Below are 144,179 nucleotides of genomic sequence, written 5' to 3'. Positions count from 1 at the left end.
ACTTCTTTCTTTGATTGGAAATCAAGCAAAAGAGGGATAGATCTATAACAGTCCTCACCTCACCCTACCGGGGGTCTTTTAGAACCTTACGACAGTGGAAGCCAGCTTTCCCCATGATGATACTTGAGTTATTTCTCATCTCACCAAATAGGTCTTTTAGAACTTTCCAAGACTTGAACCTCCAACTTCTACCATCTTAAGGAAGTTGAGGCTAAGTCTAGTACCATTGAGTCAACTGATGTTGGAAATTGTGCTTTAAGGCCAATTATTATACTATGCACATTGTTATTTAATGAATTTCTCTTCTTGTTATCATATCAATTGCATGTTCACTATGATAACTGTGTCCTTGGATAAACTATAGTGATTGTCCTAAATATCCCTGGTTGGTCATCTATAAAGGATCATATATGAAACAAGACTAGTATGACTTTGATTAATTATAGAGATAAAAATTAAAGTCATAAGCACTTAAAAGAGTACAAGATATTGGACTGACCCGTTATGAGAAAGTTACATGGCACAAGTCATAAACTTATCTCATATGTAACTATATCACTAAGTCCTTTGACTTGAGATCATCATGAATTCTTACATGATTACCATTGAACTTTAACCTAGTCAAAAGTCACCTTTGATCGAGTGATTATAAAGATTATGATTGAGTTTAGTGATATTCATGCGGAGGAATATGAGTAGTCAAGATGGAATTTATCCCTCACATTAAGCAAGAGATAATACTAGGGCCTTAGATGAGTAAGATAGAGAAAATGTATAGCTATACTATAATGAAAAGAGTTTTTCCATTGCTACAGTCAGTTTACTCAGAGATTGAGAAAGTAATGGTCAGGTAAAGGAGAATGATAATTTCATGTCTTACACTTGACCAAAATATCACGTCACAAAAGGGATGTGATATGGTTGTATGATAGGTTATATCATATCATCAATCCCCATGTTAATTTCATATGAGCCTATAGGGTCGCACACAAGAATAGCCCAACTTAAGCTATAATGTTCAAATTCATTGAATCTTAAATATGTCTAGATTCAATGAATGTAATATAGAGTGAATGAATTATATATATATATATATATATATATTTGAATATTTATTTGATAAATATTTATATATATATATATATATATTATTTATATATATATTCATTTGTGTGTGTGTATATATATGAATATGTATATATAATATAATATGTATGTGTGATATATATTATATTTTTTATATTATGTTGTGTTAGTTTTAAATTTAATTTTATAGGATAGATTAAATTTAATAACTAAAATGATATGAGAGAATATCATATCAATTTTATAATGTAAATTCATAAGATAAATTCAAATTAGATAGGATATCATAAATTAAATTTATAAGATAAATTTAATTAAATTTTTGTGGGCTTTTTAAGTGGAAGGCGAAAATCCTAATCTATATACTATATATAGATAGGGACATGCTTTATGAAGATATAGAGAGTTAGAAAAGTTCTAACAGCCAAGCACTTTAAGAACTATGAAACACCCTAGAGAAAGAAAAACTAACGTTTAAAAAAGAACGGATGCTGAGAGCACTAGCACACTATTTAAGTTAGAGAGCTGTTCGTGTGGATACTGGTAGAGGGTGCAGATCTACATTGTCAGCTCCTGAGATCTAAACTCTTGAAGATAACATGTGTCAAGTTTGAAGAATTAAAAAGTAACTCTTCTATTCACCTTGACTTAAATGAGTTTGTTCGGTCCATATTAAGATAGGGATTTTAAAATTTTAATCTTCCGTTATGCCTCCCTATCCAACTGGATCTTCATAAGGAAAACCTAGTATACTCAAGAATTGCTAAAGAAGTTTGGATTCAAAAATTCAAATCTAAGCAACATACCTATGAGTGCATTAATCAAAATCGATAAGGACAAAAAAGGAAAAAAAGAGGATCAATCAAAATTTAGGCAAATGATTGGATCATTACTCTACTTGACTGCCAGTAGACCTGATATTATGTTTAGTGTTTGTATGTGTGTCATATTTCAAGCTAATCTAAGGGAATCATATCTAAAGGTTGTGAAAAGAATCTTCAAGTATTTGAATGGAACTACATAGCTAGTTTTATGGTTTCTAAAAGGAGGAAAGCCTAAATTGACTATTTACTCAGATGCTAATCATGGAGGATACAAGATAGATGGAAAGAGTACTAGTAGAACTTGTCAATTCTTTAGTGGCTCATTAATATCATGGTTCAATAAGAAACAAAATAGTGTGTCCTTATCATCATGGAAAGTTGAATACTTGGCGGTTGGAAGTTGTTATGCACAAATTTTATAGTTAAAACAACAATTGAAAGATTTGAGAGTTAATCTCAAGGAAATTCCAATCAAATGTGACAACACCAGCACTATTAACTTGGCTAAAAAATCCTGTCCAACATTCAAGAACCAAGCATATTGACATTAGACACCACTTCTTAAGAAATCATGTGCAAAAGAAGGACATCATATTCACTAAACCTCTGGCTAAAGAACAATTCACATTTATTAAAAGGAAATTAGGAATGGTAAATCCAATGAGTTGTAAGTTTTCTAAATTTAAATAAATTACATTTTGAATCTTTTACTAAATTAAGCTTTGGAGTTGGCTTAAGTTGTTTTTACAAGAAAAAAATCTATGAATCTTGACTTCATTGGAATAAATCAGAGTAAATCTTAAACAAAGAAGTCAAAAGATCAGGTATAATGTGTTTAAAAGATTGGTTATTACTATTAGAAAATGGTTCTTATGAGTTTAATTGCCATATCTTGCATTAACTTGCTTGATTCTATGTCTTTCTCTATTTGGCTGCATTTTCACGCGTGAAATAGGTATGCTCACTTGTGTGAAATAACACTTGGGAAATCTTCACTTCTAAATTGTGCTAAGTCACACATGAAGACATTAGTCTTGCTTGTGTGAAATAGCACTTAGTAAATCTTTCTTTCTAAGAAGTGAAAAATCACATATGATAGTGGAAGGCTTACTTGCATGAAATTCCTTCCCAAGAGCATGGTTTTCAGTTGTGATCATTTCACGCATGAAAGTAATTTGTGATCACGCATGACTTTACTTGTATTTATTGTGTATTATTTGAACATTATTTTGGCTACCAGATCACATGTGAAACTTCTTTGACATAGATGAGATTTAGCACTTAGTCAATTAAAAGTGCTAAATTATGCGTGAAAATATTTCATCTTACTTGTGATCCTGCATTACTTATATATATCTTCCTCATCTGCCTTCATTCTCACGCGTGAACTAACGTTACTTTTTCTAGCCATTACTCAATACTTCCTACTTAACTGCCTTCCTAATTCTTCTCTAGCCATTTTAGCATTTGAATTTCTTTGCCCATCACTTCTAATATGCTTCTTGCATCTCACTTCACTTTGAAATCATCTCTTCCTTTAACCTACATTCTTGTATTCTCTAAACTTCTCTGTGATGGTAAGAATAAAAGAGACTGGAAAGAGAACCAGTAAAAAGGTACGAAGAAGAGAAAATTCATAAAAGCTTTGATCAGAGAAGGTAGCAAATCACCCTCTCAATCATCAAAGAGGCTTAGAACTCTAAGAAAATATAAAGAGTCTGCTCCTATATTAGAGCTTGCTGCAACTGTTTTACAAGAAGAAGCTTTGATTAGAATTGGCAAAGACTTGTCCAATGATAGTAACGTGCCTCCAGGTGAAATTTTAAAGGCAAATATTAGAGATGGAAAGCTTATAAGCTTTGAGCATCAATCTAGATTTAACCAATACTTCTCCTCTACTTTGGTGGTCATAAGTCATTGTACCAAATATTATTCTTTTATCAAAGCTCATAACTTTGATATAGATAAATATTTGAGTGACTATAAAGGCTTGTTAGAGCTTAACCTCTTGTACTCAGCTGAAGTAGTGAAGGCCTTCTATACTAGCTTTGGATGGGATAAGCAAAAGAAGACTTACAAGGCCAATGTCCAAGGATGTCTAATATTTTTCACTCTAAAGAGCTTTGGACCTATACTTGGTCTTGAAGCAAAAGGTCTAGAGCTTTAAGACTTTGATCGTGCAAATCAAAGGAATGCTCCCAAACAACACATGAATGAAGAGAAATATGAAACAATAATGATGATAGAGGATGTACTTGAAGAGGCTTTGAAGCTTGGTTTCATCTTCAGACCAACTTCATTCCCTTTCAAGCATCAAATGCTAGCATACGTGGTAGCAAGGTTCTTTCTTAATAAGAGGATAACCTTCAATACTTACACTGAGTTCGAGACTCAGTTTTTCACTTGAATAATCAAGAAGAAAAAAATTAATGCGTGTCACTACATATTGACAAAAATGCTGCATGTTTCTAAAGTTGACATCAAAAGAAGGAAGGAATAGAAGAAAGATCAAAATCTTTACTTTGTATCAGTTGTATCAACTATCCTAACGAGATTTCAAGTTAAATATATTAAAGGAGCAGTGCTGGAGCTAAAAGAATTTAAGGACACTGCTCTTTACAATATGAAGTTCCAGTTGGAAAAGAACACTTTTGTTCTAAAAAAGGAAAAAGAACTTGTTGATCCTGTTACAGCAAGAAAGAAAAAGAAGTTACACAAGAAAGCTGCTTCTAGAATATCTGAGGCTATTAGAGCTTCTTCATCTTAGCCCCCCCTACAAATGCCCAATCCACCTGACATGCCAAATGCTTTCTCGTATAAAATCCTCAATAGAATTAAAGGAAAGCTTGACCAAGCAGTGGTGCATCTAAAAAACAACATCAAAGGACTTAGTGACATGATGCTATACTTAAATGGAAAGCTGGATAGAATCATGGATTACCTTAGGATCTTATAGACACAAGGAGGAACTGCTAAACAAGAAGATGAGGCTGGTCTTTTAAGATTTAGAGAGGGTTTGATGCACACAGTGTATTCATCCTCAACCTCCAAAACACACTCTGATCCACCTTACACACTATTTAGAATACCCTCACTTGTTAACCCTTTATCTCAAGAGCAAGAAAATCTTCGTTCTCAATGACATCAAGGATCACCCATCTACCTCCACCTAAAACACTAACCTTTAGACTCCCAGCTTGAATATCAAAGCCATCATGACACTTCAAATCCTATTCATCCTTTTGATGGCATGCCACATCCTCAAATTCCCTCTCCACCAAAATCCTTAGGCACAGCCAAAACTGTAGAAACACCTTCCTTTGAGGAATTATGATATGAGTCTTACCAAACTTACTACTAAAAATGTTTGAGAGCCTGCCACACCTTCAACCATGCCCATGCCTATGGTCTTTCCTGCCATCTCCTCTTCACAATAAGTAACAAAAACTTTTTAAAGGAAGAAATCCATATCCAAACACAGAAAAACCAAGCCTTCTCTTCGCCAAACTATTGAGGAAACCATTATTAAAGAACTTGAGGATTAAGGACTTGAAGATTAGCCTCAGCACTATCAAGCTCCTATACCTCCTGAAGGGCAAGTTGAAGATGTTGCTCTAGATTCCTCTCCATCCCTTCCTTGAGCTATTGATCACTCAAATGAAGCTTTAGATTCCATTCTACCTATGGATCTAAATGATTCTTCCATTTGGGCAATTGTTCTATCAACTCCTACCTTCAATCTAAATTCTTTGTCTGATAGAGAAATCTTGGAAGCCCATCTTAGATATCGAGTTTCCTCTCTCCTGGGAAGGCATGCACCTTTTTGATGATGCTAAAGGGAGAGAAGACTTGTGTAGGAAGATAAGCTAGGCTTAATAGGGAGTTATGTAATTAAGCCTTAAGAAGATTTTTTTTTTGATATGATTGTAATCTTTTCTGTTATCAAAAAAATTTTATGTTTTTCATTTATATGATTCAATTTCTTTACTTATTTCTGCACTTTTATCTTTCATTTCTCCCATATTAGTTTAAGATAGAGTTTTATATTAAACAGAACTAAGAACCTTGATCTTAAGGTTTTGTCATCATTAAAAAGGGAGAGATTGTTGGATCATGTGTTTTGATGATTACAAAACTAGGAAAAGAGGTATTTGTAACCTCTTCTTATAGCCACTCAATATAAGAGAAGATTATGGTGTTATCACTACCTCACATCAATTACAATAATTAAATTTCATTTCAAAAGCTTTGGCTGAAGACTTATTTTGTAAAATCGATCAATTCACAATACAGTCAAAGAAATACACAGCAGAAGTAGATTATACATTACATCACAAAATAAAATTGAGAATTGGCACATGCGCCACGACATGCAGTCCATGCACTGTAGTATGTGACACAGAGCCATATGCTCACCCTTTTTGTGCCATGCACCATGGCATATGTCACCATGTGCTGCAGCGTGCCTATTCGAATTTCTGCTATCATTTTGATAGCAAAAATGACGAACTTCTGGCGTGCACTGTTCTCCCATACGACATCCGATTGGAGTGATTCAAATACCCACATGAAGCTTAGCTCGTATACTAACTAATGAGATAAGTTTGAATACAATCTAATGATCCAATTAAAATTGAGACACCTGGGGTGCAAAAAGTCACTTTTTAAAAGAATTTTGCGCACCTAAACACTCAAATCGATCCCTTACTCTCATTAGACCACACTAGGCTTTGAATCAAGTCTAAAAAGATCTAATACACCTGATTAAAAATAATATATCTCAATCATACTCATACATCAAAATTTGACCCTTCCACGGCCAATTTCCACAATTTACTAACCTTACATACTTTGCCATTTCTTGGCATAATTTAGTACACTTAGCTATTTCTTATCACATTCAAATATATTCATATTCATCATATAATTTTAGCCCCCAAATTACTCATTTCATCATAATTTATCCCATGGCTTAAGATTCCATAACACAAAATTATTTCAACATAATATACTCTAAATCATAGCCCTTTTGTTTCATTTCAACACGCATACACACAATCAGGCTATACTTCATAAAATCTCAATTCAATACATGAATGCAATCCTATGGCAACTCATATATACTTATATATACAATTTCAATTTAATTCATTACACAAACTCAGAGTGCACGGCTTTATAACTCAAGCCGATCCAAACTCTCTTCCCTTGCCCTAATCACTTCTCGGTCCTGTAAACATGTAACCACGGGGATGATATAAAAATCTCAATAATAGAATAACTCACTCCTATTGACTATCACATGCAACAATATAGAAGTAAATATAGTATATCATTAAAACCTCATAAAATAGCATTTATATCACATATCTCATTTCCTTTTTCAACTTTTTCTTAATCACAAAGAATTCCATGTTATCTTAACATATTTCATCATATCACATAACATACTAGCATGATCTCTACTAACCAAACCTCCAAATCACCCCACACCAAACCATAGGCTCATCTTAGACCAATGTACACTCTTATTAGTTTTGAGCTCACCTACAATGGTAGAATCACCTAGCCAAAGATGTTCTAACACACAATACAGATTACGATTTCCCCCAATACACACAATGAGGCATCGTTGACTCCAACACCGCATCGTAAACATACTAAGGAGTCTCTCATCTCTAATATCATACCTCAATAGGCACTAAGGAGATTTTCTCCAATGCTGCAACTTTTAAGGTGCTAAGGAGAATTATTTTCAACATCGCACCCTATCGGGTACTAAGGAAACCTTGTCATATAGTCTTTATCATCTCTTATACTCAGATGAACTCCCACTCTATGATCATGCTTTCTCGAACCATTTAAGGTTCCTATTTACCATTTAATACTTTCTTAGATATAACATATACATATAATACTTTTCATTACAAAAACACACATTTTCATGCTTATTTCAACCAAAAGCTATTTCACACAACAATCACTCAATGCTATAAAATATGCTGAGTTTAAAATTGTTTCATACACTACTTAGCATATTAACATACAGTTACAATAAACAATCAAACAAAAAAAGTTATTCAGTTACCTCAGCCCTTCTATTACTAGAAAGTTACCCATGGATTTCAACTATCACACAAGCTTATCTTAGGCTTCCTTTCTCTACTCGCACATTCAATATGTCAATCTGAACATATTTAGCACATTTTAGTCAGTTGGTCCATTTTGACCAAAAACTCATTTTTTCTACTTAGGGCTATATTTATCTATAAACTATTTTTCACTTATCCATTTTAAGTCCATGACCACCCAATTATTACTTTACATCACCTCAACCAGTCTTATTTTACTCAAATTAGATTTTTACCCTAACTTTCTCTCTCTAAAGGTTAAAATTGAGCCTAAAGGTTCAAAGCTTGATCGTTTAGCTCTAAACTAGTCACAAAGCTCTAATTTAACTTCCAAGAACCTTTTTATTATTATTGGGCAAAAATCAAACCCCTCAAATTCTACCGATTCAATTTTCTTATGACTCATTTTCAGAGAAATTTGTGTAGAATGGAAGGCAAGAGTTATAGGTAGCTTACCTGGCAAGTTACCAATCTGAATCAGCTTCCACTACTCTAAAATAACTTAACTTAGCTCATCAATCCTTTACCTCTCCTCTCTTATGTGTTTCTCAGCTTTTTACTTTTAAAAATCACCTAATTTCATTATTTAAGTGATTTTCTAGTCCAGGCACCACGGCGCATATAGTACAAGCTGCGGTGCGTGACACAATGAGATTTATTCTCACCATGTGCACTTTCTTTGACCCAAAATGCACTCCTCTTGCCCATATCTGCTCACACAACATACAAATAATTCAAACTACCAATAAATCATCTGAATCTTTAATCCCACGCTAACTTTCTCTTTACTCTTAATTAATCTCTAAACTTAGGATTAAGAAATTTAGGATGTTACAGTATTTGTTATGTGTGTAGATATAAAGAATCATGGATGAAGACAAAACCTCCAAAGCATGAAGAATCAAGAGAATATAAAGAAGTTTAGGATAAGTAATTTAAATTCTCTTAGATTCAATATGAAAACTTAGATAGCTTAATCACGTTTCTTAATCATTAAATAAATGTATCATATGTCTCTTTTACATGTATTAAGACTCATCTAAGTATGTTAAAGCTTGCAAGCTTTGGCCTTCTTGCATATGATTTTTTTATAGAAAAAGTTTGCATAGTGAAGAAGCAGAATCACGCATGATTCTATAGGTCATTCATGAGTTTTTGCATGTTAGGCACACTGACTGCTAGATCATGCGAGTATGAAGAAGTTATTCATGTGTGATTGAGAATTTGTGTTGTATGTTGCCTCATGCTTTATTTCTGCATGCAAAACTATGCGTGAAAGGCTTCAATGTTCATGCAAGTTTTAGCACCTGTACTTCATTGTATTGTGACTAAGTATAAAGCTACATATGAGATTGATGGTTAGCCATGCGTGATTTATCACTTACTAAACAATCACACATTGTTTTGTTAAGTCTTGAAACCTCTCAAGTCAAGCTAAAATTGTTTGCATGTATGATCATTGACTCATAAATTCATATCTCTTGATCATGCAAATCTTACTTGAGATATGCTAAGTTTCACACTTGAATATGCATCAGACAAGTTTATACATCAGTACTTGTAATGTCACGCGTGCTATATTTTCAGTTCCATGTGAGTTTTGATCACATTAAATGGCCTTCCCATTTTGCTAGCCATTTCATAAGTGAGAGAGTAAGGGTTTCACACATAGTTTATCACACAGAACTAATGATAGTTCTTGATGTGCAAAACCATACATGAGAGTAAGTGGTATACTCATAAGTTTTAGCACTTTGTTATGTTAGCATATTTATAAGTGCAAAATAACTTGAGAGAGCAACATGATACCACGCATGATTAAGTATATAAAACTAAATGATCTTTTAGGAGTGTAAAGCTATGCGTGAGAGGACAAGGTGTTCACACATGATCTATCACATTTAGTTTTGTGAAACTTTCTTAGTACAAAAACACGCGTGATTATACCAGTCAATCACAAGAAAATGCACCAACAGATAGAATTACTATTCCTACAGTCTGTCAACTTCCAAAAACTATATAAGTGATTTATTTTGAACTAGAATAGAGACTAATGATCTTTGAGCAAACAAATTATCATTTGTATATTTATAGAGCTTTTAAATTGTGATTTTTACTAATTGCTTTCATTCATTATTTTTAAAAATAATTGTGAAAAGCTCTTAAAGGTTTATAAGCTTTCATTTGTATTCTCATATACTATTTAAGAGAGTTTTCTATAAAAAGCCTTTGTTATCATCTTAAAAATCTTAAAAAGAATTTTTCAAGTGTTGTAACATCTTGCTAAATTATAGCAAGGTGTGATAAGTGAATTAAGACAAGATTAGTCTTGAGATTTGTATTGTGGTGGCAAGCACCCATTGAAACTTGTGATTTTAGTTGAAAATCTCAAGTGTAATCTTGAGGGCTGGACGCAAGTCAAGTTTATGGCTGAACCAGTATAATTCTCTGTGTATCATCTTCTTTCCTCACTCTTTAGCTCTTTACTCCTTTCAAGTTTTTGAAAGTTTTTAGTATCACTCAATTCACCCCCTCTTGGGTGCCAACCTATCCTAACAGTATACACAATAAAAAGGAATAGATTATGAGGATACTTTTTCCCCTATTGTGTGATTCAATTCTATTAGACTAATTCTAAAAATAGTAAATAGTCTGAATTTAGAGTTACATAAGATGGATGTAAAAACTACTTTTCTAAATGATGATCTGCATGAGAAATCTATATGCAATAGCTATTATGTTTCATTGAAAAAGGAAAAGAAGATAAAGTCTATAAATTAAATAGATCAATTTATGAATTAAAACAATCATCCAGACGGTGGTATTTAAGGTTTCACATAGCAAACATGACTTCTAAATAATTATGAAAGACCATTATGTTTACATCAAGAGGTTTAAAAGGGAACTTTGTAATATTATTCCTTTATTGGATGATATTCTATTAGCCAAAAATAGTCTAGATTTGATAATCACTATTAAAGAATAGCTTTCATCAAATTTTGAAATAGACATGGGTGAAGTAGAATACGTTCTTGGAGTTAAAATCCAAAGAAATCGATCTAAGAAGCTCATTTCTCTTTTACAAGAGAATTATATAAGGAAAAATTTTGAGCATTTTGATATAAAAGACTGCAAATTCATGGATACCCCAGTAGCTTCAGGTGTGAAGGTTAATCTTGATATGGGTCCTAAAATTGATATAGCTAAAAAGAAGATGGAAAGAGTCTCATATGCCAGTACAGTTGGAAGTCTGATGTAAACAATAATGTGTATAAGACCAGACATCTACTATATAGTAGGACTTATAAGTTGTTACTAGTCCAACCTTGGTGAAGAACATTAAAAGGCTATGAAGAGGATCTTAAGGTACTTGAAGGATACTATTGACTATACACTGTGTTACTAAGGGAGTGATCTCTACTAAACATGATACTTTGACATGGATTTAAGCAGAGACGAAGATGGATGAAGATTGACTTTAGGTTATACTTTATTGTTGAACAATGGGGCCATTTGTTAGAGCAGCAAGAAGCAGGCATGCATTGCCTTACACTCTATGGAAACCGAGTTTATAACATGTATTGTAGCAATGCAAGAGGCTATATGGCTGAAGAAATTTTTAGAACATCTTGAGTTTGAAAATAAAAGTATAAATCTAATATTAATTCATTGTGACAACACTACAACCATAGCCTACACTAAAGATCCTAAATAACATAGCAAAACCAAACATATAGACATCATGTACACTTTTGCAAGGGATTATATAGCACAAAAAGTTATCACTATCTAATATGTTTTCATGAAATGTATGATAGCAAATCCTTTAACAAAATCCACAGCCAAGGAGATATTTGAGAAACATGCAAGGGTTCTTGGAATGTTTATATTGCGAAAGACAAACTTGATGTAATATTTTAGTTATATTAATGAGAATTATTCATTTTTCATTACTTCCAATGTCTAGTATGTCATACAGATTGATAAGGTTGATTTTCTCACATAAGCAACTGCTTTTGACATTTAAAGAGAATGTTCAAAGATGAGATATTTGTGTTCACTAGTAAGGCAGCAAAAGTACTGATATGGTAGAGAAGAAACATAAATCATATGTCGCCTTAACAAAAGAGTAAGTCAAGATGAGATCTATAAGTATACTTGGATTGAGTCATGGATCCCCATATCTATTATGCTTGTAACCAAACAACAAATTCTTCTAAATTGACGTCATGTGAGATCAATAGAGTAGAGGAATATGGGTTTAGGTATGATGAGGATTTGAACTTAAGTTTAGATAGTGTTAATAATAAATGAAAATGACATATACTCTTACAAACAATAGTAACATCGTAGCATGTGTTTCATGTACCATCCTGATTTTTTAATCCTATGATTAGTTGTTAATCAAGGATAAAATGGTAATTAATAAGGGATTAGAGATTTGGATGATTAGTTGTTGATTTGTGTCCTTTCGATGTTAAATGAAAAGATACAAGTGGAAGGATAGCATTTCAAGTCAAAATGTGTGTGTGTGGTGAGAATTTTTCTCATTGTGCCATGCACCACGACACAAGCTGCATGTACCGTGGCACATTGATCAAAAAGTGACTTCTTAAAATGTAAAATTTTATGAATTTAAAAGGAAGAAATTAAAAACACATGAGAGGGAGTGGAGAAGAGTGAAGGGTCTGCTAAGGCAAGCTATTTCAGAGCATTAGAAGGAACTTCTAATCAGTAACTTATCGGGTAAGCTATGTACAAACCTTGCCTTCCATTCTACCTAAATTTCTATGAATATGAGTAATAAAGAAATTGAATTGGTGAAATTTAAGGGGTTTTATTCTTGCCTAATAGTAATAAAAAGGTTTTCAAAAGTTAAATTAGAGCTTTACGACTAGTTTAGAGCTGAACGATAGATTTTTGAACCCATAGGCTCTATTTGGCCTTAATTTATTGAGATTTTGGGGTGTAAATTGTGTTTGAGTGAAATTAGATCATTTGAAGTAATGTAAAGTGGTAATTTAGTAGTAATAAACCTAAAATGAATAAATGAAAAAAAAATAGACAGCTAAATGTAGCCATAAGTAGTAATTAAGTAGTTTTGGTCAATTTAGACTAAATGACTAATTGTGCCAATTATGATTACATTTGTACATTTTTTGTGTGAATTGAGGAAGGAAGCTTGTGTCGAGCTGGAGTAGTAATTGAAATCTATAGGTAACTTTTCTAGTGATAGAAGGGTTAAGGTAACTGAATAACTTTCTCTGTTTGACTATTTAATGTAACTGTTGTGAGTATGCTATGTAATGCATGAAATTGTTTTGAATTGAGCATGTTTTGTAGCATTACATGTAAATTTCATGAAAAGGAACTTTGGTTAAACAAGTGAATGAAATGGGTATAGAAAGCTTTCTCTGTTTGACTATTTATTATAACCGTTATAAGTATGCTATGCAATGCTATTGCATAGCATTGTTTTGAATTGAGCATATTTTGTAGCATTACATGTTTATTTCATGAAAAGGAACTTCAATTAAACAAGTGAATGAAATGGGGTAATTTGATATAGAAATGTATATATAAGTAAAATGGTGATGTAGGAACCTATGAATGGTTTGAAAAGCATGATCATAGGGGTAGGAATGCACCTATGTGGAGTATGGTGATAAGACCACATGGCATATTCTTCTTAGTGCTCAACAGGGTGTGGTGTTGGAGAATTGTATTGCCTTAGTGCCTTTCAAGGTGCGATATTAGAGATTATCTCTTTAGTACCTATTGATGTGCGGTATTAGAGATTTAAACCCTTTAATGTCTATGTGATATAGTGTTAGAGTCAACGATACCCTATTATGTGTATTGGGAGAAACCATAGTTTGAAAGCGAGATATAACATCTTTGACTGAGTAATTCTACCATTGAAGGTGAGCTCAGGGCCAATGAGAATGTACATTGGTCTAAGATGAGCCTATAGTTTCATGTCGGGGTGATTTGGAGGTTCGGTTGGTAGTGATCATGCTGTATATGTGAAAAAGTGGTAGAAAGTAGAAAAGAAGTGGAAAAAGAGTGAATTGACATATGTCGTGTGATTTGAAATGAAATATATGTTATATGCTCTGATTGATGGTATATTATGCTATACTTTCATATATTTGTACATGATAGTTGTCAGTAGTGAGTTATTCTGTTACTGAGATTTTTATCTCACCCCTTATGGTTACATTTTTACAAGATAGAATAGTAAACAGGGCAAGGGAAAAGGGTCTGAATCGACATAATGGTGCTGTGGCTCTGAGACCCTTTGAGTTTGAATGTTGTATATATATAGAAGTTGCCATAAGATTTCATGCATTATTTGAATGGTTATAAATTGTTGAATGTAGAGATTGTGGTGAGAGTTGTGAATTTTGGTAAATCTTAGCCATTGTGTGAAAATATACGATGAAAAAAATGATATGGGTTAAGATTTAGTGATAACCATATGGTGAATGTGGATATATGTGATTTTGTGGTGAAAAAGGCCAAGTGGGCCAAATTATGCCAAGTTGTGCAATTTTATGTTTTTTGAAAATTGGCTATTGAATAACCAAATTTTGATATATGTGTATATATGTGATGGAATGTAGTAAATCAGGTGTATTAGAACCTTTTGGATTTAATTCAAGGCCTTGTGTGGTCTAGTGAGACAATGGGATCGATTTGAGTACTTGGGTGTGTTAAATTTTTGTAAAAAGTAACTTTTTGCACTTGAATATCCAAATTTTAATCAGATTATTAAATCTTGTCCAAACTTATCTTAGCTTATGAGATAAGCTACGTGTGACCACTTGAATCACTCCGATCAGATGTCATATGTGAAAATGGCACATATTGAAAATTCATTATTTTGCTATCAAATGACAGCAGCAAAATCGGACATGTACGCTGCAGCGCATGACATAGAGGAGATTTGGGCGTGTGGCTCTATGCCACCTGATTTTATGATTTTCAATGCATGCAACTGGTGTTATGAATGCATATTGGTTATTCCCATTGTGTATTGCTTGAATGTATTATGATTTTGATAATTTAAAAATGAGTTTTGGGCCCAAGCTTTTCAAAGAAAGTGTTTGTTTACTGTATAATGTCTTAGTATGGTGATATATTAATCTTCTCCTATTCTGGTAGATATGGGGGAGGGTTATATTTCATACTTCATGTGCTTAAGAACTACAATTGTGAAGCAAGTAAATAAATCCCTGCTTCATTGTTGTATGAGTCCTTGAAAGGAAAATCCTTTGAATGATGTCCTTTGATTTTGACATTACTATGGAGATATGTCATAGTTTCTGCTACTTTAACATATATCTTATGGTCATAATAGATACAATCTAAAGGTATCATGTTACGAAAGCGACTATTTCCTATGAAAGTAGTATATTGGTGAAAGGAAGATTACCTTAAATATATACGTATATGCTTATGTCCAAAACATGGCCCTTATGAAATAATTTATTGATTCATAAGCATGGATACTATGCAAACAAAAGAGGCTATCTAAGTTTTAGAATGACTTGAGAGGGATTATCTACCCTTGGTGGACCAAGTCTAAATATAAGCCCAATTATGAAATGTGGTTTTGTAACAATTATGAAAAATGTTGGGTCTTAATGTGTGATTCTCTCAAGTCCTAAGGTATAATTTCCTTCCTTTTATTTTTGAATTTGAGAGGGAATGGTTAGATAACTGCATGCCATGCATTTCCCATTATATACATTGTGCATACTAGTTATATGAGGTAGGCTTCTCATTTTTTATGGAACACAAATTTTGTGATCAAAATCTTTACTTTCTCTATTCTCTTTCTCTCTAAGTAAGTATATTTGCTATGAGAACCAAGAATTGAGTTTGGCCGCTTAACTCTATTCTCGTGCATAGCATTTCATTTGATACATCGTCTTAGGTAAGTTTCCTCCTCCAGAATCTATCATAACTAAATTCCACTCCCTAATAAGATTGTTAATTGTTTTCAAACTAATATCATCTTTCTATATTTACCCTCATTTAATAGTATGTTTTACTTTCAAATAAATATAAAGTGATTTATTTATTAATGACACTTTAAAAAAATACAATAATTTCATATTAAAAATACTAAAAATATCTTACATTTTTTAATATTTAATTTTATAAAAAATATCTTAAAAGAGTAGTTGTGAAAGAAATTTCATTAGTGTAAATGATTAGAGACTAGGGTGCATATTCATAACACAAAGCCAGCGCAAGACAATGCTATGGCACAGAATATGAACAATGCACGAGTCATATATACAAGTCACAATATAAAATAACTAGCATAGCAAATGTCTTCGAGCATGCTTTTTTTTTTTCTAGCCGTAGAGAAATAATGCCTAGGCTAGTACAATAAGAATGTAACTAATAAGGGGTAAAAATTAGAGGTAGGAATTTGGGCAGGCTTGATCCTTAAAGATTTAGGTCTTAAAATTTGGTTACTTAAAATTAGACTTGATTTTGAGGCCCGGCCCTTATTTAAAGGGCTTAGGGTAGGGCCCTTAAGCCCTCTTTCGCAAAAAAAAAAAAAAAAACTCTAATATTTTAATTTAAATAGAATATTCTAAAATTTCACATGAAACAAATCAAAATCTCATATAAAATTTAACAAAGATTTAAAATTTTAAATTTAAAATGAAGATTAAAATCTTCATCAATGTAAATCTAAATTCTTCCCATTATCATTTAAAAATAAAATAACAAATCACTTAGATGTAGATTTACTTGTTGAAGATGGAGGTGGAGATTCAATGTTAATTCTATCTACAACTTCTTCTTCATCATATATAATAAATATTAACTAAATTGTGTCATTATTAATCAAATATATGTGTGTGTGTGTGTGTGTGTGTGTATAAGATAATCAGATTTGTCAGGGCTTGAAGGGTTTCCCCAGCCCCAACCTTTTTTCACAGGACTTATCAAGACTAAGCCCTAAAGTCTGGTTACTTTAAAAAAAATTTAATTTTTAAAGCCCAAACCCTTATTTAAATAAGGTCTTCAAGTTCGATCCTTCATGCCTGACTTTTATTCTCTGCTTTAATAGAGATCCCATATAATCTTGGGCCACTAGAGCCTAAACATATGAAGAAATGGGATTTAGCATATGAAAGCCATCATGAACCGCTACTCCTTCTTTGGGAGAGCATCCTGTGGTCTAGGGCTAAGTTTGAATATACTCAAAAAATTTTAGAATTGGATTTGAAAGTTTTTTAAAAAATTTTTTATGTTAGGCTTGCTTGGTCCACTAAATAAGTTTGCAAAAACCAAGTCAAGACCGAATAAGAATGGGCTTTGCCTAAATTCTTGAATTCTTTATTGTTAATAAAATAAAATTAAAATAATATAAAAATAAAAAATCTAATTTTTTAAGATAAAAATTAAAATTGATTAAAAAAATAAATTAATATTTAACCATTTAAATATCTAGATTCTAATAGTTTTTTATATGTTAAGGTATTTTTATACTTGATTCAAATAAGTTTGACTTATATTATGCCTGGTTAGAATAAGATTGGTTCTATACCACAAAATTAGCAATTCTCGACCTTAGTTGTCCATTCCCTTTTTAGGAAATTTTTAACGTGAATGAACACTGTACTAGTAGAAGCCAAGTGAGTATTAATATAGTATTTTTTTTTATTTTGGTAAGTATAAGGAATTTGCCCTGCTGAGTGCATAGAATATTTTACTCAAGGGTATTAGGACAGTATTGGACTTCATGATTTTAGGTTTGGGCTTCTGATATGGGCTTAAACGTCTGTGTTCATTGGCCTTTGTTTGAGTAACATCTTCGAGTGTCTCCCTCAAACCAGAGGGTATACATGGAACCTCGACTTTCTCTCTGTGATACGCATACTGATGTTGAAGCAAAGGCCTTATAAGTAACTCTGCATTTTGTTCTTTTGAAGGAACGTGATTAATATTCAACTGTCCAACTAACACCTGATCATGGAAAGTGCATGTATATCTCTATAAGCTTGGTCCTAGCATGATATATTGGATTTTTGGCAAGAGCAAAAGCACTAACATTATCACATAACACAATAGGAACTCAAAATATGGGGAATCTTCAACACAGATAAAATAGAATTCAACCGAGGAATCTTAGTAGCTGTATTTTCATATATTCGGCGTAAGTGCTTGACCTATACCTACTACACTTAATTCCAAGCATACATGGTGACTTTGTTTCTTCTTAAAAATCGGTGTTGATATTAAACTAGAAAGGTTAGCAAGTATTGGTTTTTATAATTTAACCCATTAAAGTGGTCAACTAGTAATGTAACAATTACATAAATAATAATAATAAACGCATTTTATACATACATACATGCACATGCACGCGCGCGCACACAATAAATCTACAATATATCTAATTGTTAATAAAATCATAAACATGATCAAAATCAACAATATTATAAATTATAATCGATAAATAAAAATTTTATATATTTTTATCCTTTTAATTTAGACTTTTAAATATTTATTTGAGGCTAATTGAGTTTAATTAGATATTATTTGATTTTATTAGTTAATATTTACTTTTAGAATTTTAACTATCTAAATTTATGATTTTTAAAATATAAATGTTACCTTTAATATTTGTGCACATGTGCTATTTTATTTTATTTTATTTGTGTAGATTTTTTAGATTCAATTTGAAAGATATTGATGGAAAATAATTTAAATAAGAAGAACATGGACATGCTTAGAGATCAAATTAAGAATTAAATATTTAAAACTTTTTTATATTTATTTTAAACTTTTTAGTATAATTTTCAATTAGGATTATTTAGAATAATTTTGTTATTTTATTAAATTATTAAGTTTTATTTATAGAAGGAGACACACTCTGCACGCGTCACCTAATAGATGATATATATACATATATATATATATATAAAAGGAAGGAATGGAGAGAAAGGGGTGCACAATTTTTGACGGAGAGAAGAAAAGAAACAGTGGTGGCGTGCATAGGAGGAAGAAGAAAGGACAAAAGCCATCGCTATTCTTTTTTTCTTCAATACAGGTGATGGCCTTTCCTATTCTCATCTCATATTATTTGATTTTAAATTTTATAAATAAATAATTTTTTTTGTGTGATCAATCACAAGTCATGATCCTAAATTTTTATCAGAGTCTTTGATATTCAGAGAAGATTTTATTTTAGCTTTATTTAATTTGCTCTTCTTCTCGCTACCTCTGAATTTTATGCTTTAACTGCTATTGCTGATTAGAATAATTTTATTACATAATTTTTGAATTATAAATTTTATATAAGATTTTGCTTGCTATGATCGATTGATATAGTAATATAAGAATAATTTGACCTAATTTGGGTGATTATCCATGCTTTGTTTCTGGTAGGGCTAATTTAGAACAATTGTTAGATTGTGAGTTTAAAAAGATTTTAATTAATCTATAACTTAATTTATTGTATAATTCTTGAATGATAATTTGAGAAATATATAATGAAACCAAAATAATAAAGTTAAATAAAATTAATTTATTTTGTGGGTAAGGAAGATTAAATTTAGGTGATTGGGTTGTGATTGATTGCGCTATTTGTGCTTGATAATTTTCTTAGTTGAATTTCTTCTATTTATTTAATTCTAATTTAGTTTTAATTTCATCAAAAAAACCCCTCATTATTTACCTTTTCATAATTGTAATTTAACTAGTTACTTCATTGACTCTTACGAAAACGATTTAGGTTGTACTTTACTGTAAAATTTAATTTTTATTAATTTTGGTGCTATTTGACAGTAGCGTCAATAATTTTTTAATTTTTCAAATATATATAGGTAGATCTTAGTTAAATTATATATAAATTGATTCAAAAATATTTGCATTTATATTTATAGCTGCCAACATCTTTCTAAGATATGGTCTCCAAGCATATTATAAACATGTGATGGTCCAAAAATGAAGTAGACTTTTAATAGGGATCTAATTTTAAATTTTAATAGTAACTCAACCTTGGTCTAACCTAGCTCACTCATGAAAATAATATTTTTTATGTTCAAATTGAGCACTTAACAGCTCTAGTTAATAGTTTGACCATCTAATTTGGTTTAATTCTTAAAATAATGTCATAACTTGAATTGATTTTCTATCATTTGGACATCCTGCCCCATTTGCATCATCATAAGCAAAGAGATGTAAAAAATTTAGGTTTTGTTACTTCTTGACCAAAATATAAAGCATTGATAATTAATTCACAATTTTTAAAAAATATTAGTTGAAACTTTAATTTCTTAAAAAATTATTTTTATCAATTTTACGCTCATTAAATATCTTATATAAGTGTTTTGATAATAATAATTAAAATTTTAATGTATTATTTTAATAACTATTCAACCAAAAATAATTTTGAAATATGACATTCAAACATATTTAATTATTTTAAAATTTCTTATTAAAACATAAATAAGGAATATTTATAATCATCACTTGAAATCAAAATTTTCAATTATTCAAAATCATAATTGCCCAAACTTAGAAGTCCACGTGAATCTGAAAACAATGAAAAAAAAAAAAAAAAAACCCCAATGGAGGTGGCTTGCAAAATGGGGAAGAGGACGTCGTGGTCTGACAAGTGACAACTCCCTTTCGCCACATGTTACGCCTAAATTTATGACAAATTGACAATACTTATTTTAAAGTAGTCCAATTTAACTTTTAATAATATATATATATATATATATTATATATATATATATATATATATGAAGGAGTTAGCAATATAAAACTACCTCCAACTGGAAACAAACTTCAACAAAAATAAGTTGTCCTTTCTAAATGTGTAATATATATTTTTAAATTCCCTGAATTTAATGTTTGTTAGAGAACTTAGTCTTTAAATCATTAAAAATAAGTCTTGGTAATTTTCGTAGGTAGTGTCTGAATTGATAACTTATATTTGAATTTTAGATTTATAATATTATATTTCAACTCATATTTAAAATTCATCTATTTAAAATATTTTCTTTGAATGGTTTAAAAAATTTTAAATAAAGAAAATATGTAAGTTAAAATTTGAAACAAAAATAAAAAATTAAAAATGACTTATTTATCTTTATTTTTTAAATTAATAAAAGATGAGAATGACATATAATTATATAAGAAAGTCACAGAGGTATACTAATGAAAATATAAAGAGGATGAAATGATTGAGATAATTAAAATTTTAAATAATTAGAATATAGAGAAAATTTAAAATTATAAAAAATTATAATAAAAAGTTCAAATTTAAATTTATAATTTTTTATATATTTAAATAATAAATTTAGACTAAATTCAAGTCCTTATTAATTTAAATGTATCATTAGAGAATTTGATTATCAAGGACTTAAAAATTGCAGCTTCATTAATGAGAAAAAAAATCAAGTGAAAAGACATGCAGATTATAAATTTGAAAGTAATGTTAGAATCGAATGCCATGGCTATTGTTATTAGGAGTGTCAGAAAGGACAGAGACATGTGTGTTAATTGTGAAAGAGGTTTCATGAGTCTAAATGTGATCAGAGGTTGGTGTGCATCCGCTGCACACAGATGAGTGCCTGCGTCAATTCTCTGATACAGAAAATGAAAAATACACGTGTCATATATACAAGCCACAGTATAAAATATCTAGCTAAGCAAATGTCTTCCAACAATTTTTTTATAACCTATTTAACCCTAAGCCTACTATGTAATCAATGTTCTGAAAACTTATTTAGTAAAACAATTTAATTCAATCAATTAAATTAAATTAATTTTTAAAATAGTTTGACTCAATCAATTGAACTAAATTAACTTTTGAATTGAATTGACCCTGATTGAATCGGGTGATTTTCATATAATCGAATTTAATTTGAAATTCAGAGTTGGTCAACCCGGTTCAAAGTCAAAAAATTAAATTTAAGCTAAGTTACTCAGATTCACGATTTCAGTTCTCTAATATCTAATTTTCTCCTATCTTCTCTTATCTAATCTCTTATCTCTCCTTCATGAGCCATGCTTAATTTCTAACTTCTCCTCCAACATTTGCCTTTAACTCTAACGATCTAGCCTTTGGCATTGAGCTCAAAAGCACGTGAATTGTGACATGACAATGTGCCTCCAACTCTAGCGTTTTCTTTCAAGATTGCGAGCATGTGCTGACATATCTTTACCTCTAGTTCTAACGATTCAGGCTAGCTTTCGATGTTAAAATCTCAAGCACCATCAACAAATTAATGTTTCATTTATATATTTGTATATATAAATATTATTTTTATTTAATTTTTATGTGAACCATGAAAATTATGATTTGTTGTTCTTTCCAATTCAACGTTCGGTCTGGGTTTCAAAGTACTGATTATAACAAGAATTTAACTAATAATAAAAAAAATCTCATACAATCCTCGACCACGGCAGCTGAAACATCCAAAGGAGTTTATATTGTTTTTACTTTAAATTTATTTCGGCATTGCCAATAAATATCAAGAAATTCGAGCCTTGTTCAAACTCAAATAGAATTAACCCAAATTTTTGAATTTTTTTTATTATTAATAAAATAAAATAAAATAAAAATACAATACAACAACAACCTTTATCTCATTAGGTGGGGTCGGCTACATGAATTGTAAGACACCATTGTGCTCTATCATTTATCAAGCTGTTAGAAATATTATTAATTAAGAGATCGCGTTCAACAATTTCTAAGAGTATTTTTTAGGCCTTCCTCTATCCCTTTTAATCGGGCTCAAAGTTATATGTTCCACTTTTCTCACTGGTGCCTCCTGTGGTCTTCTTTGTACATGCCCAAACCATCTCAACTGATTTTCTACTATTTTTTCCTCAATAGGTGCTGCTCTACTTTTTCACGTAAGTGCTCATTTCAAATTTTAAAATAAAAATACAATAAAATTTTAAAATTTTATTTTAAAGATAAAAAATAAAATTGACTAAAAGATAATAAATAAAATAAAATAATATTTAATAATTCATGCATTCATCGTCTAAGTAATTCATGCATTCGCACTTGCGAAAGCTCAAGGTATTAAAGCTACGATTGACTATATAAGTTTTTTTTTTAAAATATATTTAGGTATTTTAAACCAGCAGCTCCATGCCAATTCTCGGCTTGTATTGAATCCTTGCGGTCCATTCCCTTAACCTGAATGAACACTCACACGGTACTAGTCCAAGCCAAGTGGCTTGTAGTACACTATTGAATTTAATGGTTTTAGTTTTGGGCTTCTTATATGGGCTTGAAACTTTGTGTTCATTGGGCTCAATTTGAGTGCTATCTTCAAGTGTCTCCCTCAAACAAGATGGCATATATTGAACCTCGACTTGGCCTCTCTGATCAGCGAACTGATGTTGAAACAAATGGCTTTGTAAAGTCTGCATTTTGTTATTTTGAAGGAACATAATTATTAATCTTCAATTACCCAACTAAGACCTGATCACGAACATAGTGTTTGTATATCTCTAGATGCTTTGTCCTAGCATGAAAAACTGGATTTTTTGCAAGAGCAAAAGCACTAACATTATCACACTCACACAATAGGAACTCGAAGTATGACGAATCTTCAATTGAGATAAAAGAGAATTCAACCAAGTAATCTTATATATAACAAAGGTCCATATTCAGATTCAGTGCATGATCTAGTTATCTACACTTTGTTTCCTAGAGCACCAGATACTAGTGATTATCCCAAGTATACACGGTAACTTTGATTCTTCTTAAAATTTGGATTGAATATTAAACTAAAAAGGTTAGCAATTTTTGATTTTTAGAGCTTAATTGGTTAGATCAACGGTCAAACCAATGATCTATAATTAAATAAATATTAGATAAAAATAATATTATATGGATAAATAATATATAAATATATATATAAAATAAATCACAAATATTTATAATCATTTGAAATTAATATTACTTTAAAAATCTTGATTATTCAAAATTATAATTGCTCGAACTCTAACTCAAATAGGCACTTAGAAGTCCTCCCAGTGGTGCAAATCGGGGAAGAAGACTTCATGGTTTGACTACCTTTCGCCACATGCCACGCCTAAATTTATGACTACTTATTTCAAGGGTGGTCCAATTTATTTGATCAATGTATCAAATAATAAAAAGGATTAAATGGTAAATTTATTTTAAAACTTTTTTTTTGGGCGACTAGCACCCTAAACTTTTTTTTTTGGAGCATTGATTTTTGTCCCATCATTAAATATAAAAATTACTGACTATTAAACTCAAATTTGACTAAGGGTTAAATGGTATATTTGCCCTGGAGCTTTTTCTTTAGGGGTACTAGGTATCCTGAACTTTTATTTAGAGCTTATTTACCTTGAAAGTTTCAAAAGGAAAGAAATTTTGCCTTGCCATCAATATTGACTGTTACTTTAACTTTAATTGCAACTTGTAACCATGTGGCATTTTTAAAAAAATTTTAAAAAAATTTACCTAGATAGCAATAACACCTCTATTGACATCAATAACAACAACAAGAACAATTTCATGAATAGCAAGCAAGAACAACAGCAAGCAATTCCAAATCATTTGAACCCATACCCATACCTGAAAATAATCAACTATCCATTAAGTCAATCCCTATAAACTCAACCATATAGAAGCTCTCTCTTTTTTTTATATTCGACAATTCCATTATCTCACTCTACTATGATGACTTCACGGACTCCAACCTTGACTTAGATGCTTTTGAGAGCTTCACAACATTAAACTTGACCGTGGCGGTGGTGGTGAAAGCAACGGCTTGGATGTTATGAGAGGAGCACGTGGCAAGTCAAGGGAGGATGATGGCAATTTAAGGGAAGTTAAGAATGATAGATTTGCCTTTGATGGACAGAGCAGTGATGTTGTGGGCTTGAGCAGTCATTTCTAGGGGACAAAGTGCCCAGCCAGATGCGAGATTTCTTGTGAGGCTTGCAAATCTCAAACACCCATTTTTCCCAGCTTTGCAGTTAGACTCCAATCCATGGTAGTGTAGGAGCTTGCTAGTAGAAGAGGAGGTGAAAGAAGAAGAAGAGGACAATGAAGAAGAAGGGAGGGCAAAATTGCTCAATTTTTAAACTTCTAGGAAAAATAAGCTCCAAACAAAAGTTTAGGATACCCAGCATCCTTGAAGAAAAAGCTATGCTATTTAACCCTGAGTCAAACTTTAGTTTAATAGTCAACATTTTAATATTTAATAGTGGGACAAAAATGCTCTTTTTTTTTGAAACATTTGAGGAAAAAATGCTCAAAAAAAAAGTTTAGGTGCCAGGCACCTTTGGAGAAAAAGTTCAAAGGCAAATTTGCCATTTAACCTTAATAATAATAATAATAATAATAATAATAATAATAATAATAATAATAATAATAATATCAGGTTGTTTGTGATCCATTTGAGTTGATTTAAGTGCTTCTAAGGTTACTGGCACTAGGTTTATGGGTTTAGACACCCTTGTGGTTATTTTGAAAGAAAAATGGACTAATTGGTATTTGGGTGTCTAACTTTTAAATGGTAAAGTACATGGGTTTGAGACCCATGTCAATAATTAGGTGGCTTAAAGAGCTATGTATAGACACTTGAATCACTCAAATTGGACATCAGACGGCAAAATGGTGTGCTCCAAAACTTGGTTCCAAGTGCTGTTATGACAATAGGGGTGCGCATAGCCAAGGGCAGTCCTACGTATTGTTTAGTGTGGGCAAATGCCCCCTCTAAAATGAAAAAATCACATGGATATATATGGTAGGTTTTGCATCCTACACCTACTCATCTTTATTTTTTGAACTTAGCGGACTATGGCTCAAATCAAACCATTGTTTGAACCTTATACTGAATAGATTGCCCCCCACTGGCCTAGAATCCTAGGTCTACTACTAGCCATGATGTATTGTACAAAGAGGTATGCTGTCCTTTTATGCCATCTGTCACGGCGGACGACATAATTTCTAAAATTTTCTAGATTGTTCCTTTGATGCTTTTTAGGGTTATAATTGATGTTTATGCTTTTGCCACCTTATTTAATTTGTTTTAAATTATGATTTGAGATCAAATGTCTTTTAAAAAGGATTTCTTGGGATCCTAATCTTTTAAACTAATATTTCTAAACTCTTATGTTATGATAACCTTATATAGGAAATTTAATTAATCTTGGTTATTACAACAATGTTTTGTGTCTCGTGTTGTGTTTTTGGTAATGTCAAGGAGGACATTATAGTTTACTTATATTTATTATAAAAATAAATTTATGATGCAAATCGCGTTAATATATATTTTTTAAACTTCTCATATAATTTATTTATATATTATTTTAATTAATATTTAGAATTATATTTTTTAAAAAATATTAATATTTATATTTAATATAAATTTTGCTACTTCTATTAAATTTTTTTGGGTTTGTCACTGATGATAGTGGTTAGCCATATTTACATGTAATTTATAGTAGTTAAATGTAATGTGTTTTAAAAATAAAAAGAGAATGAAAACAACTCCCCCTCAATCAAACCTCTAATCAACCATGTTTAAGCTTTTAAATAAATAAAAGGCTAGTAGGCTTGTTCCTATGTTTTGAAATATTGAATTTATCTCTCCCTAGTTTCTTACTCTCAGTTTTCTTTGTTGAGAGCTTTTTCATTGTACAAGCAATCTCTCTTCAAATCTCTCTCCACCATGAGAGTTCTCTTCTGTAAGAGTCATCTTTAGATGCCCATTTATAGAAGGATATGTGTGGTGGTCATTAAGTAAGAGGCCATGGGTGTGCGTGTTGATTTAGGCATGTGTTAGGGTAGGTAAATAGACTAGATTTGAAATTGAAATAAAGGATATGAAGAGATTGGTGTTGCAAAAATCATCAAAGTTTAGGTGTGGAAGGAATAGTCGATGATTATTTACATGAACTTTGGATGTTTGGTAGATTAACAATGCAGATTAGGTAAACATCACAAGGAATTGGAAACAGAAAACTAATATGGAGACTTGGATCTGTGGTCCTAGTAGATTGATGAAGCAATACTAAATATCACTCTTAATTGATTCATCATTGTTACCCTTCTTAGGACTATCGATGTACTACTATCGAAATGGATGCAGCCTCTGGATGTGATAGGGAAAAATCATTGGAGGTAATGGATATCACTAACAAAGTTGAGATTGGAGGTGTTTAAGGAGTCCTCTTTGTGGTACACTGTTTATCTATTTTCTTGATTTTTCTAAGAAGTTGACTTAGCATGCTCTCATTGTTTTTGTTGATTATACTTGGTTCATATTATTTTCATTATTTGAATCAATAAGGGTAGACATAGTAGATGGTGTAAGAGGCTTTGATTATTGGATTTATGCTATTAGATTTATAAGTTGGTGTTATGGTTCGACTAGAATTCTAGTTGGAATTAACTTGCATATGTTTCTCTAAGAGTTTGGGTGATCTAAAATGGGTTTGTTGGATTACTTGTTTTGATGATAACAAATCTATTAGAAAGGTTGTTTTACATGACTTAAAGAATATTCAAGACAAAACAGTCAAGTTAGACAAATCCAAGAAATAAAGACTTAGTCACTAGGCTTATTTGTTTTCATCTTTCAAAAATGTCTTTTAGAGAGCTTGGTTTTAGAAATCTTTGGACAAGAATTGTGTTGTAGAAGGCTATGGGTACCAAATTAAAGTTTAGTACTTCTTGCCACCTACATATTGATTGGCAAATAGAGCTTATAATATAGACTTTAGAAGATATGCTTCGAGTGTATGCCATCGAGTTGAAAAGCAATTGGGATAGCCATTTGCCCTTAGCTAAGTTTGTCAATAATAATAGTTTTCATCTAAGTATTCAAATGACACTATATGAGGCATTGTATGGGCAGAAGTATAAATCCTCTTTGTGTTAGGCTGAATTGACAAGAGTAGTGTGATGGGTCTTGACATTGTGGATAAAACCACTAAGAAGATCTAAATGATTGAGCAAATACTTCTTATCGCTTGGAGTTGCTAGAAGAGTTATGTTGATAGGCGATGTCACCTTTTAGAGTTTATGGTCAGGGACTATGTGTTCCTTAGGTTACTCCATTGATTAGAATTGGTAGTTTCATCCGAGCTAAGAAATTATCACCTCATTTTATGGGACCTTATTGAATTTTGAGGAAAGTGGGCCTTGTGGCATACCAAATTGCTTTGCCTCTGTAATTAGCCAGTGTGTGTGCATGATGTGTTCCATGTGTCTCGGTTGAAAAAGCATTAACTAGATTAATCACATGTGATTGAGTTAGAGGAAGTAGAATTTCAAAAGAACCTCACATACTAAACTAAGCTAGATCAGATAGTAGATGTGAAGGATAAGCAGCTGCATATTAAGATCATCAAGCTAGTAAAAGTCATATGGAGAGGATTGACTCTTGATGATGTAATGTGGGAAATAGAGGAGAGCATGAGGCAACAATATCCCTATTTGTTCTCTTGAGGTGAGTTTTGTGGTTATGTTTTATTTTAAGGGTAAAATTCTTTTAAAGAAGGAAAAAACTGTAACATCCTAAATTTTTAATATGAAAACTAATTGCTAGTTAGCTATTAATTAGTAAATTAGTGGATTAATTGTGTAGTTGTAATTTTAGATGGTGGAATGGTGTTTTGAGTTGATGATTGATTAAATAAATAGGATCAAGTGAAAGAATAGCAATCTGGACTAAATGGTGTGAACAGTTAGGGAGATTTCCTTCATTGTGCCATATGTCATGACATGACTTGCTTGCACCTTGGCACGGTGCGTGACACATAATTTGGATAAATGATGTGTGATCAACTCATGAAATTAGAAAGAAGAAAATGGAAAAAAGAAATGAAGGAGAGGAGAAGAAGAATTGGTCAGTTAGGGCAAGCTATTTTAGAGCACTAAGAAATATTTCTAACCTATCACTTACTAGGTAAGTCTCGTACTATCCTATGCTCCTATTTTAGCTTGATTTCTCTTGGTTTGGGTTATAGAGAAATTGAATTGAGAAGTTTTAAAGAGTTATTTTCTATTTAAATAGTTATTAAAAGGCTATTGGTTGTGAAACTAAAGTTTTGCTATTGGGTTGGGGATTTATGGTTGAGTTTTAGAGCTTTATGCTCAATTTAACTTAACTGAATAAGTTTTGAAAAGGGTGGAAGTGCTTGTGTGGTGTGTGAGAGGTGGTTTCACCATTTTAATGGCCTAAGAGTATGTGATTATGGTAGATGGGTTAAGGTGAGCCTAAAGTGTAAGTAAGATAGTTATGAGTGCTGTGTAATGTGATTTAGTGCTTTGCATTGAGTTGGAAGTTGATCAAGGACATTATATATGTAGATTGAGTAATTTGAGGTTGCTCATGGAAATCTAAAAGTTTTAAGTGCTTTAATTCGAATGGTAATCCTCAGTAAAAAAAGGTGTGATGTAGCTAGATACACTTTTTTACCTATTACCTTGTAAAGTTATTTACAAGCTTTTTGTGAAAATTACTTATATAAGTTTATAGCCTTATTTATATTATGATTTCTAGAAATGATAGAGTGGTTTTATACTATTAAATGTAATATGTGTGATAACAGTGATACATGTAGTGCTTATGAAAAATATATGGAAATGATGCATGAAATGCATGTTTAGTATGGTAAATATGTTTGCATGGGAAAGTGATACCTTAGTTTAAGATAGAGGCAAGTTGTAATATCCATTTGACATTACCAAACTGTAACAATCCACAAAGTTACAATTAAAGGTCCTACAAACTTCTCACATTATCAAAATTAATAGAATGTAGACTGATCTTATTAAGGATTAGATATAAAGAGAGTTGTGATAAGGTTGTAATTTGACACTGGACTTGTCAAAATATTAAAACCAAATGTAAGAAGCTAGTAGGGACTTTACCATGTTTGAACATTTCAAGGGGAAGTGGAACAACAATTCTATAGTGTTGTTCGAGGTTCTTAAAGGTAATTAGGTAAATATCCTATAAGAAAGGTTGGAGATTGAATGACAAAATCACTTATTGGTTAGGAAGGTGTGTAAAAGTTTTCCCAGGAGGTGGTAGAGAGTGCATAAGAATGTTGGAAGATATTATGTTTAATCCTAATTCAAAACACCTTGAATTATGAAAAGCATTGCTGGATGCAATAGATATCGATTTAAAGTTTAGCAACATGTACTATCCACCAATAGATAGGCCAATAAGAGAAAATGATACCAACTTTGAGTAAAGTATAGTAGATTTATGTTTAAGAGGCATGTGATGATAAAGATAGCCACTTGTCATTAGTTGAATTTACCTGTTAAGATAGTTACTACTCTAGTATCTGAATGGTATGGTATAAGCATTGTGAGAGAATGAGTATCAAATGTTTCTTTTGTTGAACTAGACTAGTTGGAGAAGCACTTTGAATCTGAATGTTATAGATTAAATTCTGTGAAAGATTTAATTGTGAGGCAAAAGTTTTTAATGATGCAAGGCAGATAGAAGTACTAGGCGGATAGGCATAAAATTTGTTAGGATTTATGATGGGTGATCATATCTTTCAAGGGTTTCTTTGAAGATGAGAATTGGGAAGTTAGTAAGAGCAAAAGAATTGAATCATAAGTTTAATGATCTTTTTGAGGTTTTAAAGAAGATATGGCAGGTTGCCTATAGGATTACCTTGCCACAATAGTAATTTGGTAGCTGTAATCTCCTTACTCTAATCACCATTTACCCTTAGGTACCAAGGTAATCAATGGTCTAACCTAATGAGGATCTTGAAGTTTTCACAATTTGCACAGTTAGGATAAACACATTTTAACAATTTACAAATGGGTACCCAAGAATTCAACATTTAAAATACTCTTACTTTCATTATATTCAAATTAGAGGTTAAAATTAGTATAGAAGCTTGGGAATTGAAGAAAGAGTCAAAACATTTAAATAAACCCATAAAACTATCAACTGTGCATAATATGGCACATGTATCATGGCTACGTACTCCTGTACTACAGCATCTATGTCTCTATGCTATGCACTGCGGTGTGAGGTACCATGCACCACAGTGTATTGCATGAGTTTGACTACATTTTACTGTCAAATTGACAGCAAAGGAGAAGAACATTCAATGCGTACCAAATCTCCATCCGATGTTTGATTGAGGTGATCTTGCTGTCTATAGAGAGTTTTCTCCTAGCTCTAGCTAATAGCACATGTTTCACAACAAAATTCATTTTCTATTAAAAGTTGGACACCTAAACCCATTTTCACTCTTTTTTTACATAAACTCACAACTAAAGTATCCAAACTCTAACCAATATACCAAAAGCCTACACTAACCTTTTGACTACACCCAATTAAACATATATAACATAAATTCGCTATTCAACTCTTAAATTCATAAAACACAAAGGGGAGGAAATCTTTGCACAAAATCATCAATATGCATCCATAACTTACTAAAATACACTTTTCCCTACTTGCACATGTATTTTGCCCCTATACAAGTTTTAAATTACATCTTACTAACTCAGGGCACAAAATACACATGATTTTCAGAATTATAATGTAAGTAGATAAAAAACAATGATGAGTCCTAGTTGACAAGTTAACAACATTAATATACATAAAAACAAATATAAGAGGCCTACTAGTAGGATTTACTCAGAATCCTAAGCCTCAACATGTTATTCCCAATCTTGATCTAATGAGCTAGGCCTTGAAAATATTGAAGAATGAGGGTTAAATGTAACCACTTAGTAACAAGGTCCACTTAGTTTATAAAGTTGCATATTGATTAAAAACATGCAAATGGCAATAAATTTGCATATAATGCATGTATGGTAAATATAGCCTCGGCCACAACAATAACAACTATGTGACTGGGATAAAACACATATCATCATGTATATCAATTATACATATCATGGGGTCATAAAAATAACAACCATACACCCCTAAAATATGCTTGAACATAATAATAACAACATGTAGTTAGGACTAAATGCATGATTAATTCTAGCCTTATACCCTTTTATTACCTCTGATATGAAACAGATGGCTATTAGGTGGCTATATCTATAATTCGGACTAACTTAGCCTTCCACTTATGAGCAGCTACCAGGTTAGGGTTAACTCACTCACTTGTTTATAGCAGTTTCTCTTAATACTAACAACCATGGGGTATCATACCCCTAATCTATCTTTCCCATAAATTGGTAGAGACTAGTTAGGTTTGAGTCTCATAAAGAATAAGTGGAATAGTCCTGAATCAATAATAAGATAATGGCTACCTTTTGATTCCAATGGTTAGTGCTAAAGGCAAGCTTCCAATTTCAATAGTAAGCCACCAATACTATGTGGATTTACTAATCTACTTCTCTCCTTAAGTGAACTCCTGCTAATGATCATGCTATGCACATATTTCACATATTATGCAATTCAACCATCAATCATATTATAACTCAAACCATTCTCACTCTATCATACTCCATATACTAAATATCGCATAGAGCACATTTTCATAATAAAATATTTTCTATTCATCACTAGTCATATATGTAAATGACAATATATATTCACAACACCAAACAATTCACATATACAAATAACCACATTGCCAACATTTGCATTAATAATTTTCACATACCAAACAAGTTCTAAATCATTAATTCCTACAAAGAACTAATTAACATACAAACTATACAAGCTAGATTTTCCTCGGTTACCTTAAAATTTTGAGAAGTCAAAAGTTTACCCCTCATAATACCAATTTCTAAAGCTTCCAAACTAGTTTGAATGGTACCGGAATTAAACAACCTACGACCAATCACAAGGATATCATTATTACCCTACTTTTAGAAAATTTCCAACATTACAACTCTACATTCTCATTCTATCAACATCATAAATTCACTACCCATCATACCCAATAGGTTTTAGGTTTTAATAACCCACATTGTCATCGATGAGTCATTAAACCACCATTAATACTCATCAACACTTATAACCACCTCAATAAATGCCAAATTTTGGATATTAATGGCTCCTATGAAGCAACCATTCTCAAAATCATTAATGAAGGATTTAAATATTCTAAAGCACTCCTATTATATCCATTTTAGCCAATGAGTTTGGATCTATAGCTCCTATATAGATTGAAAATCACTCTCCCAACTCAAACCTTAACTTTAATCCTTATAATAATAGAAGGAAAGTGGTAAAGAACAGAATGCACTTACCTTGAGCATTTGGAGGCTTAAAAATATCTCCAATAGGTTTCGAATTTATGCCCTAGTAACCAATGTTGTGCCTTTCATTTTCTTCCTCTTTTCTCATCTAAAATTTCAAATAGACACGAATTGATGTATGTAGGATTTTGGTTGTGCGTCGTGACACATGACATAAAGAGACTCTCCTTCATGATTTTTCCTTTGTACACCACGATGGGCCATCGACATGTCATGGCATGTGGCACAAAGGGCTTTCTTCAAATTTTTCCCATCTTTCCATGCCTAGATGGCCCGACTTCACTTCAGACCTCCATTTAGAGCTGAAATCACAATCAAACACACTCATTAAACCACTTTGGCCATACTTCTCATTAATAAACTTAATTATCCTCATTAACCTTAGTGAATTAGGTTTAAAAATCTTAGATGTTACAGTGGCCATAATGTGTTCTATGTTTTTCAACTTAAGAAGTACCAATAGGAGCTATCCTATTAAACATAGCCAGAGAGTAGAACTTCAGGAGTATAGAATTTTCAAGGGTAAACCTAAGTGAATAATTGATGTAAAGGATAAGTAACTTTGAAAAAAGAGTAATTACATGGTGGAAGTGTTTTGGAAAGGTATAAAACATGGGGATGTGATTAAGGAAACAAAAGACAAGATAGGGTAACAGTATCCATGTTTATTTCTCTAGGTATATGGCTGTATGGATGTTTGAATTTTAAGGATAAAATTATTAAAAGAGGGAGAGAATTGCTAATTAGGGGTAAATTAGTAAATTAGTGGACTAATTGAATAATCAAGACTTTAGATGGTAAAAGGATGTTTTGACATGTTGGGATGCTGAGTGATTAAGATCGAGGGAACAATACGTGAGCTTATAGAATCTACATAAGTAAATTGTAATGTCTACCTTGACATTACTAAAATTTACTACACAATCACAAAAAACAATCATAATTAGGAGCAAGGATTGCTCTTAATCTCACATTTTCCATATAAGGGTTAAAACTAATAATCTTTTAAAAATAATTGTGGAATAATTGGGATCCCATAAAAACCCTTTAAATTGATAGTTTGAGCTCAAACTTAATGATTTATAAATGTATTAGAAGCATGGAAAGGTTTTGGGAAGCAGAACACTTCAAAACAGGGCCAAAAATATCATTTTTGAGTATTTTGATCCATGCACCGTGGCTCGTGGTCCATACACCGTGGCATGCGGCACAGAAAGCCAAGTTCGCTTGCTGTATCGTGCACTGCGGCTTGCGAGAAATGCGCCGCGGTGCACGTGTCCAAGACAACAAAGCTGTCATGATAGCTTTTCTAAACGAACTTCGGACGCACGCTATTTTCGCATCTAATGTCCGATTGGAATGATTCAAGCGCCCATGCGAAGCTTATTCAATAAGCTAACTAATGGTATAGGTTTCATTATGATCCGATACTGTATGAGAATTTTAGACACCCAGATATAAAAGTTAGTTTTTTTAAAGAAATTTTCAATCATCCAAGTATCAAAAACTCATAACTTATACCATTAACCCATTGTGAGGCTTGAACCAAGTCCAATGGACCAAAATACACTTGAGTGACCAATCAAACACACAAAACCATACCAAATACAAAATTTGGCCACTCAATGGCCATTTCACCCAATATGGCCAAAACACACAATCAACACTACATGCACTATTTGGCTTCTATTGCCACATAATACATTACAATTACATTGTCACAACATTGATAAAACATTCCTTGCACTTGTATTAGTATTTTAGCCCATCACCACAAAAATTCCCATATACTCACATCACATACCATATTGGGCTAAAATACAAAATAACATAGTATGAAACAATGTAACCAATCAAAATGATAAGATTCCTAGTTGGCAACATATAATATCATTCATATAAGTTTACGTATACCACTCAAACTAAAATCAGGCATTACCATTTGTGATGTAGTAAATCTACTAGTCCTTGCTTGATTCCTTTCCCTGCTCAATCTTAGAGGTAGAACCTGTAAAATGATAACTACGGGGTGAGATAAAAATCTCAGTAACAAAGATAATGTACATTATTGATTAACAAGCCAAGTTATAAACAAGCATTAAAATAAGTAACATAATCACATCACATAAGATCACCACAAATTGCATGCATGATCCCTAATCATTCGATCCTCCAATACTCCTGACCGAACCAGTAGGCTATTTCACAGAACTAAACCACATGTATGGTCCCTAAGCTCACTATCCATGGTAGGACTACTCGGCCAAGGTATCCTAAACCACTCCTGGACTGCTGTTTCCCCCTAGTACAAGTAATTAGGGTGTCGTTACTCCAACACTGCATCCTACGGATGCTAAGGAGCATAGTTTCTAACTCCACACCCTTTTGGGTACTAAGGAGAGTAAGTCTCCAACACTACACCCATTTCCAGGCACTAAGGAGAGTAAGTGCTACACTTGGTATCTCGAGGTGCAAGCAATGCCATATGGACTTAATCTTCACTATCTCCACTAGGGTGACCTCCCACCCTCTGATATGCCACATTTCACTACATATCTTTACTTGACCATGCATAAACAACTTTTCAAAAAAAAATATAACAAATCTTACCATTTACTTCAAAAATATAGAATTTCACAAACCAATACTCCACTCGTTTTCTAAAATAGTTAACCTTTAGAGAATTTATACATATATACTCAACAAATCATAGAAAAGAAACTTAAAAATAACTTCTACAAGGTAATGCACAATGCAAATTATCTAGTTACCTCAACCCTTTTGTTACTAAAGGGGTTACCTGTGGTACTAAATTTCTTCTTGTGTCAAGGTAAGTCTTTCCACACCACAATCTACAACAACAATTACTATATGTTAATTTTCAATTAACCTAAGCACTATTAACTACCAATAACCCCCCAATTCTCCCACTTCTCACTCAAATTCTCAACAAATAGGCTTGTTAAGATTAGAATTTGTTTACACAATCCCTTTAAGTCTCCTTCTAACTCTATCACAACATAAAACTTAATATCTCAACTTATCATACTTCAAAACCCTATGATCAAGTTAGGGCTTAATCCACAATTTACTAAACAAGAAAGTAACTTCCTGTTACCACATATCCAAGATTAATAAACCTAAATTAAACTTTTAAAGTCAATAAAAACCTTCAAAACATTAACTCATGGCTTAATCCAATTAGACCAAATTCTTACTCTTCCAAATCCTATGGAAAATGAGATGAAAAGGTAGAGGAGAAGGGTAGGAAACTTACTCAAGAGTTTGAAAGCTCAATTTGTCTTCAAAATCCTCCCAAAGTGATGCCCTAGCAGTGCCCAAAGTTGGCCCCTTTGTGCTCTAGGTTTCTCACCACAAAATCTCATTTTTTTTTGATCATTTTTGAAATTTCAAGTTGTCTGCTGTGCCGTGCATCTCAGCGCATGCCAGGCAAGCCACAGCTCATGATGTAGCAAGCAACAAGTTGATTTTTCTCCCCCCGATGCCTCCCGACTTGATCCAACTTTCATCCTATCTCAATTTAGAGCCAAATATGACCCAAAAATCCAATTAGCAACAAAGAGGAGATCAACATTTCCTTCTATATAATGCCTCATAGGGAGCCATCCCTATACTAGAATGGAAACTATTATTGTAGGCAAACTTAGCCAAAGGAAGATGGCTATCCCAGTTGCCTCTTAGTTCTAAGGCACAAGCTCTCAACATATCCTCTAGAGTTTGTATAATCCTTTCTGTTTGTCTATTAGTCTATGGATGATACGCTATGTTAAATCTTAATTTAGTACCCATTGCTCTCTACGATGCTTTCTAAAAATTGGAGGTGAACCTTGGATCACGATTAGAGATAATGTCCTTTAGCACCCCATGCAATCTCACAACTTCTTAAATGTATATCTCTGCTAACTTTTCTAATGAGTCACTTATTTGCACTGTCGAGAAATGAGATGACTTTGTCAATCTATCTACAATCACCCAGATGGAATCATGATTGGATTGGGTTCTTGGTAATCCCAAAATAAAATCTGTAGATATACTATCCCACTTCCACTTTGGTATCTCTAGTGGTTGTAAGGTTCTTGCTGGTCTCTGATGCTCAATTTCAACCTTTTGACAAATTAAACACTGAGACACAAAATCTGTAATGTCCCTTTTCATTCCAGGCCACCACCAATACCGTTTAATATCTTGGTACATCTTAGTTACTCCAGGGTGAATTGTATATCTACTCTTATGTGCCTTATTCAAAATTTTCTTTCTCAAATCACCCTCATCTGGTACACAAACCCGATCTCAATATACAACATATCTATCATCATTGAACCTAAAGTCTGTGGTTTGCCTTCCCCCCACATCTTCCCAAATTTTTAACAAATACTTATCCTCAAGCTGTGTTGTCCTTAACTCTTTCCAAAACATATTAGTAATCTCTGTGGAATGTAGGCTATATAAAGTAAATTTCGGTGAGTCATGCTAAATTTCCAAGTAGGATTCCAGCAATTTGTGCTCTTACACTATTAGACGAGTGACATGCAATGACTTTTGATTTAAGGCATCTGCAACCACATTTGCTTTCCTCGGATGGTATTTAATTTTGAAGCTATAGTCCTTTAAGAACTCCATCCACCTTCTTTACCTCATATTAAGTTCCTTTTGATCCACTAAATATTTCAAGCTCTTGTGGTCACTAAAAATACTTAACACTGCTCTATACAAATAATGCCACCAAATCTTTAGTGCAAACACAATTGCAGAAAGCTTTAAGTTATGGGTTGGGTAATTCTCTTCATGTGGCCTGAGCTGTCTAGAGGCATAAGCCATTACCCACTCATCTTGCATCAACATACATCCCAGACCCTTTAGAAATGCATCTGTATATACTTCATATGGCAATCGTGGATTAGGAATAATCAACACCGGTGCCGTAGTCAGTTTGTCCTTCAACTTTTGAAATGCAATCTCTCACTTATCATCCCAAATGAACGGCTGATCTTTTCAGGTCAACCTAGAGCTATCTAAGAGAATCCCTGGATAAATCTTCAATAATATCCAGCCAGTCCTAGAAAACTCTGTATTTCAGTCACAGAACTAGGTCTCTCCCATTTCAACACCGCATCCACTTTATACGGATATACTACAATCCTTTCTGCCAATACAACATGTCCTAGAAATCGAACCTCTCATTGCCAGAACTTACACTTGCTAAGCTTGGTATAGAGCTTGTTGTCCTTTAAAATTTATAGCACAATTCTCAAATGCTTCACATGCTGCTCCTCATTTTCAGAATATATCAGAATGTCGTCAATGAATACCACAACAAATTGATCTAGGTAAGGCCTAAATATATGGTTCATGTAGTCCATGAAAACCGCAGGCGCATTTGTTAACCTAAATGGCATGACCAGGAACTCATAATGCCCATATCTGGTATGGAAAGTTGTCTTGGGCACATCCTCCAAGCGCACTCTTAATTGATGGTATCCTGACCTCAAGTCAATTTTTGAGAAAACTGAAGCTCCTACCAATTGATCTAACAAATCATCAATCCTTGGTAAAGGATATTTGTTCTTCACCGTTACCTTATTCAACTGTCTATAATCAATACAGAGCCATAAGCTACCGTCCTTCTTCTTAACAAATAGCACAGGTGATCTCTAAGGTGACACACTAGGTCTAATAAATTCCTTTTCAAGTAACTCCTCTATCTGCTTCTTCAACTCAGCTAACTCCGTTGGTGACATCCAATATGGTGCCTTTAAGATTGGTTCAGTTCCTGACATTAGGTCTATCGTGAATTTCACTTCCCTTTCTAGAGGCAAACCGGACATATCATCCATAAATACCTTAGGGAATTCATTCACTACCCCAATCTTATCAATACTTCCATCGTAGACCCTATGCACTGAGAAGAAAACCATATAAGCCATACACCCTTGTTGCATCAATTTCTCTGCCTGTACTATTGATAAGAGCTTAGACTCACTAGGAATATTAGCCGGTGTAGTATGTACCGATAACAAAACTATCTTCCTAGCACAGTCTAAGGTGGCATTATTTGCCATCAACCAATCCATACCAATAATCACGTTCAAACCCTTCATAGGAATCTGGATCAAATCGAGAGTGGTCGAATGATTTTCAAACCTTACTTCTACATTCAAACATGCTTTACTAGTCATATCAGATGACCCAGATGGCGTAGATACTTTAATCACATAAGGAAATTCATGCAAAGGAAGTCCCAACCTCTCTACACATTCATATGAAATAAATGAATGTGTAGCACCAGAATCAAATAATGCTTTAATTTTCTACTCGTAGATAGAAATAATACCTTTTATCGCTCTTGCCTCCTCCTGAGATAGTGTGTAGACTCGTCCTAGAATGGTATATCTCTGCTCTGCCATCTCTACTCTTTCCTCAGGGCATTCTCTTGCTAGATGGCCAGGTTTCCCACATTTGAAACATGCCTAGCACCTCTCAAGATGTGACCACCCACACTTAGCATACGGTGGTGGTCGAGCTGTACTCAAGGTTGGGGCAGGCATATTAGAAGCCTGTCGGGATGGTTGTGGAATACCAGAACTCCTAAATCCACCTCTCTGAAATGTTCCTCAAGTCTGTGATCCTCTAACAAAACTCTTCTTGCCTGGTGCTCCAGAACTACTCGGACCATAACCAGTCTTCTTAGAGACTCTTCCAGAAATGCCTACGGAGGATGAGAACCTCCCATGACTATCTCTTTTCTTTTTTGCTTCTACTTCCTGACCCCTTCTTGCTGCAACTCGGAGCCGATTACACATGTCACCATATGTGGTTACTCTAAGCAGAGCAATCTGGTGTCTATATTCAGGCCTCATCTTTTCTAAAAGCCTTTTGGCCTTCCACTCGCTATCATTGGTCTCATTTAGATAAGTAAAAAATTTTGATAGCTGACTATACTTCTGGATAAATGCTTCCTCATCAAGATCTCCCTACTAAAATGCATGAAACTTGGCCTCTTTCTCGTCTCTAAATGCTGGAGGAAAATGATGATTAAAGAACATTTCCTTGAATTGTTCCCATGTTACCTGGTGTCCATTTACTAGTCTTACGAAATTCCACCAGTGTTTAGCATCTTCAACAAGATACACTGTGGCTATAGTCACCTTCTATTCCATAGATCATGGTACCACCTCAAAGATGGTCTCGACTCTCTCTATCCATTTCTCTGCTTCTCCTTCCTTCATAGTTCCATTAAAGGTTGGAGGGTTAAACTGAGAGAAAGTCCTCCATGCTCGATCAATAGTCATCCCTTAAACATCTCCATCCGCTCTTGTCTCAAACGATCCAGGTCTAGTACCGAAACCATAAGATGGTTCCAATCTGCTCTCATGAGCTTCCTCTTGTCTCCTTTATTCCTCCTCACGACCTCTATTCTGGAGTAGAACAAACATTTCTCTGGATGTTCCTCATCACATCCTGTAATTCTTCAAGAATTGCATCATTACCCTGGGGCCTTTGCTGTTGTTCTACTTGTATCTTTGCTTGTACCTTTAGTATAGGCGCATCATTCTCTGGTAAATTACTGGCATTTTGAATGCTTCTTTTAACTATTTTTCTCCCCTCCTAAGGAACAAACTAAGTAGAAAAGGAGAATTAGTGGGAAGTAAAGGAAATGAGACAAAGGCAAAGAGTTGTGTATATAAAGTTTCCAACTAATGAGAATGAATGCAATAGACACATCACCACAACCAGATCTCATAACTCAAGAAACTGAAACCAAAAATGTACTGTCCACCTTGACATTACCAAACTTCACCACATAATCACAATAAACAATCATAATTAGGAGAAAGGATTGCTCCTAAGCTTACATTTTCCATATAAGGGTTAAAACTAATAATCTTTTAAAAATAATTGTGGAATAATTAGGATCCCATAAAAACCCTTTAAATTGATAGTTTGAGCTCAAACTTAATTATTTATAAAGGTATTAGAAGTATGGAAAAATTTTGGGAAGCAAAACACTTCAAAACAGGGCCAAAAATGTCATTTTTGAGTGTTTTGGTCTATGCGTTGTAGCTCGTGGTCCATGTACCACGGCATGTGGCATAGAAAGCCAAGTTCGCTCACTATACTGTACGCCACAGCTTGCGCAAAATGCCTCGTGGCGCACGTGTCCATAACAGCAAAGCTGTCATGACAGCTTTTCTGGATGAACTTCGAACGCATGCCATTTTCGCATCTGATGTCCGTCCGATTAGAGTGATTCAAGCGCCCACGCGAAGCTTATTCAATAAGCTAACTAATAGTATAGGTTTCATTATGATCCGACACCGTATGAGAATTTTAGACACCCAGATGCAAAAGTTAGTTTTTTTAAAGAAATTTTCAATCATCAAAGTATCCAAAACTCATAACTTACACCATTAACCCGTTGTGAGGCTTGAACCAAGTCCAATGGACCAAAATACACTTGAGTGACCAATCAAATACACAAAAACATACCAAATATAAAATTTGGCCACTCAATGGCCATTTCACCCAATATAGTCAAAACACACAATCAACACTACATGCACTATTTAGCTTCTATTGCCACATAATACATTACAATTACATTGTCACCATATGGATAAAACATTCCTTGCACTTGTATTAGTATTTTAGCCCATCACCATAAAAATTCCCATATAGTCACATCACATACCATATTAGGCTAAAATACAAAACAACATAGTATGAAACAAGTGCAACTAATCAAAATGATATGCATTCTTAGTTGGCAACATATAATATCATTCATATAAGTTTACATATACCACTTAAACCAAAATCAGGCATTACTATTCATGATGTAGTAAATCTACTAGTCCTTGCCCAATTCCTTTCCCTGCTTAGTCTCAGAGGTAGAACTTGTAAAATGATAACCACGAGATGAGATAAAAATCTCAGTAACTAAGATAATGTATATTATTGATTAACAAGCCAAGTTATAAACAAGCATTAAAATAAGTAACATAATCACATCACATAAGATCACCACAGATTGCATGCATGATCCTTAACCATTCGATCCTCCAATACTTTCGACCAAACCAGTAGGCTATTTCATAGAACTAAACCACATGTATGGTCCTTAAGCTCACCATCCATGGTAGGACTACCCGGCCAAGGTATCCTAAACCACTCTTGGACTACTGTTTCCCCCTAGTACAAGTAATTAGAGTGTCGTTACTCCAACACTGCATCCTACGGATGCTAAGGAGCATAGTTTCCAACTCCACACCCTTTTGGGTACTAAGGAGAGTAAGTCTCCAATACTGCACCCATTTCCAGGCACTAAGGAGGGTAAGTGTTGCACCTGATGTCTCGAGGTGCAAGCAATGCCATATGGACTTAATCTTCACTATCTCCACTAGGGTGACCTCCCACCCTCTAATATGCCACATTTCACTACATATCTTTACTTGACCATGCATAAACAACTTTTCAAAAAAAAATATAACAAATCTTACCATTTACTTCAAAAATATAGAATTTCACAAACCAATACTCCACTCGTTTTCTAAAATAGTTAACCTTTAGAGAATTTATACATATATACTCAACAAATCATAGAAAAGAAACTTAAAAATAACTTCTACAAGGTAATAAACAATGCAAATTATCTAGTTACCACAACCCTTTTGTTACTAAAAGGGTTACCTGTGGTACTAAATTTCTTCTTGTGTTAAGGTACGTCTTTCCATACCAAAATCTACAACGACAATTACTATATGTTAATTTTCAATTAACACAAGCACTATTAACTACCAATAACCTCCCAATTCTCCCACTTCTCACTTAAATTCTTAACAAATAGGCTTGTTAAAATTAGAATTTGTTTACACAATCCCTTTAAGTCTCCTTCTAACTCTATCACAATATAAAATTTAATATCTCAACTTATCATACTTCAAAACCTTATGATCAAGTTAGGGCTTGATCTAAAATTCACCAAACAAGAAAGTAGCTTCCTATTACCACATATCTAAGATCAATAAGCGTAAATTAAACCTTTAGAGTCAATAGAAACTTTCAAAACATTGACTCATGGCTTAATCTAATCAGATCAAATTCTCACTCTTCCAAATCCCATGGAAAATGAGATGAAAAGTTAGAGGAGAAGGGCAAGAAACTTACTCAAGAGTTTGAAGGCTCAATTTATCTTCAAAATTCTCCCAAAGTGATGCCCTAGTAGTGCCCAAAGTTGCCCCCTTTGTGCTCTAGCTTTCTCACCACAAAATCTGATTTTTGTTTGATCATTTTTGAAATTTCAAGTTGTCTGCTGTGCCGTGCACCACAGCGTACGCCACGCAAGCCACAGCTCATGATGCAGCGAGCAACAAGTTGATTTTTCTCCCCCCGATGCCTCCCGACTTGATCTAACTTTCATCCTATCTCAATTTAGCGCCAAATATGACCCAAAAATCTAATTAGCAACCTAACACATAATTTAATAAATTAATCATATTTTTAACTAATTTATCCCTTCATTAATCAACTTGTTGATATTTAAAGTTTTAGGATGTTACATAAATTGTGAATCAGCTCGTGAAAGAAAGAGGAAAAAGAAGAAAAGAATGACAAAGGAGAGGAGAAAGAGCAAGGCTCTACAATCTTGGAGTATTGGGAGTCAATTTTGACTAGTTGCTTACCGAGTAAATTTCATATAGCCTTAAGCTCTTACTTGACCTTAGTTTTTCTTAGTTTGCAATGTAGAGAAATTGAATTAGGAAGTTTTAAGGGATTATTTTCTTACACTTTAGTAATAAAAAGATCTTTGAGAATTAAACAAAAGTTTTATGATTGATTTTAAGTTTAAAAGTTAAGCTTTGAAGTTGTAGGCTCAATTCAACCTAAATTATAAAGTTTAAATAGGGTGAAAAGGGTGGTATGGAAATATAAAAGCTAATAAAAGTGATAAAAAGGTTTAAAAAATGATTATGACCTAAGAAGATTAAGTGAAAGTAATTAAATGATTAATTGTGATTTAACTGTAATTTGTACTTTTAGATCAATTTAATAATTGACTTATAGTGATAAATTGTGTAGGTTGAAGTTGATTGCATGTAAGTTATGTGAAAGGAAGCTAACAGAGTAAAGAGTACCACAGGTAACCCTTTTTAGTAATAGAAGAATTGAGATAACTAGATAATTTATTTTATTTGTTTGTTAGTTTAACTGTTTATAACCAAATTATATATTATGTGTGTGATTTTGAACATGGTCATGATTTGTAAACTCACATTATTTTGTATTGAAAAAGGAATTTATTACAAAGTGAATTATTTGTGAAAGTGATTTTAAAAGTACATTGAATTATATATGGAAAATGATAGGAATATATTTTCATCACTTGCATTAGAGAGTGTGGGAGTTCACCCTGTAATGAAAAGATAAGCATGAAAAATCCATATGGATTAGCTGATGTAACATCCTAAAACTTCAAATATGAAAAAATGGATTAATTAAGAGATAAATTAGTTAAAAATATGATTAATTTATTTAATTATGTTTTTGGTGGCTAATTGGATTTTTGGGTCATATTTAGCTCTAAATTGAGATAAGATGAAAGTCAGAGTATATATGTATCGGGGGGAGCAAAATCAAGTTGTTGCTCACTACGTCATGAGCCGCAGCTTGTGTGGCGTGTGCTGCGGCGCACGACACAGCAGGCAACTTAAATTTTCGGTAATCATCAAAAATTGATAGATTTTGGGATAAAAAACCTATAGCACGAAGGGGGCAACTTTGTGCATTGCTAGGGCATTAATTTAGAAGGATTTTGAAGATCTTTTGAGCCTTCAAACTCTTGGGTAAGTTTCCTACCCTTCTCCTCTACCTTTTCATCTCATTTTCCATGGGATTTGGAAGATTGAGAATTTAGTTTGATGGGATTAAGCCATGAGTCAATGTTTTGAAGGTTTCTATTGACTCTAAAGGTTTAATTTAGGTTTATTGATCTTGGATTTGTGGTAATAGGAAGCTACTTTCTTGTTTGGTGAATTTTGGATCAAGCCCCAACTTGATCACAGGGTGTTGAAGTGTGATAAGTTGAGATATTGAGTTTTATGTTGTGATAGAGTTAGAAAGAGACTTGAAGGGATGATGTGAACAAATTCTAATCTTGACAAGTCTATTTGTTGAGAATATGAGTGAGAAGTGGGAGAATTAGGAGGTTAATATTAGCTAATGCTGCTTGTGTTAATCAAAAATTAACATATAGTACTTGTTGTAGATTGTGGTGTGGGAAGACTTACCTTGACACAAGAAGATAATTAGTACCACGGGTAACCCTTTTAGTAACAAAAGGGTTGAGGTAACTAGATAATTTGCATTGTTTATTACTTTGTAGAAGTTATTCTCAAGTTTCTTTTCTATGAATGGTTGAGTATATATGTATAAATTCCTTAAATGTTATCTATTTTAGAAAATGAGTGGAGTATTGCTTTGTGAAATTCTATATTTTTGAAGTAAATGATAAGGTTTTGTTATATTTGTTTAGAAAGTTGTTTATGCATGTTCAAATGGAGATATATAGTGAAATGTAGCATATTTGAGGGTAGGAAGTCACCTTAGTGGAGATAGTGAAGATTAAGTCTATATGGCATTGCTAGCACCTTAGGATGCCAGGTGCAACATTTACTCTCCTTAGTGCCCGAAAATGGGTGCGGTGTTAGAGACTTACTCTCCTTAGTACCCAAAAGGATGCAGAGTTGGAGACTATGCTCCTTAGCATCCGTAGGATGCGGTGTTGGAGTAACGACACCCCAATTACTTGTAATAGGGGAAAAAGTAGTCTAGAAGTGGTTTAGGACACCTTGGCTGGGTAGTCCTACCATGGATGGTAAGCTTGGGGACCATACATGTGGTTTGCTTCTGTAAAATAGCCTACTGGTTTAGTTGGGAGTATTGAAGGATTGGATGGTTAAGGATCATGCATGCAAATTTGTGGTGATATTATATGATGTGATTATATTACTTATTTTAATACTTGTTTATAACTTGGCTTGTTAATCAATAATGTAGATTATCTTAGTTATTGAGATTTTTATCTCACCCCGTGGATTATCATTTTACAGGTGCTACCAGTGAGACTGAGCCAGGGAGGAAATCGGGCAGGGGCTAGCATATCTGCTACACTCTTTGTAAAGCTCGATTTTAGTTTAAGTGGTATACAGAAACTTGTTATATGATATTATATGTTGCCAACTAGGAATGCATATGATTTTGATTGTTTCATACTATGTTGTTGTGTATTTTAGCCCAATATTGTATATGAGGTGAATATGTGGTAATTTTTATGGTAATGAGCTAAAATACTAATACAAGTGCAAGGAATGTTTTATCTATGTGGTGACAATATATTTGTAATGTGTTATGTGGCAATAGAGGCCAAATAGCATATATGATGTTGATTTGGTATTTTAGCCATATTGGGCAAAATGGCCATTGAGTGGTCAAATTTTGTGTTTGGTATGTTTTTGTGTGTTTGATTGGTCACTCAAGTGTATTTTGGTCCATTGGATTTGGTTCAAGCCTTATAATGGGTTAATGGTATGAGTTATGAGTTTTGGGTACTTGGATGGTTGAAAATTTCTTTGAAAAACTGGCTTTTGCATCCGAGTGTCTAAAATTCTCATATGGCATCAAATTGTAACGAAACTTATACCATTAGTTAGCTTATTGAATAAGCTTCGCGTGGGTGCTTAAATCACTCCAATCGAACATCAAATGTGAAAATGGCACGCGTTCAAAATTTATCCAGCAAAGCTGTCATGACAGCATTGCTGTCATGGACAGGTGCGCCGCGGCGCATTTCGTGCAAGCTGCAGTGCACGGTAGTAAGAAAACATGGCGTTTTGTGCCACGAGCCGTGGTGCACAGATCATATGCCACAGCGCACGGACCAAAATACTCAAAAATGACATTTTTGGCCCTGTTTTGAAGTGGTTTGCTTCCCAAAACTTTTCCATGCTTCCAATGCCTATTTAAAACATTAAGTTTGAGCTCAAACTACCAATTTGAAGGTTTTTTATGGGATCCCAAATATTCCTCAATTATTTTTAAAAGATTATTAATTTTAAACCCTTATATGAATAATGTGAACTTAGGAGCAATCCTTGCTCCTAATTATGATTGTTTGTTGTGATTGTGTAGTGAATTTTGGTAATGTCAAGGTGGACATTATAGTTGACACCAAGGGACCTATAGTGCAACAATTTAGGGGATTGTACCATGAAAAATTTAATAGTCTAGCAACACCCTAATACCAGTGAGGATGTGGATAGGAGTCAACAACACCCCTTGTAATATCCTGAACTTTAATCTAAGGAACTAGTTTCTAATTACTAATAAATTAGTAATTAGTGGATTGAATACAGTTTTGGATAGAGGGTTGATATGTGATATTGGCTGGTTGATGTGATTATAGGATTGGATGGTAGAACTATGATTCAAGACAAAGTACACGAGCACCAGTAAAAATGTTTTATTGTGCCATACATTGCGGCATGTGCTACATGTGCTGCGATGTATGACACAACATTTAGATAAGCCAGGTTGTGAATCAGCTTGTGGATTATAAGAGAAAAGAAAGAAAAACAAACCAGAGGGGTGAGAAGGGCTTAACTTTACTAGAGCCTTAATTTTTTAAAGTTTAGGATTTTGCTTTGACTAGTGACCTGCCGGGTAAGTTTCATATCACCTTCTACTTTATTTCTACCTTAATTTCTCTAAGTTTGGTTAATAGAGAAATTGAATTAGGGAGTTTTAAGGGATTGAAATTTGAGGGGAATATTTTTGGGTGTGAAACTAAGGTTTTACGACAAGTCTAAGGTTTAGTAGTTGAACTTTAAAGGCATAGTATAACCTTTCCCAATATCCACTGAATATTAGGAAGAGTTAACTTAATCACCATATCGAAAACATCAAACAATAATCACATGCGTTGTTTGAAAAGTTTGGGCCTAAAACTTCTTTTGTAAAGTCATGAAAGTCAAAATACATTAGAGTAATACACAAAGGAAACAAGTCATATGCATTTATATCAAATCCTGGATGCCTTTAAAACAAGGAAAATAGGTCAGATTAGGGGCCATGTGTCATGGTGGGCAATATATAGAGCACATGCCTAGACCTTTCGACATGGTGCAAATGCTTGATTCTGCAACTGTTATTTGATAGCTCAAATGATGAACTTTCGACATGCGCCGTTTTCACATACGATGTTTGATCAGAGTGATTCAAATGCCCATATAAAGCTTATTCCATATGCTAGCTAATGAGTTGTGTTTGGACATGATCTGATAGTCTGATCAAACTTTGGATACTTGGGTGTAAAAAGTCACTTTTTATGAAAATTTTGCACACATAAGCGCTCAAATTGAGCCCATTGTCTTATTAGATTATACTAGACCTTGAACCAAGTCTAAAAGTACTTAACATACCTGATTGACCACATTTTATCATATATATAAAATATATATCAAAATTTGGCCATTCAATGACTCGTTTTCACAAATATAAAATTTTTAACAAATAGTGCAATAATGCACTTTAAACCATAATCATTACATTTTCACTACAATATGACCACAATTACTTCATAATCTCCACTAACATGTTTGCAACGCATTCATAACTAAATATTAGCCCAAATTACTCACTTTACCATATATTTACATATAAGCTAAGATTCATAAAATCACCACAATTCTCAACAATCACAATTCAAAATATGCATGCAAGTCCTTATGGCAACTTATTTACACAATAATCACAAAGTTTTGGTTCATTACACAAACTCAAAGATTTTCCATGATAAAGGCATCACTATACTGGTGCAAACTCTTTCCTCTTACCTTGATTACTATACTAACCTATAAAAAAATATAACCACGAGGGTGAGATAAAAATTTCAATAATAAAATAATTTTCTACTATTGACTATCACATACAAATATATGAAAGTATAGCATAATATGTAAGAAAACATAGCATATACATATATTTCATTTCAAATCATAACAATATATGTCAATTCACCTTTTTTACCACTATATTCACCACTTTTCTAACATATAGCATGATCACTACTGACCGAACCTTAAAATCACCTGACTTGAAACTATAGGCTCATCTTAGACTAATACACACTCTTATTGGCCTTGAGGTCACCTTAAGTGGTAGGATTACCTAGCTATAAGTGTTCTATCACACTTTTAGACTATGGTTTCCTCCAATACATACAATGGGGTGTCATTGACTCTAACTTCGCATCACATCGATACTAAAAAGTCTAAATCTCTAACACCATACCTCGAAAGGCATTAAGGAGATATAATTCTCTAATACTGCACTCTGTCAAGCATAAGGAGAATAATTCTATATGGTCTTTCTTTACTTCTCCACACGGGTGAACTCCCATCTCTGTGATCATACTTTTCAAACTAATTATAGGTTCTCAATCACCACCATACTCATATATACATATATAAAATATAAAATCTCATGTTTCCACCTATTTATTTGATCAGAAACCAATTTCATGTAATATTCACATAATGCCATAAAAAATGCTTAGTTTAAAACAATTTCATTCACTAGATGGCATACTTACACATAGTTACAATAAATAGTTAAATAGAGGAAGTTATTCAGTTACCTCAACTCTCTGTCATAAGAAATTTACTCGTGATACTTTCTCAATTGCCACTCATCTCTACATGCCTCTTTTCTCACTCTACTCATGAAATATGCCAATCTACATATAATTAGCACAATTAGTTAATTGGCTTAATTGACCAAAAGCACATAATTACTACTAATAGCTATACTTATCTATTCAATCCTTTCCATTTAGCCAATCTAAGCTCATTACCACTTAATTACCACTTCACATCACTTCTTACAATCCCATCTCACCTCTATTCCATTTTCACCCTAGTTTTCTCTAAGGTTAGGCCAAATTGAGCTTATGGGTTCAATGTTCTATCGTTCAACTCTAAACTAGTTATAGCTCTAATTTAACTTTAGAAAACCTTTTTATTACTATTGGGTAAGAAACAAACTCCTTAAATTTCACCAATGCAATTTCTCTATAACTCATGCGAAGAAAAATTGTGGTAGAAATAAAGGTAAGGGTCGTATAATGCTTACTTGATAAGTTACTGATCGAAAGCGCCTTCCAATACTTAAAAAATAGTTTCCTTAGCTAAACCTCACTTCCCTTCTTCTCCCTTTCATGTTTTATCTTCCTTTCCCTTCTAAGCCCTTATGAAATTTCATGACCTATTAAGTTACTTTTGGTCAATGCACTACAATACATGCATCTTATGTCATGGTGTATGGCTTAGTGAGGAGAATCCTCATTGTGTGCACATGTTTCAACCCGAAACATGATCCTGTCACTTGTATATGTTCATTCAACATCTAAAAGACTCAAATTATCAATTAATCATACAAGCCTCTGATCATTTACTAATTACCACTTTATCCCTAGTTAATATCTAATCATAGGATTGAAAAATTTAAGATGTTACATATAGGCTTAATTTAGCCTAAATGATTAAGCTATTGAAGATGAAAATTATTAATTGAATGAGTTAAATAGATGTTTTAGTCATTTGATGGCCTAAGAATGTGTAATTAGGTTGAATGGGGTAACTGAATCTAAGAAGTACCATTATAATTGTTATAGGTATTAAGTGTTGCTATTTGGTTAAATTGTGTTTTTGCCTTAAGTGTGAGAATTGACCAAGGAGGCCTCATTATGTAGATTGAGCATTTAAGAAGTTGCTCATGGGAATCCATGCCCTTAGTTAGTTAAATATAAGAACGGTAACCCTTAGTGATAAGGGTAAAAGGCAATTAGAGTAACCTTTTTATTTGTTAGTTTGTAAAATGATTTACAAGTATTTTATATTAATTGTATGCATTGTATTTTATGAATTGATAGAGTAACAGTATTGCAAAAGAACAATGCATGCGTATGTGTGAGTGATGCTTGCAATATATGTGAAGAGGTATGTGCATTTGCATTCACGAGTATACCTTTGAATATGTTAAGGGATCATGGCCTTACTTTGTGTAAGACTAGGAAGTCTTGAAGGCCATGAGAGTAGAGCTTGCTTCGCTAAGAAAGACCTAGGAATATATCCACGAGTGTACTATAGACCAGGGTATGGGGTGGTGGCCTTATACTGTGTAAGGTTAGGAAGTCTTAAAAGTCCAAGCATTGAGTGTGCTCTACTAATGGGGACTTAAGAGGCCACCTATATTATGATACTTGGTCTGACACAGTAATTTAGGTGGGCCCTATTTCATGTAAAGGCTGAAAGTCTTGGTCCAAGCATTAAGCTTGCTCTACTAGGGGGAACCGAGAGTGCATAAGCATAGTGGATAATTGAGAAAGATATCATGTATATGCCTATTTATATCGTTTTATTAAAAATGATGCTACTTTATCTCTTGTTATTGATTTTACTTACTAATTGGTATTTATGGTTTATCCAAGTTACTAGGACATATGTCTCACTCCTATACCTTTTGTGCATAGGTGAAAAGAGCTCTAGGATGCTAGGAAAGGAAGCAAGGAGAGATTAGCTCCATTTGGCTGTGGTATAACTACCTTAATATTAATGAATGTATATTTGTGTTTAAAAAGTTTTGTTGCCAACTAGAATGCATATATGTATGTTTATGTGTATATGTGGTTATGTTGTTTGAGAACTTACTTGTGTATTTTGTAATGTATCTTGTCAAGTATATTATAGTGGTAAATATATAGGCAAGCCTAGATGCTATTCAAGCAAGTTTGTAAATGTGTTTGTAGTGATTTGTAGTATTATGTATAGATTGATTAGATAAATGATGTTGCTTCTCACCAAGTGTATCATAGTGGTGAATACATGGGTAGGCCTTGATGCTATTCAAGTAAGTTTATGTTGTGTTGCATAACTTATTTCACTAGTAATGAAAGTGAAATTGTTATGTGAAAATGTGTATTTATGTGAAATTTGACTAAATGGTGAGGCTTAGTCCCATTTGTATGTAAGTTAAGTGAATTGTGATTTCAGACCATATGATAAGGCTTAGCCCCATATGTGGAAGTCGGATGGTTGAAAGTGGAATAAGTACATTTGTGTTTGTATGGTTGTGTGCATTGCCTCATGTAAGACCACAAGTGAGTAATATGGGATTGAGAGGTGTTGCACCTGAAAATACAACGTGGACGATGCGAGAGAGTGGAGGTTCTAGCCTTAAAAAAAGATCGAATTAAAGGGAGTTGCTACCAAAATTTTGAGAAAAATCTTGAGAAATCGTTTAAAGGAGAATAAGGATGGTCTACAAAATCAGAAAATATGTTCAGGAGTTAATTGAGTGTGGAAAAGGTGTTAGGCACCCCACAATACCCATTCATGAGAACGATTACCTAAAGTTCATTGTGCTAAATTAATATGGCTTTAAAATTCTTTTAATTATCCCTTTCTTATTCACATATTTTAAAAAATGATAATAATTAAGTGAGAAATATTTATTTATTTATAAGGGAGGACTTGACTCAAAATTAGACTTTGAGACCTACGTATCCTGCAATAGGGATTAAAGTCCACATAGTTCGGGATAAAGACTAGTGTTAATGGTTTTTTTTATTTATAATTTTCATAAAAAAGACAAAGTTAAATGAAAATAACTTACCAATTGCAAACAAAACAATTTTATAAGATGTGAATTGTTGCATTTTAATTTGCAAAAATAATTTAGTTTTACTTTCTTATTCCCATTTTATATTTTGAAAATATTTTTGTTGTTATACTTTCTCTTATTTTGAAGATTCACTTTGTCAACATAGAAAAGTAGTTTAAAAGAGAAAGTTTCTAATGTGCTTACAGAGACTTATTGTTACTCGTGGACATTTAAATGATCTTAATGCCTTTTAAAATTCTATATTTTCCTTACAATATGAAATCTTAGATTATTTACACAATATTTTATTTTAATAATTTTTATATATTGAAAATTTATTCAATGTGCCAACGATGACAAAAAATATGATAAAAATTATAATCGTTATATCAGCATAGTCTTATTAACTCACACGATAAAAGGATTATCCTAAATGTTTGTGAAGATTTTTTTTAATCTCATGTGACAAGAGGATCTAACCATCTAAGTATGATTATAATTTAAATACCTTAATTTAATTAATTAATAATTAAAGAAAAAAAAGCATTTATTATATTATTATTTACAATATCTATTTATTTACTTATTATACAAATTAATAACCACGACATCTGCGAGGACTTATTATCCTTCACAATGAGGTGATTAAACTGAATATCTATGAAGATTCTTTAAATCTCTCATAATACCATTCAAATATTTTAATTGATTATATTTGGGAAATAATAAGAATAAAATTGTTCATTTAACCACACATTTAAAATCTCCATATGAAAATGATGACATTTAAAATCAAAATTATCTTCAACAATTACTCAATTAATCTCAAATGAAAATTAAACGCCAACTAGTGTATGTCTTTAAGAAACAAAGAAATAAAAATTGAACTTAGGTTGATTAATACTCCTTTATGCTAAAAGACAAACTTAAATCTAACTTATCACTTAGCTCAACAATAATTTTTCAAATGTTTGAATCAAAAACATCATGGGAAAGTATTATAACTAAATCAACCTCGCATGTGAAAGCAAATAAACACATGTTAGAGCATATTTAAGATATGCAACATAACTTAGAGGAAGAAAACACAATGATACAAAGCTACTTCCTCTTTAAATATCTTCCTAAATATTCCTTATCCATACTTAAACTTTCAAAACTTCTAAATCTCCTTATTTCAAATACAAGGAATTACCATCAAGGATCAGTTTTATAACAAAAACTTACACATATATCTATTGCAAGAATTATAATAGGGACGAGACAAAATAAAGACGAGTAAAGCATACTAATAGCAGAGCAGAGGAGGGATAAAGAACTAGCAAATCAAACCTCTTACAATGATGGAAACAACTCTTGCATACCAAAAGAAGATGTGTAGAAGGAATGAAGGAGAAGGGAGAGCCAATAATGGAAGGCAGAGTTTGAATGTTCAGCTGTCACAGTTGGCACCCAACTCCCACTTTTGAACCAAAGTGCCAATCTTTATACTACATGCAAGATGCAGCCTCGTTCTTTATTTTTGTGTAGAGAAACTTCTCCAGCCCCCTTCTTTTCTCTCTCGTCACCCTCCTCTTTCTCTTTGCATGAATGCTCTGTTTTATTGCTGAAGCTCCCTCTTCCTCTTATCGTGCACGTCTCCTTCTTTTTTTCTCTGAGTTTTTTGTCTGCATGTACGTATGTGAGTCTGCTTTCTCTATCTTTCCCTGCACTTTTGTGTGGCCTACTCTTCTGTGTATGCACCTACTCTTTTCTCTCTCTCTCTCTCTCTCTCTCTTTTTCTTCTGCATTTTCGTTTGTGTCCTTTGCTCTCTGTGTTTCTCTTCTGCTCATGCGTCTCTACTGTGTGGCCAAACGGCTTGCTCTTTGCATCTGCATGTGCGTCTTCTCTTTTTGTTTCTCTTCTTTTTACCTTCTTCATTTTTGGCCAAAAAGTGTGGTGCTCTTTCTCTAGATTTACGTGAGCTCTTTCCCTCCTCTCTTTTTTTTTTTCTGTGTTTTCAGCTGATCTCTGGTCGAAAGTATGCTGCATGTCTATTCTATCTCTACTTCTCTATTTTTTTCTGTTCATGCATCCGGCCGAAAGGTATGGTGCTTTGCATCTTCGTATTTTTCGTGTGCGCCTCTGCTTGCTTTCTTCGTTTGACTTTTCATCCTTAGTTTCTCCTTTTACTCTTTGCTTGTGGCTTGATCTACGTAACTGGCATTTTCTTCTCTGCTTTGTGCTTTGTGTTTTTTGGGTTTCATCTGCTCTCCCTCTCATCTGCTCTCTTTTTGTCAGTGTATGTACTCGCATGAGAAAAAGAGACCAAGGCTGGGTAAAACGCTGCAGAGATCAGCGTTTCACTCACCCTATGTATTTTATTATTTTTTTAAAGATTTTTTTAAAAGGTAATTTTTAGAAATTAGTTAGGAAGGAAAATTTAATTTGAATGGACTAAGAATATCCTTTCTCTCTTGTTTTTTTATTTTAACTCTCACTAATTTGATTGCTATTGTCTCTGAATTGTTGAGATAATAAGAGAGATTTTTCAAGATTTAATCAAGATATATTTTTTTATTTTTAAAATTGATTCAAAAGACCAATTAAATTTACTTATCTTCTTTATTTATTATTATTATTATTTTAAAATATAATCCTAAAAAGGATTAAATTTTATTTGTTATATTTTTATATTTTTTTGGTTATTTTAACAAACTAAAAGAAATAAAATCTGAACCAACAAAAGATTATCTAGGTTAAAATAAAATTAAACCCTATTAATTAAATATATTTTTATTTTGAAAATATAATCCTCAAAATGATTAAATTTTATTTTTATATTTTTATATTTTTTAGTTGAATTTATTATTATTTTTGTTAAATGTAAAAAATATTTGGACAAAATATACTGTTCACAAGAGGTCAAAAATGTGGTATATATGATTTGATATGTCAATCAAGTGTATTTAGTTCTTTTAGACTTGGTTCAAGGGCCAAAATAGTTTGATAAGAAAAGGTGTGATAATTGAACACTTAGGGTGTTAATTTTTGAAAGAAAAAGAAGCTTTTTACACTTGAGTGTCCAATTTAAGATTGGACCATCAGATCGTGTCCAAACTTATTTCATTAGATAGATTATGTGATAAGCTTTGTGTGGGCACTTGAATCACTCCAATCAAACATCGGATGTAAAAATGGCACGTGGTGAAAGTTTGTATTAGAAATCTACTATGATAGTAGAATTGGATACATGCGTTGCAGCGCATGATGTTTAAGCTATGACACATGATACAAAACTAGGGCACATTAGTCTATGCAACATGCCATTGTGCATGTGGTGTGAACTATGGTGCATGACCTTATTTTTTAAAAAAATAATTGTTGATTCTTTGAGTTTTAGGAATGGCATTTACACTTTCATATGCCCTTTTTATTGAACATATTTTCTAAGAAGTTAGGATCCCGCATTTTAAAAATAAATTAAGAGCTATATCTCTGATATTGTATTATGTTGTAAGTTAAGGTGTGGATGTGTAAGTAAAGTTCAGGATGATAATCAAGATTTTACACCCTTAGTTTTTGCAAAGGAAGAATTCATGGTCCTGAAGTAGGATAGAACATTTTAGCCTAGTAGTTCACCTATGAAAGGTAAGACAAGGACTAAATCCTTCAAGAAATGGTCAAGGTTACCTACAAATTCAATTTGAAATGTACGGAGGATGGATGATTAGGATGATCATATTATGTGAAAATGACTTGGTGGAAAGTGGATATATATATATATTATATATACTTTGAGATTGGAAAAGATAAAGTAATAATTACTTATTTATGGTTATTCTCTTTAAAAGATAGTTTTGAATTAGCTTGATTTATCTCACCTTACAGTTAATATTTTACAAGTTTTAAGACTAGTAGCAGACAAGGGAAAGAAACAGGCCAAGAATAAGGGGACTATAATTGCCATCGAGTTTTGTGTAATGAATTGGTATTGATGTAAGTATATATTTTATGTGTGTGTGTGAGTGTTTTTTTAAAAGTTTTCATAGGAATGCATGCATGTATTGTAATGAATGCACTTGTGTATGTGTGTGTCTTAGCCTTGAAATGTTTAAGCGTTTAATGTGATGTAGAATTTAGCCGTGTGTGTGAAATGTACAAAGAAGTGTGAAAATAGCCATGCATGTGTGTAAAGGGCATATTTGCGGCTAAATTTGGATGTGTGCGTGCATGTATGTTTGTGTTTGTGTGTGTGTGTGTGTAAATACATATGAAATAAGATCATAAGGGCTAGGCTACTTGCACAATTATGTGTTTTGAAGTGTTTATATGAATTTTGGCTAAGTGAATATGGTATTTGTGCACAAATGCACAAGGCCATACTGGGTGAAAAGGGCAATTGATTGGCCAAAATTATGTATGCTTGTATTATTGATGATGTGTGTGGTCAATTAGGTGACAAGTGTCCTATTGGATGGGTCAAGCCCTTGGAAGTGGCTAATGATGCAAGGCTTGATTTTAGAATGTTAAGGTGATTGAAAATGATATAAAATGGTCATTTTACATTCAGATATTTTATTTTCAAAAGAAATATTAGATTGAGGTAAAATATGTGTCAATGCCTGGATTTTGAAATAAGCTTCATGTGGAAGTTTGAATCACTCTAGTGAAAATAATGCACATTGGAAGTTCGTGTTAGTGACCTGTCATGCTAATAGAAAAATTATTATGTGTGCCATAGTGTACGGTGACATGCCATGGTCCACAACACAAAAGTAGAACTCATGGCTTTGTACCACATGTGTAATAACTCAAGAATTAAAAAAAGGGGTCCTTTTTGTAATTTTTCCTTTGTAGAATTACCAATATAACCTCCCTTGACCAGATATAATTTTCTCTTTCTTCTCTTTCTTATTTGACTGTCGGTGCATCAGAGTATAGAGGGAGCGAGAAGAATCTAGAATTTGGATGATTGACGCTCCTCGTTTCTCTGTCATCACTGACTCATCTCTGCCTTCTTCATTCCTTACCATTACCGTTGTCTAAGGAGGCTCATGGTTGCTCTCAAATATTCATGTTCATCGTCACACCTCCCATCTCTATTTTTTTTACTTTCCTTCGTCCGCTGCTCTCCTTGTGTCATTCGCGTCTGAGTTGTGGCTAGGATGAGGGTCGAAGTCGTTGAAGCTGGAAGGTTCTACTTGCAAGTCCTTTTCCCCCCATTTCATCTGTAAACTTCATCATCTTCGTCATCGTTCCATATTCCCTGTGTCTGTTATTTCTTTGTCTGCTATGCTGTCCGTGTGGTTCTGGGATAAGAGGTCACAAAGCATCGCAGCTGATGGGTTGTTGCTGTGAACTTGTATTGGTGCTGTTGAAACTAGTCTTCCTTCCTTTTCTGTGCGTGGTGATAGTGCTGTTTTCCTCTCCCCTGTTCAGCGTTCAAGAATCTCTTCTCCTCCTCTGTCGGTCTGCCACCGTTCAAGCTAGCTAAATCGAGGTGAGAATTCTTGAGCCTTCCTTCTTCGTAAGCTTGTGTGAGTAAGAGTGCGAGTAGATGATTGAAGTTAAAAGAAAAATTATTCTTCTTTATGTTGTTGTCGTTGCTCTATGTGTAAGTACGGATTTTTATTCTTCTATTGCTGTGGGCGCGCATGAGGCTACAGAGGGTTAACGTGTTATGTTGTGGCTGTGTGTGAGGAAGCTTAACCTTTAGGTTCTTTTTGATTTGTATATATGTAAACCGATGATTAAAGTAGCAAAACCTGATTCCCCTGTTGCTATCCGTGACTGTATGTGGGTGATTGGAGTTAAAAAAAATGATGATACTATTTATGCATGCTCTCTGTCGCTGCTGTTATAGGAGGAAGAGGACTCAAATTTGAGCTGGAAGTCCATTCTAAAGTAAGATAAAATATGTGTATATACATGTGAGTGTGTGAGTCATAATTTTTGAAATTAAATAAATCTAAATTAGATTGAATATGGCTAGAGAAACTATTAAGGAAAGATGGGAAGAGAGTAGCTTGGACATATAACTCAAATAATTAGAATTTATGCACCTAAAGTAATTGGTGCAAAATCTATGAGAAAAATGTTTACCTCAAGAATGGGAAAGGTTATAAGTATGAAGGATAATGTTTGGTGGGAGAAGTATGTTAGTATGGAAGCTATATTGTTATGAATGGATGATTTTGATTAAAACAAATTGGTAAGGATTAGTGATATTAATGATAACACTTAGATCAACTCTAAATATGATGTTGGTTTTGTAATTTTAAATGATGATGGTTGATTTGGAATTATGTTAAAAAAATTCATTTATTTATATTCTTATAGGGTGTGTGGAAGAAAAGGAACTTGACATGGATTAAAAGAAAAATATCTTGAGAAATTTGAAACTTCAACGGGTATGTGAATAGCACCCCCATTATTTTATCAGTAAAAGTAATCTATTTTTAAAAAAAATATTACATTTTTATATAAATCATTTCTAACAACTATGACGATTACTAAGTACTTTGTTGATTAAATTATTTGGTTTTGGAAATTATAGAATGATAATGAAGGTTAATTAAATTATGGTATATGCATGTATTTTCTTTACGAAATATATTTTTCAAGATTGATGAAGGCATCTTTGTTTATTTTACTCTGGGAATTCTTAGTTACTCAACTAATACAAGCTTGTACATTAGATATGAAATATTATTCTGGCAAGCTTTGAGATTTGAAATGATTCATGCGAGTTCGATTTTGAGAATGAGAACTATATCTTGAAAGTGATAATTTTCTTACATGTTTGAAAATGAATTTAATAGGGACTTTATACAGAACACTAGTTGCTAATGGCAGTTCCGTTAGCCCTTGGTGCACCATGGTACACCTAGCTAGCAGGGTGTTTATAGGAGGTGCTAGCCCCGTGCGATAGCCAACGCACGTGGAATAGAGGGATGGTTATTCGTGAGCATTGTACTCACGTTTGATTTCGTGGCTGTGAGCCATGTTTGGTTAGTATTACCCTCGTGGACTGGGTGTCCATGTTTGTTTCGTGGCTTCGGCTGCGTTTGGTTACTTACCCTCTTGGATTGCGTGTCCACGTTTGTTTTCGTGGCATAAGCCGCGTTTGATTATTTACCCTCGTGGACTGTGTGTCCACGTTTGTTACCTGTTCTGTTAAGTCCTCAAAATTCTAAAGTTTTTATTATTAATTGGTGTATTTGAAATTTCAATGAATTCAATTAGTAAGTGTGTTACTTTGATTTATATTTGAATAACTTGTTTTCTTCAGGCATGAGTGAATAAAGCAATTCCAGTTTACTTGATTTTATGGTTATGATTAAAATTTATTGGCTCATGAAGTTTAATAGATTGAGTTATCACTTTGTCAATTATTTTAATAATCATTTGAGTTTATTATTTTTACTCTTTTAAATTTTATTTTTAGGGATACTATTCACTAGAAAATATTTTTGGTCTCAGATTCATTAGCTGATATTAAATCTCCTGCGAATTATTGAAAGGCTTGTCACTGAACTGGGTGAATATTTATTGTGAGATCGTATTTTCGTTTGATGTATATATTCAATTAGGTGCTATATTTTGAGACTAAGTTTATGTGCTCCACATTAATTATAGATGTAATTCTGGTTTGTAAATTTATATCGATTATCTGTTGTTGAGAAGTAAAATGTTATATTATTAATTTGTCTGTAAGTGGTTATTGTAGAGATTCAGAAGGTTTTATTTACAGAGGAAAATTTTGTCAAAATCTTTACAGAAAGTTTAGGAATATTTATTTATATGAAAAATGTTACTATAATTTTCAATCCTACTTCAAATGAATTAAAAAAAAAATTGTATTGACCGAGGCTTAAGGGATGTGTGTTTGTACATTTATCCCATGCCGGTCACGCTTAATTTTTAGAGCGTGACAACATGTCATAGTGCATATAGCATAAGCCGCAGTGCATTGTCTTTTTAGGCAAAAATTACTATTTTGCCACTATTTTTGGGTGCATAGTATTTATGCATTCCTAAATGCTTCCATTATACATAAATACATGTTATTGCATGATTTCAATTGTTTTAAATAAATATTTTTGGGATCCTAGTTTTCTAAGGAATAATTTCTATATTTTAATATTGTTCATTAATTGGTAGGGTTCAAAAGGTTGAACACTTCTAACTACCTATGTTTGTTAAGTGTTCATGAGTTTATTAAGGTCAGATAGGGGACATTACGTTGCACGCATATGGTCACATCCACACATATTTATACAACAACTTACTTTAAATAAACATTTGAAAATCATTTTAATTTGTAATCAAATCCTTGTTTATGCTAAAACTCATTTAAAACATGCAATTCCAAACATAATAACAATTTCAATCATGATTCACACTAGCATTCACTTATAAATAGTTAAACTAATTAGTAGACATAATGTAATACCTTTACTGACATTACCATTCAACCTTCCATGCAATCTACTCAATCAATTTAAAACATCTTTGAAAGTTTTTGGATCCCAAAGTAAATTTTTGAAAATTTCTTTATAAAAAGGATTTAAGTTATTCTAGTCAACACACAGTAGAAGCATTTAATCAGGAATAGGTAAATCTCAAAAGAAAACATTTCAAAACATCAGAATTTGCTTAAAAAGTGAGCCATGTACCACAGCTTGTGCTACATATGCCCAATATGTAGTACAGAGACACTAGCATCACGCTTTATGCCATGCACCATAGCATGTGGATACATGCGCTATGGCGCACACACCAGATTTTGCTGTCAAATAGCAGTTTTTGGTGCGAACTTTGAATGTGCTCCATTTTTACATCCGATATCTAATTGAGGTAATTCAAACACCCACACGAAGGTTGTTACATAATCTAACCAATGACAATAGTTTCATTTCAATCCAACATTCTATTCAAAAATTGAACACCCAAGTGCATTTTGATTATTTTAAGTCAAAATTCATCACTTGAATATCACCATTTGAAACAACAAGTCATCAGCCGCTTTTAGGGCTTTGACCACATCTAAATGGACAATTCACACCTAATTGAGCAATTTAATTCATAATATCACACCCATACACACAATTGGCCATCAACTACCTATTTCACATAAACTTGGGCATATTCACATTATCTCACTTCAATCCATCAAATTTGGCCAACTTTACACATAACACACATAATTCACTTTTATACCTATATATACTCATCTACTAGCCCATACAATCATTATCACCATACACACAAACACACAATGGGCTAGGGTACCAAAATCCACCAAACACATAAACATTCACAACAGTATGCACATATACTGAAATCCTATGACAACTTATACATATATACACACACACAAAAACACAACTTATATTTTTAAGTCATTACACTAATTCTTACAAAGAGCTTTCTAGGGAAATCTCTATTTTCGGCCTAGTTCTTTTCCCCTTGCACTACTACTACCAAAACCTAAAAAATGTAAATAATTACGGATAAGATCAAAATTTCAGTCACTAATATAGTTCATTTAGTGATCATTAACACTAATAACCATGTTAAAGTCCACAGTAGTGGCTTATATATCAAAAGTAAATATAGAATTTCCTTTTTTCAAAGTGTTTTAACATAATCACAATAATAGCATGATCACCTATCTACCAAACCTCTAAAGCTCCCTGATAAAAAACTATGGGCTCTCCTGGATCAATTACAAAGTGACTTGAGCACAAATTCAATGGTACAAATACATGGCCAAAGGTATTTGATAGGAAATTAGTCGCTTATCCTCAAAATTATACTAAAGCTAACCCTAATGAAATATAGGGCCAACCCTAGGTCATCTCCCAAGGAATGGTTTTAAGTCTAATTGAAAGTTATCTAGTGAAATAAATCAACTAAAGTTTATATGGATTTAGTTACCTAGCTAATTACCTAATATACAAGTAATTAAAATGCTAGTGAAAGTGAGTGAAATGAACTTCCCTTTTCACAATAATGGAACCCTAGAGATTAGTTGATTTTGGACTCATTATCATCTCATGATTAGGCTAAGTTTAGCTTCCCTTTTCTCTTGACTAAAGCTGTCATAACTTAAGAAAATTATCCTAAGCCAATTAACCTAATTAGCTAACCTTCCTAGGTCTTAGATTAAAGTCCCTAGTTCAATTAACCAATTGGTGAAGACATTAGCCAAGTGATTCACTCAAAATCCTCTCTCAACAGCCATGGTCAAACACATAAATTGAGCAACCACAAGATTATGTCAAGCTACTCAACAACACAAGCATTAACACCATAAGATTATGCAATATTAATACAAGAAATTCACTAATTGAAAAACACAAGATTATGTGCCAAACAAAGAGTGGCAAAATTCAGTCATGGCTGTCCAAAGAAGAAATAAAATGAAACAATCCTCTCTCTTTACATCAACATCAAATTCAAATTAGAATTTATAAGCTAAGATGATTAAACCCTAGATTAAGGAATCTAACCATCTAGTAAAAAGAGAAGAGGATAGGAAACAAAAGAACTTAGCCAATTTGAAGCTCAAGACTCATCCTCCATCTTCATCTCTCTAGGATTCCACAAAGAAACTTAGCCAACCTTCATCTTCAAGAACCCTAGTGATTGTTTGTGAAGGCCAAACTCCATAGCTCTTGAATGATGGAAATGAGCTTCAATCCTTATGAAAATGAAAGGGATGGAACGAAAATGAAGAGAGGAGAAGAATGGTATGAGTTTTGTGGAGGTTTGGTGGCTGAAAATAGAGGTTAGGGTGCTGGAAAATGAAGAATAAAAGAGAGAAAATGAAGAACACTATGAACAAGAGAGAGAGAGAGAATGTGGAAGATGAATGAGATATGTGTTAGATCCCATTTAGGGCTTAAAATGGCGTGCTCCTTGGTGTCTCCCATCAGCTGAAGCTTAATTAAAATAAAAAAAAAGAAATTAAAACGTAAATGGGAGCCTTGTCACACTTGCAAGGTGGCAACTTCCTATTGGTTTGTAGATGATTCCAATGTGTGCCTAATTTCCCATGTGTCATCTACATCATTTTAGCTGATTTAACCCCTCAAAATAATCATAATTCACGTGCAAACCATCAGCCATTGACCTCAAAGAGTGTTGACCTCAATTGCCTAATTGATGCACAAGTCACATGCCACCTATGTCACATAAATCACATAATTCAATTAAATAGCATATGATATAATAAAATCTAATTCATGTCCAGAATTAAATTCATAATTAGAAGGGAGAATTTATTAAATTAACCAAGTTTCAGGCTGCACAAAATTATATAAAAATTTCCACACAAAGGCAAATCAAAAACTAGGACAAACTAAGACACTTAAGAAAGTGTTGACTTTTTTATTTAATTACTCCCAAACTAAAATAAATTTTAAAAATATAATTTCACCATTCATCAACTGGACATCAAATGTACTTTTTTAATTTTTCTTGTACATTTTCTCAAAAGTTCATTTTTTTGACCAAAATGCCCCTAGTGTACTGAACCTAGAAACTTAGGCAAAGTTCCAAATCTAATGCAATGTGTGCACTTGAAGGTGATAAATTATTAATAAAATGGTCCTAATTGATAAATAAAGTGGGTAACAAATGTGTTCTATCAGTATTCTATCCCACCCCCAGACTATGATTCCTCTCATCTCACACACTTATGATAGAGGCATTATTAGCTCCTAACCACACCCTAATAGGCATTAGAGAGTTGCCCAACTGCTTGGATGTCATATAGTAACATTTTCAATATAATATTGTATCGAATGTCCTATAGTACTAGGTCAAATATAATGTTACAATGGATATCCCATAGCACTAGCTAGAACATATGGATTTATTCACTCGCATCTCCATACACATATCCACCATGCCCTGGGTAAACTCCCGCCCCCTATGATCATGCTTTTCATATGCATTTCATTGCTTTTCCACATTTACATGCTTTGCACACATAAATACATACATACATATATATATATATATATATATTCCTTTTGTTCAAAAGTAGTATTTATTTATTAAACTTATCAAATTCACTTTTCATGGCAAAATCATTTGCAAAACTATGCACAGGATATTCTCAAACATTAAACTATAATCACACACTTACTTTTACATGTTATAACAATTAAAGAACATAACAAATTATATGGTTATTTCAAATCTTCTATCTAATAGAACGCATTACCTATGCTTCACAACCTCACTCAAGTTTCTGTTGTTATTCAACTTGTTGCACACGAAAACCTATGCAATTAAGGCGCCCAAAGTCAATTACCCTATTGACTAATAGTGCCAATTATTGTAATTAAGTACCAAATCATTATTATTTTCTCTATTCATGTTCATTTCCACCTTCTATACTTGATAACCTTTGAACTCAGGTATTAACACACCCACTATCAAATTCTTTTTAGTTTTCTCTTTAAATTATGTTAACTTGAGCCTACAGCTTCAAATTATATCATTTCAACTTAAACTAGTCACAAAGTCCTAGTTTAGTTCTAAAGGACCTTTCTATTACTATAGTGTAAGAAATCATCTCCTTAAAACTTTCAAATTCAATTTCTCACTAGTTTAAACTAAAGGAAAATAAGGTAGGATTAGAGGTTAAGGTGGTACAAGGCTTACCTAATAAGTAATAGGTTGAAAACGTCGTCCTTGCTCTCAAAACTCATTACCTTAGTAGAGCATACTTTCCCCTCCATGCTTGTGCTTTCTTTCTCTATCTCTCCTTCTATTTTCATGAGCTAAGCCATGAATTTAGACTTTAAATTTTTTACGATGAGCTGTGACGCATGGTACAGTAAGGAAACTCCTCACTACGCTCCCACACTCTACTTCGCAATGCCGTCTTCCACATATATTTGTTCATATAACATTCTAAAGAGTCAAAATAACACTCTAGCATTCAAAACCCTAGCCTCATATTAAATTACTAATTTATCGTTTAATTAGCATTAATGCAAGAATCAGAAATTCAAGATGTTACATTTCTCCCTTCTTTGTAATAATTTTGTCCCTAAAATTGAAATAACTGCTAGCACACTTATACTTAAGAGAACAATTAAGGGTATTACTACCTTATCTTGGCTTCTATCTCCTAAGTTGCATCACCAGGAGTCATACCCTTCCAAAACACCTTTACCAGTCGAATAGTCTTATTCCTCAACTTTTGATCTTTCACATCTACTATTCATTCTGGTTTTGCTCTATAAGTCATGTTCTCTTGCAATTCCACCGCTTCAAGCTCAATCACATGAGAAGGATCTAGTTAGTATTTATTGAGTTGAGACAAGTGAAATACATTATAAATCCCAGATGACTGTGGAGGTAAGGCAACTCGATAGGTGCCTAGCCTAATTCTCTTTAAAACTTTAAACAGATCCATAAATCTAGGAGTTAATTTCTTTGCTCTAATTGACCTCTCGATTCCCATTATTGGCATAACCTTTAGAAACATATGTTCATCTATAAGAAACTCCAATGGTCTTCTTTGTCGATTCGCATAACTCTTTTGCCTACTTTGAGTTGTGAATAATTTCTACCATATCAACTCAATCTTTTACATAGTTTAGTCTGCAATATCTGACCTTACAATACTTCATTCACTCAACTCAGTCTAACATAATGGCAATCTACACTTCCTTTCATAAAGAGCTTTGTATGGTGCCATCTAAATGCTGAAATGATAGCTATCATTATATGAAAACTTAGCTAATGGAAAATGTGTAACATCCTGAATTTCTTAATCTCGAGATTAGAGGTTAGTTAAGGGTAAAGTGGTAATTAGTGTGGGATTAGAGATTCAGATGATTAATTGATAATTTAACTCATTGGTGTGTTGTATGAATAGATACAATTGAGAGAAGTAGACTAGATTCCTTGGTCCTTCGGAGATTCTAGAAAGGATTGGACTAGTTTCCTACAAGATTGCTTTGCCACCACAATTATTAGATGTACATGAAGTATTTCATGTGTCGCAGCTTAAGAAGTACCAACCTGATCCTTCACATGTGATAGAACTAGAGAAGATTGAACTTCAAGAGAATTTGACCTATAAGGTTGAGTTAGAGTAAATCAAAGATGTAAAAGGGAAGCAATTAAGGAGTAAAACCATACGATTAGTTAAGATTTAATGGTGTGGTATGGCTCCTGGTGATGCTACCTGGGAGACAGAGGATAGGATGAGGCAACAATATCCTTATCTATTTTCATAGGTATGTGTTTAAGTGTTTTATGAATTTTGGGGACAAAATTCTTAAAAGGAGGGAAGAACTATAACATCCTGAATTTTTTAATCTCGAGATTAGTGGTTAGATGAGGGTAGAGTAGTAACTAGTGTGGGATTGGAGATTCAAATGATTAGTTGATGATTTGACTTATTGGTGTTTTATATGAATAGATATGGGAGAGAGGAGTGTGTTTTAGGTTGAAGTAAGTATGTGTAGTGAGAATAAATCTCATTGTGCCATTTGCCATGGCACATATAGACTAAGTGAGAAATTATGATGAAATAAGTACTTTGGGTTTAAGATTGTAATGTACATATGTTATGAATGTGAATATATTTGATTATATTAAGAAAAAAGCCAAGTGGGCTAAGTTATGCCAAGTGATAGAAATTTGTGCAAGTTTATGAAGTATGAAAATTGGCTGTAGAAGGGTTAAGTTTTGATATATGAGTATAATTATAGTATATTATGGTTAATCAGGTGTATTAGGTCCTTTTAGACTTGATTTAAGGCCTTGTGTGGTTTAATGAAAGAAAAGGATCGATTTGAGCACTTGAGGGAAATTTTTTTTAGAAAAATAACTTTTTACATCTGGGTGTCTAAATTGTGATTGGACTATTAGATCATGTCCAAACCTATCTCATTACCTAGCTTATGAGCTAAGCTTTAGGTGGGCGCTTTAATCACTCCAATCGGATGTTGTATGTGAAAATAGCACATGTCGAAAATTCATCATTTTTGCTGCCAAAATGACAACAAAAATTTGGACAAGCGTGCCGCAGTGCATGGTGACACATGCCGCTGTGCGTGACATAAAAGTTGGGTGTGTGGCTCTGTGTCACATGTCACGATACATGTACTGCATGCCATGGTACATAGACCATTTTCTAACTTAATATTGTGAGTTTAGATGCATGCAATGTTAGAGATGGGTATATATAAGTCTTTTCTGCCGCATATTGCTATGATTGCATCGTGATTTGAATGGTTTTATAAAATGTGTCTTGGGCTTAAGCTTTAAAAAATACTTGAATATTAGCTATGTGTTTAAGGGTAACACTGTTAATCTTTTCCTATATCTGAAGGATATAGGAGGAGGTTACAAAATGGCTATCTTAGCTACCACCCAACTCTAACACAAAAGATTACATCATATCTTCTAAAGTCTAAATAGTTTGCTTAGTCTGCCCATCAGCCTAAGGATGATATGAGGTATTAAACTTTAAAGTAGTACTCATGACTCTTTGTAATGCTCTGCAGAATCTGGATTAAACCTTAGATCACAGTCAATTACTATATCCTTCGGTACTTGATACAATCGCATAATTTCTTGGATAAAAGTCTTTGCCAACTTCTCTAAAGAATCACTAATCCTAATGGTGAGGAAATGAGCTGACTTTGTTAATCGATCAACAATTAGCTAGATAACATTATGCCTTAACTGAGTTCTTGGCAATCTAGAGATGAAATTCATGAAAATACTATCCTATTTTTACTTAGGTATTTCTAATGGTTGTAGTGTCCCAACTAATCTCTGGTGCTCGATTTTAACTTTTTAACCAGTCAAACACTATGCTACAATTTCTAGAACTTCTCTCTTCATTCCTAGCCACTGCAATGACATTATACATCTTGATACATCTTTGTAGCTCTCGAGTGAATGGTGTATTTATTATAATAAGCTTCATTCAAGATTACCTTTCTCAAGTCCATACCACTAAGCACACAGATTTTGTCCCTATATACCATGAATCCATCACCATTAAAACTAAAATCCCTAGATAGATTCTATTTAACTTCTTCTCGAATCCTAAGAAGATAATCATCTTCTAGTTGTGCCATCCTCAACTCTCTCTAGAAACACTATTAATTATAGTAGTATAGGCACCAACTAGGGCTTTTAATGGTGCATGTTGGCATAAAGGACTCCATCAAATAAGCCACATGTAGCGTCATCTTGCTGAACATATTGGCAACTATATTAGCTTTACCAGGATGGTACTTTGACTCAAAGTTATAATCCTTGAGCAACTTCATCCACCTTATCTGCCTCATGTTCAATTCTTTTTGATCTACTAGATACTTTAAGCTCTTATAGTCACTAAATATGCTAAGCACTAAATTGTAAAGGTAATGATGCCAAATCTTCAAAGCAAAAACTACTACTACAAGTTGCAGATCATAAGCTAGATAATTCTCTTCATGCGATCTCAATTGCCTTGATGCCTGAGCTACCCCTTGCTCACCTTGTATTAGCACACACCTCAAGCCTTTTAGAGAAGCATTAGTGCACACCTCATAAGTGTTAGATATGAAGGTGTAGCAGAATATTAAAATTTTAAAATCCTTATCTTGATATGAACCGAACAAGCTCGTTTAAGTCAAGGTGGATAAAAGAGTTACCTTTTAATTCTTTAAACATAACACGTGTTCTCTTTAAGAGTTTGGATCTCAGGAGCTGATAATGTAGATCTGCTCCCTCTACTGATATCCGCATGAACAACTCTCTAACTCGAACAGCATGCTAGTGCTTCCAACATCCGTTCTTTTTTGAACATTAGTTTTCCTTTCTCTAGGGTGTTTTGTTGCTCTCAAAGTGTTTGGCTATCAGAACATTTCTAACTTTGTCATTTTGCACGTCCCTTTGTATCTATTATATATAGATTAGGGTTTTTGCCTCCCTCTTGAAGAGCCAATTAAACTTTATATTAAATTTATCTCATAAATAAAATCTATAATATCATATCTAATTTAAATTTATCTTATAAATTCAAACTATAAAACTGATATGATATTCTTTCATATCATGTTAGTTATTAAATTTAATCTATCATATAAAATTAAATTTAAAACTAACACAATATGATATAATATGATATGCATATTATATTATGTATATACATGAATATATATACATATATATTTCAAATATATATATATATATGTATGTATGTATGTATATTATATCATATATATTTAATTTTATATATCACACACACACACATACTCACATATGAATATATATATATATATAATTATATTTTATATTTTATACAAATATATATATATATATCAAATACATATTCAAATATATATATATATATATATGTATAAAATTCATTCATCCTATATTACATTCATTAAATCTAGACATATTTCAGATTCAATGAACTTAGACATTATAGTTCGAGTTAGGCTGTTCTTGTGTGTGACCTTATAGGCCCATATGAAGTTGACAGTAGGCTAATTACGCTATTAGCCCATAAGTTACAAGTGGTTTCTAGCAAGACATTATAACTACCTAATTCACATGGGGATAAATGATTCAATGTAACCTATCATGCAACCGTATCTATTCATTTTGTCACATAATATTTCGGTCAAGTGTGAGACATAGAATTGTCATTCTCCTTTACTTGACCATTACTTCCTTAATCTCTGAATAGACTGACTGTAGTAATGGAAAAAACCTTTCCATTGCAGTATGACCATACATTTTCTTAATCTTTCTCATCAAGGGGCCCAGTAATATTTTTCACTTAATGTAAGGGATAAATTCCTTCTTGACCAATCATATTCATCTACATGAATATCAATAAACTTAATCATAGCCTTTATAATCACCAGGAAAAGGTGACTTTTAACTAGGTTAAAGTTCAGTTTTCATCATATAGGAATCCATAATGACCTCAAGTTAAAGGATTTAATGATATAGTTACATATGAGATAGGCTTATGACTTGTATCATGCAACTTTCTCATAGCAGGTCATTCTAGCAGCTTGTACTTTTTCAAGTGCCTATGACTTTGATTTGTATCTCTATAATTAATCAAAGTCATACTAGTCTTGTTACATATATGATCCCTCATAGATGATCGACTAGGGACATTTAGGACAATCACTATAGTTCTCTAAGGATACATTTATCATGGTGAACATACAATTGATATGATGACAAAAGAAAAATTCATTAAATAACAATGTGTATAGTACAATGATTAGCCCTGGGGCATAATTTCCAATATCCTCCCACTTACACTAGGTGTAATCATTAATTTGTCTAATTCCTATTGTCTTGACATGATGCTCATGCTTCGCTTATATAAGAGGCTTTATAAGAGGATCAAAAACATTGTCTTGTACTATTACTTTGTATATTTTTATATCACCTTTATCATTAATCTCTTTGACAAGGTAGAAAATGCCTGAGTATATGCTTGATCTTTTGGTGTGACATTGGCTCTTTGCTTTGTGCAATTGCACTGCTATTGTCACAAAACAAGTTTATTGGATCTGAGATACTAGGCACCACTCCTAGTTCAGTAATGAACTTCTTGATCTAAACGACTTCCTTAGCTATATATGATGCTGCTATATACTCAGCTTCTATTGTAGAATCAACTGTTGTGCTCTGCTTTAAGCTCTTCCAGCTTACTGCCTTACCATTAAAGGTAAACACATATCTTGATTGTGATTTAAGGTCATCCTGGTCAGTTTGGAAGCTTGCATCTGTTAACTTGTTACAACTAGCTCGTCATCCAATTCACCATATACCAAGAATAAATCCTTAATCCTTCTTAAGTACTTTAGGATATTCTTGATAGCAGTCTAATATTGCTCTCCTAGATCTACTTGGTATCTACCGGTCATACTCAAGGAACATGAAACATCCGGTTAAGTACGCAATATGGCATACATGATAGATCCAATTCTCGAGCCATATGAAACCTTACTCATGCAATCTCATTGATTTTGTGTACTGGGACACTGGTCTTTGCTGAGATGAATGCCATGAGACATGAGGATAAAATACCTCTTTGAATCCTGCCTACTGAATCTATGCAATATCTTGTCTATATATGTGCTCTGACTTAAGCCTATCAGCTTTTTATATCTATCTTTATAGATCTTAATCCCAAGGATGTAAGTGGCTTCACTTAAGTCCTTTATAAAGAAGGATTTTCCTAACCAAGACTTGACATTTTACAAGGTAGGAATGTCATTCCCAATGAGTACGATGTCATCTACATATAGCACTAAAAATATAACTATATCACCATTAACCCTTTTGTAAACACAAGGTTCATCAATGTTTTGAATGAATCCAAACTCTTTGATTACTTCATCAAAATGTTGATTCCAGCTTTGAGATGCTTACTTCAATCCATAAATGGATCTTTAAAGCTTGCATACCTTTCCAGAGTCTTATGGAAGCACAAAGCCTTCAAGTTATGTCATGCATACTTCTTCAAGTAGATGTCTATTAAGAAATGTTGTTTTAATATCCATCTACCATATTTCATAGTCATAATATATTGCAATGGTAAGGAAGATTTTGATTGATTTGGCCACTGTGATTGGGGAAAAAGTTTTATTATAATCTATACTATGAGTTTGGGTGAATCCTTTTACAGCCAATCATGCCTTGAAGACATTTACTTTTCCATCCATATCATTTTTCTCCATTAAAACCCACTTGTACTCGATGGTTTTTATACCTTTAGGTGGATCGACTAAGGTCCATGCCTTATTATCGTACATGGATTGCATTTTAAACTTTATGGCATTTAGCCATTTCTTAAAATTTAGTCCCACTATGGCTTCTTGGTAGGTGGTTAGTTCATTGTGTTCAATAAGCAACACATTATGACATTCATTAATCAAAAATCTATATATCTGAGGATGATGTCATGTTCTATCAGACCTTCGTACGCCTTGTATTATTTGAGAAGGCTCATTTATTTTTTGTGAGTCTTCTCAATTTTCATATGTGACTTTGTGCTATTTTGTGATTCTTGAATTTTTTCAAGATGTACCTTGGTCCTACTGGTTCTTTTAGAGATAAATTCTCTTTCTAGAAAGATACTATTTTGAATTATAAACACTTTATTATCAATGGGATTATAAACATAGTATCCCTTTATTTCTTTAAGATACCTTATAAAAAGATACTTTGTGGATTTGGGTGCTAACTTGTCTAAGACCTATTTCTTAACATAAACCTCACTTCCCCAAATCTTGAGAAAAGATAAACTAGGTTTCTTCCCAGTCTATATATCATACGATGTCTTCTTAATTGCCTTAAATGGAATACAGCTTAGTGTGAACGCAGTGTAAGGCCCCAAAAGAATGGTGGAAGATCTACTTGACTCATCATGGATCGAACCATATCTAATAGTATCCAATTTCTCTACTCAGAACCACCATTCTATTATGGTGTTGCTGGAAGAGTTAATTGTGAGATTATCCCATAGCTCTTGAGATAGTCAATGAATTCTTAGCTTAAATATTCATCTCTTTGATTAGATCAAAGAGTTTTAATAGTCTTACGAAGTTAGTTTTGTACTTTATTTTGGAATATTTTGAACATTTCAAAATATTTAGATTTGTGTTTCATTATGTAGAGATATCCATATCTACTATAGTCATCAATAAAGGTAATGAAGTTTAGATAACCCCCTCTTACAGTTATACTTATTGGTCCACATACATCTGTATGTATGAGTCCTAGTAAGTCATTAGCCCTCTCACCATGCCAACTAAAAGGTGCTTTTGTCATCTTTCCTAATAAACAAGATTTGCAAGTGTCATAAGATTCAAAATTAAATGAGTTGAGAAGTCCATCTTAATAGAGCTTAAAAATGCATTTCTCATTTATATGGCCAAGATGACAATGCCATAAGTAGGTTGGATTCAAATCATTCGATTTGATCCTTTTGGTAGTTATATTATAGATGTTTTCATTAATAGGATGTTCTAAATTTAAAAAATAATGACCAAAATGAAAATCACCATTAGCATAAAAAATGTCATTTTGATAAATAGAACATTTATCATTTTTAGTAATAGAAGTAAAACCTTCCTTATCTAACTAGGAAAGAGAAACAGTGTTGCTACTCAAAGCAGAAACATAATAGCGATTGTTCAAAACTAATAAAAGCCTACTGGACAAAAGTAATTCATAAGTGCCTACGGCTAAAGCAGCAAATCTTGCTTTGTTTCCAAGTCGTAAGTCCACTTCACCCTTCATCAACTTTCTACTATCTCTAAAACCCTGTACATTTGTACAAATGTGAGAACCACATGCAGTATCTAATATTCATGTAGAAGAAGTAGAAAGGTGAATGTATATAATATAAATACTTGAAGGAGTAGCCCCACCATCCTTCTTCTTTTTCAGATTTTCAGAGCTTACAATTCCTTTTCCAATGACCAGATTTATTGTAAGAGAAGCAAACTCCTTCCTTTAGAGCCTTTGCCTTCTTGTTAGAGGCCTAGTTTTGAGCTTGTTCCACTCTTTACCATTTAAGCCTTTACCCTTTCCCTTGCCCTTGCCTTTCTTTTTCATACCCTTTCCTTTTTAAACCATCAAAATAGTGCTAGGCTTTTTTTTAATGTTTTGCTCAATAGTTTTAAGCATCCCATGCAGTTTAGAAATAGATTTCTCTATGTCATTCATGTTATAGTTCATAACAAACTGGTCATAACTTTCTGGGAGTGAGTTCAAGATTAAATCTGTAGCTAACTCCTATGAGCTATTAGGTAAGAAGGCACAACGAAAGATTAAAATTTTAAAATCCCTATCCAAATATGGACCAAACAAACTCATTTGAGTCAAGGTGGATAGAAGAGTTACCTTTTACTTCTTTGAACTTGACGTGTGTTCTCTTCAAGAGTTTAGATCTCAGAAATTGATAATGTAGATCTGCTTCCTCTATTGGTATCCGCACAAACAATTCTCTAACTCGAACAACGTGCTAGGGCTCCTAGCGTCCGTTCTTCTTTGAACATTGGTTTTCCTTTTTCTAGGGTGTTTCGTGGCTCTCAAAGTATTTGACCATCAAAACTTTTCTAACTCTCTATCTATTCATAAAGCATGTCCCTATCTATATATAGTATATAGATTAGAGTTTTTGTCTTTCACTTAAAGAGCCCATGAAAATTTAATTAAATTTATCTCATAAATTTAATCCATGATATCATATCTAATTTGAATTTATTTTATAAATTTAAATTACAAAACTGACATAATATTCTCTCATATCATGTTAGTTATTAAATTTAATCTATCATATAAAATTAAATTTAAAACTAGCACAATATAATATAATATAATATATTATATTATTATATTATATTACATGAACATATATATATATATTTCCTTCAGTGCATCTGAAGGATTGTATAAATAGAATGTATTACCTATGAGATTTCATAATAATCTTAGTATATTTCAAGAATATGTGACAAAATTATTATTACCAGTAAAAGATTTTGATGTAATATATATAGATGATATTTTAATATTTTCTAAAGATAAAGAAGAACATGACGAACATTTAGAAAAATTCATAGATTTAAAAGAAGAAAAAGGATTGAATATATCACTTAAAAATGCTGAACTAAGAAAAGAAAGAATAAGATTCTTAGGTCAATACATAACTAATGATGGAATAGAATTATAGGAACATATTAGTAAAAAGATCTTAGAATTTGATGAAATAAAAAATAAGAAAGAATTACAATCATTTTTAGGATTATTAAATCAAGCTAGAAATTATATTCTTAATTTATTAAAATTAACAACTAAAGTAAGTAAATTAGCAGGAGAAAAACAATATGAACATTGAATAAAGAAAAATAAAAAATAATAAATCAAATAAAGAAATTATGTCAAGATTTACCTAAATTAACAATTCCAACAGATAATAAAGTAATATGGAGTATTTATATTGATGCTTCAGATAATTATTGGGGAGTAGCATTATATCATATTAATGAAAAAGAAGAAGTAATAACTAGATATTCAAGTAAAAAGTTTAATGAATCTCAATCTAAATATCACTTTAACTGGAAAGAATTTTTAACAATAGTTAAAGCTATACAAAAATTTGAATTATTGATAATTAACACTAGATTTGTTATAAGAACTGATATTACTCAAATAAAACATTAGTTGAATAAAGGAATAAAAATAACTCAAGTATGTAATAAGATGTTAATTAAATGACAATCTGATATGTCTTATTATGATTATGAAATTGAATATATAAAAGAAAAAAATAATCATGTTGCTGATTATTTATCCAGATTAAGCCAAGTAGAGAACAATCAAGTATGATGACAAATAGTAGTGGTGGTTCTCTAAGAGAAATGATCTTGCTAGATCAAGTAATTATGAAAGGTCAATAGTCTTAAAATGAATATTGCTCTTCTTGGAGGACAAGTAAATTCACATGTAAATAATTGCTTTGGCACAGTAGCTCAACTCTTAAATGAGTTAAATATTTTGACAAGTAAGTGATTTATTTGACAAGTAAGGTGGAGTCCATAAAGGAACCATCATCATTACAAGTAAAAAGACAAGTAATTGATGTTTTAACCTAAACATCAAAAACCAAATTCCAACCTCATAGTCCATCTAGATCTAGCCCAATAACACCTTTTATTGAAATAGTAAGACAAGCCCAAAAAGCTTTTATCATTATCCATATTACAGTCTAAATTTAACCATATTCCTGCATTTGATATTTGTCTATTTTCATATTGTGCTAATGGTGTAGGTACAAATTTATTATTTTTAGGTATATTAAAAGTAGCTTCAAAAGGTATGTTGTTACAATTATTTTCTTTATAAGATGTGTCAAAATGAGTGTGGTAATCTACTTCTCTTTCATCTGGTTCCATTATTCTTTCATCTGGTCTATCATCTGATATCCTACTAGATCTTACATTCATATTATTATAAGCTTCACTTTCTAAATTTGGAGGGTTAAAATTTGGATCCATACCATAAGGTTGTATTTGAGAATTTTGCATATTTATAAAACCTTCATTATAATTATTATTTGTTAGGTGTCCATATTCATTTTTTTTAATTCTTTTAATTTTTCTTTTTCTTCAATTTCCATTAGTTCTTCTAATTGTTGTAATTCCTGTTGATCTATTTCACTTATATCTTCTTCATCCAGTGTTTTAGTCATATTTATATTCATTTTTTGTTGAATTTTATTTTTATTTATTCTCTTTTTTGGTTTATAATTATAATTTCCTAATATTATTTCTGCCATTCTACAACTTTCTTCAAAATCTATTTCTTCTTGTTCCACTAATTCTAGTTCTTCTTTTATTTCTATCTTTTTATTTTTTGCATAGTTTGTTCCATTTTTCTTATCATAAATTTCTAATTCTAATTTTTCAATTTGTTCATATATTGTCCATATGTTTTTATTTATTATTTGTTGTCCTTGTTGTACTTTTTCTATCACTATTCAAGTTTTTTTTTATGTTTTTATGGGTATCTTGTTTTCTTATTTTTTCACTTCATATATATTATCTAATTTTTCAACTATTCTTATCATGTTTATTTGTGAACATTCATCTACTAATTGTGTCTTTAGATTTATTCCTAAAGCATCCATTATTCTATAATATTATATTTGATTAAACGTACTTGATTTTTTAGATTTTCTGTATCATATTTTATTTTCCTTAATTATTCATAACAATCTTTTTTCATTCCATATAATTTTTGTTCTAAAAGTTTTGCTAGTTCTATTAATCTTAGCTTTCTTTCTTTAGTATTTTCTTTTTTCAATATTATTTGTACTTCTTCTGATAACATTTTCATTCATTCTTCTTGATTAAATAAATATTCTAAATCTTGTATATTTTCATTTATATAGCATCCTAATTGTTTTATCATATACATATTAGTCTAGTTTACTTGATTAAAAGTATTATCTCCATCTCCTCCTAAAATAGAAGGTACTAAAATACATGAGGCTTCATTTATTGGTAAACAAGAACTTTCTAGGAGTTTATTAGTTTTTATTTCATACTTTTTTGGTTCAATTGTCTTAATTATATTAATTTTAAAAACAACTATTTAAAGACTCCTATTTATGTAGGGATTTTAATTTTACTTCAACAAGATTTATAAATGAGTAAAATTAATATAAAAAGCAGATAAAGTAATAATGCAAAAAGTAGATAAGCAAAGTAATTTACCAAACATAAACATTAGAGATTAAGAACTTCATATTATCTTTTTTTTAATTATCATTATAACCTATGCTCTGATACCATAGTTGGACAGCTGATCGATAATGATTCGAGTTATGAAAGGGTCTTTATCCTCTTTCATAGAGAATTGCCAAGCCGAAAGTCTCTTAATCCAGCATGAAACCTTCCCCCTTCAGTTCATTACAGCACAGCCTTCCTTCTTTCCCTACTGGAGGCATAATTATGAAAACATATAACCAGTAATTCCCATATAGGATCATTGCAAAATCATAACAAAGAATTAAGTTTCTGATAATAATCCCTCCTTAATCTCTAAAAAAGAATTTACTTAGCCATACCTGGATTAATCTTCAATAATCCTTAAAAAGGTAGAAATATTTGAAAAATATAATTTTATTGATGGTAAGAATCAGAGATCAAAGAATTCTAAACTCAGTTACAAGAGAGAGAGTTTTTAGAGATCAATGCCTAATGACTAAGATTACAAGGCTTTATATAGAGCTGGCATACCAACTTTGATTACTTGACCATAGTTGCAATGGGATAAAAACTAACCCTAGTAATTACAAAAAAGCAAACTTACTTTTGACTAATTATAAAGGATAAAGAAATGATTATAAAAGACAAAATAACTTTAAGCTATTTTTCTTTTTGTCGTCTACTCTGTCTACCACTATACTTTTTGGCCATCTTCTTATTGTTTTCATCTTCTTTTTACCTTGTCAGACATCTATTTTTGTCTTCATGTGTCAGTAGAGTTATTCTAAAATATTGAGGTTAGTATATGGGTCTTCATAATCTTTGTCCATTTGTCTTCTTTCTTCACAATATTTATACTTGTAGTTTACATATTCTGACAATACTTGGCATATCTTCTTTTTAGTACTTTTAGGATTCTGCATTTGATTATTTCTTTCTTTGTCATACCATTAGTTAAAATTCCTTAAGTTCCTACTATTTCTTCCTATTGCATAAATACATGTAGTTGGACCTGTAAAATAAGTCCATTTGGCTTCATCTGCTGTTACAGTCCTATTGAGTTTTTGGAAAATAATATTGAATCCTTGGGTTCTTATTGCTAAAATCTTATACTGTAAATCTTTATCATTGTCAATGTTCTCCTTTTCTTCTTCTTCATACTCAAATGGCTTCCTTGTTGTTCTAAATTTTATAAGATTAATTAGAGGATAAGATTTTTTGGATCTATTTTAGCTATTATTGAATAACACCTAATATAAATTTGGTATTAGGTTACAATTCTAAAATAATGTTTGGCAGCTTCTTAGATGGGATCTAGAAGTCTGGATATTTCTGACATATTATTAGAAAGATATAGAGAATGTATAAGGCCATAACTAAAAAGAATTTCTATAAGTTCTGGGTTTGTTCTTGGATACACAATAACTTTGTTAAAGGAATAATGAGAAACATATTTAATATTATTGGATATTGGAAGAAGGAAATGATTAGTCCTATTGATGAAAAGTTTGAAGTATTTATACTAGTTAGTGGTCTTGAATGAGGATGCAAAACTTGATCTTAGATTCCTTCTCCTAGAAGAGGTAGAAGTAGAAGGACTATTATGAGGTGTTTGAGTTTCTATTTAGGCTTGAGCTTTTTGGGCTTGTCTTACTATTTCAATAAAAGGTATTATTGGGCTAGATCTAGATGGACTATAAGGTTGGAATTGAGTTTTTGATGTTTAGGTTGAAACATCAGTTACTTATCTTTTTACTTGTAATGATGATGGTTCCTTTATGGACTCCACCCTACTTGTCAAATAAGTCACCTTACTTGTCAAAATATTCAGCTCATTCGAGAGTTGAGCTACTGTGCCAGAGAGATTATTTACATGTGAATTTACTTGTCCTCCAAGAAGAGCAATATTCATTTCAAGAATATTGACCTTCATAATTACTTGATCTAGTGGGGTTATTTCTCTTAGACCCAACAAAGATGTAAACCTTCCTATACTGTTACTCTTCTTTTCAGCCTCAACTTCTCTACCTCTTTTAATAGCTGTTCTTAACTTATGGCACATTTCTTCATAAGTGGTTACATCTAGTAAGGTAATATGCTTTCCACTTCATATCATTGTTATGTTGCAAATATGTAAAGTAAACTAACAAATCATTGAATGTCTTAATGAATTCTTCTTCTTCCAAATCCCCTTGTCTAAACGAATGGAATTCCTCCTCCTTCTTAGTATGAAAGGATGCTAAGTAGTAGTAATTAAAGAACACTTTATTGAATTCTTTCCAAGAATACCTCACACCACTAGACAATCTCATTAAATCCCACCATCTCTTGGCCGTTCCAACTAACTGAACTGTAGCTAGAGTTACCCTTTGTTATGATATACAGGTCACTACCTCAAATATGGTCTTCAGGCACTTAATCTACTATTTGACTTCACCTTCTTTCATATTGCAATTAAAAGTCAGTGGGCTAAACATTACAAAAGTCTTCTAAGCTTGATCAATGGATGGGTTAGCAATAACTCCCACGACTTACCTGTTACATAAAGCTTGAGATGGCTTAGATCTACCATGAACTTCCTTTGGTACCGATTTGTCTTGACCTTCCCTCTCTTCTAGCTGATCTCTAGCCCTAAAAGTATTTCTGTAGTATCCTCCTCCTCAATCTATAATTAACTCTAACTCTTAATTACTTAAGAGATTGGATTAAAGTAAAAAAATTATTAAGTTTGTAAATAAGTTGTAAAGGTAGGATCCCAAGTTTTCAAAATTGAAACCTTTTCAAAATACTTAGCAATTGATAAATTATAGTTATTAACTATGCAAAAGTATAGGATCACATTAGGGATTAGTGCATTTGCTTAGGAGTCATAAAACAATACAATTATATGGCTTTCAAGGGTGTGCTCCATGGCTCGTCTTTGTGCCATGTGTTGTGGCTCGTTAAATAAGTGCCACGGCTTGTTTGCCTCTATGCCATATGCTATGATGCATTATGCGATTCATGACAGCAAACTTCTGCCATTAGTTTGACAGCTTTTAAGGCAACTTTCGACATACCACATTCCTCCATCCAATGCCCGATTGATGTGAACTAGGTGTCTATAGAAAACTCTTTCCAAGCTCTAACTAATAGCTTGAGTTACACACTCAAATCATTTTTCATTAAAAATTTGACCATTCTTTTCAAAAATTGTACTTTTACAACATTCTTCACAAAATAAAGTGTCCAAAACTCATTCTATAAGCCAAAAGCTAGAAATACCATTTTTACCACATATAATAGACTAGAATGAAACCGTGCAACACACCACATTACACATAACACTTATAAATCACATTTTTAATACTCAATCCCTTAATGTCAAAAAACATAAAGGAGAGCCCAAAACTCACATTTCATCATACAATCCACAACAAATCACATGACATACTCAACTCTTACTTACACGAGTATTTTGGCCCTGCTATAGATATCACAATTTACATACACACACCCTAGGGCCTAAAATATACTTTATAATTTCACAAAACATATTGTGCAAGTAATGTTAGATAGGAAGGTGCAGGAGAAGATTAAAAATTTTTAAATCCCTATCTTAATATAAACCAAACGAACTCGTTTAAATTAAGGTAGATAGAACAATTACCTTTTACTTTTCATTCTTCACATGTTGTCTTCAAGAAATTGGATATTAGGAGCTAACAACATAGATCTGCTCTCTCTATTGGTATCTACATGAATAGTTCTCCAACTCATACTGCATGCTAGCGCTTAAAAATGTCCGTCTGCTTTCTCAAAATGTTCAACTACTTTTTCTCTAGGGTGTTTCATGGCTATCAATGTGTTTTGCCGTTAGGACTTTTCTAACTCTTAGACATCCATCAAGCACGCCTCTATCTATATATAATATATAGATTAGGGTTTTCACCTTTCACTTGAAGAGCCCATGAAAATTTAATTAAATTTATCTCATAAATTTAATCTATGATATCATTTCTAATTCGAATTTATCTCATAAGTTCAAATTATATAACTAATATGATATTCTCTCATATCATGTTAGTTATTTAAATTTAATCTATCACATAAAATTAAATTTAAAACTAATATAATATAATATCATATACATATTATATTATATATATATATATACTCAATTTCATATATCATATACATATATACATATCATATATTTATATATATAAACATGAATAAATATATATATATATATATATATTTCAAATATATATATATAATTATATTTTGAATTTTATATTTTATATAAATATATATAAATATTTATCAAATAAATATTTAAATATATATATATATATAATTCGTGCACCCGAGAAATCATTACATTTATTGAATCTAGACACATTTCAGATTTAATGAACTTAAACATTATAGCTTAAGTTGGACTATTCTTGTGTGCAATCCTGTGAGCTCATATAAAGATAGCAGTGGACTAATTATGCTACTAGCCTGCAAGTCACAATATTGCAACTTCCTAATTCATAGAGGGATTAATGATCCGATGCAACCTATCATATAATTGTATCACATCCCTTTTGTCACGCGATATTTCGATCAAATGTAAGACATGAAATTGTTATTCTTCTTTACTTGACCATTATTTTCTCGATCTCTAAGTAGACTAACATAACAATGGGAAAATCCTTTACATTGTGTGGCCATACATTTTTTCAGTCTTACTCATCGAGGAGCCTAGTAATATCTCTTAATTAACATGAAGGACAAATTCCATCTTGACTACTCATATTCCTCTGTATTAATATCACTAGACTCAATCATAGCCTCTATGATCACCCAGTTAAAGGTGACTTTTGACTAGGTCAAAGTTTAATATTTATCATATAGGATTCAATGATAATCTTAGGTCAAAGGGCTTAGTGATATGGTTACATATAAGATAAACTTATAACTTATACCATGTAGCTTTTTCATAGCAGGTCAATCCAGCACCTTACACTCTTTCACGTGCCTATGACTTTGATTTATATCCCTATAATTAATCAAAGACATACCAGTCTTGTTTCATATATGCTCCCTCATAAATGACTGACCAGGGACATTTAGGATAATCACTATAGTTTGTCCAAGGATACAGTTATTATAGTGAACATGCAATTAATATAACAACAAAAGAAAAATTCAACAATGTTTATTGTACAGTGATTGGCCCTAGGGCATAATTTCCAATAAGTCACAATGAATTAATCCTAAGTGGCAACATTAGTCATCATATACACATACAAACTCAAAAGATAAAAGATGCCTACTACTAGGATATCAAATCTTAAGCCTTTGATTGTTTTCCTCTATCCAATCTTCTTGAGCTATTCCCTGTAATATTGAAGATAGTAAGATGAGTATAATTACTTAATAACCAAAGTTCAACTAACTCATATTAATGCATGTCTATTAATTTAAATACAAGTGGCAAATCAAACAAATCCAAAACATAGACATGTTTAAGAGTATAACTCAACCTTTTGGTTCACAATAAAACACACACATGAGACAATGATCAATATCAAGTCATAAATTATGTTTTCAAAAGTCTACATCCATATTCTCATTCACAATGATGCATACTCATGAGATATTAATCAATTTAAGGCCATGTCATAAAGAGCATGGCTTTCACACGCTTTATTTCACTAGGGTCACAATATAACAATCATATGCCCTTTTCACTATATATATATATATATATATATGATTACACCTCCCTTATATCCTCCTTATTCCTCTAACACAAAACCATGGGCTATTTCACATTGGGTTCATTTATATACTAAGACTACCTTAACTAAAATACTTGTGAGTGGTTACCTAGTTGAGGTTTCCCATCTCACTTGTGGATCACGGCTTCCCCCCTTTTCTCACACTCTGGGGTATCATTCTCCCTAGACTAGCTTTCTCATCGAACCAGTGGATACCTAGTTAGGTTTGAGTCCTTGTTGAACTAGTGGGATAGTCCTTCATTGAACAAGTGGGACAATATATAAGCAATAATCCAAGTACACCATCAACTCAAATGGGAGCCTTACCATGTGGATTTAAATATCTACTCTTCTATCTAAGTGAACTCCCACCTCTCATTTTCAAATAGTCATGTACTCAAAAATCAAGTATGTATCATCTCATCATTGTATCCAATCATATACGTGATGATCATATATTATATGAAATCAAATCATTGAACTCCACTACTAATCTCATTAAACTTCACATTTTCAAATAGTCATTGAACTATCTAAATAGATACTCATTAAACTTTACTAATTCAAGGATCATTGAACTCCTTAATAATATGCACATTCATTAACTTCATAGAACATAATCATAGAACTTCTCATACAATCATGTCTCAAGGAAATTTGCATATAACAAATCATTGAACTTTTGAAAACATTACAAAGTAGATTTTCTCAAATATTTCATGCCAACTTGCAATTTATTTAAATTTTACACAATTTGATTATCAATAATAAATCAATGAATTAATTAATACAAGAAAGTTTGTAGAATTCTCTCGATTACCTTAAACCTTTAAGAGATCAAAGGTTTCACCCCTCAAGTACTCACTCCCTAAGCTTCTAAGAAGCTTGAATGATGCCAAAGTGAATACTCTATAAATAATTACAATATAATTCATTAATATCCACATTTGGGCTAATTCTCCACTACTAACTCAACAGTTCTTCACTCTCAAGATTCGCTCTTTACCCTTATGAAGATACCAATAGGGTTTTAGCTTCTTCTAACTCTTATTAACATCATTGAGCTCTTTAATAATCATTAATTGAGCCACATTGTTTCCAACCATCATATTTATGGTGAATTTTTGCATATTAAATGCTCCCTAACCACCAATCTCACTAGCTCAATTTATTCCCATTAACTCTATTTAAGTTAATGGGTTTCAACTCATATCTTTTATTAACCCAAAATCATCATTACTAATCAAACCCTAACTTCCATCATCAAGAAAATGGAAGAAGTAAGTAGATTAAAGCTTGGGGATCTTACCTCTAATGTTTGGAGACTTCAAATCACTCCAAAACTTCAAATCACCTAGGCCTTAGCACAACTCTTCAGTTGCTCCTTTACTTCTCCTTTATTTCTTCTCTTTTTTACTTTATTTTGCAATCTTATTACAGTAAAAAAGTGTCCATGCACCATAGCGGACACACAATGCACTGTGGCGTATGGCATAAAGAGCATCTCCCTAAGTGTGTTATCACACATGTACTGCAGTGCATGGCACAGAGCCTTACCCTTCATATTTCCTTTCTTTTTTCATTACCAGGTGACCTAACTTCCTTTGGATCCACATTTAGGATTGGTAATGCAACTAAACACGCCCATTAGACCTCCTTGGCCACACACCTTACTAATAAACTTACATTACTCTAATTCAAGCTTAATTAGTCTAGTTTAAAATTTGAGGATGTTACAACATCATGGTCTTGCACTATCCTTCTAATGTCAATCATCATATCTCCCAATTCTTCTAACAAGCCATCCCTTCTATCAGCTTATTAAGGCTTATTTGGTTGAACCTTTGGCACAAGCTCATCCTCAATTGGACGTCATCATACTTGAGTACTTCTCGAAACCTGAGTACTTCTTCTCATTTTCTCCCCTCCTAAGGATGAAAACCAAAAGAAGGATAAACAAAAGGGAAAGAATGGTGTAATAAACAATATAGAAGTTGCAAAGTTCTAGGATAAATGCAACAAACAATCACAATAACTAGATCTTGAAACTCGAGAAACTAATACCAATTAAATGTAATGCCCTCACTTGCATTACCATTAAACCTTCTACACAATCTATGTAACCTTCCCCGATATCCTCTAAATACAAGAGAAGATTAACTAAATCACCACCATAATAAAAAAATTTATTTGAGAGCTTGGGCTCAAGACTCATTTCACAAAATCATTAAATTCATACCATATCAGAGTAACTCACAAAGGAAAGCAAATTGTTGCATCCATAACACTCATTTCATGCATTAAAAATCACATGCACCACGACATATGGCACAAAGCCACACACCCAGTTCTCATCTGTATCATGCGCTATGGCATGAGACATCATGCCCCGTAATGCACCAATCTAAATTTTTTACTATCATTAAATAGAAAAAATAATGAATTTTTAGCGTGTGCCATTTTCACATATGACGTCCGATTGGAGTGATTCAGTCGTCCACAAGAAGCTTATCTCATAAGCTAGCTAATGAGACAGGTTTGGATATAATCTAATAGTCCAATCAAAAATTAGACACCTGAGTGCAAAAATTCACTTTTTTAAAGAATTACATGCACCCAAGCACTCAAATCGATCTATTTATCTCATTAGACCACAAAAGGCCTTGAACTAAGTCTAAAAAGATTTAACACACCTAATTGACCACATTTCATCACATATATACACGTATACCGAAATTTGACCCCTTAATGGCCAATTTTCACATTTCATAAATTTGGCACAACTTGGTGCAAATTGACCCCATGGCCACTTTTACTACAAGTCTTCATATATTCACATTCATAACGTAATCACAACTCAATCTTAGCCCTAAATTACTCATTTCATCATAATTTCACACATGGGCTAAGATTCACCAAAACTCATGACATTTACCACAATTTCTATACTTAATAACTCATAACAATTCAAATCATGCATGCAATCCTATGGCAACTTATCTACATGTATACATAATTTTTCAGTTTATTACACAATACTTTGAGTTTATATGGCTTCAACAGCTCTAAGCCAGTCATGACTCTTTTCCCTTGCCCTAATCACTACTTTGTCCTATAAAAATGTAATTATGGGGGTGAGATAAAAATTTCAGTAACAATAACTCACTCCTATTGATTATCACATGTAACGATTTGATATTAAAGCATAATATACCATTTACTATAACATATATCACCTGTTTCATTTCAAATCTTATCAATACAAACTATTATACCACTTTATCACTTACTTCATCACTTTTGCCACTATAATCTCTATTTTTCACTAATCTTCCACTCGCAGCATGATCACCACAATCCGAACCTTTAAATCACCCTTACTAGAAACCATAGGCTCACCTTAGACTAATATACAATCTCATTAGCATTAAGCTCACCTTTAATGATAGAATTACTCAGCCAAAGGTGTTCTATCTCATTTTCAGACTATAATTTCCCTTAATACACACACAATGGGGTATCGTTGACTCTAATACTATATCACATAAACATTAAAGAGTCTAAATCTCTAACACCGTATCTCAATAGGCACTAAGGATATCATCTCCAACACTACACCTCAAAAGGAACTAAGGAGTTATAATTTTCCAACACCGTACCCCGTCAAGCACTAAAAAGAATATGCCATATGAACTTATTACCATATCTCCACTCAAGTAAACTCCCACCTCTATGATCGTGCTTTTCAAACCATTTATAGGTTCCCAATCACCACTTTACTTATATATATACACACAAAATTTTATATCAAATTACACAAATTTCATTACTTGTTTAACCAAAATCTCTTTTTATGTAATAAACATTTAATACCACAAAACATGCTCAGTGCAAAACTATTTCATGCATTACATAGCAAATTCACACACAGTTATAATAAATAATCAAATAGAGAAATTTATTCGGTTACCTTAACCCTTTTATCACTATAAAGGTTACTCGTAGATTTCAACTACCACTATCGCTCGTCACAAACTTCCTTTCTACTTACACGCATGGTATACCAATCTAAATACATTTGGCACAATTTAGTCATTTAGTCTAATCTAACCAAAGGTATATAATTATCACTTGTGGCTATATTTAGCTGTCTATTCTTTTCCATTTATCTATTCTAAGTCTATTACTACTTGATTACTATTCTACATCACCTTTCCCTCGTTGTGCCATATGCTATGATAGATGCTACCTGTGCTGTGGTACATGGACCAGAAAGTGACTTCTTAAGTCATAAAATTTCATAAATTTCAAAAGGGAGAGATTAGAAACACATAAGAGGGAGTGGAAAAGAGTGAAGGGTTAGCTAGGGCAAGCCATTTTGGAGCATTGAAAGGCATCTTCAACTAGTAACTTATCAAGATAAGTTATATATGACCTTTACCTTCCATTCTATCCAAATTTCTCTAAATATGGGTTATAGAGAATTTAAATAGGTGAAATTTTAGGTGTTTGATTCTTGCCTAATAGTAATAAAAGGGTTCTCAGGAGTTAAATTAAAGCTTTACAACTGGTTTAAAGCTGAATGATAGGGCTTTAAACCCGCAGGCTCAATTTGGCCCTACTTCAATGAGATTTTAGGGTGAAAATCTTATTTAACTGAATTGAGATTGGTTGATCCTCACTACGCGACTTGCTTCGCTTTGAGACGTGATTCTTTTACCCGTACCTACTCATTCAACATCCTAAGGATACAGTTCATCAATCTATGATCCAAATCTCTAATCCTTTTCTAATTACCACTTTACCCCTAATTAATAGGTAATCACAGCATTGAGAAATCAAGATGTTACAATCCACTAAATCAATTTAAAACATCTTTGAAAGTTTTGGGATCCTAAAGTAAATTTTTGAAAATATTTTTATAAAAAGGATTTAAGTTATTCCAATCAACACATAGCGGAAGTATTCAATCAGGAATAGGTAAATCTTAAAAGAAACCATTTCAAAACATTAGAATTTACACAAAAAGTGAGCCATATGTTACAGTTCGTGCCACATGCACTGCGGCATGTTGAACAACGACACTAGCATCATGCTTTGTGCCATATGCCACAGCACACACACCAAATTATGCTGTCAAATAGTATTTTTCTAATGCAAACTTTAGACTTGCACTTTTTCACATCTTATATTCAATTGAGGTGATTTGAGTGCCCAAATGAAGCTTGTATACAATCTAACTAATGGCATTGGTTTCATTTCAATCTGACATTTCATTCAAAAATTGGATACTCAAGTACATTTTGACCATTTTAAGTCAAAATTCATTACTTGAGCATTACCATTTGAAACCATAAGTCATTGGCCACTTTTAAGGCCTTGACCACATTCAAATAGATAATTCACACCTTATTGAGAAATTTAATTCACAATATCAAACCCATACACATGATTGGCTATTTAACTACCCATTTTACATAAATTTGGGCATATTCACATTTTCTCATTTCAATCCATCAAATCTAGCCAACTTTACACATGACACAATTGATTTACTTCTACACACATATATATTCATCTACTAGCCCATATAGTCATTATCACCATATACACACATGCACACATAATGGGCTAGGGTACCAAAATCTACTAAACACACAAACATTCACAACAGTATGCACATGTACTCAAATCCTATGGTAACTTATATATATACCAACACAACTCATGTTTTTAAGTCATTACACCGATTCTTTCAAAGGGTTTTCTGGAGAAATTTCTATTCTTGGCCCAATTCTTTCCCCTTTACACCACTACTATTAGAACCTAAGAAATGTAATAACCGTGGGTGAGATCAAAATATCAATGATCAACATTGGTCATTTAATGATCACTAACACTAATAACTATGTTAAAATAACAAAAACTAAAGTAATGGTTTATATATCAAAAGTAAATATCAAATTTCCTTTTTTCAAAGTGTTTCCACACAATCACAACAATAGCATGACCATCTATCTACCAAATCTCTAAAGCTCCCTAACAATAAACTATAAGATCTCCTAAATCAATCACATATTAACTCGAGTGCACCTTCAGTGGTAGAAACACCCGGCCAAGTGCATTCTATCCCACCTCTGAACTATGATTTCCCTCATCACACACACTTGTGATAGAGACGTCATTAACTCTTAATTGCATGGTAACAAGCACTAGGGAGTTGTCAAACTACCTGGATGTCTTATAGTAACAGTCCCAATATAACGCTGTACTGGATATCCCTTGGTAACAATCCTAATATAATGTTACACCAGATATAATCTATAACAAATTGTTAATTAAGGGATAAATTAGTTAAGAAAAATATTAATTAATTTAATTATATTTTTGGGTTTCTAATTGGCTTCTTGGGTCATATTTGGCTCTAAATTAAGCTAAGAGGGAAGTTAGATCAAATCAGGCAGCATCGAAGGGAGCAAAAATGACTTTTGCTTGTTGCATCATATATCATGGCTTGTATGTCAAGCACTGCAACTCACGGCGTAACCAAACAAGTGTAAATATCAAAAATCATTAGAAAAATGTAGTTTTTATTGGGAAAAACCTAGAAAATGAAGGAAAAGGATTTGTGAACTATTAGGGCTTCAATTTGAGAGGATTTTGAAGATAAGTTAGGCCCTTCAAAATATTGAGTAAGTTTTCTACCTTTCTCCTCTACCTTTCCATCTCATTTTCATAGAATTTAAAAGTAGGAAAATTTACTTTGAATTGATTAAGCTATGAGTCTATGTTTTAAAGTTTTCAATCAACTCCAAAGGCTTGACTTAAATTTCTTAACTTTGAGTAAATGGTAATATGAAGCTAAATTGTTATTTTTATAATTTAAATTAAGCCCTAGCTTGATTATGGGGTTTTGAAGTGAGAGAAGTTAAGACATTAAGTGTTATGTTATGATAGAGTTAAAGGGAGGCTTGAGGGAAATGTGTGGACAAATTGTAATCTTGACAAGCCTCTTTGTTGAGAATATGAGTGAGAAGTAGGAGAATTTAGACATTATTGGTAGCTAGTAGTGCTTGTGTTAATTGAAAATTAACATGTAGTACTTATTATTGTGGATTGAGGTATGAAAAAACTTACTTTAACACAAGAAGAGATTTAGTACTACGGGTTACCCTTTTAGTAACAAAAGAGTTGAGGTAACTAGATAATTTTCATTATTTATTACCTTGTATAAGTTATTCTTAAGTTGTTCTTCTATGATTTGTTATGTATATAAGTACAAATTTTGTAAAAGTTAACTATTTTAAAAAATGAGTGGAGTATTGATTTGTGAAATTTCATGTTTTTGAAGTAAGTGGTAAGATTTGTTATACTTACTTAAAAAGTAGTTTATGCATGGTCAAGTGGAAATATGTAGTGACATATGGCATGTTAGAGGGTGGGAGGTCACCCTAGTAGAGTTACTGGAGATAAAGTCCATATGGCACTACTGGCACCTCAAGATGTTAGGTGTAGCTCATATTTCTTCTTAATGCCTCAAAAAGGATGCAGTGTTGGAGACTTACTCTCGTTAATATCCATAAAGGTGTGAAGTTGGAGACTATACTCCTTAGCATCCGTGGGATATGGTGTTAGATTAACGACACCCCAATCACTCATAATAGGGGGAACATATAGTCCAAAAGTGGTTTAGAATGCCTTGGCTGGGTAGTCCTACCATGGAAAGTGAGCTTGGGGACCATGCATGTGGTTTGGTTTCATGAAATAGCCTACCAGTTCATTCAGGAGTATTGGAGGATCAAATGTTTAGGGATCATGCATTTTATTATGGTGAATTATACATGATGTGTTTATTATGCATGTTTTAAAGCTTTTTTATAACTTGGCATGTTAATCGATAGTGTAGATTATCTTAGTTACTAAGAATTTTATCTCACTCCATGGTTATTATTTTACATATTCTACTACTGAGTTTAAGCAAGGGAAGGAATTGGGTAAGGATTAGCATATTTGCTACATTACAAATAGTAATGCCTGATTTTGTTTGAGTGGTATAAATAAACTTAATGATATGGTATTATATCTTGTAACTAGTAATGCATATCATTTTTATTAGTTGCACTTGTATTATACTATGTTATTATGCATTTTAGCCTAATATTGTATATGATGTGAATATGTGGTGATTTTTATGGTAATAGGCTAAAATACTAATACAAGTATAAGGATTGTTGTATACATGTGGTGATAATGTATATGTGATGTATTATGTGGCAATAGAGGCCAAATGGTGTATGTGATAGTGATTTTGTGTTATGGCTATATTGATGAAACCAGAATCAAGTAGCCAAATTTTATGTATGATATGTTTATGTGTTTTAAGTGCTCAATTAGGTGTGTTTTGGTCTATTGGACTTAGTTCAAACCTCAAAATGAGTTAATGGTATAATTTTTGAGTTGTGGGTACTTGGATGCTTGAAAATCATTTTAAAAATTAACATTTGCATCCAAGTGTCTAAAATTCTCATATATTTTTAAATCATAACAAAATTATACTATTAGTTAGCTTATTAAATAAGCTTTGCATGGGCACTTGAATCACTCCAATTGAATATCGGATGCAAAAATGGCGTGTGTTTTAAGTTTGTCCCAAAAAGTTATCATGATAACATTTTACTATCATGACAAGGACATGTGTGCCTCAATGCATAACGCGCAAGCCATGGTGCATGGTATAGTAGCTAAATTAGCCTCTTTGTACCACATTCCATGGCACATGGACCATGAGCCATGGTGTATGTACCAAATTTCTTAAAGTAACATCTTTTGCCCTGTTTTCAAGTGCTTCGCTTCATAAAACTTTTCCACGCTTCCCATATCTTTATAAATCATTAATTTGAGTTCAAACTACCTATTTGATAGGTTTTTATGGGATCTCAAATATTTTAAATTATTTTTAAGGATTATTAGCTTTACCTCTTCTATATTTTACTGTGAAGTTAGGAGTGATCTATAACTCTTAATTATGATTATTTGTCGTGATTGTGTGGTGAATTTTGCTAATATCAAGATCAACATTACATATCCCATAGTGCCAGCCTAACCATATAAATTTATTCACTCACATATCCATGCACACATATCCATCGTGCCTTAGGTGAACTCACACCCCTTATGATCATGATTTTTGCACACATTTCATTGCTTTTCCACATTTCACACTTTACATGCATAAATACATATATAGATACATATTCTTTTTGTTCAAAAGTAGTAGTTATTCAATAAACTTATCAAATTCACTTTTCATGCCAAAATCATTTGAAAAACTATGCATAGGAAATTATCAAACATTAAACTATAATCACACACTTACTTTTACACAATTATAACAGTTAAAGAATATAATAAACTATATACTTATCTTAACCCTTTTGTCTGATAGAAAGAGTTACCTATATTCCACAACCTCACTCAAGTTTCTTTCATTACTCCATCAACTAACAGTGCCAATTATTGCAATTAAGTACTTAATGGTTATCATTTCCCCTATTCATGTTCATTTCCACCTGATCACCTTTCAACTCAAGGATTAACACACCCACTATCAAATTTCTTTTAGTTTTCTATCTTTAAATTAAGTTAACTTGAGCCTACAACTTTAGAATATATCATTTTAAATCAAACCAGTCATAAAGTCCTTGTTTAGTCCCAAAGGACCTTTCTATTACTATAGGGTAAGAAATCATTTCCTTAAAACTTTTGAATTTAATTTCTCATTAGTTTAAACTAAGAGAAAATAAGGAAGAATTAGAGGTTAAGGTAGTATAAGGCTTACCTAATAAGTAATAGGTTAGAAACATTGTCCTTGCTCTAAAAACTTATTGTCCTAGCAGAGCACCCTTTCCTCTCCACCCTCATGCTTTCTTTCTTTATCTCTGCTTCAATTTTCATGAGCTGAGCCATGAATTTAAATCTAAAATTTTATGCTATGAGCCACAACACATCTAGCTCTAACCGCAGCACATGGCATAATAAGAAAACTCCTCACCATGCTCACACGCTCTGTTTTGCAATACCATTCTTCCATTTACATATGTTACATTCTAAAGAGTCAACATAACAATCCACCATTTAAATTAAATTACTAATTTATCCCTAAATTAACATTAATACAAGAATAAGAAATTCAAGATGCTACATACAATAAATTATCAGTTACCTTAGCTCTTTTGTATTCTAGAAAGGCTACTCATGGCACTAGATTCTTTCTCAAATTCCTTTCTTGATAAACAACGTAACAATTATGCCAATCTACATAAATTAACACTATGAGTTAATTATTAAACTAACTAAAAGTATTAATTGTCACAATTAAACATCCAAATACTTGTATTTTCCTATCTTAAGTTCGTATCACCTTACTAAGTCTTCTTATTACTTCTATCCACCCTAATACCCTTCGCACCAATCTTTCTCCCTTTATAACCTATTTAGTCATGCTAAATTAGCCTATAGCTTCAAAGCTTAACTATTAACTTCCAAACCAATCACAAAACCTTAATTCAACTTTAAGGAGTATTTTTATTACAAAAGGATAAGAAAACAACCCCTTAAAACTTCCTAATTCAATTTCTCCATAACCCAAACTAAGAAAATTAGTGCAAAATAGGAGCTTAAGGCGGTATAAAACTTACCTAGCAAGCGACAGGTTAGAAATATCTCCTGATGGTCCAAACAATCTTGCCCTAACAGAAGATCTCCTATTTGACTCTCCACTATGCCTCTTTCTCTCTTTCCTTCTCTGTTTTGTGAGCTAACTTATGTCTGACTTAAGCAAATTCTGTGCCATGCACCATGGCGAATGCAGAATATATATGTCGTGGCATGTGACACAATGAAGAAAATCCTATATTGCTCACATGCTTCACTCCAGACCATCATTCTCTTACTCGATCCTATCCATTCAACAATCAAAGAAGTCAAAACCTCATCTTGACATCCAAAATCTTGATTAACTAATTAATCCACTCTACTAGTAATTTATCTTTAAATTAGTAATTATTTTTTTGAATTTGAATTTTAGGATTTTACACCTTCTTTCTTGCTCAGTTGTTGTACTTGATTTTTGTATAATGGGGGAATTTGAGTAATATGAGATTTAAAGCTTATGTAAGTATTTCCATTAAATAATCTTGGTAATAGTTTGAGGATTAATACCCACAAAGTATTCTATTATAGTGGGGAAATTTGAGTGATTTGAGATTTAAAGCTTATGTAAGCATTTCCATTAACTAATTTTGGTAATAGTTTGAGGATTAATGCTCACAAAGCATTCAATAAAAGTCCAAGAAGGAGTCTTGTTATATAATGGCATGATATATATATATATATATATATAGGTTTAAGGTCATTTTTATCCTTGAACTGTACACGAAAGGTCGCAAATTCCTCTAAACTCAACTGTGGGTTAATTCTATCCCTCAACATTATATCTTTATTATAATTTTTTAAAGACTCTTTTTAATAGGATCCTATTTTGATAGCTCTATTTAAATAAATTTGTTTTTAAATACTATGGTAGATTTATTTGGATTTGTATATCTCTTTTATTACCATGGTAGAGCCTTTTCTACCATGATAGTTGATATTTATAAAAGGTTTTATTATAAAAAAATTCTTTTATATCATGGTATGTTTTTAAATAATCATGCATCTCTTAATTACCATGATAGACTCTTTTCTATCATGATAAGGTTTTTAAATTATAGTTTTGTTCTTTCTAACATTGTAAACATTTTTATTACCATGGTAGATATTTTAAAATTTTGAGTTTTTTATAAAAATATTGTTTTAAATAAAATAAATCCATGTATAAGTGAAAGATGTTTCATATAGCATAGATGAAAATGGCAAAAGAGTAGGAAGAGGAAATATCAACCTAATCAACATTAGAAAAGAGAGGAAGAGCAACAAATGGACAAAAACTATGTGCCCTCAGACGACCCATAGCTAATGACAAATGGTAAGACCTACAAACATGACCCACAACATTTAGACAACAAAGAAAAGTTAGGTTTTGCCAAAAAGTGACTTTCAATGGTGAAGGGAAGAGTTTTTAAGGGAGATCAAACAAAGTTTAAGTGTTTTGTGAATATAATTACTCATAAAAACAAAACATATAAACAATCTTTAAATGGAATTACATAACAATTATTTAAAAAACTGTTTTATAATTTCATAATTATATAAAAGTCATTTATAAATAACCATTAATAGTTTTTGAAAAAAATTAAAATTAAAATAATTATTAAAAATAACCACTATATTATTTCTAAATTATATAACAATTATTTAAAATATTCATTATATAGTCATTTAACAAAATCCAGCCTCTATGATATAATTTTTTGTTCAATAACCATTATATGTAAAACATTATATTTAAGTTATTTTTTTGTAATGTTTGAACTCGGTTATATGGTTGTATGATGATGAATTTTGTCATTCCTCTGGAAGCTCAAGCCTAAACATTTAGTATACACCAAATAGTTCCATGTTCTTTGAAATGTATAAAAAAAAAATTTCAATGTTATTTACTCGAGATTTTAGAAAGAATTGTTAATAGACACACATATATATAATTTGACATGTCAAGAAAAGTTTGGTTTTCTTGTTCTAAGACTTTGTTGATGGAATTGATCGATAAATTAAGTTTATACTTGACAGTATGCCAATCTCATACACTTTTTATTTTTTTTTTCCTTTTTTCATTTTTTATTTTATAAGATCATTCCCCTTTTTGTCTATTTTGCAAGGTGTTAGCTTTCTGAGCATAGACATGAATAAACAAGACATATTATTTGTGCATTAATTATATTTTTGATAAACTCCCATAGGCTATTGGCACCCTTAAATTCTTTCTAAAACACACAATTGTCCTTAGTAGTTATATAACTAAACAAAACAATGCAACAAAGCAAAAATTTCAACAAAAATCAAATTTTTTTCAACATTTTCAGAATAAGGCCAATTACAGCATGTAAATTGCTAAGGAAATTATAATAACATAAGCAATAGAAAATTATCATGATATACCCTATCCCACACTTAAATTTCACATTATCCTCAATGTTTATAGAAGAGGAAAAAGATAAAGGAACTAAAGCTCCCCATAGTTTAATTTGCTTTGATGTGACTTTGATAACCTTTAAGAATCTCCCTTTAAAGCATTATGACATTGCAATTCATCACAGAGGAAGTCTTAGTGATCAAATAAAATTTTATAGGGATAATAAACAGTAAAAAAATTAAAATAACAATGAAAAGGAAATAAAAAAAATTGGTTTACCTCCCAATAAGTGCTACATTTAATGTCTATAGCTAGATATTGTTGTAGTGGTTTAGATTTCCTTAACTGAGACAGACTGAGATGTGTCAATATGTACTCTCTCACAATATAACTTTAAGTACTGTTCGTTGACTATAAATGTCCTCCCGTCATCAGCTCAAAGTTCAATGGCTCCACATGGTTTTACATCTACAACTTCAAAAGGACCAGACAACCTTAATTTTAACTTATCTAGGAATAGCTTCAAGCGAGAGTTAAATTTAAAAACTTTATGTCCAATTTTAAACTCTCTCTTGAGAATTCTTTGGTTTTTCCAAGCTTTAGTTCTTTCCTTGTATATACGAGCATTCTCAAAAGACTCTCGTCTAATCTCATCCAATTCATTGAGTAGAAGAAAACGTTTTTATTTGCAACTTTCAAATCATAATTTAAAGCATACACAACCCAATATGCATTATGCTCAATCTCTATAAGAAGATGACAGGACTTACGATATATTAACCTATAAGGGGACATACTTAAGGGTGTTTTATATGCAGTCCTATATGCCCACAGTGCATCATTCAATTTCAAAAACCAATCTTTTCTAGATGTACTTACAGTCTTTCCTAATATGGCCTTTAACTCCCTATTTGAGACTTCAACTTGTCCACTAGTTTGTGGATGATATTTAGTACTTGTTTTGAGATGACACCCATATTTACTTAACAAGGACTTAAATTGATAGTTCTTAAAATGCACCCCATTATCACATATGATGGCCTTAGTAATGCCAAACCTAGAAAAATTTGTTGAACAAATTTGATCACACTAGAAGCTTTATTATTTGGTAGTGCTATAACCTCTACCTATTTGGTAACATAATCAACAACAACAAGCATATAGAGATTACCATATAAGGGAGGAAAAGGTCCCATGAAGTATAGCTCCCAAATGTCAAAGGGTTTTAACTTCTAATATACCTTGTTAAGGCATCTCATATCTCTTACTAGTAGAACCTATTTGTTGGCATTTGTCACAAGTTGTCATAAAGATCTTTGTGTCCTTGATTAGTGTTGGCCAATAGAATCCACTTTGAAGGACTTTGATTACTGCCATATCTGGCTCATGGTGGCCTTTGTAAGGTGAGGAATGGCATCCTTCAAGAATTAGGACTATCTCCTCATCTGGTACACACCTCCTTAGGAACCTTTTCTGTTGATTGTAATTCATGGCATTAGGAACTATACTTGCAACAATATAATTAACAAAATATGCAAACTAAGGAGTAGGTAAGGATTTAATCACCTAAAGCTTTTCATCTGGGAATTCATCCTTAATAGGAATTTTATTTTTTGGTAAATGTTCTAGTTGAGAGAGATGATACGCAACCCCCTTTTTATCAATAATCATGACATTAAATTCCTATAAAAGAAGAACCCATCTAATTAACCTAGCTTTAGCATCTTTTTTATTCATCAAATATTTCAAAGCTTGGTGGTCAATATATATTGTCACTTTAGAACAAGAAAGATATGATCTAAATTTCTCAAATGCAAAAACTATAGCTAAAAATTTCTTCTTAGGGGTAGCATAATTAAGTTGTGCTCCATCTAAAACCTTACTAGCATAATATATGACATGTAAGTGTTTATCTTTTGTTTATCTTAACACAACCCCTATTGCAAAATCACTAGCATCACACATAACTTTAAAGGGGAGACTCCAATCTAGGGAAACAACTATATGAGCATAAATTAATGCAGATTTTAATTTATTAAATGTATCTAAACAAGCCTCATCAAATACAAAAGGTGTATCTTGCACAAAGAAGTTAGTAAGAGGTTTAGCAATTTTAGAAAAGTCTTTAATAAATATTCTATAAAAGCTCACATGACCTAAAAAACTCCTTATACCTCTCACTAAGATAGGTGGGAGCATATGCTTAATAATTTCAACTTTTGCCTTATCTACGTCAATTCTCCTTCCAAAAACTTTATGGCCTCAGACTATACCTTCACTTACATGAAGTGACATTTTTCCTAATTAAGCATAAGGTTAGTTTCTTGACATCTCTACAAAACCTTAGAAAGATTAGTTAAACATAGATCAAAAGTATCACCAAATACAGAGAAATCATCTATAAAAATTTCAATTATGTCCTCTATTGTAACCCTCCCCTATATTCCCATAATATAAGCAAAGGATTAACCTAATCACCACCAATCAAGCCAAACTATAATCAAATATTTTGTTTGAAAATATTGGGCTCAAGACTTGGTTTGCAAAATCATTAAAATCTTAATATATCATAGCAATATGCAGCAAAAAGCAAACAATGCATTCATATCAATCATCACATTCCATTGAAACAAAGAAATCAGGTCAGGTTATGGGCTATACACTATAGCTTGCACCACATGTGCCACGGCATGTGGCATAGAGCCACACACTCTAACCTTCTTTGCACCATGTGCCATAGCATGATGTGCAATGCACCATGTGCCACCATGATGCACATGCTAGTTTCTGCAACTATTATTTGATAATACATAGCACAAATTTTTGGCATGCACTATTTCCACATATGATGTCTGATCAAAGTGATTAAAATTTAGACACCTAGATGCAAAAAGTCACTTTTTATAAAAAATTTAGCGCACCTAAGTGCTTAACTTAATCATATTGTCTCATTACACTATTTTAGGCCTTGAACTAAGTCTAAAATGACCTAATACACCTAATTGACCAAGTTATAAAGCATATACACACATATATCACAATTTGGCCACTCAATAGCCCATTTTCACAATTTACAACATTACACAAAAATGTTCCTTTAACCACTTTCACTACATTATTACCATAAATTCGCTTCATATTTGCAACTAGTACATTTACAACATATTCATAGCTAGATCTTAGCCTCAGTTAATTATTTCACCATAAATTTTCATATATGACTAAGATTCACAAAATCATTATAATATTTTCATAAATCAAAACTTAAACATCCATGCAATTTCTATGACAACTTATATACATGATATTCACATTAAATTTTAGTTCATTACACAAACTCAAGAATTTTCATGGCTATGACACCACTATGCCAGTCTTAATTCTTTTCCTTTGCATTGATCACTACTATATCCTGTAAAAATGTAACTATAAGTTAAGATAATAATTTTAGTAATAGAATAACTTTCTACTATTGACTATTACATGCAACCATAGGCAAGTATAGCATAATATACATGTAAACATAGCATATAATACATATTTTACTTCAAATCATATCATAATATCATTTTGCCTTTTTTAAAACTTTATTCACCACAATTCACCACTTTTCACCATTTTTCAAACATATAGCATGATCACTACCAACCGAACTTCTAAATCACCCCAACTTGAAACCATATACTTGCCTTAGACCAATATACATTCTCATTAGCCATGAACTCACCTTTAGTGGTAGAATTATCTGGCCAAAGGTATTCTATCTCACTTTTAGACTAAGGTTTTCCCTAATATACATAATGGAGTATTGTTGACTCCAACACCGCATTACATCAATACTAAGGAGTCTGAATCTGTAACACCGCACCCTATCGAGCACTAAGAGAATAATGCCATATTGTCTTTCTCTACTTCTCCCTACGAGTAAACTCCCATTCTTATGATCATGCTTTCTTATAATCACCACATTTCCATACTATATATAACCATATACATACATATATATATATATATACATATATAATCACAAAGCATTCAAAGTCATAAACTCAGTTCTTTACAAATCAATGTCATGTAACAAACATTTAAAAAGGAAAAATGCTTATTTTAAAATTATTTCATGTAGTAATACTCATACTTTCAGACAGTTACAATAGATAATTAAACAAAGAAAATTATTCAATTATCTCAACCTTTTTATCACTAGAAAGGTTACCTGTGGATTTCAATCATTACTATAGCTCCCTAAAACCTTCTTCCCATAACTTACTCAAGGAATATGCCAATCTACATACAATTGGCACAATTAGTCAATTGATCCAATTGACCAAAAACACTTATTTACTACTTTAAACTACAACTAGCCATTCATCTCTTTCCAATTATTCAATCTAAGCTCATTACCACTTAATTGCCACTTTCAATCACTTCTAATGATCCCATTTTGATTCTACCTAATTTCCATTCCATTTCTCTCTTAATTTAGGGCCAAATGGAGCCTAAAGCTTCCAAGCTCAACTGTTCAACTCTAAGCTAGTCATAAAGCTTTAATTTAACTCCTAAAAACCTTTTTATTACTATAAGGTAAGAAATTTACCACTCAAATTTTCTCAATTCAATTTTTATATAACTCATATTAAGAAAAATTATAGTAGAATTTGAGATAAGGGCTATATGAAGGTTACTCGATAAGCTACTAGTTAAAAGTGCCTTCTAATGCGCCAAAACCCTTTGCCCTAGCAAGTAAAGCCTTCTTCTTCTCTCCCTCTCATGCTTTTCTCTCTTCCCTTCCCAATTTCCAACATCTACTAATTCAACATCCTTAGGAGTCAAATTATCAAACAACCATCTAAACTTCTAATCATTTACTAATTACTAATTCACCCCTGATTAATAGCTAATCATAGGATTAGAAAATTAGGATGTTACATCTACCATATCAAAAGATATAGCCATGATACATCTTTCAAAAGTAGCAAGGGCATTACAAAGCCTAAAAAGCTTCCTATGATAAGCAAAAGTACCATAGGGGCAAGTAAAAATTATTTTCTCTTAGTCCTCTAGTGCTATTGGTATTTGAAAATACCCAAAGTAACCATCTAGAAGATAATGAAAAGCATGCCTTGCTATTCTTTCTAACATACTATCCATAAATAGAAGAGGAAAGTGGTCTTTGTGTGTTGCTTCATTCAATTTTCTATAATCTATACATACATGCCACCCAGTGACCACTCTTGTAGGAATAAGCTCATCCTTATCATTTTTCACCATAGTTGTACCTCCTTTCTTAGAAACTACTTGCACAGGACTTACCCAAGGGCTATTTTCATCACAAGTTGTACTACCTAAGGGTTTCATGCAAGTTTCATCTTACAGAATTATCCTTGGCATTTGATCAACTATTTCATGCATGAGAACATATGAGTCACATGCAAGATATGTCACACAGATTTGGCTTTGGCATTCTGCTAGCCAAATCACATGTAAGGACAAGAAGGTTAACATAAGTTTTAACTCACAGAATGGTTTGCACATTCATATTTAGTATTAGAGTTAGGCTCTTGGATAAATAACTTAATAGTCTCAATAGTTTCAAATGGCAACTTTTCAAAGTTTTTCAATTTTTGAGGGAATTGACATTGAAAAACCTCCTATGCCAATAAATCTCTTATAAAAGATTTGCAATGTTTAAAAGATTATCTCTTTGTGTATATGCATTGGTTTCAAATGAAAATATCCTCTATGCATAAAGACATGTTTAACCTATTATGCTCATGTATTATGATATGATAAATTGCTTTAGAACATATGAATCATGATTCCTACAAGCTAACTATTAGTGGATCTAAGTTAAGTTGGATATCTTGAAAGAGAAAGGTTTTCATTGTTTTATAAGAAGATAAAGAAAAGCAAGATTTACCTCATAAATGCTAAATCACATGTGAAACAACTTGTACACACACGAGAAATGACATCTAGAGCCTTGTTTTTCATTCTATAGCCACTATGGTCTAAATCACAGATCATGACACCTTGGTTCCATGCATGATTTGTCTTTTGGGCCCTATAACATGCATTTTCTTTCAAGAATCAACATTAGTCACTTACAAGATTTTGCACTAATAGCTATAATCACTATGTAACAACTATAAACATTCATTTGATGTCTCTAACACTTATTTCACTCCTTGGGCTATAAATTTAACACTCTAAACTGATCTTAAGAGAATAACCTAAGAAATCATTAAGCTATGAAATTCATGATTACTTCCCCCCTATTTGTCATTAACAAAAAGGCTTTGAAGTGAATACAATGGAATACAAGAATAAGATAAGGTTTAGAGTTCTCCCTTGAATATAACTTTTCCCCCTATTTATCATGTGGAGAAATTTGAAATTTAAATTCTCCCTTATATGACTATATCAAGTTGGCCTTGTTTTAGAATTTTCTTCCTCCATTGGAAAAATATAAGCATGAGGCTTCTTAATGTTCTTGATTTGAGAAGTGTTCCTCAAAGATGATTCCTCCCCCTTAGTGACAGCATTTTGTAATAAGCTTATGAATGTTATTTCTTCTTATTATTTAATGTCTTATTATTCCTCCCCCTTAGTGTTCAATTCATACATAAAGAAGAATCAACATTCATCAGTTTATTACAAAATGGTCTCACTAACGAGGAGGAATCATCTTCGAGGAACACTTCTCAAATCAAGAACATCAAGAAGCCTCATGCTCATATTTCTCTAAGGGAGGAAGAAAATTCTAAAACAATACTAACTTGATACAGTCATATAAGGAAGATTTTAAATTTCAAATTTCCCCACATGACAAATAAGGGGAGAAGTTATATTCAAGGAGAAACTCTAAACCTTATCTTATTCTTGTATTCCCTTGCATTTACTTTAAAACCTCTTTGTTAATGACAAATAAGGGGAGAAGTAATCATGAAAAATATGATTTACTAAACACATATTGTCTATCATATAAGCATATTTTTCATAGGTGATTTGTCATCATAAAAAATGGAGACATTGTTGGACATAATGGCTTATGACATTATATTTAGCTTAAGTTTTGATTATGACAAATATAGATGAGTTAACTATACTTATACTTAATTGTTTTGCCATATCTAAAAGATAAGATAAATAATACCAGATTTAATCAATGTTAAAACTTCTGCTTTAACTACCTCTTTCATATGAGGGTTGAGTCTTCTTTGTGGTTGCACCTTTGGCATGTAATTTTCCTCCACAAGAATTCTATGCATACCAATGGAGGGACTAATGCACTTTATGTCAATAATAGACCATCCAATTGCATGTTTGAATTACCTTAGGATTCTCAATAGTTTATTTTCTTGTTCAAAAGTTAACACAAAAAAAACTATGACAGGAAAAGTATTAAAACCACCCAAAAAAACATTTTAAATCAGGGGAAAAGGTTTTAATTCAACAAAGGGTAGTGATTTTGGGGAAGGTAAGAGCAATAAATTGCTCATTCTTAAATCCTCATATTGTTTCCTATAATGTCTATTTTCAATTTCAAAAGCTTCCAAACTCATTATTGTTGTTATAAAATCATACTCATCCTCTTCATTTTCATTTAAGTTTAGTGCAATGCATACCTCAAGGGGATCATTGTATAAGTATCTATTAAAATTTTCCTGGGCAAGGGTATCAATAATATCAATGCTAAAAATGGTTTCATCAAAAGAGGGAATCTAACAGCTTTAGCTACTTGACATACTTCCTTTTCGTTACAAACTTTAAAAATCAATTTTCCCACAGGTACATCAATTAAGGTTCCACCAGTTAATAAAAATGGTCTTCCTAAAATTAGAAAGACATTCCAATTATCCTCAATGTCTAAAATAATGAAATCTATTGGACTGTAAAGTTTACCAACTTTCACTATTATATCATCAACTACACCTCTTGGATATCTAACTGACCTATCTACGAGTTAAAAAGTAACATTGATTGGCTTGATGTCTATCATTCCAGGTTTCCTACATAAAGAATAAGGTATTAAATTAACACTAGCACCTAAATCATGTAAACAATTTTTAATAATATTTAAACCAATGTCACAAGGAATAGTAAAACTCCTTGGATTTTTCAATTTAGGCGGCAGAGCTTTTTATAGAATTGCACTGCACTCTTCTGTAAGTGTTACTATGGCATATTCTTCCAACCTCCTCTTGTTTGAAACAAGCTCCTTGATGTATTTGACATAAGCAAGCATCTATGCTAATGCCTCCATAAAAGGAATATTGATTTGAATTTTTTTTAAACATCTCAAGGAATCTCTAGAAGCTGAAATCTAGATCTTTTTTTTTTAAGGCGCTTGGGGTATGGAATAGGAATATATAAGGTTTGTTTTTAAAAGGAGAAGGGCCACTTTGAGTTGTAACATTAACTTTAGGCATCTCAATTACATCATCATCTTCATCATTTTTCTATTTGCTTATCCTTTTAGTATAACCTCCTCCTATATCCACTTGATATGGGAGAAGATTAATTACATCACCATATCAATCACACCAAACAACTATCAAATATTTTGTCTGAAAAGCTTAGGCCTAAGTCTCATTTTTCCAAAACCATTAAAATCATAATACATCAAACAATATATAGTGGAAACACTTTATATGCATTCATAACAAATATTGCATGCCTCTAAAGCAAAGAAACAATATCTAATTTTGGGCTAGACGCCATGATATGTGGGACGAAGCCACACACCTGACCTTCTATGTCATACGCCATGGCATGAGACACCATATGCCGTGGCACACCAGCCTAAATTTTTTGCTGTTATTTGATAGCAAACATGATGAACATCTAGCGTACGCTGTTTTCGCATACAACATCTAATTGGAATGATTCAAACACCTACATAAAGCCAATCTCATAAGCTAGCTAATGAGATAGGTTTGGACACAATCTAACAGTCCAATCAAAATTTAGACAACTAGGTGCAAAAAGACACTTTTTTAAATAATTTTGCACACCTAAATGCTCAAATCAATCCCATTATCTCATTAAACCACACAAGGCCTTGAACTAAGTTTAAAAGGATCTACTATACTTGATTGACCATAATATATCACATATATATACATATACTAAAATTTGACCCCTCAACAATCAATTTTCACATTTCACAAAACTTCACCACTTAACACAAATTAGCCCACTTAGCCCTTTCACCACAAATTTACATATATCCACATTACAATATAATCACAATTCAATCTTAGCCCCAAATTACTTATTTCATTATAATTTCACACGTAGGCTAAGATTCATCAAAACTCATAACATTTTTCAACTCCAAACATTCAAAGCATGCATGTAACCCTATGGTAACTTACTTACATATATACACAAGTTTTCAGTTCATTACATACTACTCTGAGTTCACACGGCTTCAATAACTCTAAGTTGGTCTTGACTCTTTTCTCTTGCCCTAATTACTGCTCTGTCCTGTAAATATGTAACCATGGAGGTGAGATAAAAATCTCAATAGTAGAATAACTCACTACTAGTAACTATACCATGTAACTATATGGAAGCATAGCATAATATATCATCAAACATAACATATATCACATATTTTATTTCAAGTCATAACCACAAACTTTAATCCACTCATTTCCCTGCTTGTTTTCCAATTTTCACCACTTTTCTGCATATACGGCATATAGCATGATTGCTACCAACCAAACCTCCAAATCACCCCAACTTGAAACTATAGGCTCGCTTTAGATCAACATACAATCTCATTGGCATTAAGCTTATCTTTAGTGGTAGAATCACCCAGCCAAATGTGTTCTATCGCACTTATAAACTATACACAATGAGGTGTCGTTGACTCTAATACCATATCATACAGACACTAAGGAGTCTAAATCTCCAACACCACACCTCAATAGATACTAAAAAGATCATCTCCAACACCGCACCTCGAAAGGCACTAAGGAGGTATAATTCTCTAACACCACACCTCGTCGAGCACTAAGGAGAATATGCCATATGGTCTTTTACTACACTCCATATGGGTGAACTGTCACCCCTATGATCATGTTTTATAAACTATTCATAAGTTCCCAATCACCATTTTACTCATATATATACATATACATAATTTTATATCAAATTACATAAATTTCATTACTTGTTTAACCAAAATCTCTTTTAATGCAATAAATATTCAATGCTACAAAACATGCTCAATAGCAAACTCATATACAATTACAATAAATAATCAAATAGAAGAGGTCATTCAGTTATCTTAACCCTTCTATCACTATAAAGGTTATCCGTGGATTTCAACTACCATTATAGCTTGTCATAAGCTTCCTTTCTCAACTCAAATGCATGATATGTCAATCTAAACACATTTGGTACAATTTATTCAATTGATCTAATTTGACCAAAAGCATATAATTACTACTTATAGCTATAGTTAGCCATCTATTCTTTTCCATTTATCTGTTCTAGGTCTATTATTACTCAATTACTACTTGATATCACCTCAACTAGGCTTATTTCACTCAAACATGATTTTTACCCTTTTTCTTCTCTAATGTAAAGCTAAATTAAGCATACAAGTTCAAAGCTCTATCATTCAGCTTTAAACTAGTCACAAAGCTTTAATTTAACTTTCAAGAACCTTTTTATTACTATTGGGTAAAAATTAAACCCCTTAAATTTCATTGATTCAATTTCTCTATAACTCATATTCAAAGAAATTTGGGTAGAATAGAAGGTAAGAGTTTTATGTAGCTTCCACAATAAGTTACTAATCAAAAGCACCTTCCATGGCTCCGAAATCTCTTGCACCATGAGCTAAGCCCTTCCCCTCTTCTCCCTTTCACATTTTTTGATTTCTCTATCTAAACTTCACCTAAATTTTATGACTTAAGGGGTCATTTTTGGGTCTATACACCACGGCGCATGCAGCATCAACCATTGTAACATCCTAAAATTCAATCCCAAGAACTAGTTACTAATCAAGAGTAAATTAGTAATTAGCAAATTGATTGTGGTTTGGGTGTTGAGTTGATGTTTTATATTATTTGGATGTTGTATTAATAGAATTAAAGGGTAGAATGACAATTTAAGGCATAAAGCATGAACACAAGTGAGATTGGATTCATTGTGCCATGCGCTGCAACGAAAGCTACATGCACTGTGGTGTATTGTCTAGGAATTACTTAAAGTTGACATGAACAATTCATGAAGAAGTAAAAGAGTGAGAAAATACATCTAGAGGGGAAGAAAAGCTTAGCTTCACTAAGGCAAGCCATATCTAAAAATTTAGAGTTTGCATCAATTAGTAACTTGTTAGGTAAGTATTGTGCAACCCCAAGCTTCATTTTTACCCTATTTTTATTGAATTTCATTGGTTGAGAAATTGGATCATGAAGTTTAAGGTGTTGTAATCTAAGAGAAAGATTTAAAATAGGATATCAAATACAAACCTAAGGTTTTTTTACTAGTATGAAGTTAAATGGTTAAGCTTTGAGTATTTAGGCTTAAAATAGCTAAAAGTTAGGTTAAATGATAAAATTACAATTGAACAATATGTTAGGAGATTGTTATGGTTGTTTAAGTAGCCTATAAGCCTAATGACTATAAATAATAGACTAGTGAATTCAAAAGGTTGTTAATTGAATCATTTCATATGTTAAGGGATTCAGTTTAGCCAAATCAATGCCTATAAGTATTGAGAATTGACTGAAGGGAACTATGTTGCATAGATTGAGCATCTATGGCATTACTCATGAGAATCTATGCCTTTGGGAGCTTAGTGTGGTTGGTAACCCTTAGTAGCAAGGGTTAAAGGTAACTGGAGTGACCCTTTTACTTATTTATTTATGAAATTGTTTGTAAGTATTTTTATATAACTACGTGTATTATTTTGTGAACTGACAAAGTAACAACATTGTGAATATATATGCAAGCGAGTATATGAGCATTAATTGAAATGAATTTGAGGTGGCATATGCATTAACATGCATTGTGGGGGATATGGGGGATGCAGCCCTACTATAAGGAGGTCCAAAAAGTCCTTATAATCTAAAGCATAAAGCTTAGCTCTATAAAGACAGACTTATCAGAAGAATCTTAATAATCCAGAGCATAGAGCTTGATTCCACCATGATAGACCTAAGATATGGAATGATCCTTGAGGCTACCCTAAACTAGGATAAGGGTTGTGGACCTACTCTGTGTAAGGTTAGGAAATCCTAATGATTTAAAGCTTAGAGTTTAACTCTATCATGATGGACCTAGAAGACTACCTATACATGAAGAGGATAACTTGGTCTGAGTAATAGTATGGTAGGCCCTGTTCCTTGTGACTCAAAATCTTGGTCTGAGCATAAAGATTACTCTGCTAGGTGAAACCAAGAATGTATTGCATAAGTATAATAAGATTGATGAGAATGAATTCCTATATATGCATATGATATTATTTTTACTTGTACATATGCTACTCTATCACTTGTTTATAATTTTACTTAGTAATAGGTAATTAAAGTTACCTTCGAGTTATTAGAACGTATGTCTCACTCTGTTACTTTTTGAACACTGGTGAAGAGAGTATGAGAAGGCTGAGAAAGGAAGCAAGAAAATAGTAGCTTCATTTAGTAGTGGTATGACTACCATATGTATGAATGAATGTATAAAGTTGTTTCTAGAATTTGAGTTGCCAACTAGGAGAGCATAAGTGAATGTGTATATGAATTGTGTTGTGAACCTTGCTTGTATGTGTATATGATATTGAATCTTACTAAGGGTGTCCTAGTGAGAGGGTACGTGGGTAGGCCTAGATGCTAAACAAGTAAGTGTATAATGTTATGTAACTTGTTCCACCTATATTATGTGTTGAATGTGAATTAATGCGATGATTGTGTTTATGTATGTAAGAACTTGACACAAATGGTGAGGCAAAGCCTCATTTAGAAGAGTCGGGTACATTTGTGATTTTTGACCATATGGTGAGGCAGAGCCCCATATGGAAGAGCCGAAGGGTTGAAGGTAGAACAAGCTTATTTATATATGTGTGTGTGAATATGTGTGTATGTGTATTCCTCATATAATTTCACAATTGTGTAATGTGACATTGAGAGGCCAAAATGGGTAATTGATGTGACGTATATGGTATGAGGTGTCAATCAAGTGTATATGGTCTTTTTGAACTTACTTCAAGGCTCGAAGTGGTCTAATAGGACAAGGAATGAGAATTAAATGCTAAGGGTGCAAGTTTTTGAAAGAAAAGTGACTTTTTGCACTCGGATGTCCACTTTTAGATCAGATTATCAGATCATGTCCAAACTTATTCCATTAGCTAGTATATGTTATAAGCTTCATATGAACGCTTGAATGACTCCAATCGAATGTCAGGTGTGGAAATGGCGCATGGCAAAAGTTCGTCTTTCGAGCTCTTATATGACAGTAGAAATTGCTATCTTATGCATCGCAACACATAATGTGCCTACTGTGGTGCATGTCATAAATAGAAATAAAGATCATTGCTTTATACCACATGCCATGGCACATGGCCTATTTTTAAAGCAGAATCTTATGTCTTTTTGAGTCATTTGACTACGTTTATACTTCTGCTAACCCTCTTATTTAAATATATGTTTTAAGAAGTCCGGATTCTGTGATTTGAAAACAAATAAAAGGCTATTACTTTGACATTGATATTTTTGTGTTAGTTGATTGTGTGATGGGAATGGTAAAGCCTGGATTAAGTTAGGACTTTTACAATCATAGCAAGTGGCACAGTGAGAAGAGTTCTCACCACACGCACTTTCTTCAACCTAAAATACTATCCTTCTACTCATATTTATTCATTTCATATCCTAAAGACACAAATCATCAACTATACAAATCATCAGCTAATCACCCAAATATCTAATCCTATACTACTTACCCCTTTACCCCTGATTAATAGTCGATCATGGGATTAAGAAATTAAGGATGTTACATTTAGTCCCATTATCAACCTCTTGGAGTTCTTTATCATTCTGTAAGGTGACTGCCATGACTCCTTCCCTTGGATTAAGTTCAGTATTGCTAGGGAACTTATTTTGACTTTGCCCAATGAGTAAGTGAGCCAAGTTGCTTATTTATGTTTCTAATTCTTCATAGAACTACCCACTTGTGATTCCATATTCTTCACAGAAGTTTGTGTTAAGGCGACTGCTTGTTTAAATTGGTCAATCTATTGATTCATACTATTCATGTGGTAATTTTTCATTTAAGCCAAAGCTTCCTCCAACTTCATTATATGATCTTCAATTATATTTCTTTATTATTAAAAGCCCAGTAGTGCTTGATGCTTTTGAGTGGTGTGATTTTTCAAGAGAGATTTGGATGATTTTTCCACCTTGGATTGTATGTGTTAGAGTAGGGGTTGTTCCTAGGATTAATTCAATTAGTACCAGTTCTCATATAATTATCCTCCTTCACATAGTCACCATCACAACCTGTGTGAAGAGAATTATTAGTAGAAGAAAGGGAATTAATAGAACTAAAAATTTTTAATAATAAATTTAAACTGTGTTAAATCTCATAGTTCATGTGAGATATATGATGTAAAAACTTCATTAACCATCACCCTCCTTCCTCAAATTGCCTTCTGCCATGAATTTGCTACTAGCATTTTATAAATCTCCTCCTTTTCTTCAGCCATCATATTAATTGTGATAGGGGACATAGAAGTAGAATCATGCTAGTTTAGGAACAGAACCCTGAAACACAATAAAAACACAAGAATAAAAAGAAAGAGACAAAATTTATGATGAAAATAAAGAAAGAAAGGAAATAAACAATAGGATAATGATTAAGGATAAGATTCTCTAGCTGCCTCTAGGAACCTTAACTTTTGAAGACACCACAAGAGTTGATCATGCTCTTAATCACATCTGTTTCTCACATGAGATGCTACCATAAAGTACTAAAGCTCACAAGAGTTATAAACTCTAAAATGAATAATTTCATTCAACTTCTGTTCCATTTACAAGAGGGAGTACGCCTAATTTATATAGACTCATAGAGAAGACTATTTCTTAAAATTAAAACCCTAATTTCCTAACACTAAAAGGAAAAATAGTATAAAATAATGAGAAAATATTTAGCCACATAATTTAGGAGATGTGATCTTAAAATTATCGGATTATAAAACTTAGAAATTAATAATATAGTTAATTCTAATCTTTGACTAGACTTAAAATAGGAAACTAAGACTAATATTGCTCCTTAAGAAAGGGAGTCAAATCATAGGAAACAATTTAGAAGACAATTAAGGGATCATAAAGAATTTAAAATCTTGCCACCCTCGACTTCTTCACTGGAGTTTCATGCCTCCTTGCTTGCAAGAGGCTCAACTTGTAGTCTTCCTTGCATTGGGTTAAGGTTTGCATCTCTTGGGCTTGACTCTTTATGGATTTGGATCTTAAGCACATTGTACACATATAGATGCTCTCCATTGGGCTTGAGAGGAGTGCCCCAATGCTCTCCAAACTCTTGGACTTCTTGCACAAGACTAAATAAGGCTTGCTTCATAGCTTTAGTTCGAGCTCTTGTTATTAGACCTCTAATATGTTGTAAAAGGTCTTTAGGCACATTGGATTAAAAGTATTGGGCTCCTTTCATGCCACCATGCCCATGATTACTATCCTCAAGCTTCGTTATCAATAATGCCATTTCATCCATGCCATGGGGCCGTCATTCCCTCCTAGTTGGAAAGGATTCGTCCTTGAATCTGCAGACTCATATAAAGATAGATCAAAAACATTGAATGTGGCACTAACATTGCCATAAGAGCTAGGAAAATTAATTTTGTAAGCATTATCATTAATTCTTTCTAAAACTTAGAAAGGTTTATCTCCTCAAGCTGGAAGTTTAGATTTCCTCTAATTAAGAAATCTCTCTTTCCTTAAATGTAACCAAACCCAATCTCCAAGCTCAAAGATCACACATCTCCTGCCTTTATTAGCTTGCTTGGCATATTGCTCATTCTTTCGCTCTATGTTTGCTTTAACCTTAGTATGTAAGTCCTGCACAAGCTCAGCTTTTTGCTTGCCACCAGTATTAGCACGCTTAGAAAAAGAAAAAGGTAAAATATCAATAGGAGATAATAGATTGAAACCATAAACAATTTCAAATAGACAGTAAAAAGTAGAAGAATGAATAGCCCCATTGTAAGCAAATTCAATATGAGGTAAACAATTCACCCAATTCTTTAAATTCTTTTGAATTATCGCTCGTAGCAATGTAGTCATTGTTCTATTGACTACCTCAATTTAACCATCAGTTTATGGATAGGCAGTAGTAAAAAAAGTAACCTAGTCCTTAATTTATGCCATAGGGTACACCAGAAGTGACTAAGAAACTTCACATCCCTGTCACTCATAATAGTCTTAGGTAAACCATGCAAATGAACAAACTCTTTAAAGAATAAGTCAGCAATGTTAATAGCATCATTAGTCTTAGCACAAGTAATAAAGTGTGCCATCTTAGATAATCTGTTAACAACAACAAATATGGAATATTTGCCTGCAGAAAATTTAGGCAATCCAATTACAAAATTCATAGAGATATATTCCCAAGGGTGAGAGGGGATAGGTAAAGGAGAGTAAAGTCCATAAGGTTAGACCTTAGATTTGGCCTGTCTACTGTTAATGCATTTATCACAAACAGATATGACATCTTTCCGCATGTGAGATGTAACATTTGAAAACTTTAAATCTAGGAAAAATTGACTAATTAAGGGATAAATTAGTTAAAAAGATGATTAATTAATTTAAATATATTTTTAGGTTGCTAATTTTCTTTTTGGGTTATATTTGGCTCTAAATTGAGTTAGGATGGAAGTTGGATTAAGTTGGGAGGCATCAGGGGAAGTAAAATTGACATTTTGCTCACTGTATCGTGAGTTATAGCTTGTGTGGCATGTGTTACGGCACACAACACAACAAGCAACTTAAATTTTTGAAAATCGTCAAAAAATGACAGTTTTTGTAGTGAAAAACCTAGAACATGAAGGGACAAGCTTTGGGCACTACTAGGGCATCATTTTGGGAGGATTTTGAAGATAAATTAAGCCTTCAAACTCTTAAGTAAGTTTCCTACCTTTATCCTTTACATTTTCATTTTCCATAGGATTTGGAAGTGAGAGAATTTGCTCTGATTGGATTAAGCTATAAGCTTATGTTTTAAAGGTTTCTATTGACTTTAAAGGATTGATTTAGGTTTCTTAACCTTGGATATATGGTAATATAAAGCTACTTTATTGTTTGGTGAAAGTTGGATCAAGCCCTAACTTAATCATGGGGTTTTAAAGTGTGATAATTTGAGATATTAATGTTATATTGTGATAGAGTTAGAGGAAGGCTTGAAGGGATTGTGTGAATAAATTATAATCTTAACAAGCCTCTTTGTTGAGAATATGAGTGAAAAGTGGGAGAATTGGGAGGTTATTAGTTACTAATAGTGCTTGTGTTAATTAAAAATTAACATATAGTACTTATTGATGTAGATTGTGGTGTGGGAAGATTTTCCTTAACACAAGAAGAGATTTAGTACCATAGGTAACCCTTTTAGTAACAAAAAGGTTGAGGTAACTAAATAATTTGTATTATTTATTACCTTGTATAAGTTATTCTCAAGTTGGTCTTGCATGATTTGTTATTATATATATGTATGAATTTTGTAAAAGTTAACTATTTTAAAAAATGAGTAGAGTATTGATTTGTAAAATGTCAAGTTTTTGAAGTAAGTTAGAAAGTATTTTATGCATGGTCAAGTGGAGATATATAGTGAAATATGGCATATTAGAGGTAGGAGGTCACCTTAATGGAGTTAGTAAAGATTAAGTCCATATGACATTGCTAGCACCTCAGGATGTCAGGTACAACACTTACTCTCCTTAATGCTTGAAAATGGGTGCGGTATTGGAGACTTACTCTTCTTGGTGCTCAAAAGGGTGCGAAGTTAGAGAATATGCTCCTTAGCATCCGTAGGATGCAGTGTTGGAGTAGCAACACCTCAATTACTTATGATAAGGGGAACCAGTAGTCTAGAAGTAGTTTAGGATACCTTAGCGGGGTAGTCCTACCATGGATAGTGAGCTTGGGGACCATACATGTGGTTTGGTTCTATGAAATAGCCTACCAGTTTGGTCAGGAGTATTGGAGGACCGGATGGTTAAGGATCATGCATGTAACTTATGGTGATTTTATATGGTGTGTTTATTTTACTTAATTTAAGGCTTGTTTATAACTTGGCATGTTAATCAACAATTTAGATTATCTTAGTTACTGAGATTTTTATCTCACCCTGTGGTTATCATTTTACAAGTTCTACCACTGAGACTGACCTAGGAAAGGAATCGGGCAAGGGCTAGCATACTTTCTATAATCTCATTGTAAAGTCCAATTTTATTTTGAGTCGTGTACATAAACTTATATAGATGATATTATATGTTGCCAACTAGGAATGCATATCATTTTGATTGGTTGCACTTGTTTCATACCATGTTATTTTGTACTTTAGCCTAATATTGTATATGATGTGAATATATAACAATTTTTATGGTGATGGGCTAAAATAATAATACAAGTGCAAGGAATATTTTATATAGGTGGTAATAATGTATATGTAGTGTATTATATGGCAATAAAGGCCAAATAGTGTATATGGTGTTAATTTTGTATTTTGGCCATATAAGGTGAAATTGGTATTAAGTGGCCAAATTTTGTGTTTGGTATATTTTTATGTGTTTGAATGCTCGATCAAGCGTATTTTGGTCCATTAGACTTGGTTCAAGCCTCAAAATGGGTTAATAGTATAAGTTTTGAATTTTGGGTACTTGGATGCTTGAAAATTGATTTAAAAACTAACTTTTATATTTGAGTATTTAAAATTCTCATACAATGTCAAATCATAATTAAACTTATATCATTATTTAGCTTATTGAATAAGCTTCGCATAGGAACTTAAATCACTCCAATCGGACATTAGATGTGAAAATGGCACACGTTTGAAGCTCATCTAGAAAATCTGTCATGACTGTCATAGACACGCGCACCGCGGTGCATTTTGCACAAGCTATGGCACACAATATAATAAGCAAACTTGTATTTCTGTGCCACATGCCATGGCATATGAACCACAAGCCGGGGGGCATGGATCAAAATACTCAAAAATAACATTTTTGGCTATATTTTAAAGTGTTTTACTTTCCAAAACTTTTTCATGCTTCTAATACCTTTATAAATCATTAAGTTTGAGCTTAAACTATAAATTTGAAGAGTTTTTATGGGATCCCAAATATTTTACAATTATTTATAAAAGATTATTATTTTAAACCCTTATATCTATAATGTAAACTTAGGAGCAATCATTGCTCTTAATTATAATTGTTTGTTGTAATTATGTGGTGAATTTTGATAATGTCAAGGTGGACATTACATGAGACCAAAAGAAATGATCAAACAAAATAGCTAAAATTTTCTCTACACCAAAGTGTCCTATCAAACCACCATTATGTGCTTCCTTAGTAAGCAACTCACGTATCGAACAAATAGGAATGCATAATTTTATTTTTCTTAAAAAGAAATCTATCAAATCTAAAGAAATCACCGTATCCATGATTTTTACAAGATTTCCAAATCTTTTCAAAATCAGAATCAATTTTATAAAGATCTTTTAAAATCTCAAAGCTAAGTAATTGAGCATGCAAATAGGAAAGTAATGTATACCTTCAAGATAAGGCATCAGCAACGACATTTTCTTTACCTTGCTTATGCTTAATCACATAAGAAAAGGTCTCAATAAATTTCATCTAGAGAGCATGTCTCTTGTTCAACTTACCTTGAGACTTAAGAAACTTTAAACTTTCATTATCAAAATGAACGATGAATTCCTTGGGCCACAAATAGTGTTGTCACGTTTTCAAGGCCCTCTTTAGGGTGTAGAGATCTTTATCATAGGTGGAATAATTCAAAGCTGTACCATGAAGCTTTTTATTGAAGTAAGCTATGCACCTAGAATCCTGCATTAAAACAGCACCTATACCAATACCAGAAGCATCACATTGAATTGTAAATGCTTTAGAAAAATTAGGCAAAACAAGTAAAAGGGTATTAGTCAATTTATCCTTTAGGGTTTTAAAATCCTTTTCTTATGTCTCACCCCATATAAAGGTCATATTCTTCTTAACAAATTCATTAAGAGGGGCATCAATGCTAGAGAAATCCCTAACAAATCTCCTATAGAAGCTTGTTAAGCCTTGGAAGCTTCTCACTTCACTTGCATTCTTAGGGGTTGGCCATTCACAAATAACCTTAACTTTCTCCTCATCCACACGAATTCCTTGTGATCTAACAATAAATTCCAAAAAGATAATAGAGTCCATGCAAAAGAAACACTTTTGAAAATTAACATATAGCTTATATTCCCTCAAAATGTCAAACACAATTTTAAGATGATTCACATGATCAATTAAAGATTTACTATAAATCAAAATATCATCAAAGTAAACCACAAACTTGCCTATAAACTTTCTAAAAACATGATTCATTAATGCCATAAAAGTACTAGGAGTATTGGTCAAACCAAAAGGCATAACTAACCATTCATATAATTCAAATTTAGTTTTAAAGGCAGTTTTTCATTCATCACCCTCTTTCATATGAATTTGATGATAACCACTTCTAAGATCAATTTTAGAAAAGATAGAAGTACCGTACAACTCATTAAGCATATCATCAAGCTTAGGGATAGAGTAACGATACTTTACAGTAATTTTGTTGATTGCTCTACAATCAACACATATCCTTCAAGATCCATCTTTTTTGGGCACCAAGATAACAGAGACAGCACAAGGGCTAAGGCTCTCACGCATAAAGCCTTTCATCATTAATTCCTCTATTTGGTGCTAGATCTCCTTAGTCTCTTCAAGGTTAGCCCGATAAGTAGGCTTGTTTGGAATAGCAGCTCCGGGAAAAAAATCTATCCTATGCTCAATTCCTCTTAAGGAAGGAAGCCCATTAGGAATCTCATTAGGGAATAAATCTCCATAGTCCTGCAACAAAGAAACAACACTAGAAGGCAAAGTAAGGTCAAGAGTATCGGTAGAAAAATAAATATTCTTGGGAATTATAATAAGAGCTTGCTCACTCATCAAAGCATCTTGAATCTCACTTTTCCCACATAATAATATTTTCTTTTCACTATATTCTTTCATTCCCACCATTCTATTTTTCTCTTTTCTCACTTTCTCAGCACTCTTTTTCCTCTCTTTTGATTGATTTTCAAGTAAAGTAATACTCTCTTTCTTTTCTCTCTCACTCATGCCATAATCAAGGAGATCTCTCCTTTGCTTGTAATCTTGAGCAATCTTCAGTTAATCTTCATAGGCATAGATGGGCATAAGAGGATTTAATACAATAGTCTTGCATTTAAAAGGTACCTTGTAATAATTTCTGAAACCATTATAAGTAGCCTTACTATCAAACTATTAATGCCTACCTAATAACAAGTGCCCAACAAGCATAGGGCTATATCACATAATACATCACAAGTATAAACCCTAATAAAGAAAGTAATCAACACTTGCTTAGAAATCTTAATTTCAACACAATCATTCAACCATTGCAATTTGTAGGGCTTAGGGTGTAGAATTAAAGGTAGAGATGGTTTATCTATAAGTAAACTGCTAGCTATGTTAGTGCAATTACCACCATCAATTACCATAATATACACTTTCTCTTTGATAAAGCATCTAGTGTGAAAAATATGCTCACGTTGCTCATGTTCTTCATCCTCCTTTGGTTGAATATTGAGAGCTCTTCTTGCCACCAAGATAGAATCAACTATACTATTTCATTCAAACTCATCATTTGATTCATGGGAGGTAGAATCATCATCAACATTATCGACAACACTTTCATGCACACTATCATAGCCACCATTATCTCTTAAGATCATAACTCTTTTATTACTACAATCTCTCACCATATGGCCCACACCATGGCATTTGAAACACTTAATAAGAGAAGTGATAGATGAATAAGAAGAAGGTTTAGGGTTAGAAATTTTACTCTCATACTTGATCTTCATTTCTTCCTTAGCCTTAGATGTATCTTTGGCCTTGGAATCCTTCCATATGGACGTTGCCTTGGAGTCTTTCCAAGAAGACTTGAAATGTTTGTTCTTATTTCTCTGCTCCAACTTTATAGCTTTGTGTATGAGCTCTTCCTTATCCACAAAAGTGTACAAGTCAAGCTTATCTCTCAACTCTGGCCTCAAGCCATCCATAATTCTTGACATTGATTCACGTTCTTTTTCTTGAATGTTTGCATGAAACTTCAAGATATTCAACTCGTGCACATACTCCTCCACAGTCATAGATCCTTGAGAAAACATTCTCAATTTTCTATTCAGCTCCGTGTAGTAGTAGCTGGAGACATAAGCCTTTCTCAAGTATCTTTTAAGCTTCTCCCATTTTTTCATGGGTTTTTTTCCAAGTTGGCTTCTTTTATACTGTAAATCTTGCCACCAATAAATAGCATAGTCAGTGAAATTCAAAGAAACAGTTTTTGCCTTCCTTGACTCAGACAAATCAAGAGTCATAAAGATTTAGTCCATCTTTATTTCCCAATCAAGGTATTTTTCTGAATTGTTGCTATCCTTGAATGAAGGATACTTTAGTTTTTGGTCTGACAAGTCAACATCATACTTTGAGAATTTTTTTCCCTTAGGAGAAGGGAACCTTCATACTCCTCATCATCACTAAGATTCTCACACTTCTTTCCTTTAGAAGAGGAAGTCTCTGGCTCATCTTTATCCTCCTTAGGGGGTGTTTGGATGGAGGGAAGGGAGGGGAAGGGAGCTCTCCTTATTTGGTTAGGAGGAGGGGAGGGGAAATTTTTAAAATTTTCCCTCCCCTCCCCTCCAAAGCCTCCCCTCCAAATTGGGGGGGGAGCTCCCCTCCCCTCCCTCCCCCTTCCTCCCCCTGCCCTTCCCTACCCTCCCTTCCCCTTCCCTCCCCTCCCCTCCCCTTGAACCAAATAGACCCTTATGGAACCTATAATGAAGTTCCAAGTGAAGCTGCTACAACTGTGTTTTAATAAGTTCTAAAACAGAGTTCATACCAACATTAGGGGATTCATCGTTGTTACTCATATTCACAAAAGCACTAGAAATCATATAAGATAAAAATAGATCCTCACACACACAAACTCACGTGTTTACTCTCAAGAAAAATAAAGTCACTTATGTTTCACCAAAAAAAAAGTAATGGCTTTTTTTAATGATGAAAAACACATTTTTTTTACCACTTACTAAGCTTGTGGATAGAATCTAATGGTGAAACTAAACACAAATTAAGAAACTAAGAAATAACTAAGTGAATATCTTCTAAATTAAGGAAACTAGAAAACAAGCACAAGATGAAAAGAGAATATTTGTATTTTTTTTTTTAAATTTTGAAACAAATAGGAAAGCAAAATTTTCAAATAAAATTAAGCTTGCAAAAGGAAAAACCGTACGTGACAAATAAAAATAGAAATAAAAGTCAAAGAGTCAAATACTCAAAGACAAAAATAGGAAGCTAAATAGAATAGGAGAGTAGCACAAATAGCAAAATAGGAGAGTAGAGAATTTGAAAAGTGCTACCAAAAATTAAAAATAAGAAAGTGACCAAAGTAGAAGACTTTATTACCACCCAAGTTGACTTTTCTTTTTAGGCAACCTCTTAGTGACTTGGAGTTCAAAAATAGCCTTTTTTACTGTCATAACACATAATAATACATTTTTTTAATTTTTTTTAATTTTTGAATTTTTTTTAACACACTAACACTTTTTTTGCCCTTTTTGCACAAATTTTTAGGTTTTTTTAATTTTTTAAAAGGTTAATAAAATAAAAGCTCATATAAGATGAAAAAGTCACAAAGATGAAGAAGAAAAAAATTAAAAGATAGAAGTAGATGGGGTAGATAAGAGATGATCACAAAAAAAATAACTCAAGATGAAAAAGAAGAAGAAAGGACAAGAATTTAAACCAAAACTAGCAAACTAGCAACCAAAGCTCTGATACCAATTTGATAGGGGACGTGAAAGCAAAATCATGCTAGTTTAGGGATAGAACCCTAAAACACAATAAAAACACAAGAACAAAAAGAAAGGAATGAAATTTATGATGAAAATAAAGAAAAAAAGGAAATAAACAATGGGATAATAATCAAGGATAAGATCCTCTAGAGCACCTACCTCTAGAAACCTCAACCTTCGAAGATACCACAAGAGTTGATCATTCTCTTGATCACGTCTGTTTCTCACATAAGATGCCACCACAAAGCACTAAAGCTTACAAGAGTTATAAACTCTAAAATGAATAATTTCATTTTAGGAGACAAATCATAGGAAACAATTTAGGAGACAATTAAGGGATTATAAAGGATTTAAAATCACACCACCCTTAACTTCTTCACTAGAGTTTTATGCCTCCTTACTTGTAAGAGGCTCAACTTGTAATCGTTTTTGCATTGGGCTAAGATTTACATCTTTTGGGCTTGACTCTTCATGGATTTAGATTTTAAGTACATTATACACATATAGATGCTCTCCTTTAAGATTGAGAAGAGTGCCCCAATGCTCTCCAAGCTCTTGGACTTCTTACACAAGACTAAATAAGGCTTGCTTTATGGCTTTAGTTTGGGCTCTTATCATTGGACCTCCAATATATTGTAAAGGGTCTTTAGACATGTTGGATTGGAAGTATTAGGCTCCTTTCGTGCCACCATGCTCATGATTACCATCCCCAAGCTTCGTTGTCATTAACGCCATATGATACATGCCATAAGGTCCATAAACTTGGATCACCTCAAGCTACATTATCAACTTTTGATTAGCATTTAGCATTCATTCCATCATAAAAAAAAGTCCATCAAGAGTATGTGTGGAAATTGGTGATAGGGACATTGGCTTATGAGGAGATTATAACGTTCCTAAGCCTCATGGAACAATTCACTATTTTACTATGTGAAGAAGTGAATCTTGTCCTTTAATTCTGAAGTCTTTTAAGGAGAATAATATTTCAATATAAATTTCTCATACATATCTATCCAAGAGCTTATAGAAGCTTTTGATAATCATAAAAGCCATTGATGAGCTTCTCCCTTTAGACAGTAAGGAAAGCAACACAGCTTTAAATCATCATCTGATAGATTATTTAGCAATAGTGTTCTCATATAAAATCTAAGGCATCTTCAGTTTGGTGCCCATTGAAATTAGATAGTGCATTTAACTAAATATTTTTAAATTCATAACTACACAGTTTAGCACTCAGCTAGATGCATGATGGAGTAGATGTGATGAATGGGCATTGAATATCTCTAAATGTAATAGGTGGCATTAAAATAGCCTCGTCATCCATCTTTCTTCTTCTTTAAGATCTGTTTTTCTTACAAAACCATTCAATTTCTAGATTAATAGGAATCAAACTTAAGTCACCAGAACTTATCAATTGCATAAAATAAATAAATAAAATTAAATGAAAAAAATTAAGAAATAAAAAATTAAAATGAACTAGAAATTAAGTAGTTAGTAAATTCGTAACTTCCCCGACAACGACACCAAAAACTTGATCGTTCTCACAAGTATATGAGATCATAGTAATATATTACTCGAAGTATTTCAGGTGTCGAACCCACAGGAAAGTTGCGCTTTTACTAATTTAAACAATAAATAGTTCAAGAAAAATAGATAAAATGGATAATTTGATGAAAATATAAATAATAAAAATAAATCAAGAAAACAATTATGATGAAAACACAATCACTTGAAGCGTTAGGGTTTAGGATTCATCCTATAGGTTGCTAGTTTCTATCCTTTGAGTTAACTCTAATCAATTATAGTGATAGCTATTCTTAAAGTATCCTAATATTCTCTCAAATTATTAGTCCCTTTTTAATTAGTGTTGAATTCGTTCCTACGATACTCAAACAACTAATTAAATTGTGCAACTATAATTTAAATCACCATAAATTTCTAAAACTATCCCTAGCTTAGTTATTTATGTTTATTTCTCTAGATCTAGGTTCTCTCTTCACCTCCCAGTCCATCAAGATTATCCATATTTTTGATTAAATGGTGGCCAATTATAAAATCAATATGAAGAACAAGAGAAATAAATATCATTAAAAAAATATTCATAAATATAAATGAAAATAGTCCAAACAAAGAAAGTAAAAAACTACCTCCCAATTGGGCTGCATCCCTACCCAACTGGGTAATTTATAAAGACATAATAAAATCAAATAACACCATTCTAAAATTCTCAATCATTAAATATGATCACAAAGAAAATTAAGGAATAGAAAAGAAATAATTATGATTTATAGAACTTCTGGACGATCTCACTTTTAGCCTTTAGATGCTTCTATGAGTTCCAAATATCTCAAAGAAAATTATTGAGGGACTCAAATAAGTGATTAGATGCTTTCCCTCTTAATGGATGAGAGTATTTATAGTTAAAGTGGAGGCTCCTCCTCTAATTCATAATCAATGTGGGACTCTAATATATCTATATATATCACATACGTGTCTCTCTTTCTTTCTTTGAATATCATGTGGATCCTCCACCAAATATCTTCATCAATTTGTACGTACAAATATACATACATACATACATACATACATACATGTATATAAGATTCCAATCACTTCCTTCCTCTTATATATATATATTTCTTTTTTCTTTCTTTTCTTCTATTTAGTTTATTCTTTTTCTCTACAAAATACAAAAATGAGTAGATTTTGTATTATAATTAAGTGATTAGGGAGAAATATATAGATATTAATTAAATAAATATGAAATCTTAATAAATATAATCAAATATAAACCAAATTTTATACCTATTTAATTATAAAATAATCATTTATCAAATACTAAAATACCAAAGATCATTTCTAACAAATCAGATTGTTATAATTAAACAAAGGTAAGTATGCAAGAAGTTAGGTCCAAACTATTATTATGTTCTTTTTTTGTGGGTATAAGTTTAATCATAATTTTCTGCAAATTTTTTAACAAGCTTAGTCTTTCTCAAGGAACTCAACCAATGAGCATATTAGTAGAAATTTATAACAAGTTAGGCATATTGACAAAAATTCAAAAGGAAAAGAAAACCACTTTTAGTCATTGCACTTTATTTAGATTTTGATATAGATTCCTACACTTTTTTTGTGTTTCAGGTCCCTACACTTTTTTTTATCTACAACTTTAGTCCCTTCATTTTTAAAGGAACATTGATGTAGTAGAAATGATGTTAATAATGCTGACGTGTCAATTAATGTAACATCTTAAATTTCTAATCCTGCATCAATCACTGATTATGGGTTGAATTGATGATTTAATGTGGGATTAGAGCTCTAGATAGTGAAGTGTTATTTTGACTTATTGGGATGTTGTATGAACAGATACGAGTGGAAGAGTTAAATCAATGGTAATGTGTGTAAACGAGTGTGAGTTATGGAAATGATAGCAATGAGGTGTTTAATTGCGATAATTGGCACTTCTGTTAATAGTGAAATTGACTTTGAATGGCACTTTTGTGTAGATTCTAGTGTGTGATGTGCAAGTATGCGAAAAGAGATTCAAATAAGGAAATTACATAGGCAAACCTTTCTATCAGACAGAAGGGTTGAGGTAACTATATAGTTTATTATATTTATTAACTATTGTAACTATGTAGAAGTAAATACAAAATGAGAAATTGTTGTTTTATGAGTTTTTTATGCATGATTTGGTATTAAAAATGGTTTTAGCATAAACATTGGTTTGTGGAATGATTTGAAAGGTTATTGATTTCAATTGATATATATACACACACATGATATGACATTATATGCTCTGAAAATGTGAATGAGCAATGGAAATTGTGAAAAGAGCATGATCGTAGGGGTTGGAAGTTCACCCAAGATATGTGGGAGGGTGTGTGTGGAGAAGTGAGTGAAAAATCCATACGGTCGGGCTGGCACCATGGGACATCCAGTATAGCATTATACGGGTTGTTATCATAGGTAATCTGATACAGCATACTATAGGACTATTATCATGAGACATTCAAGTAGTCTAGCAACTCTCTAGTGCCTGTTAGGGTATGGTTAGAAGTCAATGACATCTCTATCACAAGTGTGTGAAGAGGAAAACCATAGTATATAGGTAGGTTAGATTACCTTTGACTAGGTATTTCTACCACCAAAAGTGTGCTCGGGTCAATAAGTGGTTGATCCAAAAGAGCCTATTGTTTCATATTGGGGAGCTTTAGAGGATCGATGGATAGATGAACATGCTAGGGTGTAAAAGTGTTTGAAAAATGATTTATATGTAAAAATGGTGATCTTAGTATAATATACTAGATATAAATGCTACATTATGGTTTTTATTACTTTAGCATGGTTATTTTGTGGTAATAAGAATTAAATAAACTATATTGGTTATTGAGATTTTTATCTCACTCGTGGTTATTTATATTTTTCAGGTTTTGGCATTAGTAGTTCAAAGGGGAAAGACATAGGCTGAGTTGATATTTCTCGCCTAAGCTTTATAAGAATTGGTGTAATGCCTTTGTAAATTATTAATTATGAATATGTATAAGTTTCCTTAGGAATCAAAATATGTGTATAATGTGTTGAATATGGTGTTTTGGTGATTTTGAACTCCCTAACCCTTTGTATATGTGTGTATAGTCAAATGATAGAATGGGCTAGTAGATGAATGTGTATATGTGTGAATATGGGATGTTAGAAGCATATGTGTAGTGATTTGGCCTTGTATGAGATTGAAAAGGAAAATGTGATTTTGGCCAAAAAGTATAAAATGGGTGGTTTACAAGCAAAATATGTATATGTGTGTTATATTATGAATGTGTATGGTCAATTAGGTGTGTATTGTCCATTTGGATGTGATTAAGACCTAAAAAGTGGCTAATGATATTTAGTTTCAAATTAAAACGCTTGAGTGGCAAAATTTTGGCATAAAACAACCAAAATGCATTTGGGTGTTTAATTTTTGATAGAAATATCAGATTGAAATAAAACTAGTGTCATTGGTTAAATTTCAAAATAAGTTTTGTGTAAGCGCTTGAACCACCCCAATTGAACATCAAATGTGAAAATGGCACACATCTGAACTTTGCATTAGAAACCTGCAAAATGACAGCAGATTTGTATATGTGTGATGCAGCATAAGGGTACATGTGTCGCCGTGCACCGCACAAAGGAAACAACAGTGGTCTCTATGCCACATACCACAACAGATGTGGCACAAGCTGCAATACATGGTGCCAAATTTAACTTCATTTTGCTGAAATGCACATGTTTTTCTTATGGATTTAGAGATGCTTCCGCTGTGCAATAATTTACAACTCGAATATATTACTATATGATTTTGGAAATATTATATTTTGGGATCTCAAAGTTTTGAAAGTTTTCAAATTTAATGATTTTGAATTGATTAATATTGATTATAGTGGAGCGTATGGTAATGTCAGTAAAGAGCATTACAATTAACACTATTAGTTTTATGCTTACATGTTAAGCTGATGCTCACATGGATATTTTAATAAGCAAAAATAATTAAAAAAATTCTTCATTAAATGAAATAGAGATGCTAACATGGATTTTTTTTAATTAAAAAAATTTAAAGACTCCAAGTTAGCCTTTTTATTTCATCTGATATAGGCTTTTTTTTTAAATTTTTGCTCATTAAAAAATTCATGCCAACATTAGTTTGACATGTAAGCACAAAATTAACAGTGTTAATTGACATGTCAACATTATTAACACCGTTTGTGCCATGTCAATATCCCTCTGAAAATATAGGGACCAATGTTACAAATGGAGAAAAGTGTACGAATCTAGAATAATAAAAAAAATGCAAGGACCTATACCAAAACTTGAACAAAATGCAGAGACCAAAAGTAGTGTTTTTCCAATTCAAAAATTCAAACAAAACATACCTGAGCAAATGACAAGACTTAAAGCTGCACAAGGAGAGGACTTCGGAACCTTGAGCATGTGATCTGCAACCCACAAATTGATACCCTCGAACAAAAGCCTAGCCAAATAATGAGCTCATATGTCATAAATTAAAGAGTTAAGGATCCTTATGGTCCTCAACTATACATGAAGGATTATTGGAAACCCTAGACCAATCCCACAATCCAAAGAACCAACTATAGTCCAACCCAACCTTAGGTTCTTTATGAATCAAACCAGACCATAAGCTACTTAACTTAGCTAACAAATCCATGAAACATACCAAACTTCAAATTAAGTACTAGTCTGACTTGGTCTACCTGTTGTGTGGCCCTACAAAATAGTACTATATTGTGGATGCTAGGATTTATAGATCCTAATAATTGAGAAAAGTGGAAAGCACAGTTTTTTTTTAATACATGGCCACAAAAAACCTGTGCAAGAAAAAATAACTATCTAGTCATATCAAAATACTTAATATTTTTACACCTAAAAGGTGGTTCATGAAAGATTGTTAACTCAAAAATTATCGTTGGATGCTTTGGTGAGCAAGAAGATCGATACATCTGTTTGTTTTTCTTAGTAGGAAAGCATAGTTTTAATTTGTTAAAGCTTTGTTGGAAATGATGAGAACCCAAGCTAACTATCTGATCTTTTTCAATTTATAAAAATGAACTTTCGATAATCACAACTCAATTTCTTAGATTTAGAAAGCTTTCCTAAAAGCTTGTGCCAACCAAACAAGGACATTACATTACATTACATATGCTTTTTTTTTCACTTTGAAATTTGTGTAATTTCTGAATTTGTAATATTCTTTCGGTGTATTTTTTTTTTTTTCCTGCGGTGCTTCTTTTTTATCTTCGTTTGAAAAACAAAAATAATAAGAAGTCGTATGTTTGACACAACTGATTGTAGGTCAGGCTCACTTTTCTTTTTATTAGACGTGAACATGGGCTAGAAAGCCTGTTTAAGTATAAACCTGGCAGCCCAAAAGCAATTTATGGGGGGGGGGGGGGGACGAGTAAATGTACAGGGAGTTGGGTTCAAACTGTTTTTTATTTTTTTATTTTTTTCTATCAGTTCAAACCTAATTTTCTGCAAAGCTTTTAACAGGCTTGCTACCTATTTTAAGGAACTCAGCCCATGAGCATGTCAATAGAAATTTATAAAAGCTAACACTATTTATCGATTATAAATAATAATAAGAATTATATTTCTTTATCATAATGTATAATGCAGTGAACCAAAATCTAAATCTGTTTTGTTGAAAGAGATATCTATATGTAGTGCCCAATTTTGCTTCAAACATGATTGTTTCAATAAAAAAAAGTTTATATAATTATTTTTTAAGATGCTTGTTTTCAATTAAATCAAAACATGTGATTATTTTAAATATTATTTATTATATAGCAAACTCCTATTATTAATATTATTAATATATTAAAATACACTTGTTTTGATTTGATTGAATAAAAGTATTAAAATATATAAAGTTAAGTATATAAATCTTACTTGTAAGATAATGTTAGCTCTATTACTTTTATATATTTTTCCAGTCTTTAATATTGGACTTTATTAATTCAATGATGTTAATTAAGGTGAGGAAGTTAAAATTAGGTAACAATATTAATTTTTCAAAAATGACAATGTACTTCCAAAACTACTATAATCAAATTACACTCCAAATAAATTAATCAATTACATTTAAAATTATACATTCTTTCCATATTTATCATATTTAATACTATGTCGATTGCTTTTATATTTTCGAAGGGAAGTTATATTTTTAGACCAATTTAAAAAGACCCTATTTGAAGGACCCGAGGGAGTCATGATTGCTTTGGTGATAGTGAGAAAATTCATATTAGCAAACCGACTCAGCATTAAAGATAAACGTGGCCAGAAAAGAAAACAGTAACGAAATCTATTGATGCTTTTCATGATCATTTCTTCATCTCTTTCTTTCAACTTTTTCCCCAAAAACTCAATATATGACCACAAAACATACTGTTCGTATTCCTGTTTGGCTTTAAGACTGATGGTTGATGCTAATTCTTATCTTTCAATTTTGCTGCAAAAAGTCTCTCTCTCTCTCTCTCTCTCGCTCGCTCGCTCGCTCGCGTTGGCATGCAAATTATTGGGGTTCGAGGGGTTATTTTCAGCTCGTTGTGGTCCGTTGAGATGATAACGAAGAGAGAGTTATCACACACAAAGTAAAGTCCATGGACAAAAGCTTATCCTGTTATCCATTTCAGTCTTACATCATATATAGAAAGAAATGGAAAAAACTGAAGCATTATAAAAGGATAAAATATAAAATATAAAAAAAAAATGAAAAGCTTTTAGAAGTGGACGTGAGAGAAATGTGCTCTCCTGTTACGTAGTTCTCTCCCTTTCCTTTTCACTATTGTAAGTTGTTGTTTGTGGCCCTTATGGGCCCTCCCACCCTCACTTGCTCAATTTGTGCTTTTTCAGTGCTTTCCTTCTTAGGCCCCACATCGGACCCATCTCTCTCTCTCTCTCTGTCTATCCCTCCTCTCTCTCCCCCCTCCTATCTCTCTCTATCTAGTTATGAGTTTGAATACAATTGATTAATAGTGACATTAGTTTTTATCAATAGATGTGGCTACAACTATCTATGGTTAGTTTAAAGGGTTAGAGAATCAATTCTCTTGAATTAGAGTTAAAAATACAGGCCATATTTGATGAGCAACCCATATAAGCCTTTTTTAAGAATTCAAGCTTAAAAAATTAAAAAATTTTAGTGTAATCAACCTTTTAAGTTCAGCCTTTTTAAAATCTATAAAAAGAGCCTAGGGCACCCTTTTTTTGTTTCCTATGAATTTATCTTTGAAATTCAGATTTATATTATTTTTAAAATTTTTAAATACTATAATTTGCATTAAAAAATGCGTAATATTTTAATGTAAAAATTAAATTTTTAGCAAATATTTAAAAAAATTAAGTGAAAAAAAAAGAGGCCTTGCAAGCCTTGTCCTCAGCCCATTAAATAATAGCCAGGTTTCAAAAACATTCAATTTTGGGATAATTAAATTTATAGGCTTAAGTTCATATTAGTTGAACCTGCCTATTTCCTTGCTCTATTTTAAATCAAGAAATATTGTGTCTTGTGGATAGCTCTACGAAAAAAAAAAAAAGAAAAAAAGAAAACTCCTGTGGGAGAGCTTGGGCAAACATTAGAGATAGAGCCCAACCCAGGACTTGAATCTAAAAGTAACCCAAGAAAATGTATGCGTGGCTCTATGCAATACATAAAGTCATTGAGATATCAGTTGCAATGTTCATAGTTTATGAAAAGTATCGCTTTTATGTCTATATATTTTAAGTTTGGAGAGTTTCGAACTAAGAAACTGCTTTTTTTTTTTTGTTATACTATTGTAATGAAACAAATGAATGAATCCGTTATCATTTTTGCTCAAAATTTTTAAAGTAAAAAACGAGGAATTATATATATCACCAAAATTGTAAACATCGTGCTAACCTCGGGTAATCACAACAAATTTAATTGGCATATTGTTATGCCAGAATTAAAGTCGGAAAATCATAATGCAGATGAATTTTTAATCGCAATTAAAATTAACTTTAGTAGTTTTAGCTTTATAATTTCAAGCATTAGAAAAATCTCCGTAAGTTATTCTTCATTATATTTTTTATTTTGAGAAAATATATTAGGGTATTTGGAGACAAAATTGGAAAGTAGCATCCTTATACCGGTGATATTTGGTAACGTAACGAACCTAGAAATGTCACACAAACATGAATTTAGTCATATAGTACTAATTAATATGACGCTATGTCTTTAAATTTTTAACTTACAGACATTAATCTTTCATTTATTTATAACACCTTAAGACTTTAGGTCTTTAATCATTTTCCTAGTTTATTTTACCTTTTTTGGGTAAAATGATTTATTTAATTTAATTTAATGTGACACTTATTTTTACTTATATCCCCATTTCATTCAAATTAGTCCTTTTCCCTCTAATCTTATTAGTTTTTTTTTGTTTATCTGAATCTAATTTTTTTTTTAATTGGACTCTTAGATATCACGCCAATCAATGAGTTTATTTACATTCGTACTTTAAGACATTAGGTCTCTAAGTCATGTTTTCCAGATTCATTATTGTTGCTTCCACTTACACTTGATCTTAATATTAATTACTTAATTAATGCTATCTGCATCTCAATTTATTATAAGACATTTTTGGAGAAAATTTAATTTTCTAAAATATAAAACATTAAAAAAAACAATGCTCCAGTGGCATTTCTAAAATGCCTGAAAAAAAAAAAAACAAAGCAGCTGGTGCATTATTTTTTTGTAATGCCTATTATACTCTCTCTTTACATAGAATATTAATATTAAATTAAGGATATTTTTTAAAATTTAAACTATAATTAATGAGTTTTATTAGTATGTGTAATTTTATTTAAAAGTATCCTGTAAAAATTGAGATGAAGGGAGTATTAATGACATATAAGATATAAAAGCGTAGGGATTGATTAAGATTTCACTACAATTTGTGCTTTGCACATGCTTCCACATGTTCCAATGAAGCTAGGGTTTTGGAGATTTTTCTTTTTGATGGGAGCTTATAACATAATAATACTAATAATAATTTTGAGTGGGATCCTTAATAATAATGAGTATGTAATTAAATTTACTAATTAAAGGTCAAATCTTTGGCACATGGTCATGATTGCTTGCAATTCACTCTCCACTATATACCACTTTTCCCTGTAGTTGTTTACTCTTGTACATGCTTTAAACTAGTTATTATTCATTATATAATCCCAATCAATAATTAAGCATTCTTAAGGGAAAAAATTTAAAAGGATCAGGTTGAACATGCCACTAAGGAAGCTTCTACACAGAATCAAATGACGTCATTAACTTATCAAACGTGAGAGAAATTTAGGAAAAGTATAGAATACATTTATTGATATGATATAACATATTAAAAAATAGAGACTCATGATATATAGATATATATATATATATATGAAACCCACTTTAATTTGTTTTGCATTGTAGAGATATGTTGGAATTACATTTTAAAAATAACCAAAAAATCGTATTTAAAAATTTTAAAATAGAGAAATGAGATCATGTTTGAACTACATTTTTTCTATATACATATATTCTCAATGATAATTGGTGTTATTTATAAGGCTCAAACCCTCGAGATTAATTGGTATCTCATCAATTTTTTTATTTTCATTATATATAATTAATTTGTAATTTCACAGAATCCCATTTGATGATAGGGTTCATTATTGCTTGCGTATTTTAAGAAAAGAAGACAAGCGTGAAATGTTAGACGAAGAGGTAGTCTTGTCCAAATGTAAAAGTTTTGTTTTCATTGTCTTTGTTTTTAATAGCATGATGGCTCGTCCAACTTGCAGCCGCAAATTTGATAAAATAAAGGAACAAGGTAAGAACAAAAGAAATTATCTCTTGACCTAAAATCGCTTTTCTGCTTTCTTTAGGAACGTGGCTTACATAACACAAGTGAAGTTTTAAGGCTGCGTTTGCCATATGAAAAGGGGATTTGAGAAATTAATAATGGGTAATGTGAGGGCGAATTATAGTTTTTTCATTATGTTTGGTGTATATATACTTTCTAATCAGGAAAGAGAATTATTTTTATACAAGCTAGAGCTTTTCATTTCTGCCGTAAAAAAAAAAAAATCCTCATTCATGTTTTATACCAATAATACTCAAAGGAACGAACTAAAAGGTGTCGGTTCCAATAGAAAGAGCTATGGTTGGATAAGCACAAGATTTTAGATTTAAGTTCATATAGAAAATATTTTTAAAAGATTCACTCATAATTAAGCTCCATAATGTTCCGGAATGAGAAAGAGAGAATTAGTTATGGGAGAAATCAATGGCGGCTTGATCAAGTGGAAATGATAAAATATGAAATAAACATATATGAGAAAAGGTGGGTGTGGCATCTCTTGCGAAGATGGTAGAAAATCATTTAAAACTATTTGGACATGTACAAAGAATGTTGTGGGAGACATCAATGAGAAGAATGAAATGAATAGTTTTGAGTTTTGTAAGAAAAAAAAAAATAAAAGAAGACCAAAGAGAACATTTATAAAAGTTATTGAATGAAATCTCTTAGTTAACAATATTTATAAAGATTTGGTTGAAGATAAAACATAATATATCGTACAATCCATATAATTAGCCCCACTTAGTAGGATAAAGCTTCATATTGTTGTTGTAATATTTCAAATCAACAAAGAATGAAAGGGAAAAGGGAATGATATATAGTTGGGTCAATTGGAACTAACCTGAATTTTTTATTTTTTAAACGACATTTCAGGTCAAGAGATAGCAATGAATATGAAGAGATATCAATGATGGTTAGATTAAGTGCCTATATATCAAAGAAGATATTCTCTACTATTGATAAAGCCTATTCTTTATACAAAGAAAACACTTACCTTCCATTTGAGGCCCTACTAGTGTTCAATATATTCATATATAGTACTCTCTCTGTTTTTATTTATAAGAAAAACTATCACTTTTAGTTTATTTTTTTATATAAGCAAAATCAAATATTGCAATAGATATTTATTACAAATTTCTTAAATTACCCTTCATAATTTCATTATTCACAATTATAAGAAATAATTAATAAATGCCTGATTAACACAATTAATAAAGGGTATTGTAGTTCAATTTTTTTATTTTCAGACACAATTAATATAGTTAACTAATTTTGTAAAACTGTATGATACTGTTTTTTTTCTATAAATAAAAATGAAAAAAGTATTAGTTAACAAACATACGTGATATAAAAATTGAATAATAAAAGAAGTGGGGCTTAAAAAAATTAAAAACTAAACAAAAGGAAATATGCTTAACCTTAATGATGCACACACAGAAAATGGTGGATTTCTTAGCTGGTGAAAGATAAATTTAAGGGTTAAAGTGTTGAAACCACATGGTAGACAGAGAGAGAACGCTAGAGTGTAGATTCAACATCACATGAACAACTCATGTGAAGTAAAACTTTTTTTGTCTACAAGTAAACTTTTAATTAAGTAATTCAATATATTTTTCTTTTCTCCCTGCAAGTAGTGCAATAAAAGTGGTCACTCACATCCACAAATTTGTTACGTATTTAATGAGACTGCGTAGGTACGTACACAGTACGTATCTGTTTATAATTATTATAAATAAAATAAAGAATCGTTTCAGTTTGGGTTTTGATGACGAAACATGAGAACCGTTTTGCAGTTTTTGTTGCCTATTTTCTGCGACTTCTTGCTTGTTCAGAGCGTCTGTACTGTCCCTGCGCACTGGTTTTCTCCGAACGGAATCTTAATGATCCATACAACACTTGAGGTGGACTTTGTTTCTTTCTTTGTTTACAACGTACGCGAGGTGGAGACAGGGGGACCGACCCTTAAATATTTTTTGTAAAATATAAGGTATTTATATTTTTGACCTTTTAAATTAATGTTATAGAAGTTGAGACACTAAATGAAATTTTTATTTTGATTTTATGTGTAATCTTTTATAATATATATTACAATTATTTTAGTAGCTTAAAGATATAGTTATCTTAGGATTTACTTATTTTAACAAGATCTATATATGCTTTTAAAACATTGATATCATTTGATCTAACTTTCATTTAATATTTGATTAAAAAAATTATAAAAAATTATTATTAACAAACTTTGTCAAACATTACAACAAAAATTTTAAGATATATTAATTGTTATATGCTTGATATCTATCATAAAATCACTTATTTAAAAGTTAAAAAGTTATAGTTAAGATGTTCTTCTAAAGAAAATGTATTTATTTTCCTATAATAATCAAGTTATTGAAAATTAATGATATGAATAGTTTTTTCTCTGATATAATTTAATTTTATTGACATAAATAGTTTATAATAATTGAACATCATTATCATATTGGTATATTTATTTACTATGATTATCAATTGAAATAATTAAATAGTAAGCAAGTAACAAATTTTATTAGATTAAATAGAATTTTAAATCCCAAAGATGCATTTAAATCATTAAATTCTCATAGAGATTATGAAAATTGCTAAAAGTTGCTAAATGCTAATTAATAATTTTTATTAAGCGAGTAATTTAAATCATTAAGCAAGTAATTTATATTTAGAAAAAATTGCTAAAAAATTTATTATAGGAATGATAATTAATAATTTTTATGCTATAAAAAATCAATAAGCAAAAATTAAAAAATGAATGTATATACTTATTTTTGTTATATAATTTTTTAAAAAAATAAAATTGAATATAAATATATATGTTGAAATATTTATATTATGTCAATAATATATATACACACACACATAACTTTTCTTTGATTATCATATATGCTTTATTATCTTGGCTTCCTAATAAAAATTTCTAACTCCAATCCTATACCTACGAATATATATAATGTGAATAAATTTCATGTTTTTGTGGGAAAATTATTTATATATAGGTCTCGTGGAAAAGATTTATTTACAAATAAGTCTTATAAAATTTAAAAACAACATCTAAATCTCTTGAGACTTAAGTGTAATTTGAAATTAAGATACCATTACAATATTGCTCTTACTTGTAATACATGATTAGTTTGAGTATTGGTTATATAAAGTTATAATTCTAAAAAGTTAAAGTGGTAGTTATAAACTACTAATAAAGTGATTGTAAATAATTAATATTAAACTTTGTTAGTAACCCATGATCGATTTAATCATTAGATATATGAAGTCATAGTTATAAAATATTGAAATGATAGTTATAAATTACTAATGGAGTAGTTGTACACAATTAATATTAAATTTATAATGTATAATTAATTTAATTATTAGATATATAAAGTTACTATTGTAATAAGTTAAAGTGATAGTATATATTATCGATAAAGTAATTGTAAATTACTTGATTGATATAATTTCAAATTACACTCAAGGACCTGACATAAATACCTTATTACATTTTTATGATTAGTTTTGATTAAAAAAACGTAAAATAAACTTTATATATTTCAAAGGGATAACAAAACTTTTAATCTTTTATATTTGGAGAATTATTATTGATTTAGTCCTTCAAATTTAATTTACATCATTTTAATCCTTAAAGTGATTAGCTTCAATTATAAAGTTAGTCCTCTAAATTTTGCAAGATAAATTAATCCTAAAAATAGATTATGTGTAATTTACATTGCTAATGTGAAATATACACGTGGAGCAATTAATACAGGTAAGCCAAATCTCCTTGTCTTGATTGTTGAGATGTTATTGATTTTACTATTTTACAATTTCGAATTTAGTCTATGTGACTTTTTCCATTATCCAAGCCAGCACTCTTGCTTTCCACATTATCAATTTGAATGGCTTCCATATTATCATTTAGTTAGCCACGTCAGTGCAATATTAACGGTTTATATTTCTCTCATACGATAAGAACTAGTTAGATAAGTGTATGAAACATTAAGGATTCAAATGATAAAAATTAAATTTGTGAGTCCACATCGATAACTATCCATTTTCCAACAAAAAAAAAACCTAAATTATCTCCCCTACTACATTATGGGAACATTTTTCCTTCATTTCGTTTTTCTGAAGAATGTTGAAGCAGTCATCATTATGTATATTTTTAAATAAAAGTTATATCGATCGATTGAATCACTGCGACATAATTAATGAGATAGATTCATATTGCATTTGTACGGGGGAGAGTGACAAAATCTCCTAAAATATGTAAATAATAATGAGATCCCACAAAATATGATAATTCTTCTTAAGTTTTTTTGTGACCTTTCTAACATTAATATCTCCTGTGAAATCACTATAATGCCCCTAATTTAAAATAATAAAAAAAGAAACAGGTAGAGCAAAGCTTGTTATTTGTTATCCTAATTTAGTTATTGCTAGAAAAAGCTATTTCTACTTAAATTAAAGTAATAACTGGTATTTATAGCACTAAAACTTCAGTAATTATAAAATTTACAAAGGAAAAACTGTAATTATTGAGTACGTTTTAGTCATTGCTAGAAGAAAAGTGGTATAATTACTTAAGCCAAAATAATCGCTGATATTTGCAACACTTAGATCAGTTTCAGTGATTAAAAAATTTGTAGAATGAAACTTATCATTCATTATTTTGTTTTAGTTATTGTTAAAAAAATAATCATTACTTAAATCAAATTAAAGTAGTCACTGCTGGTTTCTTTTTTCACTTTATATTAAGAAAATTATAGTTATTTTATAAATGACATTAATATCAAGAAAGTTTGAAAAGAGTTGAAAAGAATTATCACACTTCACAAAATCTCATTATCATTAAAAAATTTCTATGATTTTTTCCTTTATATAGTAAGCGACCGACCAAAAAGATTTAAATAATGGATTATAAATATAAGTAAAAGCAGATAAATTTTTGTTTTGAGGCGCGTGCCCCGGGCCTACATTGGTCCGTGCTTGTGTGTATTTTTACCCGTTAGTCCTATACTGCTATATATACATGTAGTTAATATCTTAATATTACACATAATATTATTTAGTTAGAAGAATCAGATCATTGACATTGACTGGTCATAAAATTTCTGTGTATTTGAAAAGGAAAAAAAAAAAAAGGGTTTAAAGCATACATTGATTGCTGGTTGAAATTGGTAAGGAGCTTGCTTTCTCCTCTATTCTCTCAGTCATTATAACTTCTTTTCTATCTAAAAGACATTCTTCTCCTATCTGCGTTTTCCTCACACGTCTCCAATGAATTCAAACACATGTTTAAAGAAATTTTGACCCACTAGGAATGGTTTGTAGAAGGTATTAAAAACTAAATTAGTAATTGAACTAATTAAAACATTAGTTTATAGACTAATAATTAAAAATTATAATCAAACTGTGATTAAATTAATTATAAACAAAATATTTTATTAAACCGATCCAAACATTGATTTAACAACTTTACTAGTTCAACAGGTGAGTTGTCTTGGACTTCTATATTATGTGTTTGTGACACTAGATGGTATGTGTACTAGCGGCAATATTTGATTGTGGCCACTGTGAATGCTTCTCTCAAAACGCGTTGTCCGTTAATAATTGTATCATTGAGAGTAGTTTGTTTGTTTTTTCTTTTGCTTTCAAGTCTCCTTTTGTTCAGTTGGCTTTCTTTCTTGAACTGCTCACATTAGATTGATATGTAAATGCCTACCTCATAATATAGTCATTAATTAGTCAACTTGTTCCAACAGTACCTTCATGAAAAATGTTTGTGGAGAGAAATTCTTGAATACACGAGGCGCTCCACATCATCCATGCTCTATTCAATAATTGCATCATATTAATTAAATAAAATTTTATGTGTTATTATTTTTGGTGATTTCTTTTTGAAATAGATTGTTCGTGTCATTTCTCTCATTTTCCATCATTAATTGTAGAATCAATTTATACTTACAACCATTAACACAACATGTTTTTATTTAATAGTCTACAAATAATATAATACACCGAGTCCATGCAAAAATTTCTAATTTGCGGAAGCTACCCATTGCCATATTGTATCATGTGATTTCTTTCAATTTTGATATACGTAATTATGATGAGCCAGAATTTATTATTATTATTATTATTATTATTATTATTATTATTATTTGGTATCAAACCTTCACGTTTTCAAAAGTTAGATTAGATCCCAACTAATCTAAATCAAATCAGGAAGGACTATAAGAGCAGCAAAAATTGTCCAATGAGTTTTCAATGCTGCTACATGTATAGTATCTCAAATCAAAAGTCAAAACCAATATTGATTAAGCTAAATCATAATCATACATAATATTGAAAATTTAGTCATCAATCTGGTCAGTCCTGTAAACTCTTGAACTAATTATTGCTTGATTAATTTAAGAAAATGTTTTATTTATGATTGATCTAATCACAATTTGAACACAATTTTAATCATTAACAACCCAACTTAGACCAATATATCTTGAATGATTCAATGATCAATATGGCTTTCAATATTTTAATCATAATACTTATTACCAGCTAAATTACTAGAATATATTATTAATAATTTAATTATAATTTTTATAATTCCCTTTGTTTTTTTTGTTTGGGAGCCAACTTTCACAATCGTTATTATAATTAACCATTACCACGAGTTTTTGTAGTGATAGCTACAAGCCATCAAATCATATGAGCTCAAATCTATCTGAACACTGTTCACCACTCTTTTTCTTTTTCATATTAGTTTCCTTATATAAAATTCCTCTCTCATATGATAGTAATAAGCAATTTCTTTCTATCGGACCCTGATTAATTATTCTTTAGTAAGATATCAATATATGATTGATCATGATTAAAAAAAGAATATCAGTGTCAACCAAGTGGTGGATCAACTTGCTTTGTGATTGATCAATATGTGTGTATTAAATTAACTATGATATCACATGTGTAGGCAGAAAAAGAGAGAGAGAAAAAATTACACAACATGTGGTGTCTCTGATAGGATAGGGTGTAAAATACCAAAATATATGGTGGGAGATAGTGGGGTAAGGGCATCTTATCAAATCTTTATTTGTGTAAATACAGCTAAGTAAGAGAAGTTGAACAAGGCATATGTACCTATCCAGCTATTTCTGCCAGCAAAGCACAAGTTATATACTCCCTCTAATCTTATTTAAAAGACACCTTTTAAAAATAATTTTTAGTTCAAAATATAAGTTAATTTCTAAGAATTAAACTACTTTTTTTCCATTTTCACCCCTTATTAATTAGCATGAAAGTATTTAATATAATTATATTATTATTTAAAGTTAAGGGTTAAAATGAAAGTACATATTACTTTTTTATAATATTAAGAAAAAAAACTAATTTTTTTTAATATAAGTGAAACATTTGAAAGTGTCTTATAATAATGACTAAAGAGAATGAATATATATATATATATATATATATATTAGTAAAATTCATTTCATGCTTTGGAAGATAACCAAATTACGTTTTCAAAAGGTCCCAAAATTAAGAAAAAATAAAGATTTGTGCAACATGCATATGATTTGCTTGTTAATTACAAATTACTTATGTTTTCTTGTACAGTACACCAAATTTGTCCTTGTTTATAAAACATTTTTTTTTGGAGAGATTCGGTTTTAATAAAAATAAGATTTCTGTAATGATATTTTTTTCTATAGTACACCAAATTTGTTTATAAATAGTGTTATGTTTTTCCAAATTTTATTGCCTTGATATATTGATTATTTGCCCAAAACTTCAACATATTAAAGTATTATTTAATGTCATTTGTAGATCTTCCATTTTGGATTATTTAAGTTTTTCGTTTTTTTTTTCATTTTTGCCAACCGTATATGGTTTAATTTAAGATTAATTTTTTCCAACGATCATTTGAATTTAAACGGTCAAAATTTTCTAAAATTTGTCACTAGTGAGATGAGTTTTGTTTGGGTTGAGATTTTGACCTTTAATTAAGATTTAAGAAAGTCAATTTGTCATTTTTTTTAAACCTAAATATGATTTATGTTAACTTGATAGAGTAGATTTATTCTGAGAATAAAGTTTTCCAAACATTTCATTTATATATAGAACTCTAATTCGAAGTCTTATTTAAAGATAATTAAATTCCGTGTCACACCCATACTTGTGCATTGATCTAGAGAGGAAGCAATACTATATCCAAAAGTAAACAGTGCAAATAGAGGCAAAATTTAAGACAGGTTTTAAAGAATAAAATTACTTGACTAATCTTTTTTTTTTAATTTGCATGATGTGTATACATTGTTGTGAAACACACAAGTTGATTCTTTAAATTTACTATTTTTATATTTTAGCAGCTTACAAAATTATTTCAATTTACTCATAAATTTGGACTAGATTCAAATTCTGTTAAACTCATAACTTGACTCTCTAAGTTTATCATTTTTACATTTTTAATTTGTCAATTTTTTTTTGTCAAGTTGATCAAGTTTAGTATTTAATATATATTATTTAGAACTTGGTTTGTAGAAACAATAGGACCTATTTAAAAGAAAAATAAAACTCAAAAGGTAAAAAATAATATTAACAAAAAAGAAAACAATAAATATCATAAATAAGTTGCCCTATTATAAAATTTTCATGTTGAATATGATAATTTTTCAATGTAGATGGCTTTAATTTTAATTACTTATATTTAAAATATATTTAAATTAAATTATGGTTATATATATATATATATTATATTTTAATTATTTAATCATATGCGTTTAATGGTTGTCTGTTAATAAAAATAAACTCTTACAAGTTTATAATCCAAATTTACAATTCAAATTTACATCCCTAGCATAATTTCTATTAAACATCTAAGTTTGACAACCTTATGTGTATACACTCAAGCACAGGATTCAGACTCCAATATATAATGCATGGAAGAAAGAAATTATGTGTCTAAAAGTCTCAGGGCACTGCATACGATAAATTTAATTTTGAAGTTGAAAAGAATAAAAAATACATTATGCATATTTTGGGATGGAAAAAAAAATTAGGGCCAGTGCTATGATGAGATGCTTTCTTTTGGGAACTGTACATTTTTAATTTTGTTCACAAATAATATGAGCCAGTAAGATATTCCATCTCCACATACATGTTCATTGCACAAAGCATAAGAGAGAAAACAAAATATTATAAACCAATGACAAATGCATGTGTGGGTGTCTTCAAATTAACTTTGAAGGGATACTAATAAAATGGGTAGAGGGATTTGCTTCTCCCAACCCTAAAACTTTAGGAAAGTTGTGGGACATTGGTTTTTGATCATTCTGGTCCACTTTTATTCTTTATATAAATAACTATTAAATTAAAATTGAGCATTATTCTTATATTCAATTCAAAAAAACTCTCTCAACATGATTTTTTTTTAATGTATAAGAGTCAAACCCTCAATCTTATTAAGAAACTAATATGAGCCATTGTTTATTTCGATTTTAAAATTTTTTTTGTTTTTAAAAAATAAAAAAAATTAGGCAAATGTTTTAAATTTAAATATTTTCAAAATTATTTTCATTTTTTATTTTTAAAAACAAAAAATAGAAACAAATTAGGACTGTTTTCATTTTCTTTTTTATTTTAAAGTAAACTACTTTTAACTATTTTTTATTGCTCTCATGTATCCTTTTATTAAAGGCAATCTTGTTAAGGCAAGGTTAAGTACTAATTGTGGGCTTAAACATCTCTCTTAATAGAGATTCAAAACTTGTTCATCACGTTATGAAAAACAAACTCCTTTTAGTAGACTCAATACCCGTTAATTCCATGTGACTATTATAAATTTCATTTAACCATAGCTGATTACTATTATAACCCATTTACCATTAACCACAAGCAACCACCATTTTCTTAACCTTAAAATTATTTTCAAATTAACATAATCAAATAGATTTTCATTTTGCTTTACTTTAGAAACAATTTTAAAAAACTGATTTACAAAATAATTTTTAAAAATAAAAAATGAGAACAAAACCAAAGAAATATCCTAAGTCACTTTGACTCCATCCAAGTACCATCCCAGTCTTTTGAACTAAACAATAAGTTCATTAATCATTAGATTTATATTAGATTCTTTATTTTCATGCATTTATACATTTAAAAGAGTGTGTGTATGAGAAACACAAGAGAATGTGACTGTAAGAAAAGAATTCAGATTCTTTGAATTTTTCCCTTCTAACTTCCATGAAGTTATTTGGTTTGCAAGTAATTTTTCTTTTCTTTTAATTTGTTTTCTTAATCAAACTCTCTATTAAGTCTTTGCTAAAAAAAAAAAAAAAAAAAAAAAACCTCTCTATTAACTACCTATACCCGTACCCTTCACCAACTTTTCCCCAAAACTAAATTGAGAAGATCCGAATTGTTATGGTATTCAAATTTTAGGATTTAAATCCTCTGAAATTGAGATATATAAATTTCTATAAATTTTTTATTTTTTTTAGTATTTTTCATCATTTTATTTTTTTTATGAAATATAAAATATTTTATTCCTTTCTTCCAAAAACAAAAATCATTAAAATTCATAAATCTCTACTGCAGAAAATTTAAATATCACATCTTACTATTACACTCTCTTTGTTTTTTATCCCCGGCTCTCAATATCTCTTCAAGTGAATTACATGCATTTCTTTTTGTGGATGTACGAATTTTTGATGAATTTATTTAGACAATTCATCATTAAATTTTTTTTATTTTTAGTTCTTCATTAATTTTTTTTAAATTCATATTTCATAGTTCAAAGAATTATGTATTTCATTTGAAAAAAATTTAAAATTAATGATCACTCAAATTTATCTTAATTAATTACTGGCCAAAATAATTTATCTTAATTAATTGACTAAATTAGGATCAAATCTTGAAGTTCTCAATGCAAAAGTAATCGTAACAAGTTTATATAAGATGAATTCAATTTGTAATTTTTAGAATCAACGATTAATGGTAATGGAATATTCAATTAAGTGATTAATTCTAATTTAGTTGTTATTCATCTCATATGTTTTGCTATGAACAAGCTTGGAAATATCTCTGTCCTAATTAAGTTCTATGTGGTCCTTGTGGTCCTGTGGTGCATTCATACGTATGGAAAGTGCTTTTCTGATTCTCTTGTTTGGTTGTTTATTTATTCATTTTTATCACAAATATAATAGAAATATCCTACTTAGTTCTTACACAATTTGGGCAAAGAGATTTTAAAAATAAACGAAATATTGAATGAATAATTCTACAAATTAAACTTAAGAGTTATTTTCAAATAGTTCACAACAGTAATAATTTAAAGTATATCCTCCAGTTCTATAACAAAAAATGAAATTATATCCTCTAACCACGAGTTTATGTATTTAAAGGAAGAGAAAAATAAAAGAATAAATTAAAATAACTGGCCACAACATACAGAGGAAAAAATTTTTAATAATAA

General features: G+C 31.7%; 1 long non-coding RNA gene across 1 annotated transcript; it reads left to right on the top strand.

The window, feature by feature from the left end:
- Positions 1–57,959: 57,959 nt before the first annotated feature.
- On the top strand, positions 57,960–125,944 carry LOC129323191 (uncharacterized). The gene is made up of 3 exons (XR_008596381.1): positions 57,960–58,516; positions 124,784–124,872; positions 125,708–125,944. It is a non-coding gene; the product is annotated as an uncharacterized LOC129323191 (long non-coding RNA).
- The last annotated feature ends 18,235 nt before the right edge of the window (positions 125,945–144,179 follow it).

This window comes from Prosopis cineraria, unplaced genomic scaffold (genome assembly GCF_029017545.1).
Source record: "Prosopis cineraria cultivar Desert tree isolate PC_DT_omini unplaced genomic scaffold, ASM2901754v1 PC1, whole genome shotgun sequence".
NCBI classification, from domain to species: domain Eukaryota; kingdom Viridiplantae; phylum Streptophyta; class Magnoliopsida; order Fabales; family Fabaceae; genus Prosopis; species Prosopis cineraria.
This window is presented reverse-complemented; position numbering and strand designations above follow the sequence as displayed.